Raw genomic sequence first — 123937 nt, 5'->3', positions numbered from 1 at the left:
TCACAATGACTATGATCAGGGGCAAAACAACCACAAAGAGACTCACAACGACTATGAACAGGGGCAAAACAACCACAAAGAGACTCACAACGACTATGAACAGGGGCAAAACAACCACAAAGAGACTCACAACGACTATGAACAGGGGCAAAACAACCACAAAGAGACACAAAATGATATCGCAAAGAAAGACAAAATGACTACTGTTGTGGAATATTTCTATGTAGATGCGGGATAAGAGTTGATTAAATAAACAGAGTCTGATAAATGCTCAAAGTAGTAGAGTCCATTTAATGCTTGCAAGCAGGAGAGTGGACACACAGACACGTATCTCAGTGAACTGTGCAAACCACTGTCAAAGAAATACAAGGCACATCATGTTTTATGCATACAAAAGGTCACGCCTCCAGTTACCTCGTGAAAAGAGGGGAGTATAGGGTCTCTGGACATGGGTTGATTTGTTTCTGCTCCTTATCTGTTATCTCCAGGTGCGATCAACTGGGGGTCAGTTCATGCAGAAACAGGAAACAATGGTTCCCTGTTTCTCCTTTTAGTGTTCATGTAAACATCAACACTGGAAAACAGGACCTAGGTTTTATGACCTGATTCACCTCTGTAGGAATGCAGTGTTTATCTGCATCTTGTACCTTCCCCTCAGTAGAACACCCATCTTCCAAAACATCCCAATATACTAGAATATATTTTACCATTACATTCCACTCTTTTGATTACATTATAATCACACAATATTACAAAAATATATCTCAAGGACATTTCAAAAACATCAAATGTATTATCCCAAAACATAGTTTCAAACATCATCATGTGAGACATCTGAAAAAAGGTGTTTTTGTGAGATAAAAGATCATCTGTGATGTAGCAAACTAGATATGTGTATGGCTTTAAAATATCGAACACAACTGTTGTTGTGGATGTGTATAACCCCCATTATTAGAACACACATAAAAAATGATACAAAACAAACAATAAACACGTTTTACACCATCGTCATCTCATTCTGTTTTCGAGTTAGAGTCTGAGTCTGAGTTTTAGTTTGAGTCTGATGAAGTACCTTTCATGTAATCGAAGTCATCTCTGCTGCATAATCATTAGACGCATTGATGTCAATTCTTCGTGAATACCTTTAACTGCTAACAACGTCGATGCATACTCAGCGTCATTCTAGAGCATACATAGCAATTTGAGTAATTCCCTGCATTTGCAACATGCTTTGCATAGCGTCACCACATATTGGATGAAAAAAATGTGTGTCCGTCAGATAACCACAATTGTTGTGTTTCCAACAATGCTGCGTCTATGTCGACTAGAGTCGTGGGGTGATGTCGTCTGTGTCCGTCACGTCGATGGAATCGGACAGAGTGATGTTACTGGCATAGTATTTACGTGCTGCTTCAATCTCCCATAATACAAAAAGAAAAAATAACCATTAATGCAAACAGAGATCTTATACAGAAAAAAAACTTGTGTCCTCCTACTCTCTGTAGAGGACTCCATGGTCTGCATACATCCCCCTCTCATTGATTTTTATTACTTTATGGCGGTGTCATTAATTCTCTGGTTTCTCTCACAGTGCACAATACATTCAGTAACTCCTTTTAGTTTAAACCTTCTACAAGTAAACATATTGTAACACATCATTTCCATGCTAGGAGCGCTTTAAAACTTAAATTCCTCACAATTCCCCCCTTTCTCACTGTTCACAGTGAGAATATTAAACAGTTGTATCCATCAATGCATCATCTACTCATAACTGGTTGCCCTGTATATCTGTTTCAATAACTGTCAATCAATCTCTGCAGGAATCCACTTGAACATCTGCATTAACAATTCTTCAGGCTAATACATTCAAAAGCATTTCTAACAGTTCTCGTGTAGCATTTCTAAAATAAGTACAAGCTGTGTAGGGAAAAGGATCATTCTTTACACATAGTTGTCATCATGATGTGTAAGCAGAATAGGTGTTAGAATTGACATGGTAAAAACAATAGACAACACATCGTGCCTCTAAGGCCACATAGTTCCAGGTGTTTCATCGTCGTCCAACGTTGGTGAATTTGCTTTTCACTCGTGTCAATTTAGTGATACATCAAAACTATAACCTGCATAGTACAGTTACCAAAGTAAAAGTATAAGATTCAATCTCCTTCCATGTCCTATCTTCTATATTCCTAAAGTCCTATGACTAAGTTAGAAGACTTGGATTTTGGCCCTAATCTTTTAATTCAAAGGTTGCGATTTTTCATGACGTTACCAAATACAAAATGTGGATCTATCTTTACAACAAAATCAAAAATGACAGACAAAATTCCAAAATGACATTACATTATCCCCCCTTTGGCACGCTATCTCTGCTGTAAACTAATTTAGCGTAACAATGGAAGCGATCACATCAATTGTCTAGGCTTATTCATTCATAATTTCATAATAATTGAATATCACAAGTAAGGAATATTTCTGCAGGCACACTTAAGGCACAATTCTACAGGCTTCAGCTGTAGAAATTCCTGTTCAAGAGAAACAAATCTGTTATGCATCTCTCCATCTTTATTACTGTAGGTTATCAGGATCGTCTGTGCTTCTGCAGTCAGTGTATTGAGTCTGACTTGCTGCAGGTCAGACATCACAGCATTCCTCGGCCTCGTGACAGAACATCTCCCCCTCTTACAACTCAGATTGTGTGGGAGACAGAGAAACAGAGACACAGCAGTACTTTTGTCCAATAAACTCATTATAACCATTATAACATAACCTTTCCACTTCTCTATGTCATACTTCTTCTAAACTTCCTCTAGTTCACATAACATATGTGCTGTGCAGTGAAGTGAATCAGCCTGCATGTGACATTCTAACCTTACTTGTTTTAACTTTACTAATCCTTCAATTTCATTCGAATACATCTGATGTGAGTGTTTGTCTAGTTTCTAATGAGTGTATTAAATGTACGAGTTTGTCATTTAAGAATCTAAAGTTAACTCACCCTCTGTGTTGTATTGCGTGCATCACCATCACTAGGGGTCCACTCCGCTTGCCTGCTGCACCCCCCAGTCTGATTGCTGATTGTCGATCCCTTCACCCACTCCTTGTTCATGGAGGATGAGCAGCCTCTTCTTTGATGTTCAAGCTGCCACTTTTATGGCACCCAAAGTCTTCAGTTGGTGTGTGTCAAAGTCTCAGAGTCTCTGCCCCCCCTTTCAGCTTCCTCTCATGGCCTGATACCTTATCAGTTGAGCATCCTTGCATCTGTGCTGATGAAACTTCTCTGTCCATGTCACACAATTCTCCTGTGTGATGTTTTCCAGGCTCATGGATGGCGGAAAGCCTTCAGTCAGGGCTGACACTGTAGATCTTGAATGAGTCTCGTTCATCTTCTTCATCCTCCTTGGCATGTTGAGTGGTGTCGTCCATGTTGTTTGTGGGTGGGGAGCATACGGCAGCGAAGTGGAGTCCCAGATCAGGATTCACTCGACCATGTACCTCGACTAAAAACAAACAAACAAAACAAAAAACTACCCAAAGTTCAGCAGTAAATGTTAGAATACATCTTCACTCATCTGTAGTTGGCTACAATGTTGTGATAAAATTAAAAAATGACAATCCAATTCTTAGATTTCTGTGTGTGTGTGTGTGTGTGTGTGTTTGTCTCACCACTGCATTCGTCTCTCTCCACCTATGCTTTCCAGTCTGCTTTAACGGTTTACATTTCTTTCTTTCCCTCTTGGACATCAATTTACTTCTATCTGCTTCACCTTTTTCTCTGCTCCAAGCACACTCCAAGTTGATCTCATTTTTCTTAGGCAAAAACTGCCTTTTCAAGGAACCCCAATTTGATCCCCTTCCAATTATTTGTCTGATTATCAAAACATTATTATGAATATTACCAAAAATATTCTGTCCCTATTCAGTGCACTTTTAAATCCCAATTTAACTAAAAAAACAAACAAACAAACAAACCAAATCAAAAAACAAAACTCAAAATAAACAAAACCCAAAAGAAACAAAACCCATTTTTTATCAGAGTCAATTTTCCAAATTTCAGTATCTCACCGGATGTTTAAAAGTGTAATACCCAAAACAAGATACATTGAGGAAAGAAGTTTGTCTTTTCTCTGCAGTCATTCATCACTGTGGTACCACATTCCAAACATTCCAAACAGTGTTTCCTCTTTTAACCACTTTTTCACACTGCTCACACTTTTTCAGGCACAGACCATTGTCTCTCCTCACACAACATTTATCCGACGTCTTCAAACTTACACCAATTATTCCAAATATAAACTAGTTCGGGCCGTACCCGATATTTTCTTAATAATCTCTTTTATCTATTTATTTAAGGTAAGCACTGGAGCAGGCCTTTAGCTCTCAGCTTCAAACAATTCATTCACACCTTACGTTACCAGTTTGCTGCGGTCTCTCCCTCTTTCCCAGGCTTTCAGAGATGCTGACCACTCGATACCTTCACTAAGTTTTCCTATGAACTAACTACACAGATTTTATTAAAAAGGTTCTGTTTACCTGTTCGTCTTTGGGCCCAGAAGGTATCTAGTGTCAACAAACTCGTCCAGTCCGTGTTCGAGGTCTAATATCATGTCATTCCACATTCACATTCCTTTTCCCATTGAACCAGACATTTCTGGTTTTTCTCTATTTTTCTAATTCTGTGACTTTGATATTCTTTTTACTTTTCTTTATTTATTTATTTATTTATTTTTTTTTCACTCCGTAACATCTTCAATTTAGCGGGACTAAATGACCCATTGTCAGGGAACCCAAAATCCCTTGACCAGTAACCCAAACATGCCACACTATTTTCGCCATACTTCAGCTTCATCGTCTCGACTAATGGACCCGCAGGCTCCTCACATTTACTGTCATTTCCACCCATTATTCAGGCGTGGTTTATTTCAATACAGTCGTCACCGTAAGGCGTAGTTTCTTTACCAAAGGAAAAACGTTGCAAAAACCTTATTCAAAGTTCACGTATAATTATTACTTTATCACGATTCTTGTCCAAGAAAGTGTCAGACTCACGCTTGGATAAATGTAATTGACGATTCTTACTTCAAACCTATTAGTAGTCAAGCGATCTGTGTCACGATCTCAAAATGTTTCTCTTTTGAGTCAAAATCTGTTATCGTGTTTTCCACAATCCTATTTTCTACGAAATGTGAGAGACGATGCTTCAGAAATACAGAAACAACTGTAACACTATTAGAACAATGGTCAAACACAATTGTACACCACAAATAAGACACACTACCTGAGCATTCATCTGTTCCGTACTATACGTCTTACGTATTTACTTTTTACTATTTTACTGGAATTAAAAACGTCTTACCCGATCTTTGTAGAAATTAAATTCTTTTTCGTTGGATACGCGTGACGTCAACCAGGTCTCCTGGGATGCGCCGGTTCTCTCTCTCTGGTCTAAAGAGGTATGAGACGAGATCAACTGTTTGTTAGATCCCGGAACGGCCGTTCTCCAGACGGTCTCCTGGAGCCTGGCGGACGGTCAGCGTATCCCACTTCTGACACCAAGTTGTTGTGGAATATTTCTATGTAGATGCGGGATAAGAGTTGATTAAATAAACAGAGTCTGATAAATGCTCAAAGTAGTAGAGTCCATTTAATGCTTGCAAGCAGGAGAGTGGACACACAGACACGTATCTCAGTGAACTGTGCAAACCACTGTCAAAGAAATACAAGGCACATCATGTTTTATGCATACAAAAGGTCACGCCTCCAGTTACCTCGTGAAAAGAGGGGAGTATAGGGTCTCTGGACATGGGTTGATTTGTTTCTGCTCCTTATCTGTTATCTCCAGGTGCGATCAACTGGGGGTCAGTTCATGCAGAAACAGGAAACAATGGTTCCCTGTTTCTCCTTTTAGTGTTCATGTAAACATCAACACTGGAAAACAGGACCTAGGTTTTATGACCTGATTCACCTCTGTAGGAATGCAGTGTTTATCTGCATCTTGTACCTTCCCCTCAGTAGAACACCCATCTTCCAAAACATCCCAATATACTAGAATATATTTTACCATTACACTACAGAGAGAGACAAAGAGAAGGGGCAAAACAACCACAGACATAAAATATCTACAAAAAGACCAAAAAACTATTATAAAGTGACACAAAACAACTACAATGAGACAGAAAATGGCCACAAAGAAGGAAACGAAAACACAGGGAGACTGGTAACGACTACAAAGAGACACAAGACAACAACAAAGAGGCTGAACAGTAAAGTCTGTTTCTTGCTGCTATGTGGTGAAATGAAACACACCCCTCCTATCATGGGGTGTAAATGTCACACCCCGGCTTTTTTTCTGCTTATCACTGTTGTGAATTCGGGTTTTCAGGGAGTTTCCACGAACCTCCATTGTCCACGATGAACCAAACCTGTGTGGGCATGTCTTACCTAGCAACAGTGTTATGGGAATTAAGGATTGGCTGGTGTCATGCAGTGGGCCGTCTTAGGGCACTTGATGTCTTTGCTCTGCTACACTTTCGCTTTACTTTAGCACTCTGAAGACAGCGAACGCACGTTTCTGAGAGACTCCAAAAGAAAAACTGACCGAAGATGATGTTTGCTATTTTTCTGACAGCTCTGCTAGCTGTCTCATTTGCCGAGGAGCCCAAACACAGTGAGTACTAGATAGATAGATAGATAGATAGATAGATAGATAGATAGATAGATAGATAGATAGATAGGTCGATAGATAGATAGATAGATAAATACTTTATTCATCCCCAGGGGGAATTTGTTTGTAGCAGCAGCAAACGAAGTTACAGATACAGTACTATGTTTCTATGCTGTAATTTAAACCATACCATTTTGAACTGAAGAATACCAGAAAGTGTATCTCAAGTAAAAATGGCCTTCATCCTTGATGGCTATAAGCAAACTAAAAGACAGATGAATCAGGCTGTATGATTTACAGAATACAAGCAGGCAGATGCTGATGTAAGAGTCAAATGTAGAAGAAAAACATTATACAACAATGTTTTTAATTCGGTGGAATTCCCCTCAACAGTTCGAATTCAGTTTCGATTTCCTGTAATACCAACTGTGCTGTGACAGCACCCTCCACTGGCTCCAGTCCAGTACACACAGATACTGATGAGGTTGTTGTGGTGATAGCTATAGTAGGAGGACCTGAGAATGCAGAGCAGCTTTTCCTCTGCTCCATTGTTCAGTCAGGTACCATCACATCAAAAGGACCTTCACCTTGGTGGTGATTAGTTTCATTTTTATTTTCCCATTTTTGGAGTTCACCTAGCTTACATTTTCTCATATGGAAGAGGAAAAACAAGAGTGACATTTTTATTATTTGCGCTTATTTGTATTTTTTACATTACAATTACACTATGGATATCTAAAATGTTATTTCATTTGTGAAATCTCAAATAAAAAAGGATCACACAAAACAGTTGTATTGTAGATCCAATGTCTCGAAATAATTCTATTGCACATATCCAGAATGAAAAAAAAAAGTGTGGATATCTGAAATTGAAAGCCCTATACACAGAATGGCAAAAGCTAAATCATTTTTAATAGCAAGAATGACGTGGTGGATATCTAAAATGCCCATTTGGACTGGGAACAGTTCAATTATGGATATCTGTATCTATTCTGTCTATTTAATGTGAAATGTTGCAGCGCTCCTCCAACGTCTCATAGGGGTTCATCTGGGTTGAGATGTGGAGACTAAACGCCATGGCAAATGATTTCGTATCATTTTAGTAGAGATCAAACCATAAATGTTTACACTGCACTGTTTGCACAAACTTTATTTTATTATGACTTTAGTAACGTTTTTATTCCTTTTGTGTATTTTTATCTTGTATATTGTTTATCGTTGTTGCTCGCTGCAGCTGGCTGGCTGAGGGCTACCAAACGAAATGTCGCTGTATCACTACAATGACAATAAAAACCTCTTTATCTTTATCTTTATCTTTATTTATTCAGAGAGCCTTGTGACCAACATTGCAAATCATAACTAAAGAAAGTCAATGTCGTCTCCGTACCACGAGCAACCTGAACTGTTTCAATGGGACTGACATCAGTCGCTTGTAAAATGGTAGTTTGGCATAATGTCCTTCTCCGTGTCGCCTTTAGCTCCGCCCAAGGTCCAGGTGTACAGCCAAAAGCCAGGACAGTATGGGGAAGAAAACATCCTGATCTGCCGAGTGAGTGGCTTCCACCCCCCTGACATCACCATCCAGCTGATGATGGGCGGCGTGGAGCTCCCCAACGCCAACCAGACCGACCTGGCCTTCAAACAGAACTGGCACTTCCACCTGACCAAGAACGTGGCCTTCAAACCCATGCGTGAGGAAAAGTACAGCTGCAAGGTCACACACGGGACGACCGTTCATGACTACGCCTGGGGTGAGTTGGGGTCGGACAAAGTGTGCGTGTGTGTGTGTGTGTGTGTGTGTGTGTGTGTGTGTGTGTGTGTGTGTGTGTGTGTGTGTGTGACGTTCTCATTACCGAGGGGCGGACAGAAAAACATAACATACAGCCAGCAAAGTTCAGGCAATAGAAAGATATTAAATAAACATAGTACATACCTTTGCCAAGGCTGGGAATTTCAGTGTTTTTATATTTATTTATATAGAGAGAGAATAAAAAAACAAATGTTGCTTCACCAGCTTTTATGACATTGATTAAAACAATCTTCTGAATGCTTTTTCTTTTTTCAACAGAACCAAACATGTAAAGCACATGTCGGCGGAGGCCCCCGGCTACAACAGCGTCTATGCTTCACATCTCCAATCAACAGGATCACAGTCTCTCCGACTTCCTTGCTTCTCTTTTTGCCCACAATACATAAATATCAATATCATACTACGGGGAATTCTTCACTCTAATATCTGAATGAGGGAGAATGGACGGGCTGCAGGGCATTTAGGCGTTTGTATTTTAGCAATGTGTTGCTTCGAATACTTCTTTTCCAGTTTTTGATACTGAAATGTGTGTCGCTGAAAATGAAATATTTCTTTGTTTCTGTACACAAAGTGTTGAGATATAATGACTCTCATGACTCTTTTCTCTAGATGAGGCAATCAAATGCTACTTGGTCACATTATTAATACACAAATGGGCTGTTCTTGATAGAAGTGTGTTTTATCATTTTGATTTGTAATTTAAGGTATTTGTTAATGCCTTCTTCTAAATAAATGCCTCTTGAAAACCTGATGTCTTCATTTAAAAGAAAACAAATAGTGGTACGAGAAGTATTCCGATATTTTACTTCAGTATAAGAAGCAATATTACAGTGTAAAAATGACTCTGTTACAAGCAAAGGTCCTGCATTCAAAATGTTACTAAGGTAAGAATTAGCATCAACATATAGTTTAAAAGTAAGTATAATCTACATCTGCAATATAACAAGGAGACTTGGAGTAAAAAGTACAATATTTGCCGATCCCCGGCTCCGGCTAGTCACATGTCCTTGAGCAAGGCACTTAACCTCACAATGCTCCCGTAGCTGTGCCTACGGTGTAGAAATATGATCTAATCTAAATCTGGATAAAAGCGTCTGCTAAATGACTGTAATGTAATGTAGAGTAGAAGTATAAAGTAGCATATATTTGTATGTTCTATTTTCTTCATATTATCTAAATATATTGTGCAGTGTTGTGAAATGACAAAATTAACCTTGAACAATTTCAGACAGTGGACTATTTCACCCTGTTAAATGACAACACGTTCATTAGGTTGATATCATTAGTGTGTGTGTGTGTGTGTGTGTGTGTGTGTGTGTGTGTGTGTGTGTGTGTGTGTGTGTGTGTGTGTGTGTGTGAGAGAGAAAGGCATTGCAGATAATAGGCCACTAATAATCCACAACAACACGACCTAGGCTTGAGCAGCTCGCTGGCAGTTCAGACAAATGAAACTGCGCCACAGAGAGCAACATGTCATTGTAAAGTCTACCTAGCGACAGTTCCTGCTGATTATTCTATTGGTGGACTATGTGGACACCCGGATGTACTTCGACCAAGACACGCCGAAACTCGTTTTTGGTGGGCGGAGTTAGTGGCAGAGTTCTGACACCTCTCACAAAGCAATCCGGAGAAGAAGACGTTCTTACTTTCGATTTGTCTCGCGGCGCAGTTTGGACAGATAATCTATAAAGAGACGAAGTGAAGTTCAAACCATGAAGACATTTGTCTGTGCGGTTCTCGTTGGTCTGCTCTGCCTTCCTCCTTCAATAGCCAAAGAATGTAAGTATTGTGCTGAATGTAGCGGTACTACTTATTAACTGACAGGTCGGACCAGAGGGCTCGGATCGTTTGAATGTGAACAAAATGGAGACCAAAGAATAGTTGGCCTAAAAGTAGATCAACACTTAGTGCGGTGTGTGAGAACAGTTGAGTTTAAATGCCGAGTTAGTAAGTCGTAGTGTTAGGGTGCTGATGCAGTGAAACCAGTAATGTTGGCCTCATGTGTGTCACGGTAGTAGAACTACTGAGCATTTATTTTTCTAATGTAAATGTATTCTTTGGAAATTGTATCTTAGCTGCACATGAAAGTGAAACCTAGGTAGTGTATTTCACACGGTTCAGTTTTAGTTGAAAGCCATGAAAAATAAGAATACATAATGCAATACAACTTTTTAGCATAATAGAAGAATATGCTTTGTTCTGTACACGTGTGAGCGTTTTCTTTTCTGTTTCTCGGCAGCTTCAGCCAAGGTTCAGGTGTACAGCCGACAACCGGGAGAGGTCGGGAAGAAGAACACCTTAATCTGTCACGTGACCGGCTTCCACCCACCAGAAATCAATATCGAGCTGCTCAAGAACAGGCAGCCGATGGCGGGAGCCCACCAGACGGACCTGGCCTTCGAGGAGAACTGGCACTACCACCTCACCAAACATGTGGCCTTCACCCCGCAGAGAGGAGAAGCGTTCGCCTGCAACGTGACTCACATGGGGATCACCAAGATCTATACCTGGGGTACGTGTCCGTCTCTCTACCACCATCGATATCTGTATCAGGATTATACAAGACAACCAGACATTTACACATTACTACACTACAACATCACTGTACAGTTTACCTTTACTGTAATGACAAAAAAACAGATAACATCTACAATATATATGAGATATGACATACTGCATATTTCCAGATATGTCTTTCATAATTATATAAGCAGAAATGTGTTGATATATCTTGAATATAATAAAATAGATAAATATATCTTTTTCTTGTTCGGTCTCACCCAGTAGTCCCATGTTATGATTCCAGCAATATGTATGTCAATCACTTCTAATAATAATCATCATTTACAGCCCAGGTCATACAGTTAGCCTTACCCTACCTTAATAAAACAAGAGAAGAAGAAACTTAACACAGTGTGTCCCAATAGTTGCCTCAGATGTGGACCAGGTCTCGTTTATTACTATGCTTGTGTGTTTATGATTTCATTGTTTACAATAGGACAAAGTTCTTCTTCCTTTGTCTCTCCAATGTGCACCAGATTGATCATTTATTGATCATGTATGTAAATGATGGTCCTACCAGTCTCACTGAATATCTAGTCACACAAGCTATTAGTCAGAAATATACACGTTTTATCTGGAACTAAAAGAACATGGAAATGAACTTCCTCATGAGTTAGTAGTTGAAGATATTTAAGTATAAACACAACTTCCGATCTTTGCTGTCATCCCCGCTGCTCTCTCTCCCACACTTCGTGTCTCTCACGACTCATGATTTTCATTGTCCTTTCACAACACACATAGAACCTGTCGATCTAAATAAATACATATTGAAATGAAATACAAGCAGAAATGTTGAAATGACTTATGTTTACATTCTGTGTTATAAGATAACAATCAAACAATATCGAAATATAAAGTTCTATCCAATAGTTACCCTGATGAGATGTCACAAGTCCAGCACTTGTCTCCAAGACTATTATTTCAATTGTTGTGGGAAGAGTATTTATTTCTTCTATGTGAGTATCTTTGCATGGACCAGAGAGACCAGGTTCTCAACATGTTTTTATTTCTCTCTCCAGAACCTGACATGTAAGCTCTACGCATCGCTTTCCTCCAGGTGTGTATCACATTCATTATCATTTTTTTCAATTCAGTAAACAAGTCATTTGTCCTTATTGTGTGAGTGACTCTGTCTCACCCTTTGTTTGATAACCACAGGTCTGCTCAGCCAGGACACGGAGCTAGGAATGATTTGTCTATAATCTTTGGTTTCACTGCGGAAGTTTGAGCGTCGGCAAACAAGACAAAAAATTGCACTTAATATTGCACTTTGTATCAGAAATACCAATTGACAATAAAGCTTGATTAAAGAGTTCTGTTTTTCTACGCTCTGTAACTGTAGCATGAAAACATGGTGGAACTAGCTTGCTAACCAGCCAACTGCTAAATAAGTAAGTCTCGTCTCTTTCACTTTCTAGAGGCCTTTGTTTTTTTATTTGCAGGGTAGAGGCACTTCAGCCAACATTCTGGGGTTTAGTTACTCTTTAATTATATATATATATATATATATACTGTATAGGGTATAGTTTTTAATTACATTGAATGATGGATTTTGGCATCTGTGAGTCCACAAAACCAAGTTCTTTCTACATGAGCGATGTAGCTCCATGGAGCCTGAAGGAAACTCTGCACTGGTAAATAGAGAGGTTCATGTTTTGCATTCCTGTGTGCGTTTGATGCTTGATCTGTAAAGGTTAAACATTGTCATCTTAACTGCTCTCTTTCTTTTGAATGTAAATCAAAGTGCTTTTTAATTTTCTTGTACACATCAGATCTTATGAAATAGAGGATTAAGCTTATTATATTCAGTTCATATTGCAGAATGACTCCAAAACCTTGTTTATGCTGTCGCTGAAGTTTATAATAGTAGATCTCTGATTGACTGTGTAAATGTATTTTATACAAGATGGTTGGGTAATAAAGGTGTACATGACACTTCTTTTTACAGGTTATTGAGTTAATCTACAAAATACATTTCAGAGCAGAGTCTCAACACATCAGCATGTTGAAAGGATTCTTTCAATGGATTCCCCTAAATGGGGAAGCTCACACTTTAAGACTCTTACTTTGAAAGAGGACCACTTCCTTTGATGAACAAGCCTCATCCTGGCTTCAAATAGGGGAGAGCGGGGCCTCTTGTTGCCAATTAGGGATGGGTATGGTTAGGATTTTATCGAAACTAGTACTCTTATCTATACTATTATCAGTTCTTTTTGATTATATTGTAAATAGTTATACATCCAGTACAGAATGCACTGTGACAAGTTCCCCATCAGCAGGTAAGTTGTTACACTATATGGTTCAACAATAAAGAACTTAAAAGTAAAGGCTTTCCACACTCATTAATGCAGTTAAAAATGGGCTTCATTTAGATAGATGTATCAATCACCAGGGCTTGCTTGACAAAAACAGCAACAACCCATGTAACTAAATGAGTGAACACATAAGAAATGGTCTCCTGGGTGCAAGACATTTATAATTATATGTTTGCGCTTACTAGAAAAACAAGTGCAAATGACTAACAAATTACAAAAATACAAGTAATTATACAAGGTAAAACATGATGCAGGGAGACGAGAGAAAACATGACAAAGTGCCCTCTGGGTACTCTTCCAGTAGGGGTGCAACGGATCATTAAACTCATGGCTCAGATGGAATCACGGTTTCGAGTCACGGATCGGATTGGATCAGCGAAAAAGGGAAAAGGTCGCAAATATAACTTTTCGAGGTCCCCAGATTGCGCTATTTTGCTGCTGATACCAGACTATTATTTTTCACTGACGCCCCAAAAGTCCCTTCCACCGCTTTGAAGGCAATGTAAACCATAATAAAATATTTTTATAATTTCTCTTTGTTATAATCATCGATAGTGTGTATTTCAATAAAACACACAATTCAAATGATTATAATAATAAATTATTGAATTTCTATGGGTAAAACAAATCTTGGAATTAGCAGTATTAATGATATAAAGATTAAAGCTAGTGTTGGTAAGTTAAACAGCTCATAATGCACTCCAATCTATTTTATATTGCTCTGAAAACATCGCCTTCACAGCTACCTTTATTCAGATATGTTGCCAAAACTACATTTTACAAGATTACATGTAAACACATCATGATAACGTTTATTTACTCTCGACCGATACAATTGTTTACTGAACAGAGCCTAAACACATCATAATGTAGTTAGCTGTTAGCCCCGGTTGCTGCCAATGGTACTCCTGCTCATTTCAACACAGAGTTGTTAATAATGTAGCGATCAGGGATCAGCGACTAAAAAACATTAATACTGATCTGCTGAACGCATATTTCTACTGAAGATGGGCCGATAATAACCTGTACAACTTTATTTCACACTATTATGGTTAAACTGTGTAATTAATCCATGGTTTACATGCATGCCGAACAGGGGGGGTGATTGGATCACAGATCAATAGGCTCTGTTCCACCACTATGTTCCAGGAGAGAAAACAAGATGCTGTGCCCTCTGGGGCGCCATTAATGGAGATCATATGACATGGTGCTCTTTGGTTAGCTTTTCAATAGGGAGACATGATGCAGTGCTCCACATGAACGCTGTCTGCTGCTGGTACCCTTTTATTTTAGTGCCCCTGCCCTCAAACAGCTCGAGTCCGCCACTGGCCGCAGCTCCGCGCGTGATCTTCGCTATGGAGGACCTTTGACGCTACTTCAGGGGATATTTGTAAGTCGGGTCTCTTCTGTAATGGAGTAGTCTCGTGTAGTTCTACCTGTTTCCACGGTACAAAGGCATGGGGTTGAGTATGAGTCCGTCTGTTGACTCACTGAACAATGACGTCGTCAGTGGCACGTGCGGGCGCGGGGGATTTCCGTATTTGAGACACTCGACTACTAACGTTACTACCGCTCTGCTGACGGCTCAGCGGACCAACGGGCTCCCGTTCAGATGGACCCGTCCACGTTCCTTTACGATGTCCCCCCGGTGGTCGTCGACACACTGTGTAAAATCCTGGACTGTGGCGATGACAGGCTCGGCTGGCGCGGACTGGGTGAGGAAGAGTTGTTGTCTTTCTGGTCTGAGATCTGGGTTGAGTAATGGAGATACGGGTCTACCGCAGCCACACACACTGACTGTGATCTGAAAGGAGTTCCAACTCTCAAACTGTTGACACGATGCTGTGATAACATGAAACTTTGTCTGTTCACATCCTTTGAAATAATAAGGAACTACAATAACCGATCTTTAAATATTAGAATATGGCCTGTTATTGATACACAGGTAATTACAGTAATCAATTCTGAGTTTGGATTTACCAAGTCAAGTGAAACTGCCATTAATGCCCTTAAGGCTTTTGTATGTTGCATATGGCATGCTCACTTCATTCATTGGTTAAAAGACTTGAGCAACTTCAAGTCATCATATAAACAAGTTGATGTGCGGGTAAAGCTTCTTCTTCTTTATTTGCATCCACTGACACTCTCCGTGTCCACCTTCTGTCCCGGCCTCCAGCTGTCCGAGTCCTCCCCAGCTTGTTAGAGGTTCGCATGTTGGAGCGTGTGGAGGCAGCCGGCCGGAGTCCCACTTGGGAGCTGCTGTGGTCCTGGGCTCAGGAGAATCCAAGGGTGCAGGACCTGCTCAAGGTGCTGCAGGACATGGGCCACCACAGGGCCCTGCAGCTCCTCCAGGGTCCAGCTCAGTCAGGTCAGTTACAAACAAATCAACCAGCATTTCCTCATGTCTGCAGAGCACATTCAAAAGATCTTGATAACTCCAGTGTTGAGTTATTGATCCAGTAAACTGAATTGATGTATACATTCCTGGGCACTGTGTATGCTATTTAAAGCTCCAGGTTGAGTGGATTCAAGGAGTAGTGGAGTCTTTAAAAATGTCAATATTCAATTTGTGTAAAAAATGTAATGAGACCTGTGGGCGACTCAGTGGTAGAGCAGGTCGTCCTTCAATCAGAGGATCGGCGGTTTGATCCCGGCTCCACTAGTCCATGTCAGGCAAGACACTTAAGCCCAAGCCGTGGCTACGGTGTGTGAATGTTGTATGAATGTTAGTTAGTCCTGATGGACAGGTGGCACCTTGCATGGTAGCCCTGTCATCAGTGTGTGAATGGGTGAATGATGACATGTAGTGTTGAAGAGCTTTGAGTGGTCGAAGACTAGAAAAGTGCTATACAAGTACAGTCCATTTAACACTTATTTGTATGTGAATATATATATATATATATGTGTATATATATATATGTATATATATATATTTGGTGGTCTATTTGGTGTGACAATATACAATTTCACAGCTGATCACACTGACTACATTATATGTACAGAACAAGATTCTGTCTTATCAGTCAGTCCAGGAGCCACGTCTTCTGGCCCAAAAAACAATTCTACTGACACCGTAATGTGCTGTCTATTTTGTACCATCCTGCAATAGCATTACCCAAGTCTACAAGGTACAATCTGTACAGCACGACTCCTTCTGTCCGTAGACCCTCGATTCATTCATCGGAAAAAATCCTCTTTAACCGGGAAAGAAAATGGAAGAAACGTCATGGAGAGCAGCTGTTTCCTCTCCCAGGAAGGACAGACATACAGTAGATGTTGTTAGACTAATGTAAAATCACAGTATGGACAATCAGGATGCGAGCATTCTAGGTATATTGTAAACATGAAGAAAATTGTGTCTATAAGGATGTCAAACAGGATCCAGAGGTGTCGACGAACAGATGGTCTTCCTCTCCGCCATGGGACCTGGAGAGAGGACTGGCTAAACGAACATGCTCAAGCACGCCATTCACACAGATAGGACGCAAAGGTTTCCACAAAGTATTGTATTTTACAGTATTCTCGTCGACAAAACAAACACGGACTATAAGTACTAGGATTAATGATTCGCCAAGACTGAGACAGACTAGCTGAAAGTTGAAGGGGTAGTTTTGATGTCTTAAAGTTCTCCAAACTGTGGGCGAACTATCCCTTTAAGGTGAAAAGATGAGTTTTAGGTTTGGAGGTTTAGACGGTCTGATGTCAACATGGAGGTAATTCCAGAGGAAGGGGGTATGATGGGAAAGGCCCTGTGGCTGGCTGACTTCTTGTTAACTCCTTGTCGACTCTTGTTAAATATTGTGGTTTAATAAGCTTGAAATATTGTTAATGCCAGCAAGATTGTACATTGTTGGTCGAGTGATAGAGGGAAGTTGCATTACAAAGGGGAAATGTAAAGCGTTTTTGGTTCCTCTTTGTGGCTCATGTCTGACGTCAGCAACCATGGTGATGCAGTAATCAAGAGAAATACAACTTTAATTTTATATTTGGGCAACGTGTCTATTTACAGAGTCGCCTGTGCCGCCCAGCAGTCAACACGCAGAGCCCCGGTTATTATGCCCCGTTAAGTGAAGTGAACATTCAAATATAATTCATTTAACGGCCCTGTATTGTATAAAGTGAAATTTCCATGTGTGTTTTTATTATAAAGCAGGTTTAGTCTGTGTGAAAGTATGAGAACGCTCAATCCACAGAAATACACACAGCCCGTATTCGGACACTGTGCCTTTAAAGGAGACGTAGGGACTTCCGTGAGGTTGTGACATCACGAGAGTCTTTGTTAGAAGTGCAACTAAAATCTGTGTTGACGCTCATAGTGAGTCCTCAAGCTGCAGTGACGTGGGGGCTTAAAGAGACAGGCACTAAAACGCAGCGTTTCAGACACCGGGTGCATACAGGTTTATTCAGACACACAGTATGAGAAAAAGAGTGTTTTTAAAAATAAAGCATGTAAACATGTTCTAGTAAAAACCCAAAAAGTAAGTACAAACCTGAAAATCAGCACATGTGCCCTTTTAAATCATTCAAGTCATGCATTGATTGTGGTGAATTTTGACTTGCCATGTGTGAATGAACATAAATAAAGTGTTTTGGGTTCATACTGATCCGTCTCTGTTCCAGTGAGCCCCGCTCCAGAAAGTCAGCCACCTGCAATCACTTTCCAGGACATCATCGATGGAACCAGGGATTTTCATCATGACATGAGAATTGCAGAGGGACACTTCTCTGATGTCTTTAGAGCGCAGATGGGAAGTAAAAAGGTGGCGGTGAAGCTTTTTAAACAGGTGATTGTTGACTCTGACACTCTTCGTCAGGAAAATTCGTTGGGAAATATGCTAATACAAATATAAAAAATTCAAATTAAAGGGATGGTTTGGATGTGAGGTTGTATGAGGTACTTCTCCACAGTCAGTGGATCACCTACAGTAGATGGAGTTTGGAGAAGTTTGGAGGCACTGTGAAATAAAATGACTGTTTCTTATCCATCATTTTCCAGACAAATATGGCGTCATGGAAGAAGCTGTGGGACGTCTTCAGGAAAGAAATGGAAATTCCTCATTTGTACGTGTCAACACTCGCTCTCAAAATACCTTTCTATATTTATGTGATGGAGTGTGTCCAATATCAAACGGGGTGATGTGTTACAGGTACCAACATCCAAACATCTTAGACTTGTTGTGCTGCTTCTCTGATGAGGGCCGCTACTGTCTGGTCTATCCTTACCTCCCCAACGGGTCGCTCTTCCACAGACTACACCATCAGGTTGTTCACCCTGCGGTATGAACATGAAGGAGGGTCATTCTGTGTGTGACTTGTTTTCCAAGCCAGAGAAAAATAGTTGCTCGGTAACACTTTCAATTTCAGAAAACAGGAAGTGAACTAGTGGGATACAACTTCTGCTTTTGCATATTATATAATTGAAACTTAAGAACATGAATATAACAATTTTACAATGAGAAAAAAGTAGCAAAGTCTAATTTGAGTTTGCTTCTTTTACTATGATTTTTTAAATTAAAAGTAAAATCGTGTGTGTGTGTGTAAATTGACTTAATTTGGTTACCTAAATAATCGTGCAATCTTTTTTTACTGATATACTGATTGCACAAAAAGTATATATATTTTCTGTATCAGTTATCGTAAAACTAGATCTAAATAAATGCCTTGCTTACCAGCATCGCAATATATCCCATGTAATCACCAGATTGTGGCTAATACACAGCCCAATATGATATGGATTTAAAATGCAATCTGCAATGTGACTGAGGCAGAGTCTGTACATTTGATGTCATGTAAACACAATTATTGGAGAAGCTTGTAGTTATTGCAGTCACAAACATGTAGGTAAACATCCCCACATGACGTGACATCACGTGACTAAACTAATTCAACACTTTTACTACCGTTGCCAGGTAGTGTTGGTTAAATGTTTTGTTGTTGGGGGTTTAATCACCACGTTACACTAAATGCCTTGAATGGTAAACGATCTTGCATATTCTTTTGTGTCATATTTCAAACGTTGCGTTGTCACTGTACAGGACGGAGAGCCCCCTCTCTCCTGGCAACAGCGCCTCGCCATCATTAAGGGAACTGCAAAGGCCTTGCATCACCTCCACACAGCACAGACCAGCCCGGTGATCTGTGGCAACATCTCCAGGTACGAGATACAGAACTACTCCTGTCTGTTGTCACTGTGGCGTTCAACACTTTAGAGAACGAACACTCGCTTCAAGGGAAATATCAAATATCATATCTATGACTGGAAAGATCACAAAGATCCATGTTGGAAGGAAAGTAGTAGAAATTGACTGCAATATATTACACCAAAAGAGGTGATTACGTAATTGTTAACAAGGCAATCATGTATACCTGCCAGCAATGCTACGACATGCAGAAGAGTACTATTTCAATAGAGAGATCGTCACTTTATTAATCCCACAAGGCGACATTATTATGCTACAGCAGCATTTATAGATACAGGTAAAGGAGGAGAAAATATGAAATAGAAAGATGCACAATATATACAATATAATAGAATAATATTAAATTAACTAACTAAACAATAGTGCAAAGATTTATCCAAACAAACAAACAACAGTGTGACAGTGTTCTAGTCATGTCAGTGATTTATTATAAAGTCTTATTGCAGAGCGCAGGAATGTTCTCCTGTATCTGTCCTTGTGAGAAAGTGCTCCGCTGTGCCTGCTGTAGGTGATGGAGAGGGTGGTCTGGTGATCCAATATGGATAATAATTTCAACTTCTGCAGATGTCATGACCCTGAGTTGTACTGGAAGTCAGTGGTGTACAAGGTGAACAGGAAGGGAGACAGAACAGTTCCCTGTGGGGCTCCAGTATCACTGACCCCCGTATCAGACAGCACACAGCCCAGTCGGACAAACTGTGTTCTGCCTGTGAGGTAGTCAGTGATCCAGGAGACGGTGGACGCGTTAACCCCCACCACCTTCTCACTCAGCAGCAGTGGTTGGATGGTGTTGAATGCACTGGAGAAATCAAAGAAAGTGATTCTCAAAGGTCCAGGTGCGACTGAGCTCGTTGCAGCAGGTAGATGATGGCGTTGTTCATCATCATTGAAGCCAGTTATCTGCTTCATCCCGGTCCACACCTCCCTCACATTGTTCTGCTGGAGTTTGGCCTCCAGCTTCCTCCTGTAGGAGTCCTTGCACTCCCTGATCTTCACCTTCAGGTCACACTGAGCTCTCCTGAGCTCGTCCCTGTCTCCAGACCTGAAGGCTGCTTTCTTCTTATTAAGGAGAACTTTCAGGTCACTGGTGATCCATGGCTTGTTGTTGGAATGGTGGTGTTTAATGTATTCAGTGATGCAGTCCGTCATGCTGTTGATGTCCTCCCCATGTGGTCCACACAGCACATCCCAGTCCGTTGACTCAAAGCAGTCCTGCTTTAGCCTCCTGTGTCCACAACCAATACTATTTATTGCCATTGGTGTCTTTGTTATTACCAGCCGCGACAGCTGGTATTGTTTTCACCTTCTGAGTCTGTGTGTGATAACCTGACCCACCAGCTGGTTTGTTACACAGAACCATCTGGGAAGTCGTCTTTGGAAACTGTTTGGAAAAGAGCAGGCACTTTCAAAATATATTTGGCAGGTGATTGGATGAACGTTGGTGAATGTTGATGGTCTGCTCCTAACCAGGAGAAGAGCAAAAACATCTAATGGAGAAAAGCCTTCAGTGATCTTCTTTCAATGACAAATTATTATCCAGTTCTGATAGAACTGAGTGTTGCAGCATCTACGTTCACCTCTTCAGGAGCCGCCCTTGTTTTTTAGAACCAACAGTCGCCTCTCCGTATCGTCTCACACACACCTAAGCCACGCCCCTAGCTGCCAGCTCCTCATAGAACGCTGATTGGTCCATGCTCTGGTTTACCGGAGACAAACAAATTACTTGAAGCCTGACGAGATGGGTTTTTGTGTGATATGTGATCCCCCGGTTCTCGCGGAATCTCGAGACATAGGATCCTGGAGACACCTGCTGCAGCTGAAACTACCACAGAATAAGTCAACATGAGAACGTACCAACCGTGTAAGATGCACAAAACGTTTCATGGTGTAGTTGAGACGTAGGTCAAGTTAAACGATGGGTGCGGTCCGAGCAACGGTGCCGGAAGTAGGGGGTAGGAAGAGGGGAAGGGGAAAAAGAAAATATGACGCAAAATGCTGGAAAAAGAAAGCTCAGCTTTATAAATGGTGCAATGGTCCAAATAAGACTTTTACAATTTAATTGATCAAAGATTTCCATAAAATTACAAATTCTTTTTACCTTTCTTGTCATAAAATGAATTTGTTTCTGTCCTATTCAGTCGAAAGCTAATGCTATACGTAGGGATTATAAAATACTTCTGTAGCGTGGTGGAGCTCCACTGTCTGCTGCCTGTCATCTGTCTGGTGTCTCTCTGCTGTGTCTGCACAGTGCTAACATACTCCTGGACGACGGCCTGCAGCCCAAGCTGTCCAACTTTGGGTTGGCTCGTCTCCGTCCTCATTCAGCCAATCAGAACTGCACTGACCCTCTGGACACGAGGTCCCTCAGCAACCTGGGATACCTCTCTGAGGAGTACATCCGAGACGGCAAGCTGTCCGTCAGCCTGGATGTTTACAGCTTCGGAATGGTGATTGTAACAAGATCATAAGCTTCGCTGCACTTTCTTCATCACGTGTGTTCATCGGGTCGTTTCATAGAAACAAGTTTTAGTACAACAATCAACATTTTACTGAGTTAAAAGAGTTATCCGAAAAAAAGCACATCAAGTATCAAAAGTAAAAGTACACATTACGCAGAATGGTCCCCTGTTATATTATTATGTATATATACGATTCCACTTGATTACCATCACAGATGCATTACATTACATGTAAGCTTGTTTGAACAACTTCAGTAGTATTATATTATTACATCTTTTATAATATATAAATACAGACTCTTATTTTGAAAACATGAGTAAAAAGTATAATATTCTCTCTAATGTCCACCAGGGGGCGACTCCTCTGGTTGTATAGAAGTCTATGAGAAAATGACTCTACTTCTCTCTTGATTTATTCCCTCAGTAAACATTGTAAACATGAGTTTATGGTCTCAATCTCTAGTTTCAAGTCTTCTTCAATACAGCATGATGTTCATTTAGTAAATGATGGTCCATTTAGAGTCAAACAGACCATAAAGCAGGGGATGCTTTAGGGCGGGGCTACACAGTGATTGACAGGTCTCTACCAGAGACGTATACGGAGTCTCTACCTCACTTCTCCGCATTCCAAATATGGTCACTTCTGTTCAATGGTTGCAAAAAAACAAGATGGCTTCGGCCAAATTGCTGAACTCAAGGCTTCAAAACCGCAGTCCATAAACCAGTGGGTGACGTCACATTCAGTTCTTATACACAGTCTACGACATTTACAAATAAGTAATATTGTATATAGGACGAAGTACACAGTAAATCTTACTGTAATGAAGGACTATGATTTCTGATGGAAACATTATTTCTTGCCATTGATTACGGTTTGTTTGCTCTCAGGTTATAATGGAAACGGTAACAGGACGGAAGGTCACAGAGGACGTACCGAAACAAACCCGCCTGGTGAGTCGGCACTAAAGCTGGAATAGTGACGTCATGGGTTAGGGTGGGGTATGTAACCTTTAGATAAAGGCTTCATAATCCATTGTGATGTCTTACAACAGCAGTCATGTATGATCACAGTAAGTGTAAGCACTGTTGGTCTGCTCTGTCAGAGGGACCTGCTTGTAACCGAGGTGGAGGACAGCGGCGGTGTGGACTCTTGTCTGCAGTTCTTGGATGAGGCGGCCGGCCGGTGGCCGCCGGCCGTGGCCCTCGACCTTCTGCGTCTGGCCTTGGACTGCGCTGCTAGCCGCCACCGCAGCAGACCAAGCATGGAGAATGTGAGCAATACCAGTTCATTCTTGACCTTTAGGCACCGCAAAACATCCTAAGCTCAAAGGCCCACATGCTGAGTTTTATGACTTTCCAAAGCTTCTTGTGGTTTTCTTTCATGCTGCTATAATCATTTTTGTTATGACTGCTTATTAAGGCCGTTGTAGGTAAATAAAAAGGACAGAACCGGGGAGTGGGGTAGTATTCAGGAAAAAAAACTTAAATGTCAAAGCGTAAAGTCGTAAATTTAGGAGAAAAAACTACAAGAAGAAACTTTGAATATAACATCAGAAATTTGCAAGAAAAAAAACGTGCAAATGTACAACTTGCATCTCTTTTTTTCTCTTAATATTACCCCCCTCCCCCGGTTCTGTCGTTTTTCTTTTGTTTTCCCTACAAAGGCCCTAATACGCCGTCATATTTAAGTGACTGTGGATAAGATAACTACTATAAATCTCAACTGTCTTCAGGTACTTCTTGCATTGAGCAAGTTGCTTCCTCCACCTAGCTGGCCCCCCGCCGACCAACCCCACAGCCTGGATGACAGAGACCCTTCTGATGCCGAGCCGAGCCCCCCACCCTCCATTCCCGTAGAGCACGATGAGCAGCGGAGCCCCCCCGCTTCTCCGATGCAGGCGGGGGCGCGTGAATGCAGCCAGTCAGAGGTGACTTATCTGAGTGACTTTGGGGGGGCGGACCTGTACAGCAGCTGGCCCGTGCAGTGCAGCTGCCTTGCTGAGACCGGCAGTCTAACCTGCGAGGACTGCAGGGCCAATGGCTTCACCAGCGACAGCCTGGATGGCCCTCAGAGTGAGTGTACATGTATCGGTGCTATCGCTTGGGTTTATTCATCACAGGTGTTGGCTGTGTTTGGGTTATCAGCATATATGAAAAACTAAATTATTGACATCAATAGAATTATTAATGTCAGTAAGATTATTAACAATTATGAATAAGGCACCACCCTGCCAACAGGGACCAATAACCAAACTATAAACTAAGTGTTCACTCACAATGTCAACAGTCTGAGTACTATTACTTCTTACTTCACTTCTGCAGGCAAATTGTCCACTTCTCCCTTTCTCAGGAAGCCAAAACAAAACAAAACAGTCTCTATTGGTCCAGCCAATGTAAAACAGTTTACCTCGGGATTCGTCTAAAAACAGCAACGTTGTGTTCGTGCTTCCTTAGTCCGTCCAGGGTCTGAGGGATAAGCCCTGTTTCAGTGTGCTCAGGAGTTTGGTAGTTTGGTGGCTGAGCTACAGGGGTCTGTGGTCCTTGACCAATGTGAGGCCAGCGTTGCGTTTGGGTGAAGATTTCACAGGTGAGTGTGAAATCCTTTCTGGTGGGGGTGTGGATGCTATCTACCCAAATCAGGCTGAGCCTTGCCTGCAAAATGGGCAGGCCCAGTTTCTTTGTCTCAGAGCACATGGAGAAGCACATGGTCCCAACACAGGTGAAATATACTCTGTGTGTGTTAGCCTACTAAAAGTAATCAGTTGCTTTGTTTTGTGTGTTTCAGCTGAATCTCTTGTGGTGGAAAATCCAGCCAAGGAGAGACTGAGGAACAAACTGAGTCTTTACGACAGAGGGCTGATTCACACGCAGGAACTGTTCTCTGAGATAAGCCTTCAGTCCAGAGCAGACCAGGATTAAACCGGTTCATAAAGCTAAGGTGATCAAAAGTCATATTGATTTCATTCAGACCAATATTTAATTAAAAAAAGAAACAAAACCAACAACAACTTCCAACAGCCATATTCCTTAACTAAAGTGTTGTCAAAATGAGAAAAATGATAGCTTGACCCCTGAGGAGCTACGTTAGCGTTAGCCACGGCAACGTACGGTTACCAGACGTAATAGTTCCCTCAGTGTAAGTGAAGATGGCCATCAGAGGGCATTCAGAAGTGGGCGGTGGACTGAAAGGTCCAAATTATTATACATATTCCAAACTCCAAATTTCATTTTTGCTTCTTTTGGTATGTTGGTCGGACACATATGCAACACTGATCACCGTAATATGTGTGGTATTTGTTATAAATGTATGTTGGTACATAGAGGGTGATAAGAAGCTGCACATGGAGGGACTTAGGACCCAGGGGAATGTAGGTGAAGCATGGAACCTGTAGGAGAGAGAGAGAGAGAGAGAGAGAGAGAGAGAGAGAGAGAGAGAGAGAGAGAGAGAGAGAGAGAGAATTTATTTTTAAGAGCACAATCCGATTCATGCACAAGATGATTGACGCGTGAACTCAAACTGAGAGCAGATCAATTCATTGTTTTTAATTAAACGTCAATTAAATTATATTTGACCTGGAAGTGAAGGGTCATCTTGTTATACCCCTCCTCCGCTTTCAAAATAAAAGAGCAGTCTTTGGCATTCATACTTTCTTAAAAATCTAAATGAGAGTGAAATTAAGTTAAAAATAGTTACCGGCTATATATCATAGTGGCGTCTGCTTTTGTACAACCTCCCACCACTTGGGGGCGTAGTGCCGGTGTGAATCAGGGCACAGTATTCTAATCAGTGGGGTCATTGGATACAGGTGGTTGCTAGTAAGCAGAAGCAAACAGTTTTTGATCGTGCACATTTAATGAATGTAAATGTTATGATTTATTGGTATATGTAGAGAAAAATGGATAACGACAGAGGAAGTGGTTGTCCTCTGTTTATGTGAGAAATAAAATGCCTATATTGGAAACTGGACTTCGTTATTTAAGGCAAGCGTCAGAACAAACATTTCAGCAACCGTGGTGACTTTTTCTGGCAAGCAACAGTCACTTCACGTCTCTAGTTCTGCTACATCCATTTTGATTCTTTTTGTTAAACTGTCCATTGGGAGTCCGACAATGAAGGAGAATTGCAATGCTCAATCGGCTCATTTACAGGATCAAAGTAGTCAAGAAATTGAAAAAGAAAGGGAAATTAAATTCTTGTATACTTGCATACTAGTCTTCACTACATGGTCGGTTTAACATCAAAATGGATGCACACACAATTCTGTTAAGTCTCCATTGGGTGTCTGGGTTCATGGATGTGTTCACGTGTGTCCCGACCCTTGCAGACATGGGCATGAACTATGATTTGTGCTTAAGGATTGCAATCACTTTTACGCAGTAGTAACACTGATTGAGGGTTCTCTATGCTGCTGAGTAGATATTGACCGTGTGCCCTCAGGAGATGTGTTGGCCAAACCTCTGTATCAGAGGGTGGAAATTGGACAGGTTGAGCACAGCGGGTGCCACCGTGTGGCGCTCACTGTCAGCTGTCTTCTGATGCTTCGCCTGTTGCCCCAGATTTACATGACAGCTTAAAGCCTCAACTTTAAGCTTGAGTGATGCTGACATTCAGGGCAGGCACTGTTAATTGTGATCAAGTGATCCGTACCTGTTCAGACAGGAAATGTCTTAGTTAAGTCTTCGTGTGTTGAATGTGTCAGCTTTTAGATATTTAAATCAATCTATTTAGAATATAAAAATAAGAAAAAGCTTTTCATTTGGAGCAGGAAACTCTTGAATTAAACGGGTTATCCCACAGGATTCTTTCATAACTCAAGAAGATTGAATGATTCTTTAGGCCAGGGGTGTCCAAACTTTTTTCAAAGAGGGCCAGATTTGATAATGTGAAGATGCCCAAGGGCCAACAGTCCCTGCTGACATTATTTTAAACAATACAAGTTGCCTATACATACACTATTATTTAATAATTATATTTTCAATGACACAGCAGGGATAATTTTATTTTAAATATGATCTTTAAAATGTAGCATTCTGGTGTACTCTGAGAAGAAAATTAAGTGATAAGACATTTACTTTAAGCAAAAAACTAATTTATTATTCAGTTATTAATCAGTATTTCAGCTCTGGTTGAATAGCTGGATAGTTTTTTTCAATCAATATTATTATTATTAACCTTTTATGTAGACAAAATCCATTGAGAACGAGGTCTCATTTTCAAAAGTTTGTCATTTAAAAACAAAGATAGCAAGAGTAGCGAGAACCATCGCCTGTACAAATAAAGTGATTAGTTTTCATTGAACCCCGTTACTGTATTAACTTCTACTGTTACTGTAAAGCTGTTAGAATTGTGGCCTATCTTCTATTTGCAATTAATATGCATTCAATCCAGTTCAATTATTTAAATTAAAATGAAGAGTAAAGTAATAGCTGTGATCTATACACACCTCTGCATTAGCAACCCGCTGAAATGAAGATACAGGCACCTTAACCCTCTCTATCATTACTTCAGGGCCCTGTTGGGACCGGAAGTCATCCGGCTGTGGTCATCACAGTGAACAGTGTCTGGGAGTGTGATGACAGGGCACGTGAACCCTTGTTACTGTAGTTCATCTCCTTGGAGCAGAGGCAGCATTTAGCATACCCTGCCTTATCAATATTTCTAAAACACTGCGACAGCAGGAAGCTGTACTCACGTCTGTTTAGAGTAGACCTCCACCTTTATCCAGGCCCAGCTCCTTCACATCTCAGCCCTGCATCAAGCTGCGCTACACAAACAGCGTCCTCTCCCTGAAGCTCTTTGACCTCATCATCTCATCAGTATCTGGGCCTCATCATCGTGGTCTTAAAAGTTATTGTCACCACGAAATCATCCTCATTCTACTTTGAGTTAAAAAAAACAACCTGCCAGCAGATCCGCCGGTGTTCCGGTTTAACGTTAACGAGTGACCGCGTGAACTGAACCGGGCATGTTTCATCGCGTTACGTTTTTTTTCCTCCTAAATCGCGATAATGACGAATGTTAACAAACAAAGTTCCGCATGCAGTGGACGTTATCCTTAACCGAGCAAGTCTGAACTGTAACGGAGGGAAAGATGGTGTAGACATCTTAACGCTGATTGGCCAAGACTCGACACATCAAAGATGTTTTATTGCGAAGATCACGTCATCACCTTTTTTCCTCGTCTCAATCCAATCTGAGAAACGCTGGCTGGCCAGATGACCCCCCCCCCCCCTAAAGAGAAAACATCTACGGATCACGTGGATGATATATTTTCATTCAAAACGGCTAATTTCGCTGAAAAGCAACACGTTTGCAGGTATGCATTTGACTCGTGGGCCCGCGAAAAAGACCGCTGCTGTGTGGCCAAGTTATCTTGGAGTTGCTTCACTTTTCTAGCACGGTCGCTCTCTGATAGCTTGTTGAAGTATTAGCATGTTTTTTCTCGTAGTGTCTCTTTACATTATATCACTTAAACAAGGCAACAGTCTCATGACAAACTAGGCAGACACAGTTGTTTCGGTTTTCGGTGAAAAAATATGAAAGCGGCGGCCCTCGGTATCGACTTTCCTTATTTTACTTGCCGTAGCCATGACAGTTGAAGGGTCAGAGACAATTAAAAAAAGCCAGACAGTTACAGAGTGGTGCTGCCACCATGAGGTGAAAAGAGGAATTGCATGTTGAATTTGTATGATTTGTTCATTCCGTTTTGACTGTGCTGGCGGGCCATAAATAATGCATTTTAAGACAGAAGGCGCGGGCCGTATAAAATCTGACCTCGGGCCGTGATTGGCCCGCGGGGCGGTCTTTGGACATGCCTGGCTTATGACCAAGGCTCGGGAGTCCTGTGGGGGTTACTGTGGGAGTATGGGGGTCGTTGCTTTGAGCCATCTGATCTTGTATCGCTAAAGTGAGGGCTAATTCTGTGTAATCAACACAAAGTCAAACATGTTTTCTGCGGGGGCTCGGCCTCCAGGGTTACAGGGAGTAGAGCCGCTGCTCTTTGGCCTCAAAACGGGGGCTAGCTTTGGTGGTTTCGGCATCAGGATTCCTCCTGGACGCCTCCCTTCAGACTTTTTCTCGGCAAGTCCAACTGGTAAGAGTCCCCAGGGTAGACCGAGAACACACTGGAGGGACTATATATTTCTTCTGGCCTGGGGACAAGGAAGAGCTGCAAAGTTTTGCAGGGAGAGGGACATCTCAAATACCCGGCTAAGCTTGCTGCCACTGCGACTTGTACCGGATAAGTGGAAAGAAAATAGATGGAGGGCCTGTGCTTCCATACCGTTGAGACAAACCACTCATACAAAAACCAGTTTCTACTGGTTTCTACTGTGGTTTCTACTGTGGCCACGTTCCCCATAAAAGCATTTCAAGGGACAGACCTGAAATGCTTTCAGTGTAGGCCAATTCACTTTATATTGTTGAGGATGCAGCAATAATGTCGAGAGCAAATTAAACCTTCTTACTGTGCCTGACAATGGTAGTTTTCTTTGCTAATTGGCTAAGTACACTGACATCATTGAGTGTACGTATAGATGAGGTTCACATTCATTAAGCAGGCTGTTTCTGATAAGTGGCATATAGACATATTCTATAAGATCTTTGTTCATATCACCAGATGCTATCTCAAGCTAAACGTTCACACACCTATTGCCCCTGTTGATAAAGGGAAACTTTCTTTTCTATTTCGAGGGGAAAACAGGTTTGCTGTGAGGGAATGTTTCCATTCGTGGTTAACGATTTACTTTTTACAAACTATATACCAAACTCTCTGAATCCCTTTAATCTTCCTTCTCACCAACAGTCACCACAACCAGCAGCATTAGTAAACACACCAATGAGATTTATTTTGTTGGGATTTTACATTCCACAGTTGAACATTTCCTTTTTTTCTCATATTTGTATATGTTCAGTCAACAGACACATCACTGATGTTAAAGGTTGATGAATCACTTATGTTTTTAACATCCGTCCACAATGGAAGTTTTAGTATCTCTGTCCTAAAACCCCTTCAGCTCTGGTCTGTTTCTGAAGTTAGTGCGTTTATAGCTGGAAGTGAGTCCTGCTGTTTGGGTGAGTCACGGTCCAATCCGTCTGTCTGAGCTGACTCTGGGATGTCCATGCCCTGACATAATGCAAGTCCACACCTGTGCTTCCCTGCTAACTCAGCTTTTATGAGTTCTGACTTTGAATTTGACTTCATGCGTCTCACAATGTGATCTTGGCTGACCAAAATGAATAATTGAATGTTAATAGATATCTGCTGCCATACCCAAAGCCGAAAGTAGAGGGTTCCCATACAGGTTTGGGGCATATTGTTACTTAAAGCTCCAGTCTTGGGTCAGGTTTCAAATGTGATTTAGAAAGACATTTCTCTCTTTCAATTGAGTATTGACAATCGATTCACTTATTCTTATGAAATGTTATTATATATATTTATATATATATATAAATATACAGCACTGTCACATCACGATTGTGGAGGTCAGACAAAAACAGTACCTTAAAATGCTCTTTTTGTAACCTGTAGCATATTAGTCTTGGATCAAGTCAGGTTTGGGTCTAAAATGTGTCCGTGTCAGTCAGGCTTGATCAGGGCAGGCCCATGTAGAACTTCATGTTAAAGTATGTTAGGAACACCACCTTGCTCCTCCTCTCTCCCTCTGTATTTTGTGATGCTCATCTTTACTTACTGTTACCAGACATCTCAGCAAAGGGCTTTAAAACGGTTGATGACTTTATTATTATATAAAATGATGTTGTTGTATAAATGTGTTGGCTTATCTACATAGTTTATTATCTATCACTTATGCTCTGGTCTTGTCTAAGAAGCCTGTTTGAAGGCTCAGAGGAATGACTCTATGATGACTGGCTTGGGTAGAACATGATCCCCAGATATTGAGAAATTGAAGCTCTGATCGTCAGTTGTCCCCAGATAACAATGACATTATTATTAAAAACACAGACTGAGTTATATCTCCTTACCCTGCTGGATGTCTAAGGGTGAGTGGTTTTCATTGAAGGTGCCATTGTTATGCTAATGTTCCTGGCCTCGCCCGCCTTGCTCCTCCCCGGCTCCACCCTCTTATCCAAATATGGTGACTTCCAGTTCGGAAATAAAAAGTGTTTATAGCTTGAAGGCTTGGTGAAAGGGCAAAATTAGCTAATTCTTTAAATATGGGGACAGTGTTGTTACATAGAAAGCTAAAGAACTTGAAGTAGGTGTGAATGTTGGATTTTGGAAAGTTGCAGGAATGGTCAGACACCAGCCTCCCAGTTTCAACATTAGAAATGTGTTGGAGGGGGGAGTGTGTTTCTATTGTTGTCTGACCACCTGCCAAGCAGTTGGGATGAAGCATACTGGCGGTCGTGTCTAGATGGTTACCCACGAGTTTCGAAAATGTGCAAAAACTCTTACGAGGCTTGTTGCTCGCCTAACCTCAACCATTCAAGGTCAATGCCTAACCTCAACCATTCAAGGTCAATGCCTAACCTCAACCATTCAAGGTCAATGCCTAACCTCAACCATGTTGCAAGAGCTCTACAAACGTATGGGTTAACATCTAGACACGACCCATACTGGCACTTTTTGCAACGTCCACTGGACTGAATCTTGACCGGAAACATTTGGAACAAAGGCATTTTCTGACAGTTGTTCCTGAACACACGCCACTGGTCTGCAAGACTGCTGCTGACTTGCTTGCCAGTCCCCAGATCCAAAAAAAGGTTGAGACTCCCAAATCAAATCCAGAATCTTTACAAGCCACAGATAGCACATCCAGATTTCTCTTTCCAGGACGAGGGCCTGGAAAAAAGGACCCAAATTGTGATTAGCAGGAATTATTCTTGAACAGATCCTAGTTCAGGTTTTGGATCAGCTATACTGTGGTTTTCAATAGATCTTTTTTTTTTCATGGAGACTGCAAAACAGCCCCTCGACACACATACACACATTTACCTCTATGACTAGAACAGAAAGAAATCGAACAAACACTTGCTCTGAACGCACACTCAGTCGACAGTTCTTTCACAACATGAAAGGTTCAGTAAAAAGGAAAATGAAAGAGGAATGCAAGTATAAAATGTTAAATGCCAGAAGGGATCATCAGACAGAATGAAATGCACCTACACCAGAATGAAAATGGTCCAACATGAAAGTTCCTGGTTGTCACTTCTGTGGAATATTCTGTACAATAATGTACAGTGGAGGTCCTGGATCTCCTCACTGCCCGAATGTCCCACTCTGAAGCTGGATTACTGAAAGTCAACAGATGGCCACAAAACATGATCCAAGCCCAGTAAGTTCCATGGTTTCTCATCTGGTCCATTCCCTTGTGAATTATCCCACAGGAGGCTCCAAGAGACCAAGTCCGTGAGAAACGCAATATTAACAATCTGACTGTTTCCCTCCACAACTGCTGATTCATTGAGTTCTCCACAATCACAGTAGACGAGTTAATAGAAGCAATTCTTGGTCTGAAAACCGTTGTCCATCTCCTTTAGAGGTTTAGAGCACCTCTTTTCTGTAACCAATACAAAATGTCTTCAGTGTCTTGAAGTATTACCTTCGAAACCTTCCTTTCTTCAAGACTCCACAACAACAAAACAAGCATAACTTCATATTTTTGATAATATTTCTTTAGTTCTTCAGTTTTTTTTTCAAGATAGCAGATCATCAAGACACCCATTTTTAAACACACACACAAATACAAAATCTGTATCCAGGAGAGACTGGAGATGAGCAAACGGATGGAAACAAGGAACAGTTTTTCTGTTTGTTTGTTGTCAATCTGTGGTTTCAGTTGGTCTTCTAACAGTTGCCAGCTTTAGCAGACAGTGCCGTTCTCCTGTCGGGACTTGGGGCAGGTGGATTGGGTTATCGGCTGGACAGATGGAGCCAGGGTGCAGAAGAAGCCAGCGATGAGGGTGAGGCCGAGGCCTCCCCAGGCGCAGAACATGGACCAGCCATAGCCGTGGCCGATGTCGTCAGTTAGGCCGTATAGGTCCCGAGGGTAACGGGAAAGCTCAAAGTTGATGCCGGCAACACAGGTGCATAGGGAGATGATGCAGAAGGTTCCTGCAAAAACAGAACAGGATGTTGAAGGAGAAAAATACATCAAACCTGTCAATGAAATTGAAATCTGACACAACCCCGACACCTTCTCGTCATCCGGTGCCTGGTCACATCCTGCCATGCGAGGACATTCTAATACTCCTAAGAATCCATAAAGAGGAGGTCAGGCTGATGGTGAATATTCAACGCACACAACTTTGACACCACATTAAGGCTGCTGAAACACTTATAGTTAGGGAAGGTTTTGGTTAAATATTAAACATGCCAGCTTGTGTTTTCAAGTCAGCGTTGAGCTTTTCTGTATGTAACCAATACAACCATCCTCCCCTAACCTCACAGGGCACGTCAATTCTTTTTTGGTGTTTTGAGGTTTTATATTATTCTGTAGCTTCCCACTGGTGCATTCAAATCAGAACATTACATTTTAGTCAAACTCACTGAGAATGACACTCGACTGTGTTGCCCCTCTGAAAACAAAGGAAGTGAGCTTCATTGTAGAACCCGAAGGACACATCACAAAAACTAGTGTGGACGATCTTGTGTTCTACCAATGTGGAAGAATTTCGGTCACACAGTCTGGTAAGATAGTCTATAGTCTATAGATATAGTCCATAAATAATGGAAGGCCCTCTATAATGCCAAAGCAGCCTGTTACTCATCATTAATAGAGAAAAAGAATAAGAACTCAAGGTTTCCCTTCAGCACTGGAGCCAGGCTGACAGTCACAGCTCTATTGAGCCACGTATTCCAATAGGCCTCAGTAGTTGAAGATGAAAAGCCTGTCATCATAGATAAAAATGGAGACAGTGGCACACACTATGAGATATTCTCTCCTTGCAGGTATTCATGGTGTTGCACTAAGTTCACGTGAGAAAAGAAAGCTTGAGACCAAAGTTGAATCCCTTTGGATTTAAAATGTTCCTTTTGTCTTGGCAGTGACCAAAACATTCACTCACTATGTTGGTAAAAATGTAACCCTGATAGCATTACATTTCTTACAAATAGTATTTGCAGATTATTTTGAGTTAAGTGTGGTATTGTTTGTACTGATAATTCAACCATTGAAGTTCCAAGTCCATCAAGTTGTGGATCCATGCTCTACTAGACCATCACCTGATGTGGTCTCTGCATTGAATGGAAAGGACTTGTACTTCCTGGCTGCGTGTCATTGTTGCTTCTTCTCTGCTGGATCTCTCTCTGGGCAATCTTTGAATGAAACAGTGATTCCTGAACATTTACCAAAACACTAAGTATGGGCAAAAAGCCAGCAGATTAAAAGGAGAACATGTCTGCTATGTGTTTCAATAATCCACTTTATCTCATCTGAATGAACGTTTTACTTTGGACTGTTTGTTAGAAGCAGATGAAGATGCAGCTCTATTTGGCCTCATTTTGGGAGCGCTGTTACCCTGTAGGCTGATTTGTATGGGGTCAGATCAGTCTCAATAATCGCAAATGCACACAGATAGACTCACAAATGCAAACAGAAAGATTCACAAATGCGCACAGAACAATTCACAAATATATTCGATTTACAAATGCACACAGAAGGATTTACAAATATATTCGATTTACAAATGCACGCAGAACAATTCACAAATACATTCCAATGCACAAATAAATAAATTACGATTTATATAAATGTAAAAAAAAAAATCACAAATATATTTCTGCATTTGTATGTATTTGTGTGTGGATTTGTATGTATTTATTTGTGGATCGCACTGCATTCATTTGCAAATCGCTTCACATTCGTGTACGGATTTTTGAGACTGTTCTGCCGTCGCTGGATTCACAAATGCGTTTTTTTCAACATAGACCTGTCTGTAGCCAATCAGATGTCAGCCTCATTTTCAACCAATCACATGAACGCAACTTCATACATATTCATACATATTGTAGCCGTCTGTGTTCACCCAGAGCTCTACGATACCTCATATCAGTAGAGACTGGACCAAACTATGTGTGTGTAAACCATATGGTACAAACAATGAGGCCACTAGGGTAATGCTGCGGTTCACACCAAACACGATTCGCGCCGCGTTAATCGCGCCGCCGTTCTCGCCAGGGGACTATTTGTGTTCATTCGCGTGAATCGGTGAATCGCGCTGGACACGCCGGTGAGGGAGCGCGGCATAGTCCGGAGGAGCTCCGTGGAGCTCCGTGGATTTCATCGAACTGTATTCACTGTGTCTAGCAAGCCACACGTCGGCTGTTTACCATAGCTGTATGAACACAACATAAACTGATTTGGCTATGATTTAACGGCAATAAACCAACAAAAAGGAACTCCGAAATAACATTTATACACATAGTTTGGTCCGGTCTCTACTGATATGAGGAATACAGAATACAGTTCGATGAAATCCACGGAGCTCCTCCGGACTATGTTATGAACCAGACATGACGGCGTTTGGTTCCCCGTGATATCTGGGACTTCCACAACACATACTAAGCAGAAATAGAGGTTATTTTTTCCACAGTTGACGGCGGACAGTTGAACGGCTATCAGGGCGATACGCCGCGCTCCCTCACCGGCGTGTCCAGCGCGATTCACCGATTCATTGTGAATCCAGCGACGGCAGAACAGTCTCAAAAATCCATACACGAATGTGAAGCGATTTGCAAATGAATGCAGTGCGATCCACAAATAAATACATACAAATCCACACACAAATACATACAAATGCAGAAATATATTTGTGATTTTTTTTTTTACATTTATATAAATTGTAATTTATTTATTTGTGCATTGGAATGTATTTGTGAATTGTTCTGCGTGCATTTGTAAATCGAATATATTTGTAAATCCTTCTGTGTGCATTTGTAAATCGAATATATTTGTGAATTGTTCTGTGCGCATTTGTGAATCTTTCTGTTTGCATTTGTGAGTCTATCTGTGTGCATTTGCGATTATTGAGACTGATCTGACCCCATAGATTTGCGCTGATTTAGCCACTGCAGACTGACCTAGCCTATTTCTTGTGCCTTTACTGCAACACAATTGACTTTTTAATGGCCTTTTCATTGTATTAACTGTAGGGCACAGCACTAATCTAACTCATAATTGAGTGTACAGTTGTCTCCTGCCAATTCAGAGCTGTGCTGCACACAGCATATCAGCATGTGTGTGTGTGTCTGTCTGTGTGTGACTCACCTCCCATGAGGAAGAGGAGGCCGGCCACATATTGCATGAGGCCTCTGTCCCAGCAGCAGCCGAGCACGCCAATGATCCATCCAAACAGGATGATGGCCACCGCCATGCCCATGAAACCTGCCGTCATTCGCCGCAAGTCTGAGGAAACACAAAAGGAGAAATGTTCACAAGTCAACACTGACCTTAGCAGGACACTTCAGCTGTGAAAACAGAAAACATGACACACACACACAGCAGAAATACAACAGAATATCCCCTCCAGGCCATAAAGACCAACAATGAGAGTCACGCTGGTCTAGTTCTAATGAAAGTTCTACAGAATGCATTTTGACACTTTCAACTGACACAAAACCAGCTACACACATCCCGCTTATCTAGTCTTCCGACTACTGAAAGCACTTCAACACTACATGTCATAATTCATTAATTCACACCCATTCATACACTGATACAGGGGCTACCATGCAAGGGGCCACCTGCCCATCAACAACATAACGCACATACCCATTCATACACCACAAGAACAGGCTGCGGGAGCAATTTGGGGTTAATTGTCCTGCCCAAGGACACATGGACATGGACGAGCGGAGCCGGGGATCGAAGGATGACCCTGCCCTACCACTGAGCCCCTGTCCTTACAAGTCAGAAAGAATCTGTTCTAATGTTGAACTTAATGACTAATTGTGATTTAGTCTGGATTAATGCCACAGTATCGCAGTAAAAAAAATAAAATGGAGACATGCTCACAAATAGCACTGACGGGGACAACAGATGGGGGCGCTCCAATGTAACTTCTCAGACGGTGCACACCCGAGTGGCGACCTCCGGGTCTTTCAGTTCATAAAAGATAATGCTAACATTTTGGTCTCTTAATCAGCAATCGCTTGTCCTAAAAGCCCCCTGGCTGTTAATTTTTTTAATTCAGGTAAGTAGCCTACATAATTGTTTCAAGCCAGTTTTTCACTAGCTGAAATTAGCATCCCAATTAATGTCACAGATGCACCTTGTTAACCATCTGGTAACTTAGCGAACCTGGCCCTGCTCTCAACCCTCTCGCCCAACTATGGTCACTTCTGGTTCCAACAAACCAAGATGGCGAGGTTCAAAATCCCTCAAGGCCTCGAAACTGTAGTCCACAAACCAATGGGTGACATCAAGGTGACTACGTCCATCTCCCTTATACAGTGTGTGTGCTGACAAAGTATCATGCAGAATGCTCTGAAATTGACCTGGTGTGGATATTCTCTTCTTCTTTCTCTCTCTGTTTTTATGTTTTTAATTTGAAGCAGGCATTATTGTTAACGATACTTTTGTGTCGGTATTAGTAAAACTCAACCTTTCAAACATTCTACTGTTTATCAATGATAAAGGAACTATTCAGAAATGGAAAATGAGTTTCACAGATAAGGAAACTGCCATCTGGGTGCAAAACATGTTTCACACAGACGGCAGGATGATGAAGATGATGAATTTGATTTTGTAACTTTTGTAAACTCAGGAACGTGTTTTTGCTGTTGATGGTCGTTTGATTCAGGCACACCTTGAGTAACTCTCCTCTGCTGATCAAACGCAGAGAGAAGAAGTGAAAGGAAATACACAGAGTAACACAAAGCGGAGCAGTAAAGAGATAGCAGAAAAAGAACGCAGTCCAGACAACACAGACAAAATTCATATAACACAAACTAACTAACTGATGGAGGTAGGTGGAGACCAGAATCTCTGGCAGGTAAAATGACTGTTATGGTCAAAAGAGTCTCCGGCTTTGAAGAGAGTTAGATAGATATAAAGGCTTCAGTTCCCATTTTGAGAGGACTGTCTCGTGGCAAGGTAAAGAGGTGAACATATTCTTAATATACCATGATAATATAAACTGGTATTGATTTTATAGGTGTCTAAAACCTAGGTGTCTCTTCTTCCAAACTGGGGGCATGCCGACAGCAATCTACTGATAAGTGCCTCACACAGCCCCACTTCAGAAATATATCATGATACTATGAACCGTCTCTGTGTCAACAATACGCTCTTAATGTTTCGGATGACATTACCGAATCTATAAGAGACCTGGAGATTGAAAAGAAGTGAGTCCTGTATTCCACTATATGTTTAATAAGTCAGGCACAGCATGTACCTACGGTCTGGAAGGATGCTGTGGTCGTCCCTGTTCCCAAATCCTGTTGCCCCAAAAGTCTAAATGATTTTAGACCGGTTGCTCTCACATCAATTTTAATGAAAACTTTTGAAAAACTGGTAAGGTCAGACATTTTAAGGAAAACTGAGCAAGCACGTGATCCCATGCAGTTTGCTTACAGGCCACACAGAGGAGGAGAAGACGCCACAGTCACTTTGTTTCATTTACCTTTTAAACACTTGGAGGGAAGTGGATCTCATGTTAGACTTCTATTTGTTGATTTCTCCTCTGCTTTTAACACAATTCAACCTCATATTTCAACCAGTAGGCTTCTAGAACAATTTGAATAAAGTCACAATCTTGTGGGCTGGATTCTTGACTTTTGAACTAATCGGACACAAAGAGTGAGAGGAAATGGAACTCTGTCCGACCAAGTCTGCTCCTCCACTGGTTCCCCACAAGGATGTGTGCTCTCGCCCCTATTATTCATCCTCTACACAGATATGTGTCAGAGCAGGTATGAAAATAGGACCATCTTAAAGTATGCAGATGACTCTGTTATTGTTAGTCGGCTCCAGGACAATGAGACCAGCCACGGCCCGGTCAGACGACTTTGTGAAGTGGTGTGAGGAGTCCTATCTTCTATTGCAAACTAAGTCTACCTACGGGGACAAATAAAAGTAACCTGAACCTGAACAACTGGCTGCAGAGTGGGGCTGAAATATGAAGAGCAGGAGAGAGCAGAAAGAGGAAGAGCTCCAAGCCAAACCTTGATTCCCTTCTGCAAGTAGATTAGAATGTCATGGGTGAGCAGCTCTGCTGGGGGAGGATGGGGGAGGTAAGGAGGAGGCCGGGGGCTGGCGCAGAGCTTGAGTAGAGGGCACCATGTGGTGGGGAGGGAAAGGTCCAAACATGTTGGCCTTAGAGCATGAATAGAACAACAAAAGACGTATCCTTATCTTATGTGTACACAAATTACACAAAATTCTCATATAAGCGAATGACACGAAATTCATGTTGTGAGAAATTCGTGTGACGCTGTGTTGAGAAGTATCAGCGCTGAGATTCTCATTAGTATTAGATATCATTAGTATTAGAAATTGTCACAGCTCTGCCACTACTATCCTGTTTTTTCCACCTCTCACTCACCTAATCAGTTTATTCAGTGCACCTGCCAGTCACACCCACCTCATCAGCTCATTACTCTCACCTGCTCACTCTGCTGCATCCACTATTTAGACCCCAGGCACACACACTCACTGCCAGATCATTCTCCGCTTCCATGCAAGACCTTCCAGTGAATACCCTTGGACTGATTCCCCGTTACCGACCCTGCCTGTTTTGGACTACCCCGCCTTGCCTCTGCCCCGGTAATTCACTCAGCCTTCTGTTACCGACCACGAGATCCTGCTGCTGTTTCCCTGGGATTATTCTACCTGTTGTGTGTCCAGAGGAAAATAAAGCTTCAATTCAAACTATCCGATGTGTTTTTCGTACTGCTCCTGGGTCCTTACCACACCCGTTACAGTACGATCTGGCCATAACGTGGATCCAGCAGATGACACCATATCACGGGCCCGGTTCGTGGCGATCGAAGAGGTGATACAGCGACACGAGACCCTGGTGGTCACCAACACTGCTGAGGTTCGCCACACCCTGGCGAATCAGAACCAGATTCTCACCACCTCGATTGACCAGGTACAGCAACTCACAGCAGCCACAGCTCAGACCAACGCGGCGTCACCTGCTTCGGTCTACTCTGGAATTGATCCAGCACGTTCTACGTTGGTCTCAGAGCCCTGGGTGGGGGAGCCAGAACGTTATGCTGGGGATCCTGAGGGTTGCAACGCATTCCTGACGAACTGTTCCATCCTGTTTGCGTTGCAGCCCCGCACCTTCACGTCAGAAGACGCCAAGGTGGCGTTTACCATCAACCACCTGACGGGGAGAGCTCACCTGTGGGGAACGGCGGAATGGGATCATCTTACTCCTGCCTGTGCTTCCTTCCAGTCCTTCTCCGACGAACTACGCAAGGTTTTTGGAGTGGTGTCCATGGGACCGGACGTCACCAGACGGCTAATGAGGCTTCAGCAGGTCCACTGATCTGTCATGGACTATGCCATTAATTTCCGGACCAAGGCACGATTAAGTTCATGGAACATGGACGCCCAGTGTGACTCGTATTTGCTCGGTTTAGCAGATTACGTCAAGGACGAACTAATCGCATTTAAGCTACCCACATCTCTGGACGGACTTATCGCGATAACCACCAGATTGGATCGCCGCATCCAGGTCAGGCGGCTGGCAAGGCGCCGGGAACAGTCAAGCCAGGGGCAACCTTCTCGCTTTCCTTGTGCTACAGCTCCAGAGTACACACCGACTCAGCTGCTTCCTCAAGAGAACGAACCCATGCAAGTGGGACGTACTGGACTATCTACGGAGGAACGAGAGCGGCGCCGACGGGGCAATCTCTGCATGTACTGTGGCCAGGCGGGTCATTTTGCTCACAATTGCCTGTTAAAAGCCCGGGCTCACCAGTAAATAAAGAAATCCTCCATCTTCTGGAGGGAATTCTGCGCTCTGCTGGGGGCCACCGTCAGTCTGTCCTCTGGGTTTCACCCCAGAATCCTGTCTCCTGGTCTCCCCAGTTGATGTGGGTGGAGTACGCTCATAACACCCTGACCAGCTCAGCCACAGGCTTGTCACCTTTCCAGTGTGCTTATGGGTTCCAGCCACCTCTGTACCCCGCATTGGAAGGAGGTTTCCTGCCCTTCTGTCCAGACATTCATCCACCACTGCCGCCAGACCTGGGCAAGGGCCCGAGCAACCCTGCTCCAGTCTGCGGACCGCTATGCAACAGCGGCTAACCAACACCGCACTCCAGCCCCCATCTACCAGGTGGGTCAGAGGGTGTGGGTAGAGTCCAACAAGCTGGGACCAAGACTCATCGGGCCTTTCGACATCGAGAGGATCATCAACCCGGCGGCAGTAAGGCTCAAGCTCCCCAGAGCCATGCACATCCATCCCACGTTCCACGTATCCAAGGTCAAACCTGTCCGGGAGAGTCCCTTGGTGCCGGCTACTCCGTCTCCTCGCCTCTTCGAAGGAGGTCCGGTCTATACGGTTCAGCGCCTGCTGCGCTCCCGCCACTGGGGGCAAGGTATTCAGTACCTGGTGGACTGGAAGGGATATGGTCCGGAGGAGAGGCAATGGGTTCCGGCTCGTAACATCTGCGACCCCCGAATCATTGCCAGGTTTCATCGGCCGTTACAACACATTCAATGCATATTGATACGTACTCATACACACATATAGGTTGTGCTGTTTTGCTCATCTCAGACACACGTGGTGTGTAAACGCAGCCTCTATTGTGTGCCACATTACTCCATTAAACACCGCTTTTTTGTAGTTTTGTGTAGCGTAAGAACATACAAGACTACATCTGCCTTTTTAGTAGTTTTCTCTCACCTCCGCCGGTTTTTTGCAGTCTCGCGTGGCGTGATCACTTACGAGTTCGCAGCCGCCATGTTTCTTTTGCTCTTGCTTCTTACACACAGACAGACACACACACACACATACTCACCATGTGATTGTTTGTTGATTTGCCAGAGTAGACTTGTAATTGTGTTGGAGTTCTTGTTAGTTTAAATTATTATTGATTTGATCACTATTGTTAGAAGTAAATGGAGCAGTTTTCTGTAATTACTTTGTGCATGTGTATTGTGATAATAGCTGGATATGTGGCCTGTGCTCTCTGAATGTGGAATAGTACTTTGACTATTGACATTTAGACTTAATTTATTTTGGTTATTGGTCCCTGTTCTCAGGGTGGTGCCCATTATTAATATTTGTTGATACTCTTGATCTTGATATTAATAATTGTATTAATGTCACTAATTTCATTTTCATACTTGCTGATTACCAAAAACGCTCTTGCCAGATCCCAACATCACAAATTGAGTCAGGAATGTGAATCAGTCTCTATGCAAGAGATCTATTGAAAACAAACATAATTTTTCAGAACTAAAGTTAACACAAATGAACAATGGGGTTACTGCCAAATTATGCAAAGTACATTTTTGTCACTTGGGGTACATAACTGTACTGTTGAAGGTATAAATAGAATGGGCGGTAGGGTATAAAGAATCAAGGTACTGATGATACCAAATGATACTGTTGTGTACCAAAAGCTCTTTCACTAGGGTGAAACTGCATATACTGCACTAAACAAACTACAGCAGTTGTGCCGTGACACTCTAGTTTAGGAGCCTTGAGTGTCCATCGAAGGCAGCACTACAGTGGCAACATCACTAATAGTCAAATGGAAAGACTGCTGGTTCAGTCTGACATTCTGTATGCAAACTCAGTATCACTCCTCCTGTTTATGGTTGCCTGAGCATTGTCAGGTTTGATGTGGATACGTCACTGAGAGGGATCGGTTTAAACCTTGCTGCACAGTTTGATGCATGTCTCTGCATCTGTCAGCCTGTCTGTCTTGGTCTATGGATCCTAGATAGCAGTCAGAATTCAGACAGGGCACACAGGCCTGTGTGTTGGCTGGAGCTAGGAGCTGTCATATGCCATCTATGCCTCCGCATTCAACTGTACTTCACCCCCCCCCTCCCTGGAAGTTTGGAAAGCATGGGAGCTGGATCTACCCTAGTTTAGACTATTATGCTCAAATTCTGTGTGGAGAGAATATAGGATAAGAAGTAGAGCATCAGTCTGTCAAAACTGTTGGTGTACTGTTCATATTAATAATGTCATTTTTTGCATTAGATGATGATGAAATTAACGGAAACTCGGAATTCACAAAACAGCAGTAGCTGGGAAAATGTAGCAGCTTCATACAACTATAGCTTCATTATTATGTCTAAATATGAAAAGTATTGAATTATGTTACTATTCTTACTCACTTCAAATCCATGCTCTACTTAATAACCACGGTGGCTATGTCCAAGCAAGAAATGAATACCTGCGCTTAGTGTATTTCACTGATGTTGCAGCCAGTACTTCTCCTCCTCCTCTCCATACTTATTCAAAACACTAACGGTACCCCCAGCAAAAACCTTGAACTATTTAATCCATGCTGTACTTTATAACCGTGGTGGCTATATGAAAGCAAGAGATTTATATGCCTATTTGGAAATGACCTCCAAGTGTATTTCACCAATGATTCAGTTAAATTTTATTTGTATAGTGTACAACGTTTAATGTCAGAAATCACACATTTTCCTCAGAGAGCTTTACAGCCTGTACAACATATGACATATTCTGTCCTTGGACAAGTTTTAAGTTAGTTTGGTTAGTTGATTGAAAGTTTATAAATATAGAATGTGTCGCGTGTCAAATTCGACAAAGAACTCCATGGAGTCCCTGGTATACACCACTCAAGTGTACAGGACTGTCTCAGAAAATTAGAATATTGTGATAATCCCCATACGTGTGATTTAGTTTACTGAACCAAGCTGAGTGTTTTTCAAGGCTCAGGAAACCCTTGCAGGTGTTTCGAGTTAATTAGACGATTCAAGAGATTAGTTGAATACCCTACTAGTATACTTTTTCATGATATTCTAATATTTAGAGATAGGATATTTGAGTTTTCTTAAGCTGTAAGCCATAATCAACAATATTAAAAGAATAAAAGGCTTGCAATATTTCAGTTGATTTGTAATGAATCCAGAATGCATGACATTTTTGTTTTTTTAATTGCATTACACAAAATAAAGAACTTTATCACAATATTCTAATTTTCTGAGACAGTCCTGTACATACAGAGATTCCTTGCTTTACAGTTAGATATTCTCTTAGCGTGTTAGTTTATCCATGGCTGTACACTTTGTGTAAGTATATTGAAAGTTACTGAGAACCAACTGTGTCAGCATACTTAGCCAACAAAGATGATTCTGTTAACAATAGCAATCCAACCTTAAGAGGACAACATGTCATGGCAATCCATCCAACAGTTGCAAAAATGTTTCACTTTAATCAAACGACTATAACTGGAAGAAATGACATTCAAAGTGACGCCAGCCAGCAAGGACTTTCACCCAGAGGTCAGTTATTTCATGATTGTATGAGGGCTATACCGAATAGCTTGAAGTTTTTTCTTTTGGCATAACTTATCATTTTGTTCATCTTGTATTTCTGCACAGTGGTGCAAGTTTCCAACTTGTGTGATCCAAACATTTCCAATAACTCCAAAGGTCAACATTTATTCGCTCTGTCAGCTGGAATCGACTCGAGCACCCCCCCCCCCCCCCCCCCCCCCCCTCCGCGACCCTGAATAAGATACGTAATAACAGATGATGGATCGAATTAAAAAACATTTTTGCTCAATTATGGATTTTATCTAATGAAATACTTCAAAATACACATGTCCCTTGCAGGCCACTATTCATTTTGCCACAGAGTCATCGTAGCATCTTGGTTACTATTCGTAAAAGACAAGCTGTCGTTGATCTTATGTTGCATTAAAGTTACCAGACTTGTTGCCATTCTGTGGGACAAGCAAGAGAAACAGCGGAACTAAATGAGTGAAATAATGAAATGTTCAGCAGACCAATAAACATCCTGACTGTAGAAATGGGAAAGACACGAAGGGTTGGAGAAAAAGCGGCACAGATGATCAGAACAACCTCTGTCTTCAAAGACAAAAGCAGACATTGAACCCTCCTGATTGCTATGCTGCACTGTGAGTAACTGCTCATTTGTCTACTGTAGCAGATGAATTTTTGCTGTCTGTCTGCTTTTTTCTCATTGTTCTGCTCTGTGCTGCAATTCCCTTTTATTACGTTCTGTACTCCAACTAAACGTTATTTCACAAATGGAAAATGGCAGTTGGTGCCTGTGAGGAATTGTTATTTTCTCAGTCGGATAGATGGAGAGCAACATGTCCTGTCTGTAACAGATCAAAGATTGCCTGTTTCCTGCCTTGGCTACTCCTGCACAATGATAACACAAAACAGGAGTGCAGTGTTGGAAATGTGAACTGTTGCAGTGGTTCTTTAATCTCTGACTTGGAGCAATTACCTTTTTGTTGCACCGACATCTGTTTCATTCACTCCAACTTTAATTAGTGAGTCAAATTCTTACTTTTACTTCCTTTCGACACCCTCCAAATGGTAGAGGTATATGCCGTTTAAAGGGGAAGGCAATCCCCCTTGTAAGTGAAATGGTCAAAATGCAGGGTCCATCCCTGTTACAGTTTAACACATCTTGCGTACGCAAGGAAAACTACGCAAGTAAGGGAAACGTAAATGCAATTGAGAGTACCCAGAGCTTTGTCAGCCTTGCTCTGTTCCCTTTTGTTTTTTCCACCGAACAGCTTTGAGCCATCCCGTGTGTCTGCCCAGCTGAGTCCTGCTGTCTAATTAGCTTCATGTGGAACTATAGTCCTGTCTTTTGTCAGTTGGCTGACAGTTTGTCTGCTGTGTTTCCTGGATGTATCCTGTGTGCCTTTGTACTACTTATCCCGGTGAAACCTGATCCCGTTATATTTGTCATTTTTATATTTTCTGGACTTTGGATTTTTGGTGACTTACTTTTGGATTTTGGCAATTTATAGACTTTTTGTTTCGTTGATCCACTTGTGGGTCTTCTGATTACTTTTGGACTCACTATAGCCTCAGCTCCTATGTAAGTTTTGTTTGGACGTTTTCTTTATCCAATTCAGAATCAGCTTTATTGGCCATGTACGCGTACGCATACAAGGAATTTGACTCCGGTTTTTCATTGCTCTCTACTACATACACAGAATTTACAATAAACAGGAAAGATGTAAACATAAACATTTAACGACTGTACAATATAAATAGACGTTCGCCAGATGGATCGTCGGGAGCGAAGTTCTGAATCCCCGCTGACGCAGTTTAACGAGCTCCTGCTCGCTTCCCCCGTCGGCGTCTCCGGCAAATCCTGAGAGCCGCTGCTCCTCCAACTAAAAGCTCTGTAAAACATTCCGGTTTCATGAAAAACGGCGAAAAAGTTTGACCAGTGGATTGATGGAAGTTTAAAAGTTGCTCTCTGCTGAATGTGATCAGAGAGGGAGACAAACAAACAAAGAGAGAGCGCAGTACCGAGGCTGCCATCTGCGGCGCTATCTTGGCTGTATATTCACCTTTAATCCTCCTCCTGCTTCCTTTGTGTCTGGGTTTGGGTTTTACTCTGTTTTCCTGCCTGCTGCCTTGTACAGATGTGACATAAAGAGATTGACAAGGTAGAAAAATCTGTTTAAAAAAATCATAAACTAATACCAAAGAGGACTCAAATTAGAATATGATAATCTTAAAAAAAATCCAAGATAATAAGCATCGTTCAATCAAAATATAGTTTACATCAGCAAAATAAAACAGCTAAACAACTGAGCTCATAAGTCAAGAGTATTAAAAAGGCACATCATAGCTCTGACTGACTTATTTTCCAACATTCCAATATAGTAACAGAAAATGTAATAATTAATCACAAAATGATGGTATATTATGAACATCAATTCATAAATCTGATATAAAACAAGTAATTATGACCAACGCCTTTTCCAAAATCAGGAAAGCAGGAAGTTGAATAAATATAATTGAAAAAAATAAATTCAAAGGGTATGTAGGCATTGCTGAACGAGAAAGACACACGACAACGGCTATACATCATGCATGCACACTATTGAAGCTCCACCATCCCGTCTGTCAGCGACGGGGCCACGGCACAACAACAAGTATCATCACGGCATTTAAGAAACCGTTTGTGGCCGAATCAGACCGGGCTAAAGCTATTACAGCATCTATTGAGGTCTTTATTGCTGCAGACATGAGGAGATACTCCAGTGTGGAAAACAAAGGATTTCAAAATCTGGTTAAAGTGCTTGAGCCACACTACAAAATCCCCTCACGCACCCACGTCAGTAAGAAGATCGTTCCTCTATGAAGATGAAAAGACTGACAGCTCATCATGGAGGAGTGCAGATGTAAAGTCCGGTAAAAAGTCAGTTTAAAAACTTGACCTCACTGACCTGTTGTGACCTGTTGTTGAAGACGATCATAGACGATATGAAACTTTACAGACCGAAGGCTCTCACGGAATGCAAGGATGGTTCTGAGCAGTTTCCAGAACAGAAATAATTGCCATCCAATCACCAAAAACACTTTATATCTGATGGGCCATAAAAAACGTATTAATACAATATATTACAACCAAATGTGATACAACCTACTGCGATATCAAGAGTCATATCTGTGTACATGTTCTTTGGGATCAGAGAGTGACTAAGCATTTCTGAGAAGAGGTTTTGGTAGAGAAGAAGGTTTCCTTGGGAATGAAATGTGCTGTTGTAAGCATATGGTCCTGTCACAGAGGCTGCCTCCAGCCACAGCTCATTGGGGAGAAGAAACAGCTTCATTTTGTTACCCCATGCCAACCGCAACTGAAGAGAAAACAATGGATTCAGAAAATCCAATTAGGCAAGATAGCAGGGAGGAGGGACAAGGTGGGAGTGATGGGGATGAGTTGGCATCAGCGAGAGAAGAGTGCATGTCTTTAAACATAGTGCTATTTGCTTTGGAAGCCCTCACAACATGCCATGTGGCTTTTGTGCACCATAGTGAAGCCTTGTGCTTTTCCTCTGGGGTGGGGGCCATATGGGTGATTTCATGTCGGTCAGCAGCAGTGTGAGCACCCCTGCTGGCTGAGAGCATACAAAGGGTGGGGTAGATGGGCGGGGAATTGTCACTGACAGTCGTCTCCTGGAGAACATTGGACACATTGGTCCCCGCGGAGCTGCTGGTCGTAAGCGGGATGCTGGACTGATGGGAGGCAAGATGACACCATGGGTCCAACCAGAGGCCCAGGGTGGGGCCAGCAGCTGTCAGTCACCTCTCTCAGGGAGGCATGTACAGAGCATGAGGGGGACAGGACAGCTGGCATATGGGAGTGTTACTACATCAGCATGCTCTTATAAGCTTTCTATTGCTGTCTCCATGCCAACAATAGATGGAATTCGGATACTGACACATAAACATTTAGGCCCTCACTATACATATATGGATACGTTTTAAAACAGATTTTAAATACTTGAGTGCATAAAACCACCTCATAGACCCTTTTACACCTGACATCATCAGAAATATGCGTGCGGATTTTGCCCCAACCATCAAGACGAGTCAGCTTTAATCGTCGAATAGAATTCAAAATGTCTGGTTGTTGTTCGCAGATTTAAGTTCTACAGAATTTCAACAGGATCACGACCATTTCAGAGCAACAGGTGTTTCAGTTTAAAGACTGTATTAACTGATGACTTTCAGCTGAATGCGTCCATAGATAGAGGAGAATAACATTGACACCTAATACCATGCTGTTTGTGTTTTCAACAGCTGACATCACCATGAGTGTCCACCACGCATTGGACTCGCAATATATATACACACCAATATTACCAGTAGTGTTGAGGCTGAAGCTAGTGGAGGAATCGCAAGGCCGCTGCTGTGTTTACTTCTTTCTGCGCAGGCGCATCATAAAGTAACTCGATCCGGTCCAAATTCAAAACAGTATTTAATTAACATGAGAAGCTAGAACAGTTGCAAACTGAATTACTCTATCGATATCAATATGTCCCTTGGGGCTGAGTCCTCACTTGCCCCACCTAATCGGCCAGCCCAGCTGGTCAACTCCCGAGTGGTAACGGCGCGAACAGAACCCAAAACTCTCTGCAACTATCCTATATTTAAAAGTCTCTGTCCGAATGTTTAAATGTCCAGTATCAGCCTCTGTGATTGGCCGAAATACAATAAACCCCTAATGGCTTTGGCCAGTTATCAGCTCAGTGTTTGGTTGAAGTCGTCCGGACTCCTCCTGCTCTGTTGGTCATCTGTCCAGCTCCTCTGTGTCCCCTTTGATGTCCCCTTTGATGTCTCTGGTCCTCGACCTATTCCCTTATATGGTCGTGAAGAGCCTGTCCTCTGCATTCCTCACTGACCCTATCTCCCCTTTGATCTCTCTGCCTCATGGCTCAGAACCCCCATACCTATGTGACTGTACTTTGGTTCAATACTTCCAATGATTATGTTAAAGACTCCTACAAGTAAACTTATTGCAAACATATAACATCTTCTATAAGTAAACATCCTGTAAACCTATATTACATTCCATAAGTAAATATATTGTGACTCTTAACATAATTTACATTCTCATCATTGTGACAATTTCATTCACCACTAGGGGTGCTATAAATTCTACTAAATAATGCTTTTAATTCTTAAATTCTCCACAGTAGTATAATTGAGGTTCAATTGAGATATCGCTTCTCTCTTTTCTGCATTTTAGATTCATACTTTTGGATTGAATCTTGTATTCGTGATGGACAGTCCACAAATGGCTCCCGTCATTTCTGTATTGATATATATCTTTGTTGGATGTATATCTGTATATATTTGGAAATGATGGGAGCCAACGCTCCCATCATTTCTGTATTTGAGATGGAAAGACTTGAACTTAACATTTCTTAACATGAAGCTCATTCTGAGCTTCATGTTAAGATACAGTTACTCCAAGGGGCTTTTATTTTGAAAGGGTGGGACTGTGGAGAGAGGGGGAGAGGAGACAGAATCATAATGTTTGACACAAACGCATAGAGGTTATTAAATGACAGGCTTCATCACAAGCATTCCTGTTAGAATTCACTCTGTCGGGCTTTTATTTTGAAAGGTTGGGACTGGGTGGGTGAGAGAGGGGAGATTAATTTGCTAATATATAATATGATCCTCTGTCTAAAGCAAGACTGTATGCTGCAGATGGAGCAGAGGCGCTGACAGTCAGTCACTGCACAGCATCATTAAAGTGTTGCTTTTGCATGGCGCTGTCTTAAAACCTCTTGGACCCTAAGCCTTTTTTTAGGCCTTTTCTCGAAAATTGCATGCCCATACTCAAGAGACTGTAATTCTGTAACTACAAGGTCTATTTTAATAATTTTGATGTGAGAATAAAAAAAAAATGTGAGATTTGATCAGATGTGTAAATATCAGTATATATGTTACTGGTTAAGAGTAAATGAAGATGGCACACAGCTCAAATTGAAAAGTTTCAGGTTCGCCTGAAAAAAAAGCACTTTTATTGTTATTATTTTCTTGAAATGAGGCCCTGGCTAGCCTAAAAACTCTCACAAATCATAGCACAACATGTTAGCAGTCTCTCTGCAAAGTCTGACTTTGCTAAAGTGAAGCAAAACAACTTTAGATAGGTTTTAGTACAGAGAGTTTAGGCGAGGTTTCCAAAATGTGCATTTGGACACATTTGGGCACCATGTGTGCCATTTGAATTTTCTCATGTACCAAACTACATATTTCACTTGTATATTACTAATGGTGTTCAATACATCCTAATACAGCAGTTTTGGGCTTTTTCTTTTTTATGCCTTTGTTTACATCAAAACAGCACAAAGGTAAGGAGTTTATGAAATATTAGCGGTGAAGCGGTTTGTTGTTCTGGTGCTTGTTTGCTCACAGCTCTGTGGTGGTTTGACTTAGAGAAATACTGAAGATATCTTTGGATTCAGTGTGTTATTGGCGTGTTTTCTGCTATTTCGGTTTTCCGTGTTAGCATTTAGCATCTTCTTATTAGCGCCTACCGGAGTGTGTGGTCGGCTCAGCAATGGCAAAAAAAGAGTGATATTGTGAACATTCTTTTAGTTGCTTATTTGAGTTTGGTTAGAATTGTGTTTGGAGTGTGTACACTGGCTTGCAGGACAGTGTAGAACAGAATCTCTTCGTTAATTTGGTATATAGCATGTATGAAGCATTAATTATATTTTATTCTGAAAAGTCCATTTTATGACATGCTCTACACTAAACTGTCTCGTCCAAGAGGATTTATTAGCTTTTGTGCGTCACTTTAACGCACCGAAGATAAAACGGACTTGTGAGACTCGGCATGTTTTGAGAGAAGATTTTCTCCATCTTTCATGGACTGATGCCAAGTTGTTGAGCGAGCAACGCCTGGCCCCTGAAAGCTGATTCAAAGCCAGAACAGGAAGCAGGAGTGAGGGAGAGGCGGTGACAACAGTGAGAGGCAAAGCTGGAGGAGTGAGAGATACTAAAAGCTCTTAGCCATTAATAGCTGCAGTTCTACATGCTCCAAGCATGGAAATGAGTGTCGCTCATTTAGAAGGGATGTGCAGAGCTGAGAGCTTAAGCAGCAATAGGAACAGAAAGAGGAAATGACTTGATGGTTTTGGTTAACTTGCACATTCGATTGCATACTTTAAATACATGTATGCATTCTTTTGCTAAAGGTGAATCCAAGTTACAAATTATTTCACTGTCTCAGAAAGTCAGAGGTGAAATATCAATGTTTGCAATAATGTCCCAATTTAGTGAAATGTCAACGGAACACACACCGCAGAATGATTTGACCAGAAAAGAAAACCCTTCACATCAAAGTGGAAGGAAAAGAGGCCTAAATATAGCATGAATACCAAAGGTTTAAAGCAGTGGTCCACAAACTACGGCCCGCGTCCACATTTGGTCCGGCCCCCTGAACAATACCAGAGACGCATTATGATTTTTTTTCAGTCTGCACAATTAATCGAATTTTAATCGCGATCACGATTTTGGCTGCCACGATTAAATGAGCATGATCGTCTGCGATATTGACGTTTAAAATACGTGCTCTGCTACATATCAAATCAAACGCTTCCTGAATCAGCCAACCACCAGGGGGCGAACGAGATGAGAGCTGTCATGCGCGCACCCTGTAGAAGTAGAAGAGTAGAAGAAGTAGAAGAGCAGAGAGACGGGAGCTTGAAGGACGAGTACTTGTGCTTAATTTATTTACACGCCGGCATGTCATGTCTGTCACTACATGGTCGCGCGTTTTCAATTCCCCTGCTCTCTGTATCGCGCACGGCGGTGTTCCGCCCCGATACGCGCGCACGATGCAACAGTCGCTCACCTGCGAGTAGCACCCCCCCCCCCCCAATCTTTCCAATATAGACAGGAAATGTTATCGTAATCATCTCAGGTTTCCATGGATCATGGTTACATCTATACAGCACTATTGTATTATTATTATTATTATTGATCACATCTCTATTACTGATACTGGTTTTATTATCATTCAAGTAAATCAACTGCTGCTTCTATCATTCGCAGTAATTATTTACTACTGTCATTATATGTATCATTTCTTTCATATGTATTGACAATGTTGTATCTTTTTTATACGTTTTATGGCATATTTTGCATCCCTCCTCTGTTGCTCTCCCTTAGGTTTGTTTCATTTTTTCCCATTAAAGGATTGTTTGGTGAGTTGTTCCTGTTCTGATGCGAGGGTCCAAGAACAAGGTCTTCAAATGTTGTACAGACAGTAAAGCCCTCTGAGGCAAATTTGTGATTTGTGATGCTTTACAAATACATTTGAATTGATTAGCAACATCATTGATTTTTATGCATCAGATTTAAAAGAAAAAAACTCCCTCTTGGTACCTTAGAACAGTATTTGTCAACCTTTTCTGAGCCGCGGCACATTTTTTACATTAAAAAGATCGTGCGGCACACCAACAACCAAAGAAGTTACAAAATGACACCTTTTAGCATAATACAGCATCTATGCCATGATGTCAAACTCAATCACAGAGGGCCACGATTACAAATTGGGACTACGTTGAGGGCCAAACAGGGTCAACATTTAAGAAACAGGATAGAAGGGATATTGGACAAAGTGCAAAAATTAATAGGCTACATTCCTTTATGCATATGTCCAGAGCCATCTTTCTTGGCTCCCACTTCATTATGTCTGGGGTTCGGTTCTGTGGAAACCCTCAATGTGGAGTGAAGGTGTGCATCAGTGAGACTCCTGTGTGGGTTTTTGTTCCTCTTCATCACAAAGAAAAGCTGCTCACACAGGTATGTGCTTCCAAACATCCAGAAGGCATCGCTTCAGGATGAAGCTTGTAAACTGTGCAGCGCCCACAGAGTCAAACTTTGCCTTGAGTGTCATCACACTGGAGGTCTATCAGCTCCATGTGGATGTGCACAGGTGCTCTTTCTACGTCAACTGCAAACGGATTGCTGAGCAGACATGAGTTTGACATGTCTGTTATATGCTGACAATTTAATGACAAATCTCTCAATGTATTGATCCATACTCGGCTTTTCATCTGGATTAGAATGTTGTCCAGGGCCCAGTTCAGAGTCTGCATTTTTACTTTTCAAATATTTCTCCATCGCTGTCACTTATCACCGGAACCTCTCCCGCACGTCATTTAATTCCACCGTTTTCAATTATTACGGTCATTATTGCGCTACCTACCGCCACCCACCGGCATGGAAGAGTATTTATTACTGAGCCAGCCACTATATTGCAGCTCAGACGCTCAACAATGGCAAAGTATTTGCAACAACTAAATAATATTTTTTTCACTGATTAAGTGAAATTGGACATTTCCCCACGGAACACCTGACGATCTCTCACGGCTCACTGGTGTGCTGCGGCACAGCGGTTGAAAATCCCTGCCTTAGAAGACACAAATGTCCCCTTCTTAAAACTGCTGTAAAATACTACTACTAAAATACAATACTACTATTTTCTACTTACACCAAGTTATGTTTTCAGTTCTGATCATAACTGCCATATATTCATTCGTTTTCAGAATTGTAACCCTGCCAGTTTTTGAGATGACGCCACAATGTTCATAACTGAAAAAGACAAACACAAAAATGTAATTATTTTCTGTATACTAAATGCTAAACGGGGAGATATATACGTATTTTGAAACAATATTGATTTTAGATCGCTTGTGACTGTACCTGTCTGTTGTTTGTAGCTTGTGAGTTAACTCAGCTGAGTGATTTGACGGTAACGTGAGCAGCATTTCTAGCGGTGAGCTTGTGCTACTGCTGTGGGTTTTTTTCTCTTCACTGTGTTAATATGGCAGCGTTTGATAGGGAGGAGTTTGTGGCTAATCCTTCTCTCACTCGAGAATCATATTCGAGCATCGTATTATAGTGTCCCTGTTTCCAGTTCACTGTCGAAAGGAGAACTCATTCTCGCTTTCCCTCGTTACTCCCCGCATCCCTTAGATGCTGAAAGGGGAACGTAACAGCAGCAAAGAGGAGCTACACTGAAAAGCTGGAAAACAGGTTTTCAGCCAACGACCCTGTGTCACTGTGGAGAGGCCTGCAAGTACTCACTAACTACAGGCGACCTAAACTCTCCCAGCTCACTGAGCCAGCCTCCACCTGTCAGTGGATCACTAACTTCCTGACAGACAGGACGCAGCAGGTGAGGCTGGGAAAAGTCACATCCAGCACCCGGACTATCAGCACTGGACCCCCCAGGGATGTGTGCTCTCCCCACTGCTCTTCTCCCTCTACACCAACGACTGCACCTCAGAGGACCCGTCTGTTAAACTCCTGAAGTTCTCAGACGACAGTCGACGATGAACGGTCATCTGCCTCATCACGGACGGTGATGAGTCTGTGTACAGACGGGAGGTTGCACAGCTGGTCCTCTGGTGTGGTCAGAACAACCTGGAGCTAAACAAGCTCAAAACTGTGGAGATGACAGTGGACTTCAGGAGGAGCCCCCCAACACTGCTCACCATACTCAACAGCACTGTGTCTACGGTGGAGACCTTCAGGTTTCTGGGATCCACAATCTCCCAGGACCTGAAGTGGGCCTCTCGAAAAAGGCCCAGCAGAGGTTGTACGTCCTGCACCGGCTCAGGAAGTACAACTTGTCTCAGGAGCTGCTGATCCTGTTCTACTCCACCATCATCCAGTCTGTTCTCTGTTCTTCCATCACTGTGTGGTTTGGATCGGCCACCAGACAGGACAGAAACAGACTACAACGGACTGTCAGGTCTGCAGAGAGGATCATTGGCTCCAGCCTGCCCCCCATCCTGGACTTGTTCACCTCCAGAGTCAGGAAACGGGCTGGAAAGATCACTGCAGACCCTTCACACCCTGGACACAAGCTGTTCAACTCCTCCCCTCTGGAGGCGCTACAGAGCTCTGTACGCCAAAGCCACCAGACAGAGTCATACTGCACTATTACCTCCATTTGCACTATCACCTCAATTCCATTTTCACTGTTGTTGTATAAGTTTATGTTCAGATATACCTTTTGGATTTATATTTATATTGTACATAGTCGTTCAATGTTTATTCTTACATCTGTTCTACTTTTTCTTTTTGTCATTTTTTTATATATATATATTTTTTTCCTGCTTATTTGTAAATTCTGTGTATGTACGTAGAGAGCAACAAAAAACGGAGTCAAATTCCTTGTATGCGTACGCGTACATGGCCAATAAAGCTGATTCTGATTGTGATTCTTGGTGCTACTGATGACAGCGTCGGCTGTGTTTTTTGATGCAAGGTGCTTTGAGGTGCATTAGAAAGCTCGGTACTTCTAGTTTCCATCGATAATAACAGACTATTGTAGACTGACAACACAACTTGCTCGTATATTTACTAAGCTTACATTTTTAGGACTTCATGATCAAAATACTTCGTACTAAGACATAGTTTGGACTTTGGTTTACGGATTCTGGAAACTAAAGACTTCATGTTTTCAAAATATTATAACATGCATATCTTCATACCATCTTTAACCGTGGTATTGTAACTATACTCCAGGGTGGACCCGTCACCGTGTCCATGGGGTAAATGAGGTTGATTTAAATTAAAACATATATTCTGGTCAAAGCAGCTGGATTTTGACAGTGTGGAACAGACTTAATGCCTATAATTAAAACCCTGTATGCAACCCAAGCATTGATCTTCTACCGTGGCCTTGAACAAATGCAGACAATGTGAGGAATTCAAGCTTAAAAGCATTCCTAAGCATGTTTAATAGCACCCCTAGTGGTGGATATTATATGTTACAGTATATTTACTTATAGAAGTGTTAAACCATAAAAGCATAATCATTGAATGTATTAAACTAAAAAGCATAGTCACACTGGATGTATTGAACGATGAAGGAAAAAGAGGGATTTTGAGTGAGGCTTTTCAGAGACGACCATATGAATGAGTGGAGTGTGCTGCTTTAAGGAAGGAGAGGGGGCCGGACCAGAAGAATGAGTCATGAAGCCAAGGAGGAGCTTATTGGATTTCAGCCAATCACTGAGCTGATACGGAACAATAAGACACTGTTCCTGAGGAGATTCTCCAGACCTCATGTGACCCCTAGACAGATAACTAGCTAGGCTGGACTGTGTAGAGGGTTTCATTGGGTCTCTGCTCCATGGAACATATTACTATCGATAGTCTCATTCAGTTTGTAACTGAGCTTAGCTTCTGTCAATTATTAAATACTTTTTGATTATAACCAGCTGATTTTTTGATACGACTCTGCTGACGAAAGATAGCAGCAGCGGGAGACGTGCGACCTTCCAAAGTTCAGAGAGGTTCTGGACTCAACAACAACCAAAATGGCATTCATTTGGAATTAAACACTAAAGACTGACAATCTAACAAGTCTTCAAGGACAAGCAAACACACTCTACAGTTCCTGAGAGGATCCTCTTCTTTTTGGCATTAATCTGTCCTAAACCTGCACGTCTGGAGTGCTTCTATTTCCGTTGCTCATCATTTCACTGAAGAACATCTGGAATACTGTGATTTTATCTTAATAGGAAGCCGGCTGGCACTAACAGGAGTGAGGAGAGAAGAGGAACCGTGGCAGGATGAGAGTGGCTGTGGAAGATGGTGAAAGTAATTACTTTCTAAATTGTGAGATATAGATTAAGGAGACAGAGGGTTAGGAAATACACTTCTCCTCTCAGCTCCAGGAGGGATGAATTGATGTGATGTATTTTGTCATTTGCTAAACATGTCAACTACTGGTTACATGTGTCTTTGGTATGATCTTACTGTATATCTAAATGTAAAGGCACCTGTATAATAAGGATGCTGTCACCATTAATATTACAATTAATTTCAAAATACTGAGAGGGCCCAGACCTAAAGGAGGCCTGGAGACTCCAGGTTCACTGTTGTTAGCGCAAATTTGTTGGGTATTACTGTATACTCCACTAAAGGGCATTAGCAACTGAAATGCCACAGGCCTAAAGGCTTGATGTATCAAGGAAACTGGCAGCTGCAACCAAAGATTGCAACCCATTCATTCCAAAAATGTATTTACCGTCTTACAGCCGCTCCATTTCTAATGAATGTCTATAATGGGCCAGTGCACATCACGTGATCCTGCACTACCGTGGGCACTCAACCATAATCGTCTTACAACCCTGCCTACAAAACCCACGCTGGTTTACAAACATTCAAAACACACTTCTATAAAGTATATTAGTGTAAAGATGAAGAACCAGTTGAAAGACATAGGAGTTAATGGCAGGGGCTAACCTGACACTGTCAGACATCAAGAAGGCACATTATGTCAAAAAGTGCGACAGCTGTTATCAGTCATATGATTTGAAAACCAAACATCCTTTTATTTGTTTTACATAAAGGTAATCCTAAAACACATGTGGGGGTCATGTTATATTAAGCAGACTGTTGGACCCATAGGTTGGTTGTACAAGCAGGACTCTTATTTATGTTTGTATAAATATTTAGTAATTATGACGGGAGTTTTAAGGAGGAAGTCAGGTAACGTAGTATAAAGAGCCTTAAAGTCCATGTTGTGAAAGAGTTGAGGTGGATGAATAGGTCAAACAAACAACCATGAGACCGCAGTTCATGTCCTATGTGAAACCAAAAGCCAATGTTGAATTATTTTAGCTTGTAGTGAAAAAGCATGTTGAGAGGTCGGAAGACTAGAAAGCGTGATACAAATACAAATTCTATTTACCATTACCATATATTTAGGAAATGCTCCTGTAGGTCCTACTTTAAGAGGTACTATGTACCCTTCCTCTGGCTTTGTCAATGACGTCATACAATTTGAAAAAGCCCATAGAGGTATTTTACGAGTGTGTCAAACATCTTTGGTGATTTTGTTTGCCTGAAACACGCTAAGGCAGGGGTGCCCAATACGTCGATCGCGATCGAGGCAGTGCCGGTAGATCGCATGCCATTCTTTTCCAACACACGGGTCACCACGTATGCACAGTTGAACCGCGCGAGCTACTGCAAAACTCCGCGAGCTAATTAGTTAGCCTGATGCAGCAGTCGCTCTCCTGCAAGCACCGCTCTCACGCAAGCACCCCCCCCCCGCCGACGAAGGCCATAACATGATGAATTTAACCAGCAAAGAACACAGAGGTATCGCATTCGGCTGAAGGTCGCCAGTTAACAGGGTCCCTGGTTGAACCGTAACACCGGCAACTATGATGCTGATGTGTATATATATATATTTAGCATTTTTAATGTAGGTAGATCATTTTGACTTGGTCATTTTAAAAGTAGCTCGCAAACCGAAAAAGTGTGGGCACCCCTGCGCTAAGGAATAGACCCAGACTGTATTGCTTTAATTTTGACTTCTTCTTTTAATTTCTGGCAGACAAGGCATGGGGAGTTGCTGCCTTCCTCTGGTTGAAAACGCATTTGGTACAATGGAAATTATGTACTTATTTGCATATATAGAGATGTGAAGTGAGATCCGGTCACAAGTGGTCACTCGAGACACATTTGGAGATGATTTCCAATATCTAGTGTCCACTCATGTTAATGCCAGGTCTGACCAGGACCTCAATCTCAGTCTGTCTTCAAATACCATTCTCAAGTGTAGGAGGAGAAGGCGGACAGAGAGAGTTGATATGAGTAGATTCATTAACATCATTGATAATCAAAAAGAAAGTACTTTTTAAAAAACACCAGTTTTGATAAAATAAGAACAAACTATAGAAGTTGCAATTAGTTTTACATTTATGGAGTTCAGAAATTCCCCTAGGTTTGTTCTCAGTTACCATTTGACATTTTTGTTAAGTAGTGGGCAGTTGTTTAACAAAAACAGCAGAAATTTCACTTTCAGTTTAATTCCCTGTCGGAAAATATTCAAAAAAGTAAGTGGTGGTAACCCTGTTGTCTCTCTAAACTGGAGGCGTGCTCCTTTAAATAATCCAAACTACCCCTTTAAGTACGTACCTTAACCAAATTAAGGTAAAATAAGTCTACTTTGACTTGGTTTCACAATGGACATGACGGTGGTTGAAAGTCTGTGTTTGTTTGTTGGCTTTTGCGTTCTTCAGACCATGTTAGTTGCTCTGACATCTTATAATGACACGGATGGGTTTACATCGGAGTTAGTTGAAAGCCCCTTGTCAAGTAGAGTTGAGATCCCAGAAGAGCTGCCCTAAGTAAAAGGCATAAAGACCGGACTAAGAAGACCGGACTAAGAAGACCGGACTAAGAAGACCGGACTAAGAAGATCAGGAGCAGCTGGGTGAAAGGATGTGTGGAAAGGGGGAATGACAGCCTGACAATAAATAGAGCGACTCGGAAGATCGTGTGGGCATTCGACGCAGGACACCGTCCAGTACTCGGCTGGAGGACTTAGTCTCTGCTCACGGCAAAAGACGACACCGATCGTGAGCAGGAATTGGCTGACGGAGATTCTTATTTCCCCCTGCTCGAAACAGGAGAACAAGGATACTGCTCTCTGTGACATTGTATGGCGCCAAGAAGGCCGCAGAAAGAACATTAAATGACCGAGTATTATCAATCAGCGTTGCCACATGGGAAATATTAAACTATTGTACCTGTGGTATGTTTGAGTTATCAGCATATAAGAAAACTAAATTACTGACATCAATAGAATTATTAATGTCAGTAAGATAATTAATGATTATTAATAATAACGGGGAACCACCCTGCGAACAGGGACCAATAACCAAACTATAAACTAAGTCTCATAATTAGTATTCACTCACAATATCAACAGTCTGAGTACTGTTACACATTCAGAGTGAAAGTGAAGGTTTAAGTTCGAGCAACAGACCACATGTCCAGCTATTATCACAATACATGCACAAAGTAATCACAGACAAGAAGTGTGTGTTTGATTGCAGTGTGTGTGTAGGGGGGAGGGGCGAGAGAACAGCTCAGACAACGTATGATATAATCTGAAATGTGGCGACGTCTCCCGCGAAGACCTGTGCCATCCAGCTGTCTGATGTCCTGCAACACCTCTTCAACCTGAGCCTGAAGCAGAAGGAAGTACCGGTGCTGTGGAAGACGTCATGCCTGGTTCATGTTCCAAAGAAGACAATTCCTCTGGCCTCAATGACTACCAACCAGTTGCCCTCACATCTCAAGTCATGAAGGTGCTGGAGAGGCTGGTCTTGGCCCACCTCCGACCGCAGGTGAAATCCTCACTGGACCCTCTGCAGTTTGCATACCAGCCTCATGTGGGAGTGGACGATGACATCATCTACCTGCTGCAACGAGCTCAGTCGCACCTGGATGGAACCGGTGGCTCTGTGAGAATCACTTTCTTTGATTTCTTCAGTGCATTCAACACCATCCAACCAGTGCTGCTGAGTGAGAAGGTGGTGGGGGTTAACGCGTCCACCGTCTCCTGGATCACTGACTACCTCACAGGCAGAACACAGTTTGTCCAACTGGGCTGTGTGCTGTCTGATACAGGGGTCAGTGATACTGGAGCCCCACAGGGAACTTCTGTCTCCCTTCCTGTTCACCTTGTACACCACTGACTTCCAGTACAACTCATGACATCTGCAGAAGTTCTCTGATGACTCTGCAGTGGTCGGGTGTATAAGGGACGGACGGGAGGAGTACAGGGCAGTAGTGGATGACTTTGTGGAGTGGACGGGTAGAAATCACCTGATTCTGAACGTGGCCAAGACCAGAGAGATGGTGGTCGACTTCAGGAGGAAGACGACTCCACAACCGCTGAGAGTTCTGGGAGAGGATGTGGACATGGTGGAGGATTACAAGTTCCCGTGTCTCAATCAACAACAGACTGAACTGGAAGACCAACATCAACGCTGTGTACAAGAAGGGGAGGAGTCGACTCTTTTTCTTGAGGAAACTTCGATCCTTCAACGTGTGCAGCAAGATGTTGGAGATGTTCTACCAGTCTGTTGTGGTCAGTGCAGTTCCTCCAACAGACAGATACAGGAAATCATTTCTGCTCACTGCAATAAGACTGTATAATAGATCACATCTGGCCAAATCAATCACAAGACTATAACACTGTTGTTTGTTTGTTTGGTTAAATCTTTGCACTATTGTTTAGTTAGTTCATTTTAATATTATTCTATTTCATTGTATAGTATATTGTGCATTTTTATATTTATTATTTTTTTACCTGTACCATAAATGCTGCTGTAGTGGAAAAATGTCCCCTTGCTGGAATAATAAAGTAACTATCTATCTATCTAAAGGATTTTTTTTTTGCTGTTGCTTTGCCCTTGCTAATTATCCTGCAATAAATATCTGAACTGCATTTAAAGCAAGTAGTAGTAAAGTAGTAAAGAGTACTCATGGCTGTAACAAGTATCCCTGTGTGCCTAACATCAACAGAGATCTGAATGGTTATTCTAGTTCTACGTCCACTAAACAGACCATCAGAGCCTATTCCTAGCTATCAAAACCTATCCTAGCACCTTAGAACCTAGATTCATCCATTAGAGGAAAGCTGCCATTAACTGACGTGACTGATAGCTGCATTCGGCCAAAATGGCGTCTCCGCCGTGTGCAGTTGCCAGAGGAAGGAGGGTAGACGTGAGGAAGGATGGCAGTGAGAAAGCCAGGCTAGTTTCCTCGACCACCAGCTTAAACAGATCACCGGGTATCCCGTCAGGTGGGTAAAAACCCAACGGGATTGGTGATCCTAACCCTTTAAACAGAGAGCTGGTTTATTTTTTTGTCCTGTATCGGGGGTTAACTCCTGGATCTAACATCCTGTGCTAAAGGGATTCTGACCCAAAGTGAGACCGGGTGAGTAAATGAAACACCGACTGAGGTGAACTGAGGTAGGAAGTGATTAACATTTCTGACAGCACTTTCTGTCTTTTCTCTCTCAGCATCCAGCGGCTTGTCTTTTGTGAGCACATACTTCACTGTGTTTCTATTCTCACAAGCCAGAGAAAGAGAGAGAGAAAGAGAAGAGAGATGACCTTGGTTCCTTAGACTTCGGAGCAGCCCCGTGCACTGAGAAGATAAGCAGCAGTGCTGGGAAGCCAACTTGACAAACCCTAATGGCACACAGTTCTAAGGCCGGACACACAGTCATCCCACCTGCACTGAGATATACAGCAGGACTGAGGGACTAGCTTATATGGTGCTTTCATTCAACATCTATCCACCCACACACAACACTCTCTTATCTGCCCTATATACTGACTCATTTTAAACCAACTTTAATTAAAGTTGCAGGGTAGTGAATAATGGAGCTTAAAGAAGTAGTGACAGCAAAGGAAGCTATTTAAGTCTGTCTGCCATGGGCATTAATGCATTGTTTGTTCATCCAACTGACATGGCCCTTGTTGGAATATGCAGGTAAATAAACAAACGGCACAATGTAAAGCTTAGGGTGGATATGTCTCACACCAGCAGGGAGAGCTTGCTGCTTTAAGCTCCAGCTTAAACGAAAAGAGCAGACGATCTGTTATGGTGTCAGGTCGTTCTGCTCAGGTTGTCTTTCACTGTTTGTACTTATACCTACGAAAAATAACGCACTACAATTTGTCTATAACCCACGTAATTGTGAGCTAGGACGTTCAAGGCTGCCTCCAAGGAAGTCAGGTGATGTAGTATAAGGAATGACAGTCTGCAGTCTGTTGACCCATTCCTATAGAGCTCACACTACTTTCACCTTTGCTTATAAGTCAAAAGTGACTTTGGTGCTTGAGGTAGATACATTTGATCTGTAGTAAGGCATTTAAAGAAGTAGCTTTTCTTGGGACGACAGTTTCAGTTTTCTTAAACTTCTATTAACAATGTTCCCATGCTCCCAGATATTAGCAATTGAGTGCAATGTCACTGATAAAAATGATAGACAAAATTATATTCATTATTCTATCAAGGTTATATCTGTAAAACACCATTCACGTAGTGCACATTTTCCAAGTGCTTTCTATGATGCTTCATATTTCATTTTCCCTGCAATGACAACAAGGAACTAATCCCTTGAGTGCTCCTCTGGAAAGAGATTACTCACCAAAATAGTGACTTTAACAGAGAGTAAATGCATTCGGTATCATATAGAGGGAGAGAGGAGAGCAGCTCCTTGGGTAGCTAACTTTGAGCTAATTATACAGTAAACTAGGAGAACAGCAGTACACTGTGAAATCTTAAGTGGCAGTTGGTCATCGTAAGCTAAGCTCTCTCTCTTCTTTTTCTTCTTTTTTTCTGTCAGGGTAAATTACTTGAGGATTTCTGAGCTGGTGGATACAGAAGCTGTAATGTGCCAAAATGGATTAACGGTTAGCTGGACTTCATGGGAGGAATATGCAGTGCAGACTCATCCTCTGCCGCAATGGCAACAGATACACACAGCTTTACAGTCTATGACAACTAGAAGATGAAGAAAAATTGGGTACTGTATTATCCTGTATAAGTGGAAATAATTTCTGTACCACAAATTGTGTTTATGCAACCTGACCATTGTTGCAGACATTGAACACCATAAGAGCCATTCAAACATTGTAAAGTGTTGTAGAAATCATGTAAATCATGTACGTTTAGGAAGTATACTTGCCTTTGATGAATGTGTCCTACACAACAATTCTACACAACAATACACAACAAGTTTCTCTTTGTCTTTAAAAACAACCCATTTCAGCATATTCCTGCTCCTATCTGCAGAAAAACCATCATTCATCTGTAACGTCCCAAAAAAGTTGATTCATATGACCACTTTCTGCTGTACCACTGCTTTAGTCAAACCAATCCTGGAACCCATCGGCTATCAGTCCGACTATGATTTAGCCTGTGGGGGCCAAGGGGCTATTGTGTAGGTATCCCCCTTCCATTTCTGAGACACACTCCACTTAGACTCACCTCTCTATGTATTTCCCCGTAGAGTTCATCATTTAATTGACTCATCAAATTATGAGTTAAAGAAATACTTTGAAACATTATGCAACATTGTGAAACACTAATCATTGTTGTCCAATCATCATCATCATCATCATCTTCATTGTCATTTTCTTATTGAAATACCTAAAAGTCTCTGACAATACGTACGATTAGTGCTCATGAAAATGATCAGTTCAGATTTGTATGCATGATGATGATTTGTATGTGTCCTACTTTTTGAAAAAGCAAAGAATTTAATTCCAAATTTCATGTCTCTGTTTACTGTTTTTGAGAGCTTCTGCTAGACTGTGGACTCCCGTCCTGCTGCACACCCACACAAATGCTCCTAACATAAAAGAGAGGACAGATGATGTGACGGATTGCAATGTTTAGACCATTACTTGATCATAAGTATGCAGCTTTTTGCAGTACAGTCAGTGGGGGTGGAGAAGGATGTTTTCTGTCCCAGAAAGTAGCTGCTAAATGGAGGAAGGGTGTCTCTGTGAGGTGCAGCCTAGTAGTGCTTTGAAGCCTGTGAAGTGCTGCTGCAGACAACTATGAGATGGGACTTTCAGTTTCCAGTTACTCATGGCTCTGTGCAAATATGAGGAAACTAAATTCACTCAACTGGAAATCTATTTCAATCCCATGCTGCAAGCAAGAAGCTGCTTGTCAATTTTTCCTACATAACTTATGTCATGTGTCAGATTTAGCATGTTGCCATCGCCATGCTTTCTCTAAATGCTGTTTCAGTGGCGTTTCTACCATGAATGAAAAGAATAGAATCCCAAGATGTTAGTCAAAGCTAGGATCTGCCTTGAGCCTCAGTAGCCAGAGGGTACCCTGTAAAAAGAATATTATGTAACATGTGCTTTTTGCATTTTCATACATTTAGCCTACTGACACATTTTTTGCTAAATGAAAACATATTGAGTAGAAATGTTCCTATTTGAACCCCTTCACGTCTAGCTCAAATACTTCATACGGTTGTTTTGTTCCAAGTCAGGGTTAGAATTAATACTCTACTTTATCGGTTATCGGTTCTTGAAATGACCACTGATGTATAAGATAAAATAAGAGATAAAATAAGAGAATCCTTTATTAGTCCCGCAGTGGGGAAATTTACAGGATTACAGCAGCAAAGTGGACAGTGCACACAAGGGACATAGTAAAGAAAAAATATATATATAAATTATAAATAAGTAAATAAGTAATAAAGAATATTAACTGAGTAAAAAAGTAAAAATCCACAACAACTGAAATATAACTACAACTAAAAACATTATATATACAGACAGAATAATTGTAGTGTTGTGTTGTGTGGTCTACTGGGAGCACAGCTGGTTGTGCAGCCTGACAGCAGCAGGAAGGAAGGACCTGCGGTACCTCTCCTTCACACACCGGGGGTGAATCAGCCGGTGGCTGAAGGAGCTGCACAGAGCTGCCAGGGCGTCCCGCATGGGGTGGGAGGTGCTGCTCATCAGGGATGATAGCTTAGCCATCATCCTCCTGTCTCCCACCACCTCCACCATATCCAGTGGACACCCCAGCACACTGCTGGCCTTCTTGATAAGTTTGTTCAGTCTCTTCCTGTCGGCTGTCGAGATGCTGCTGCCCCAGCAGACCACTCCATAAAAGATGTCTGAGTCAAAGAAGGTCCTCAGGAGTGCTCCCTGCACTCCAAAAGACCTGAGTCTCCTCAGCAGATAGAGTCTGCTCTGATCCTCTTTATAAAGTGCATGTGTGTGATCAGTCCAGTCCAGTTTATTGTTCAAGTGAACACCCAGGTACTTATAAGATCTCACGATCTCAATGTCTATTCCCTGGATGTTCACTGGTACCGGAGGAGAGTGTTTACCCCGGTGGAAGTCCACCACCAGCTCTTTGGTTTTACCAGAGTTGATCTGGAGGCGGTTCCGCTGGCACCATCCTATGAAGTCCTGGTTCAGTTCCCTGTATTCCCCATCATCACCGGCGGAAATGAGGCCGACGATTGCAGAGTCGTCAGAGAACTTTTGCAGGTGGCAGTTAGGAGAGTTGTGTGTGAAGTCTGAGGTGTAGATGGTGAAGAGGAATGGAGCTAGAACGGTTCCTTGTGGGGCCCCCGTGCTGCAGGACACCAGGTCAGACTCACACTCCCGTACCCGCACATACTGTGGATGGTTGGTGACGTAGTCCAAGATCCATGCAGTGAAGTGGTGGTCCACCCCGGTCTGCTCCAGCTTGTCCCTCAGAAGCAAAGGCTGGATGGTGTTGAAGGCACTGGAGAAATCAAAAAACATGACTCTCACAGTACTTCCAGCCTTTTCCAGGTGAGAAAGGCATCTGTGTAGCAGGTAGATGACAGCGTCATCCACCCCGATGCCAGATTGATAGGCGAACTGGAGTGGGTCCAAAGATGAGCTCACCAGGGGGCGGAGATGCCCAAGGACCAGCCTCTCTAGCGTCTTCATCAGGTGGGACGTTAACGCCACCGGCCTGAAGCTGTTGAAGTCCTTGGATCGCGGGGTCTTTGGGACTGGTACCACGCAGGATGTTTTCCACAGCTGTGGTACTCTCCCCAGCTTCAAGCTCAAGTTAAAGACGTGCTCCATTATCCCGCACAGCTGGTCTGCACTGGACCTGAGGAGCCTTGAGCTGATGCCGTCTGGACCCGTGGCCTTTCTCACCTTGATCTTTCTCAGTTCTTTCCTCACCTGGTCAGATGTGAGGGACAAGTTGGGAGGTGGGGGCTGTGTGCCGTAGGTTGTTGGAGGGGGGGTGGAGGAGGGGGGGCAATCTACAGGGGTTGCAGACAATGGAGGTTGCAGCAGCAGGGAGGACTGGATGGGGGGAGGGGTGGATTGCTGATCGAATCTGTTGAAGAATAAGTTCAGGTCATTTACCCACTTTTGGTCCCCCGTAGGCTGTTGGTTGGGCCCCTTGTATCCAGACATCAACTTGATGCTCTTCCAGACCCCGCTGATGTTGTTCTGCTGCAGCTGGTCCTCCATCTTTGTCCTGTAGACTTTCTTCCCTTCCCTGATCTTCCTCCACAGTTCCCTCTGCACAGTCTTCAGCTCCTCCTTGTTTCCTGATCTAGAGACCCTCTTCTTCTCCTTGAGGAGAGTCTTTATTTCAGGAGTGATCCATGGTTTGCTGACATACTGGGTGAGTGTGGGCAGAGTGGGGGACTGAGGGGCATGATTAAAGTCACCAGAGAGAAGGAGGGGGCACTTGGGTGTTGTGTCAGTAGCCTGCTTGTCGCCGAGTGGATGACATCAAAGGCCACCTCAGCGTTAGCGGAGGGGGGAACGTACGCAGCTATCGCAATAACATGCGAGAATTCCCTTGTAAGGTAGTTTGGCCTCATGCTAACGGCTAACAACTCAATGTCCTTGGTACAGGTCTGCTCTTTAATAGTGATGTGCCCAGAGTTACACCATCTATCATTAACAAACACTGCCAGACCTCCTGCCATCCTCTTACCACTCTCCGTTGTCCTGTCCGCCCGTATGATACGGAACCTGTCCAGTTAGCTCTGTTAGCCATGTCTCCGTAAACACCATGAGGCTACACTCCCAGTAATCGCTCTGATAACTCGTACATATTGGAGATAAAAGTTAGCTGAATTTCAGGAGCAGGACCACACCTCAGCCACTCCCCCACTTCCGGCCACACTCCTATAAATACCCGCCCACTCTAAACCTCGGCTTGCTCACGCCTTCCGCACTCGAAACCTGAGCAACCAGTTCGCCTCCCCAGAGGCCACCCGTACATCCCATGGGAAGCACTCGACCTGCCCCCATGAGACGCCGCCAACCGCCATCGAGAGGGTTCAGGCAGCTCAACGCAGCCAAACCCGCCGATCTCAACCACGCCGACCAGCTGCATCCACCCGCCAGAATCCGACAATACGAAGATTCAGACCCACAGCCGTCCTCCAATAACTCACATCTCGGTGGCAGAGGGAGACCTGCCGCCTCCAGAGTAGACAACAGAAACGTAAATCCAGCGCTCTCCTTCTTCGCCCGCTCCAGACCCAGCTCTCGGGAACGAGTCTCCGACGACTCCGGCTCCCCGGCACGCCGCGCACAAAGCCGCCGCTCCCGCACTTCAGCCAGGTCCCCCATCGAAGCTACCCAGCTAAGATCTCTGACTGGACCATAGTCCGCCTGCTAAGCGCATCGAAAGGGATTCCTCACCACCGCTCCAACAACAAAGCAAAACTCTGCCAACTCCTCACAACTTTCCAAAAGTCATGTCAGGAAAAAAACAACAACAACCACAAAACACACCGGCGTAACGCCAACAACCGTGACGCCGCCACGCACCCCCAAGCTCCGCCCTCCAACCCCCAAAGTTCCGGGTTGCCAGGTTGCAGCACTTCACCTCTCAACCCCCTCCACTCCCTCAGGCAAACTCAACTTTTTATAGCGGCAAGGAGTGCCGACTCTCTCTTCATCCCTTTAATTTCCACAGCATTCCATCCCACCTTCCGGCCGGATTCACCCATCTGTCCCTTCGCCGTTTCCTTACACCGCCCTTCTTTTGCCTATACCCAGGCACCGGGTTGCCAGGTCTCCTTTCCCCCGTCCCCCTCTCTAAGCGCACGCCAAACTCCGCGACATCGGCGTTTGAAGCCTAGCTTCATCCAGGCTAATCTCCACCAACCTTTCCCCAACGCACCAAACAACCGACGAAGGCTCGCACTGGCTGAGGTGGGGCCCTAGATAGTGAAAGGCCGTATGTTTTCCATGATGATGGAGGGGAGGACGGGTTTAAAACGTCTCCTACTGGCGCAACACTCTGTCCCAGCTCGGCATCCCCGTCACAGCACCGCCGTGTCCCGGAAAGCCAACAGCTGATCCCTGGGGTGAACAATGGGACCATGGCTGCGGCCCGGACACGGTGGTGAAAAGTGCAATAAACAGCAAATAGACAACGACAAACTCGACGAGTCTAGCTGCCATAGTGCACTACTGTTAAGCAATTAAACGAAAACGTAAAAAATATACAGTATAGGGAACAAATAGATGGAACAAACCTGCCTGCACACTTTATATTTCTACTGTAGCTGCTGCTTTACAGAGTAAACATAGAGTACCTACCAGGCGTCAACCTCCAGTGGTAAAGTCAAGCCAGTGCAGAAGTGCCTTAAACCTAAATTGTTTCTAATGGCCAGCAGGAAGCAACTCCTCTGGTCGCAAAAATTAGTCGGATTGAAAAGACGTCTATGAGAAAACCCTACATCTCACTTGATTTACTACTTCAGTAAAGATTGCAAGGTGACTACATCCACTTCTTATATACAGTCTGAGGCCTACAGACTTAACATAACTCAAATACATGCATATTGCTAAAGCGATTTGTCAGTCCTTGTATGATGCATCACAGATGAACTGCCAAGCTTACCACAGCACTAGTAGAAATGTTTTCTCTAGCAACTGAAAGAGTAAACACTGATCAAAGTAAAATAACACTGAAGAACTGTAAAGAGAAAAAGAGAATCTGGAGCTGTGCAGCACAGTGCCCGTAACTTGGCAGCAGCAGAGCTGTTGATACACTGTATATCCACACATACTGTCTTTCGTGACAAGCAACATGAGCCAAGGCTGGCTCTGTTCCAGACCTCCTACACTACTGCTGATGCTAATAGACACCTCCCTTGTGTTTTTGAATCATTAATTATCTTGGAAGAGTCAACTGAGCTACACCATGCCTAACCACAGCCTAACTTCCTCTTCTCACCAGTATAACTGTTTCTCGGTCGATGATTACCAATGATGTTCTGGTTGGTTTTAATCACCCACTGTAAAAACCTCCTGTCCTGGGCCGTGCACATCACATGCCAATTTGAAATATTTCCAGTCAGAATGCTTTCTAATGCTTGACTGTAAACGTTAGCTAGAACTTGGTATGGGATTTTCTGTTTGTGTACAGATTACTGTACAGATACTTCACACTTGGCGGGTGTATTGCTGGGGACCCAAGAACATGCAGTGTCAAGGTTGGTGCAATTTGGACATGCAGCAGGTTTAATATTAATAAAGCTCTGTGCTCATTGATTGTTATTACTGTTGCTGCTGGATGCTGGATATGCTAACGGTGGCAACAAGTGCAAGCAGCACTAATGGGGGCCAGCACCGTGCCCTGAACGGGCAATGCACTAGTTCCTTCATACCTTCTGTGCACTTTCTGTAGCTGCCACATCTTCTCACTACCACCACACTACTGGGAGGCTTTTATTGTGAAGCAGCTTGTAAATTAAGGCTAGAGACCGCTTGCTTTGTGAGGTTATCAGAGACAAATCCGCTAACCCAAAGCTCTGCCAGATCGCTCCATGGGCTGCGATGACTCATGCACTTGACTGTGTGCGCTGGAGATGTGACACAGTTCTTCCACCATCCATTTCCAATGGAAGTAGAGAGTGCAAGGCTATTTTCAGCAGCTTAAGCTAGTTCAAATGCAGAGAAGGATTATGTACATGAACCAATATACAGCAGCAAAGAGTGGATTAACGTAACCATTGTATTCTACATGTACCACCTTAGAAACAGCAGGAATTATATGAAATTTTATCTATTTAGTTGAGTTCATGCTATTCCAGTTGTCCTTGTATACCATTCTCACTCATAACAAGGAATCTTACTTTAAACAGGCTCACAAGGCATCACAGTTTTCAATTTCATAAACTGTCTTTTAATCTGTCAATTAGTCAATTAGTCTTCTAAGGCGATTAGCAAACACAATGTACCATTAGAACACTGGAGTGATAGTTGCTGGAAATGGGCCTCTATACACCTATGTAGATATTTCATTAAAAACCAGACGTTTCAACCTAGAATAGTCATTAACCACATTAACAGTGTATAGAGTGTATTTCTGATTAATTTAATGTTATCTTCATTGAAAGAAACAGTGCTTTTCTTTGAGAAATAAGGACATTTCTAAGTGACCCCAAACTTTTGAACGGTAGTGTATATTGGTTTGTATGATGGATGAGATGAACGATAACATAAAAAGGTCAATTATTGATTATGGCAAAATCAATACATATCCTGAAATCTAACCACTGAAATATATAACATGATATTATAATTTACAAAAGAAACAGCTATTGATGCAAACACTAAGTTTACTCAACAGCCAAATACAAAACATGGATTGGAAACCTATCATTTTTTCAATCGTCATTTCTTGTAATGAAATAAACCATTTCAGTGTGAGTCATGCTCTGATAAAACATTCATTTATATACTAAACTGGTTTGCCCATGTTTTGGAGGCAGTGTAACCGCAATTGTAATAGCTGTAAATCATCAATAAAAACATCTGTACAATTAGACCACAGTGAAGAGAAAAGTCATCCCATGAAGACACACCACCACCAACTCTACCCATACAAGCATATTGAAATACAATAGCAGTGTAGGCAGGATGGACAGGTTTAAATACAAGAGCTCATAAAACTGTTTCACAGTAAGCGTATATTTTCTGGATGAAAATATGCGTGGAAATTTGGAAAAACTGCTTGCACACCCCTGCGGAACATTATTGCGGGGGGAAAACTACTCTGATAGACCTCAATGCAGAAATATATGTTTGACCAGAGATGGGTCAGCATCTAGTGCTTGATCTGCTTAATGAATTCATGAGATCATTTTACGAAGTAAGTGTGACATGTTTGCCAGAGCATTCAGAGTAACTAGGACGGTGCAGCTTTGGCCCCCACTGAAAACTTGAAATGAATTTAAATGAAAATAAAATGAATTTAAATTCTGTAACGTGAAATTAGTCTTCAAGTTAAGATAGTAACTCAGTGTGCTAATTGAACTATTCTATAGAAACCGTGGAGTGAGGAGCACTGCAGCAGCCGACCAGGCTGAGCTGTCAGTCAGAAACACCGCAGGTCTTCTGTACAGAAAGAATGAGACAGCCGTCAAAGACACGAAGAAACGAGAGAGCGGGGGACGGGAACGATGTGTCAACCCGCTAGAAGACAAATTTGCAGCCTGGTTGTAATTTTGTTGATGCAAATGATACTGAGATCTCAGAGAGAATCCATACTTGTTTATGTGACCCGCTGTGACCTTCGTTAGAAAGGTTGTTCTTCTCCTTACTGAATCTGTAAGAAATGATTATGTCCTACATACACAACACCTGCTGGCACACACACACACACACACACACACACACACACACACACACACACACACACACACACACACACATTGTTACGTGCCGTGTTGTGTTTTCTCTCTGCTCTTTCTATCTCTTCCCAGTGTCCATTCAGGTGCCACCCTTTTCCCTGCCTAGCAGCTGCAGCGTGTGAGCGTACGCTGGGCTCAATCGCGATTAGTGCCACGGTGGTTAAGAGGCCGGGAGATTCAGACAGATTCAGCTGGTCCAAGTGGCAGCATTCCAGCTGTGTGTGTGTTGATGTGGTGATCTCCTCCTTTTAAGCCGTGTGTGCTGTTGTCGTTAGCCTCTTTTTCCCTGGGTTTATTTACACTGTTACTCCCCTCATGCCCTGGACCTTAATCGGGTAACGTAACACACACACACACACACACACGCACGCACGCACGCACGCACGCACGCACGCACTGTTGATGGAGGAGATAAAGAAAAGCGAAAAAGGAAAGTAACCAAACCTCCCTACAAATGATGCTACTGGGTGTTTTCATTTAGCAGAGCACTGAGATTGGTGTAACTAGTTCAAATTGGGATTTTTACGGTTGTTTCTTGCTTTGGACAGTAGACAAGCTTCATTTCGCTCACTGTGTTGTTAGTATTTTTTAATTTGTACTTTATTTTTCCAAAACCCACTCAATTTCAGCTGCATTGCCACACAATTATAATCCTAGTAAATGCTAGACATCTTCTTATAGATGAGTGTAAGCCAACATTATGTGATGAGAGTCTAAATTTCAACATCTTTCCAAGACTACTTCAATTGAAGTAACAGTATCAGAGTAAGACAGCTTATTAGTGTTATGAGCTTATGACTAACTTCACTTCTTAGCATCACTTAGAATTGGCCAATTTCTGTTCTTTTTGAAAACCACTATTGAATGTCGTCGGCCAGAGTGTTGTCACTCCCAACTTGTCCCAACTGAATATACAGTAGAACCTTGATCATGTCAAACGATGGCGCTCCACGTACCCCTCGATTGCCAGTTTTGCATGTGCAGGGCTGCCTCTAGAGACGAGTGTAATTATAACGGGAGTAAAGGAGGAAGTCAGTTATCGTAGTATAAACAGAGGCACAGTCTTCGTAGAGAGGAGATGCATGTGTCAAACTCAGGACTTTCACCCAGGAGACTGCTAATTGTGTCCCGTGTGAAAACCAAAGTCAACATGGACTTATTCTAACTTAAGTGACATACTTTACTGCATCACATATGTAACATACTTTACGTACTTAACTTAAGTTACGTACATACATAACATACTTGATTTAAGCCAAACCTTAATCTTTTCTGTTCAAAACCGTTTCTTAATGAAAATGACGCATGTCTCCTTTCACTAACTTCAATGTCATGGAAGCACATTATTTGTAATATCAGACTTTCTACACAACCTCTCTGGATTATAGACAGTGGTCGTCCTGCTGGACACAGTTCACGGGTCTCTTCCCTCAGGACGGACGCTTTATATGGATGAGCGGTGATGAATCACTGGGCCTGTGGACACTGTGGTCACATGGTTGGACACAACTGATTTCCTCTAATCTGGATGTGTTTCGGGCACACAAAGTCTAATGAGGTGCATCTAGGACTGCCAGCTATGTGATTCTGCAGTGTTTCCGCTCTGTTAATTAAGCTTAATTGTACTTCCCATCAATCATTCATAACAAGAGGGAGTGAATCCATACCAATGTCTGCTGCTGCTCCATCCATATGCCTTCAGATCCACGCTATGTATGAGGGACAGTGAGATAGTGTGCAAGTGTGTTTGTGAGTAATGCTTGTCATGCCAATCAGCCCATTCACCATGTCTAAATATGGAAACAAACTGATTCCGCTGCTAATTATTGTCATCATAATTGCCTGCTGCTTAGCATAATTCCTTTAACTTGACATCAGACAGCAGGAGAACATGCAGGAAACTTTTTGAAGCTTTGACACCCCGTCCCTGTCAATACAATGTGACATGGACTGTGATGATGATAGAATGAAATCATGAGGACACTGGTTAGAAAAGACTGAGGATGTAGAGAACCAGCAGAATTTTTCCCACAGACATGATACAGGATGTTCCCAACAACAGCTCAGTGACTCTTGCACCTCATAAATAACTGCATGTGTTTACCTTTCTCTCTAAACATACAATGCATTGCTTGCAAATACAAGTATTCCGCAAGGAGGACCTTCACAATGCAGCTGACAGGGTTCACTGTACAATAGAGCCCAACAGATTTGGGGTATATCTATGCAGTGCCAGTTCAAAACAAGCCTGTTCAGAAAGGGCTGAATGCTCGGCATGTGGGGTTGCTGCTTGCAGCTTTCTTGAAAACCGAAACATTGAGCTTCCTTGCATCCTCAGCAATACACCTGCAATGACAAAGCTGCGTCACACACTCAAATTGCGACTACTTACGGTCAGAAACACCAGTGAAGTAGTCCTACAGTCTGGTTGGAGGTCATTTCCAAATAGCCGTATTAGTTGCTTGCTTTAACATAACCACAGCGGGTATTAAGTATTTGATGGATTTAATTAGCTGACAGAAACATTGTTAGTGTTACAAGTTAGTATCAAGTCTCACAGTCGGGAAATTTACTCGCAGGAGAAAAACACACCCAAGTTGCGCAGCTGAGGTATTCATTTCCTAATTTACATATTATTCACTTACTTTGACATAATCGGTGAAGTGAAGGTATTTTTACAGTGGTAAAGGTTTAAGTTAGGAGTCCAAGTCCATTTATTGTATCGCCCTTCTTGTGTCCAACCACTCAAAGTGCTTCTACACTTCATGTCATTCACCCATTCACACCTGATGGCAGGGGCTACATGCACAGTGCCACCTGCACATCAGGACTATACATTCACACCATTCACCAATTACTACGCCTCTGGCAGCAATCTGGGGTTAATTGTCTTGCCCAAGGACAGCTCAACATGGACTGGAGGAGCAGCGGATCAAACGGTCGATCTTTCGATTGAAATACGGCCTACCTGTGAGCGACAGCCGTCCATGGCAAAAACGTTCACAATTCAAATTGCAATGGCAGTGCCGCTGTTCCCTCAGGCTATCCCCCCGTTCTTATTGACTCCAGGGAAGTTAAGAACAGTTTGATTATCTAGCATTCATGCAGCCATAGCAGGCTATATCCACCATGCATCATGTGAACTGCAGTTAATGAGCGATGTGCCTGCTGTGGATGACATGCTGGACCACAGAACCCTCAAGTTCCACAGATGAGAAAACGTTTGAGACGCGTTTTGACGCATAATACCACAAAACTTTGATATGTAACTGTTATTTCTAAACAAAATTTCATGTGCATGTGAAAGAGATAAGAACAAGACCCTGTAACTGTGTGTGAAAAATCTAAATTGTTATGTATCTCTGTTTGAATGCATATGCAGGAAAAACAAGGCCTTTTATCATATGAAGTACAACAATACTATTATTTTGTAATTAAGCCACCAGCCGCAGACAAATCTTCTTCCTGTTTACACCGGCACTCAAATGTCTCGTTCAAGTGAATGGCGCATCAGAATCAGTCAGAATCAGAACCATTTATTGCCACGGTATGTTGCACATACAAAGAATTTGACATGAAATTTACAGTAAAATATAAAATAAAGTAAAATATAAAATAAAGTGAAATATAAAATAAAGTGCACAAACGTACAGATAACAGGACTATAAACAAGTGAGATGTACAGTAAGTGTACAAAAAATTTTAAATTGTCAAGTGTATTTAAGTAAGCAAGCTAGAGGGGAGTGACCGGTAGGAAATTGTCCTGGGGATGACGGAGTCAGTGGGGGATCTTTGTTGAGGAGCCCGACTGAAGACGAGAAAAAACTGTTGATGTGGCGTGAGGTCTTGGTCCTGATGGACCGCAGCCTCCTGCTAGATGGAAGGGGCTCGAACAGTTCATGTCCAGGCTGAGAGGGGTCGGCTACAATCTTTCTTGCTCGCTTTAGGGACCTTGAAGTGAACAAGTCCTGGAGGGACGGCAGATTGCAGCCAATCACCCTCTCAGCAGAGCCAATGGTACGCTGCAGCCTGCCCTTGTCCTTGGCTGTGGGTGCAGCGTACCAGACCGTGATGGAGGAGCAGAGGATGGACTCAATGATGGCTGTGTAGAAGTGCACCATCATTGTCTTTGACAGGTTGAATTTCTTCAGCTGCCTCAGGAAGTACATCCTCTGCTGAGCCTTCTTGGTGATGGAGCTGATGTTCAGCTCCCACTTGAGGTCCTGGGTTATGATGGAGCCCAGGAAGCAGAAGGACTCCACAGCATCGACGGGGGAGTCACACAGGGTGATAGGAGCAGGTGGGGCTGCATTCTTCTGGAAATCCACAACCATCTCCGTCATATGCAGTTTGAGATTTGGTAGTATGGACGGAGATTATTTCTGAAATGGCATTAAAACGCTTGTCTGGACAGATTTCGTTTTTGTTTTAAAAATAAAACGTAGCAGGGTGGCTGTAGCCTCAGTTTGTTTGTGCTGTTTGGGAGTTTAAAAGAGGTTGTGATGGGGTGGAGGTTCTACTTTATCAGGTTAACAGGATGAAAGCAGCTGCGAAGCTTTTAAATAGCAGTAACTCGATGCTTCTCAATGAGGTAAATCCCTGTCATCTTCATGCATGTCTGCTCACTGCATAATCTACGAACAGCAGCAGCCACATCAGGATGATGATGATGAGTGGGGGGGGGGGCTTCCTGGTGAACAATTAGCCTCAACCACAACCTTCAGCTGCTACCTGGGATTATACACTGTCTCTCATTGACAGCTTTCCCTAGCTTACAATTTGCACTTCCTTTTGAAGTAGCAAAATCCCTAAACTGCAGAGTGAGAAAAACATCTCTAAAAGCCAGCATGAAAAAATGTATGCATCCTCAGTGCTGTCTGCCTCTGTGACAGACAATGGGGACAGGAGAAGGGATGATGTGTACTCTCTGCTTTGATGTTCAGCAGTAATAGAAAAAGGGGTTTTGGTTTTGGTGCCGCTGTGAGTTACTGCAGCTTTTGTGACTGACAGAAACAAATGAGTATCATGTTCATCTCTGAGTCTTTGAAGCAGTGTCAATGTCACCCTACCGCTTTCTTAAATCTATGTAATGGGAGTGTGAAAAATTGTCAGGCCTGCCTGAGCTCAATTTCATACACTTCATAAAAATCAAGATTAGGTTGTCATTCTTACTTAATCCATACAAGGCCCGAGGCAGTGTGGGTGGATTTGGTCCGGGACATCTCTGAATATGAACAGCAAACTATTAAACTCTGCCTGCTGACTAAACAGCTTTAAAGGGCTGAGCTGAAGTGGGGTTACTCATACGTAAAAAGCAGTTTTTGATCTTTCACTTTTAGGGACTGGCTGCATAAAGATTTGTTAAAATGGCTAAACAAATGAACCAGTCTTTGTTTTCACACTGTGAAAAAGGTGTAGATGCATCCATCTCTCCATTAGGAACACGTATTCTTTGCTCCTACTCCTATTGTGACTGTCTGTGTGCAAATAGCCTCAAGGTCTAACGCTGGTGATAATCTATGATGAAATTAACTGTCATTTTTGTCTAGAGATGAGTATTCTGAAAGCAATGCCATAAACTGTCAAACAGATTGATGTAATACAGTGATTTACCAGATGTAGACTGGGGGGAAAAAAAGTGTAAGAGCAGTTTCAACAGATATGTCTACTGTTTAAGACACACAGAGCTCCTCCTAGCGCCCGCTTAAAGTCGGAAGATCACATTATTGTACCCTGAGTAATGTTGAATAAATGGCTTGAGAGCACTGTGTGTGCTCTCAATATTGATAACGTATCACAAAAGGAGGTAATACGTTCTATTGCCGTGTCAATATTTTGGCCCACGCGTAGTCTTAAATCTGACTGTTTGCTAGATCTGACTCATGATCAGTCTATCTCTAGTCAAACCCATGACTCCTTACAAACTGACGGTCCAGACTACCTAGTTCAAGGCCTTCATGTAATTTAATTCCATCATGTAAGGTCATTAGTGCTGAGATTTAATCTGGCAATTCTTGTTGAAATGGTAGTGAGTGCAGATGCCCAATCAGTGGACAGGGTTTTGCTATTTTTTTTTTTACCTACATCGGAGTGACAGGCCATCGGTTAGAATAGTGGAGCACTGAAATGGTGTGTGGATAGGCCCGGTAATAAGAACATTAAACATCTCTGACTGGGGAGGGGTGACCTTCCTGCCATAAATATAAGCTATGTGTTTTCCTGAGCTAGCTGATATAGTGAAGATGGAAAACATCCTTCCTGTTCCTATGCACATGAGCCAAACCCAAAGCAGAAAATGGTAGTAACTGTATCAAGCATTTTCAGAGCATTTACAGTAGCACTTCTATTATTTTGCCCATTGAATGGGATGTCTTTTGTCCTTGGCTGGAATTATTTGAGGTTGATGATCTCCTGGCGGAAACTGTACATTGGTCTAGAGCAGAGGTCACTAATTGGCGGACCGCGGTCCGGATCCGGACCCAGACGCCGTTGTATCCGGACCCAGGACCTAAAACCGATAGATAATTGAGAATTATAAAATGTTGACGGAGCGCTTCTATGTTAACCGGCGCAGCTTTTCCAGCATTTACGGCACTTGTTCAGCGGTGCAGGAAACACGTTGACCAATCCGGACCTTTGCACGAGGAGATGTTCTCAATCTGGACCTTTTGGAAATTGAATTGAATACCCCTGGTCTAGAGCTAAATATGCTACATGTGATGCCATAAACTGTCAAACAGATATATGCAATTTGGTGATTTACCAAATGTAGACTAAGAGACAAAAGAACAGATCACATTTTCCCTCCCTCCCCTGCACTGCAAGTTTTGTTTTGAAAATGTTCTTGATAATTAAAATCCCCATCAAACATCCCTCTGTTCCCCCGTGTTTCTCTGCGTTTGGGTCCATCCCCTGCTACCAGAGAGTAAAGGAGAGCTCCTTGTAGGGAGATAGAAGAGCCTGCGCTGAGGTTGGCACGTAGGGAGGCTTCATCAATGCCATCACTGGTGGGTTCTTTGCCTGACTGGACTAGGGAATTCCTAAACACCCCTGATCAGTCACCTAGCCATCAGCCAGTTAGCCACCAGCCTGCCAGTGTCCAGCCTGCTTCTCAGCCTGCCCCAGCCCCTAACCCATTCCTGGGAACCTGCCTGGCTTTTGGAGGGCCTCATAGTCTAAGTTATATCGCTGAAGTGCCGCCAGTTCCTGGGTCGGTGGCGGAACCAACGTCTTGGTTCCAGATACCGCCGAGCCGCAGCAACCTCCGGTTCCTGTATCGTGTTTTTTGTCTAAATTACCATATTCTGTTTATGACTTTTACCCGTTCTGGTTTTGCTTGTATTTTTTTCGTTCCACATTTTTAGATTCCTCTGCTCTACAAGTTTTGTTTTAAACATTTTCTTGATAATTAAAATCGCCTTCAAACATCCCTCTGTTCCCCGTGTCTCTCTGCGTTTGGGTCCATCCCCTGCAATCTCTGCTTTAACCCTGACAGAACGAACCGACCTCAAAATGGAACCAGTAGATGGATTATTTAAAGAGGAGCTGTGGCTGGTGGGTTCTTCGCAGCGATCTCCGGTTCCTGTCATCGCCGGGCCCCAGCTTTCCCCGGTTCCTGTTACCGCCGGGCCCCAGAGGCACGTCTCCGGAGCCCCAGTTCCCAGAGCAACTCTGGCAGTCTGGTCATCGTCATCCTGCCTGTTCCCCGCAGCGCTTCTGCCTGTCTGCCTTGTCCCCAGGCCATGAGTCTGGGCTTCCCTGCTTCGCCCCTGTCCGTCTTGTTCTTGTTCTGCAGCTCTGTGGCCAGTTTGGTCTAAATTTGCTTTTTTGACTGCTCTGCAAGTTTTGTTTTGAACATTTTCTTGATAATTAAAATCACTGTCCAACAAACAGACACATTTCCTATTTGACACCGGAGGGAGGGCTCTTGAGTTCAAGTTGTGATGTTAAGCAGCATAGCAACCAACTGGCTTTCGCCCAATGTCAGCTAGGATAAACTCAAGTGCCTGACCCTTCAGTGGATTCCAGGTATAGATTATGACAGGAAGTGGTAACCTCAAGAGGCTCTAAATGAAAGGTGAGGGTGTCACCAACAACACCTGGATTTATGGAGTCAGGACAGATAGCATGCTGGGGACCATGAACAGCCCCAGCATGGAATGTCATAGAATTATTTTCTGTGAACTATGACACAATACATTTCACACCTAACTGGTCAGAAGTGGTTTAAATGTATTTGCTCCAGAACAAAGTAGTGGGCGGATGAATGGACAAACGCAGTTCGACATAATGCTAGCAGAACCGCCTAGTGGTTAAAGTAAATGCTTCGTACTGGAAATGTTGTTGGTTTGATTCCTGCCAATACCACATTCCCTGTCCTACAGCAGCACACAAGCTGCTCAAGAGAACACTTTGCTAGTTTTAATCAACACCAAGAGAACAGTGAAAATGAACAGCTCAGTTGACAGGAAAAAATGTTTGCAGTGTTCGTTTCAGCCAACCAGGGATATGTTGAATGTGGACTTTTCTGCATGGAGTTTTGCCGTCCCCATATACATATGGAGACACATATGGACAGAGCCTTGAATAACTCTCTGGCTAATGCATTTATATTTATCTTGCTTTGTTAAGTTACAAAAAATGTCTTCCAGTATGAGCATTTTTCAGAGAGTGAAATGAAAAGTAGTCAGCTTAAAGCATTTCCATAAACATAAAGCTGGTATGCTGTCACAGAAGAAAGAAAAGAAAGTGGAGCAGACTTACGGAGGGAGTGCCACTCATCCTGCCTTATTGTCTTGGTGATGTTGAAGGAGAGGTTTTTGGGTATCGTAGCCGAGGAGTAGTGATACTTGATGTAGGAGCATCTTGCAATGGAACCTGCAGAGAAAAAAAATAAAGATGTTTTAAAAACCTGTAAATAGAGAAATAACACTGACTCATGGGTCATTACATATGATCCACGCTGGTGACACGCAGAGCAGGAATGAATGGAATGCTAAGATAACATTATTACACATTATGTAGTTGGAGAGGCTATGTCTGCAGTTATTAATTAAATACTCGGACACTTTCAAATCACTCTTCTTTCCTAAAACAATATAAATATGCTGTTGAATGAGACCCTATTGTGTCAAGACCTTCAACATACATTTCTATTACCTACTCTGACACAAAGACTGTCAGAAAAATGATGTTCTTCAAAAGTGAACTAATCAGTGAAGGGAGTCATTCACTGTATAATTATACTTGTCTCTGAGTCCCCTGGCCTCGTGATGTGTGTGGGATTTCCAGAATAAATGGTTGACTGGCAATGTGGACCTGAGTCAAAAAGATCTCTCAACTAATGGAGACACGCTGAGCTGTAGAAATACTGAATCACAACAGTGGGGAAGAAAGTCATGAAATGTTTTCTAAAAGACAGAAAATATGTGTTAAAAAAGGCAGAATTGGTTGTTTGGTCAAACATTTAGAGGTGTTGCTGGTTTCATATAACAGTGGTTCTCAACTGGTCTGGCTGCGGGACCCACCATCACCCCTTAATGACAAGCCGCGACCCAAATTGCGGAAAATGTTCAACTTCTCAAATGTATTTAATGTAAAGATGGAGCAGTTTGAACCTGAGCTGAACACGTCCTCTGCAGTCGTAGTGTAGGAGCTCTCTTGTGCAGATAAATTGTTCCTGTCAGTCCCCGTCCCACATGTTTCACGTAAACGAGTAAAACTGCTTCGTTTGTTGTGTCTGTAGATTCGTCCATTTGTAATGCAAAATGACCACTTGCCTTAATTCGAGCTGTGGTCTGTTGTTTGATGTCATCCGACATGTCTTCAATTCAATACTTATAGTGTCATTTGACAGAAGTATAGTTTTCAGTTTATCCTCTGCTGATATTAGCATTACAAGGCATAAACACCAAATATTATTAAGGAGTGTGAATAGACGGCTCTCCGCTGCATAACGTTTTTTTTTTGCCCGCGACCCACTGAAAACGGGTCCATGACCCACCAGTTGAGAATCACTGCCCTATAACACCAGAGTGATGCTGCGGCAGTAAAGGTTTCATGGCTGAAATAACCACTATTGCTGCGTTGTACAAGTTGTGGAAAACTAAACGGCGTTGAGTCTGGGTTCATAAAATGATTTGGAATCTCTCTGAATTTCACCGAGATGCATTATTCGTGTCGTGTCATTCGCCTCATTCTCACTCCCTGGCGGGACTCGCGTCTACTCGCGTCTTTGCATTGACTTTGTATGTATGGAGATAGGTCTTCAGGAACCTGTTTCAATTGGCCAAGTCTCAATTGTTTTTTCATATCAGCTGTATTGGCCATGCTGTCCGTAGACAAAGACCAGGATTTGCTCTTTATTGGAATATCCGGGAAGATGCCGACAGCAGAAACATCAGTACAGTAATGCAACTCCAATGTTCTCAAAGGCGTTTCCAGATCAGCGCATGAACTCTTTTTCGACTAAGGCAAAAAACACCACAAGCGTAAACAACTTTTCTGAACGATTCAGGAAGTTTTATGAAATTGTATTATATCCATACAGCTTTTCTATTGCAATACTTAAAGAACAACAAACAAATACGTGACTGGAAACACAGTTAGGTGGAAGTCACATGACTCATGTACATCATAATTGGTTGAGCATATTTATTGCACTTTGTCAAAGACAAGTGTAAATACATTTTATGACATGACTTTTTGGTGGTAATACTGTATATGCATACCAAAACTGTAATAACCTGGATATTGGAGAAAGAGCAGCTTCCTTTTTTGGCACCATTACTGCATGTCTGCTCGAATTATCTCTGGCAAGACTTACTGAAAATTGCATTATTGGAGTCCTGGGAGAATTGAACTGCACAAAAAGAGACAATTAGGATAACACCCCCTGCCTCTGCTCTGTTCTGCAGTCATGCTTACACACACACACACACACACACACACACACACACTGGCATAAAAAAGCAAACCCAGGAGACCACAATTGCTGTCAATGGTAATTACACATTCATGACTGTCTCTTTATCAGATATGCAGTCGGCTCCCCATCGCTCAAACAGAGAGACTATTTGATAAAACCATGGTGCATAAGCTGGCGCAGTTACTACAAACAATAATACACCTCATTTTAATGTCATTTACACTTAAAAAGCTTAAAATTGTATTTGTTTAAAAGAATACAGAAAACTGTATTAACAGATGGGAGCTTGTAAATAATAGCAGAGGTATGGTAGGATCATAGTAGAGATCCTGTACTCATGTAAAAGCAGTAGTACTAGAATGAAAGAACACTAAAATCTTTTCACACAATTTCAAAAGTTTTAAGAAAACAAAATACTTTCATCAATTATGCAGAAGGCCCCAGTATTATAGACTGTTAATGTTGTACTGTTGTATATTGTTATACAAATGATATTATTACTATCTATGATGATATATTATCTACGATATTATTATTCACCAGGAGGATCATGCATCTGTGAGTGTGCACCTCTGTGTTTGTTCACAGCTAATCTCACATTCTCTGTATAATAACTGTATAATAACTGTATCATATTTTGGGTGGCTTTTATGGCTGCATGCTAAAAGACCTCTTGTGGTTCACTGTAAGAAAAGTAGGATTTTCATCAGTAAGCAGCACTGTAAATTGCCGTTTAAGTTCAAGTTAACTGCAAATCATGAAATTTGAAGGCAGGCCTCTCCTGGCAAGCGGTCAGTTCATTACATCAAGAGATTTTGAGCAGATGAAAGCAGAAAACAACAAGAGGTATAAGAAGCTTCTCATCCCCCACCAGAAAAACAGCAATGCTTTTGCCCCTCATGCAGGGGATCAAAGACACTCTGGCTTGTAAGAATCTGAAGACAGGAATCCCCATCGGTAGTGAGCTCTATAGACAAGGCATCCTAACACTGACAAATTCAAAGCATCTAGTTTCATTTTCCACTTCATCTGTCAGATATCAGATTTTGAAATTTGAAGTTTTGATTTTTCATGTCTCTAAGACTTGAGGCATATGGCAAAATGTTGCTACCTTTGCTACAGAGAGAGTACATTCAGTAATCACACAACTACAAGAGTTTAATTCTACAAAAGATATAGCCCATTTTAAGGGTTTGAGGGGCGACTGTGTCAGCAGGGTCGTCCTTCAATCTGAGGATCGGCGGTTCGATCCCCGGCTCGGCGGTTCGATCCCCGGCTCCACTAGTCCATGTCGATGTGTCCTTGGGCAAGACTTAACCCCAAATTGCTCCCGCAGGCTGTTCCTGGTGTATGCATGGGTATGAATGATTATAGATGGGCATGTGGCACCCTGCATGGTGAATGGGTAAATGATGACATGTAGTGTTAAAGAGCTTTAAATAGTTGGAAGACTAGAAAAGCGCTAGACAAGTACAAGTCTATTTACCATTTGAACAAACAGGTGCTCTTGTCTTTTTCTGGGGAGAACTGTCCAATTTGCTGTTGTGATGTGTTGAATTCTTTCCAACAGGGTCGACTCCTCTGATTTCAAAAAGAAGTCAGATAGTATAGAAGTCTATACTGTATAAATGACCCTACTTCTCATTTGATTTATTGCCTCAGTGAACGTTGTGAAGTCTTCTTGAATACATCATGATGTTCCTTTTGTAAATTAGTGTCCCATTTAGACTCAAATATACATAAAGCAGGGAATGCTTTAGGGCTTGGCTACTTGTGATTGAAAGGTCGCTACCACGGCATTGTCCATTCTTTGATTTGTCCATGTTTTTGTCTTGCGACCTTAACCCTTTCAGTGTTTTCAGTTTCTGAAAGTTAATTAGAACCTTTTTTGTCGCCTGAAATGTCTTAGTCAGCATTTGGTTGTACTTAGCTCCATCCTGTGTCACTTCTAGTTCCAAAAAACAAGATCGCGACGGCTTCAAACTAAGAAGGCAAGGGCCAAAATGCCCTTACTCCAGGCTTTAAAAGTTCACAAACCAATGGGTGACATCACGGTGAGCTGTAATATATTTTAGTGTGAGGCTGGTGGTAGAAGGAAAGCTAGAGGATCACCGTTATACCTTTACATAACGAATCAGTCAGTGAAATGCAATAGCAAGTCATAATATTTAATTGTGTAAATAATTGTGTTATTTACTCTAGTTAAATCGTGTTTTTTTCTGATCTTAACTGAGAAGTTTAGTTGCTTAAACCTAACCAGTTCAGTCCAATGTTAACCACTTTGAATTGTGATATAAAGCTTCTGTGAAACATGTTATGAACATGACTGTACACGACATTGAGGTCACCGAGGTCCGGACGTCGGTATTGTCTAAATAAAAGTAATTTGACTTTGTATATCAACAAATAAAAAACAAATATGAATAATCCACACTTACAGTAAGACCAGTGATGATTCATGTTGAAAATGAAGAACACGGATCCACCGTACTGCCAGCATTTGTGGCGTTATCTCTCTTCCCACACCTTAACCACGAGCACAGACGTTATGAGGTCAGACACACACACAAACTAACAAAATAAATAAGTAGTGTTCAATTTAAACTTTTTAGTGTTGCTTACTTAATTCAAAAAATAGTTAATAGTTACTTAAACATTACTGTTTTAATAAACTCAAAAAGGAAAAACATGTCACAGAACTCAAAATGTTTATGTTAGTAGTTGGTAGTATTAGTTTAAATTTAAGTTTACACTACCTATTTTATGAAATAACTTTAAGCATGGGTTTACAGTGCATACGAAACCACAATAACTAAATTCTAGAAGCTCAGTTTAAAAGATACAGTTCACACAATGTACTTATGCAGCACAAAATCATTTTGAGACAATAACCTTTTGATCAATATATAAGTAAGTAAGTAATCCACACACAGGTGTATAAAGTCTGATGAATGAATGGGTAGCATCACTCACTGTAAGGATGTAGTTGTGTGTGAAGTGGGAGTAAAGCAGTGGTTCCCAAACTGGGGGGCACGCCCCCTAGAGGGGGCGCAGTGGAACTACAGGGGGGGCGATGCTTCATCACCAACCCACACACACACACACACACACACACACACACACACACACACACACACACACACACACACACACCCACACCCACACTCACTCACTCACTTTCAGTCCTAATCAGTCGTAGAGAGGAAATGATGTCTGGCTCACGGATGTTTGCAGAAGACTGAAAGGCAATTTGGCTAAAATGATAGGAAGGGAAGGGATCTCTTCAGATCAAAATATATAAATCAAGATATATTTACTGTGACAGATTACTCAAGCAAGGTCTCTCAAGTAGACTGAACAAATTCAGAAAAACACTAACGTATAGAAATCATCATTTGTGCTTTAGTGAATGCTGTATAAAGATTGGGGAGTATCCCCAATAGAAACCTGAGCCAGCTCTCTTGGCCTGTTTCATGCGTGCCATGGCAGACAGGCTGGACAGCTCTCTGCCAGACGGGAGGTCCTGCTTACAGTTCAAGCCCTGCATGGTCTAATTTTGTCTGACCTACTTCATCTCTCCCCACGTCCCTCATCCCTGCTCCCACACCCAAACCCATCATAATAGCGAGCGGGTAGGGAGGCAGCTCAGCCATCAGGATGCTGATGCTGTATTCTCCCAGCTGGGATGATGCACAGGGCCAGATGGAGGCTGGAGGCCTTAGAAGGTTGAAGGCCTGACCACCCTGTATTCACAAACACCTGCTATCTGTCATTTGACCTCTATCAATATCCTGTTGACTTAAAATGAATCTACTACTAGATCACAGCAACATTGAATAGGACGACAGCTGAGTGTGTTGCTGTGACTCCTCACAGTGGATTTACGTATCTGTGAAAGGGGTAATTACCCCCATTTAGAGGATTTAGCACACCTAACACTTTCAAAACTGTGCTGCCAACCTGCTGATATGTCATGTACCTAGGAGGCTAAAAAACACGAGCAGTGATAGTAAAATATTGAAGGGTCAGTTCACCCGAATGACAAAAACCAACATATAGTGTCTCTGCTTTCTCTGGTGGTTCAAACTTTTGGACTTGTGGCCCTGTCAAGTATTTTCACAACCCTTGGTTTCATGTGTTGCTTTACAGCCCCTCAGCTTTGACGCCCCTCAGATTTACTGTATGATGACTTTTTTGTCCCGTCCGTACCATTGATCTAGTGGTAACTAGCCATCCATATAAGGTTTTATGTATGAGAGTTATGCCTCTACTCCAATTCTAAAGAGGTGAATTGAATTGAGCGGATGTTTTTTTACAGCATTGAAAGACTGCATTTGGAAAATTCAAGAGCAAATTTTACAGATTCAGGCAGTAACCAATATATGGTACTGTATGTGTCTGATATCTCTAATGAAAACCAAACTATCTGAATGGACAGATACCACTTGTTTATTTTTTTTTTTTATTTGGGTGATCTTTCTCTTTAACACAGGATGCCAAAGATGGTATCATTTTAAGAAATGTACATAATTGTGTATGTGTGTTGTAACATTCTCTGCTTATCTCATTCAGTTACACCAGTCCTATCTATCGACAAAAAATAATATCAATAATCACAATTTTCTTTTTGTTTTTTCAATCTGGTGATTAAAGTTATCTGTTGGAGTTTCTTGGGTTCTCATGGTGTTTGCTTGAAGTTAATTGAAGGTAGATCAGTCCATCACAGCATGGTCCTGTCAACGTTTACCTGGCCTAATTCTGCCTCACACAGGGCGGTCAGACCCACTTAGTCTGTAATATCAATTGAAGAGAAGAAAACCTGGCTGTGTGCGAGCCACCATCCAAAAACTAGCGACTTTTAACGAGTGAATTTTGCTCGCAGAGTGATGTAAAAGTGCTCGTCAAAGTAAAATACGCGCACGGCTGTTTGATTTTCGTGCACGCATGGATCTCATTTGCGCTCTCGGATTTTGACAGTGATTTGCCTTCATAGCCACTCTGACCAAGGCAGGAATTTTGAGAGCAACCTCATCCAACAGCTTTGCAGTGTACGGCATTGACAAAAGCCACACCACTCCCTGCCATCCAGCTGGTAATGGCCAATGTGAGTGGTTCAACCGCACCCTACACAACCTCCTACGCACCCTGCCAGTCACCAAGAAGAGGGATTGGTCGTGCTATCTGCCACAAGTGACTTTCTCCTACAACACCACAGCACACCAATCCACCGGTGAGTCTCCATTTTTCTTGATGTTTGGGCAAGACCCTCAGTTACCTGTCGATTTCCTTTTGGGCAGAGTTCAGGAACCTGTAGCTGGTAGCGCCCATGACTGGATTGTGGAACACCAAACCCAGCTACGACATGCTTTTGAGGACACTACCAAGCACCTCGAGGCTACAGCTGCTCAGCGTAAGAAGCACTATGATCAACGTGTGGGAGATGTCCCCCTGCAAGAAGGTCAGTTGGTCTACCTCCGGGATGTTGGAGTCAAAGGCCGTCATAAGATCCAAGACATCTGGAGCTCGGTAGAGTACAAAGTGCTGAAGGCTCCAGCAGTTGGAGGATCGGTGTACACTATTGCCCCGATGAACAACCCTCACAAGGTAAAACATGTCTATCGTTCACTAATAAAAAGTAAATTGGCTTGTGTGGTTAACTGTCCTAGTGAGACAACCCAAGAGACAGAACCCCCTCCTGTAGATGAGTCTTCGCTGGTTAGTGAATGGTTCGTGCTGGACGTACAACTGCACCAGTCGATTGCCAACATGCATGCTCATGCCTCTCTTCCATCAAATCAGCCAGAGGCAATGGTGCCACCTTCTTCAAGCCGACACCAGGTAAATCAACTACCGGGTACAGTCGAGGTTCTCCCAGGCAACAGGAAGGCATCCACGAGAAGGACCACACGTACAAATGCTGGGAGGCATCCTAACCTCCATCACCTACCCCAGACAGTCGAGAGAAGGTCAATGGGTGCTACGAACTCTCAGGTACCTGTGCCTAGCGTTTCTGCCATTTATAGGCCCTGGCAGTAGGTCCCAATTGTCGGGATGCCGATTCAAAGACTAGGGGGTAGATTGTAGTGGGGCATGCTCTCCAGAGAAGGACGTGTAGGGTTGTGAATGCAGCCCTCAGGCTAGGCTCCTCCCCCCAATCAGTGCCAGCATATAAAAGGCACCTGTGGTCCTGGCCTCACTCCTTTTTGGCACCTGGGACACTGTGGTGGCTCATGGTGGGTAAAAATGTCAAATGTTTACCCACCCCGCTACATAGGGAACATTTCCTTGATTTTTCTGACACTATAAGTCCAAGGATAATATCATTCTCATGCTTGAAATCCCTCCTCAAAGTGAAAAATTAAATACTTATTAAATTAAAGCAAAACAGAAAAATGTGTTGTAGCTTGTCAAAGTTTGTTTTCAGGTGCACTTGTTTTTCACTCTATTTACTAGACAAACTCTCTTGTTTAACTTTTGGGGGCTCAGAGATCAGAATGTTTGTGCTCACATTGATAATTATTAATTATCATATCATAATAATTATTATCTACTTGAAGGACGATTCACTCCAAAAAAACTCAACTCAACAAAACATACACACAACCACACACAAACACACAATATGACAAAACTCACCGAATATCAGCGTTAAGGCCACAAACAGCTAAGCTAATTTAACCAGGCAGGCTAATGTATACATGTAGTTACTCGGTTACACTGAGCGCTGGTCATGTGGGGTTTTTCCATTGGAACTGCGCTGAGTCAAATGATAGCACTGATTTACGTTTCCATTTCCAGTTTTAGTGACGGGTCACGCCGAAATGACCATCTCCAGAGTCGGGCATACATTCGCCAGACCCACCTCCAAGTGGGCTGTGGCGGCGTCTCACCGGCCGCAGCCAACCCGTGACAACCCCCTTCTCCCCGTCAAACACGTCTGTGTTGCGAACAAGATTCAACTCATGTCTGCAAGAGACTAGAGAGAAAGACGTTTCGTGTGTCCAGCTCTGTCCTTTTGTTGCTTCTAACTGAATCTCTGTGGAATGAAGTTTTTTCTCTATTGTATCCCTGTTTGTATTTTCAGATATCTGCTTTACTTCACTGTTTCGTTGAAAACCTAACAGTTCCTGATTTTGCTGCTTCCTAACAGAAGCTTTCAAATCACAAATTAACTTGGGTGGGACTTTTATTGTGAACATATGAAAGAAAATGTGTTAATCCATGGTTTTAGCTGTTGTTTTGACCAGTTACTGCCACACTTAGACAAACCTTCACGTGGGTAGTCCTGTTGTAATGGCAATGCAAATCCCTACAAAGACAAGCCAGCGCTTGTCTATAGAAAAGGGGCTATTGTCAGACAGTGTACCCTGTGTTCTCACCATGGATGTACTGAGAACTTTCCTGGGAACTTGTGCCTCACATCCACCGCATTGTCACATCCCAGGTAGCTGTGTTTTCCACGCAGATGTTACCCCCCACTCCTCTGATGCATCTTTCACATTTACTGGAAGGGAGGGTTCTAGTAGAATTACTCTTTAATGTAAGGCAATTTTATCTATCTAGTCCAAAATCACAAATCAAAAATTTGCCTCAAAGGGCTTCACAATCTGTTCAACATATCACACCCGATATCCTTTGTTACTTAGGAACTGGTGTTTTGTCAAAGTCTGTTCCTTCATCAACATTTGTGTTCTCAGGGAAACTCCATTCCAAGGCAAAACCAAGTGCTTGATTCACACCACTCCACTCACTTTTACATATATGTAAATGTCTAGTTATAGCATATCTAACCCCCACATACCACTGTTTAAAAAAGTGCTACGTAGAAAAAAAAGATGTCCAAGCTTGCCAATGCAAGCCACAAACGTCAAATCTCATATGTGAAATTCATATCAACACATTTCTCTGGTCAGTCTACACACTGTGAGACAGCTGGAGCCGAGCTCAGACAGCTCTGAGCAGTGTGCTAACCCAGAACTACATCACAGAGCTGACCCACATGCAGACTGCCTGTGGTTCATTATATACCCTGCTCTAGTTGGTCCTCCACAGATCTTAAACTGTGTGTTCATGTAGATAGTGTAACCTGACAGTTTTCACTCTGTGGTTAAGGTGTTATCCTTGATTTCTGCTTGTAACCGTATTTTGTGTTGTTGATGAAATTAGAATGTGTAGCAACAGATATGATCTGAGTTTCTCAGGCAGTGCTGTTCAACCAAAACTGAAAACTGTCAGCCACAGCAGCTTGTTATTTAACTCTCTATTGTTCAATATTCACTATTTTTCTTAATTTTGGTGACACTGATAACTGTTTGTCATCACATTTCACACTGAGTGCTGTTATTGTTGCTGCTTGTAAATGGTCTGTACTTGTATAGTGCTTTTCTAGTCTTTCTGACCACTGAAAGTGCTTTCACACTACATGTGGTCATTCACCCATTCACACCCATTCATACACTGATGGAGGGGCTACACTCCACCTGCCATCAGGACTAACTAACATTCACATACAGCGCTATGGGAGCACTTTTGGGGTTAAGTGTCACCGCCACGCGACTAGCAGATCGCAGATCCTCTGATTGAAGGACAACCCTGCTCTCCACGGAGCCACAGTTGCCCACAGACGATTTGTGAAGCAAATTTTTTTTTAAATGTAAAATCATCTGCAGTTGGGTTCATCAACAAAGCCCGGGACCCCCTCTGATTCTGTCATCCCCGGGACAATTTCCTACTGATACACTCCCCTGCACATCCCTTCTATATTTCTATATTTAAATACACTTGACACTTTTACATTACACTTGCACTACACTTGTTTAAAGTAGTTATCTGTTTGTCTGTGCACTATATTTTATATTTTATTGTACATTTTAATATGTTTCTAATTTTTGCACTGTATAGATTTTTTAATGTTACGCACAATCCACCACGTAAAATTCCTTGTATGTGCAAAATAAACGGTTCTGATTGTGATTCTGATCAGTACATTTAAAATGACACTATGGTCGCTGTGGTAAAAATGACTTACTTAGGAAAACGTTGTGGTTTGGGTTAAAATTGATACATTTGTTACCCAAGTTAAGTTACATACGTAGGTATAGTAATCAAAGTAAAGAAGTCAATGTTGACATGGTTTCATACAGAACAAATAAAGCGGTATCCTGGGTTAAAGTCCTGTGTTTGTTTGATCTGTCCATCCACCCCAACCACCTCTCTATGCATATTCTGTTGCTCGTTATACTACCCTACCTGTCTTCCAGAGCACATGCTTTGAACAGGGTACCTGGGGAAAGTCTATGCATGATATAGTTCAAAAAACCCAACAATGAAATGAAAAATGTCGAGTCTATGCCATGTATTCTACATTCTGCTGACAGACCATGCTAACTTCTTTTTTTTTTTTTTTTGCTAAATGTTAAAATCAGCATGCTAACATGCTCACAATGACAATGCAAACATGTTGTTGCTTAGCATTAACAATTACCATGTTCAGCATCTTAGCTTAGAGTATTAGCATGCTAACTGTTAATAAAACATCATCTGGGGACCAGGAATCTTTCATAGTCTTGGACATATATGACAGATCCACCAACCAGCCTACACCATCGGGAAAACTAAAACTGCTCACCATTACCACCATTGATTAACTGCATTTGCTAAAACCTATGAGATTCATATCATACACAGTATTAACAGTATATTGAAGTCTATCACACTTCTTGATACCTAATGTCACTGAACTTTGCTGTGTCAATCTAGCTTTGCTTCAGAGAGCACAACAGTATAACATAGTGGAGTGATGGTTGATGAGCTAAACCACAGAGAGATAGAGGGTTATAAAGGGTTATTCCACATATTGAAAGAAGGAATTGATTTTCAGGCCTTAATAGCCAAGTCCAATTACAGTGCCCTTTGGCATGGGGAATCGACATTGCATGAGAGGGGAAAGATGGGAATTTGGCCCTGTTTCTAAAATAACAGGCTAAGTGTCATTGGCTCTGTTTTGATTGGATTCATCCTCCTTTGATGTTTTTTGCTTATTCCCCTCCCTTGCATTGTCCATGCTTTGATTCAATGTGGAATCAGTTGGAAGTATGAAATTTGCATATCACATCTAAATAATGATTACATCATTTTCCACACATGCTGCAGGCTGTGAAATGATGTTGTCCTGCTGCATTGGATCAGAAAAAGCTGTCGTTGTGGAGGGCAGTGATAAATGTTGTCGGCTATTTTGTTGTTTTATTTGCAGGACTTGCTGACATCTGGAACAGTTTTCTATCTTTCATAACTTGTGTTCATTGAGGTGTTGGAAATTGTCCTTGGAACGTCCAGTTTAAACCGTATTCTTTAGGTAGAGGACAGAGTGTCTGTGTCCAAAATTGCTCTCTATTTACTGTACAGTGCCCTACACTTACTGCCCGCCAGTTTATTTGTGTCTGAATTGTGAAGTTTATGCATCATATAGTGCACTCAGAAGATCCCACAATGTAATGTCCACTACTTTCCTCTGAAAAACCCACAATGCATTGTGTCAGATTTTATAGATTACAGTTTGGACACATTACACCTGAGAATGATTAAGTAAAAGGATGATGATTGACATGTCTCTTCTCACTGAAGAAGAGTGAGCTATTTAGTGTCTGCTGTGTAGGGGAGTGAGTGATTTCAGATACATTTCCCATAATGCAAACCCAATAGCATTTTACTTTAAAAATAACTTTCTCGGTCAATGTTCATGCCTTTCAAACACTTCCTCTGTTTAAAAGTTTAAAAGTTCTCTTCTAAACTTATAGTCTCCAAGAGGTAACTGTGACATCACTATGACATCATCAGGGTTATTTTATCAGACGCTAGTGAACTAGTACACCTGAAGATCAGTTTACTAGTCGTTGTTAGTACTAGCCTGTGAATATAACCCGTATGATGTCATCACATGTGATCTCAACGTGGGCTTGGAGACTTCATATTTAAAACGGAGCCGTTTGGTTTATAACCCATTCGACCATTAACAAAACAATAATCTGAGGAGAGTTTCTGCCATCTCTAAGTTTTTACGAGTTGTTTTTGGATTGTGCACAAGCATGAGAAAGTGGGCAATGTAATACACATGAGTGCCATTACACTATTCCACTGACAGGTGGTGGAATGTGAGGCGTGCCAACCCAACAATCCAAGATTTAAAATGTCTGATGTAGGAAATGCACTCAACACCCAGTTTATTTCCTGCTGCAATGCAAGCAACCTATTAAAGAAGGAAGCTTTATTGCGCTACTGAACTCAAATTGGTGCCACACTCGTAGTGTTCTACACATATTTGATGAATAGAGCATCTTTGTTATCAATTATTAAAGTAACTAAATGAAAGCGATTAACAATATAAATATCTTTCACCTCCTGTGTTTGTCAGAGAGAATGCAGCGTTTCTGTCGCTGATCTTTCAGCAACACACTAACTAAAAACAACAATGCTCCTTTAAGCCATCCACGTGTACGTGGTTACCATTAGGGAAAGATTATGGTCATGGATAAAAGAAACCTACACTGACTTTTGGTAGTAGACCGACCTGTAGTCAGACTCTTAACGAGACAGCAATGTTAGCCTGAATGGTGACGTCTTAACCAACAGCTCAGTGCATGTCAGTATCAGGCCTTTTTATAGGAGGATCCAGCTGGAGTCAGGATACTGAGTTTAGCATGTCTGCTTGCTCCACATTGTGTTCCTGCCTAACATAAGGGGCCCATGTTGTCACAGCAGGCCATCCTAGTGTGAGCACAGCTCCAGGCAGCCGATGGTCCCCTGAGGCCCCAGAAACAGACAGCAGCTCAGTGAGGGAGAGACGACCAGGAAGTAGTAGGTGTGACGGACAGGTGGACGATATTTAATTAGTCACATTACATCGTTAGTCATAGGTCTCTGGAGCGAACTAGTTGTAGTAGCTTCTTTCTCTGAAACACACATAAGCACACACGCTAGTCTTATCCCTGTGCAGACCTTCCACTGACTGTAATTCATCAATCCGCTGAGCCTTCATCTTCACCAAATATTACAGATTTCTCTTCATCTAAACCCAAGTCCTAAATAGAGTTCCTCTTGACCCTAAACAGTATTCCTAAAACTACATTTTGTCATAACTTAATTTAATAGCATGAATATGGCACAGCATACAACCACCACAAAACACAGCACTGACATTATCTTTAAGCATCATGAAAGCTTTTTAGTTTGGTTTCTTTGGGTTGATGTGAAAGGTGACAATCAAACTGCATTGCAGACCCCGTAACCGGCTTCCATGCAGATTCTGGTGCACTTTTATTTATGTTCTGAACAGACCAGTTTTGTGATAATACTGTAGATATGTGATTTTAATTTGATTTAAAAAATGAAATACTAAATGTATCTGCTGGTCGTGAACTGTCAAGAAGCTTATCTGATGAAGTGCCATGTACTGTATATTTATGCAATAATTGGGCAACCATGGTCACAGGTATGGCTGTGAATGCAGTGACTTTCCCTGCTCGATTGGAAAGTCAAAATGAATTTAAACAGATGTTTGTTGTGTCCTAATCCTGGATTTTAGCAGTTTCTCACAACACATTGAGATCAATTAGCGACCACACTGTAACTATCTCAGGAACTCTTGGATTTAGCCCTCATGAGTCCATCATTGATACGGACACCCTAAGAACATCATTTGTCTTGTCTTCATATGTGAGGCCAATCTCAAAATAACATCTAGGAACCTTTCCCATGTGTGTGTGTGTGCTCCATTGTTGTAGCTGTTTCCATGGCGCCCAACCTGACCCATAAGTACATTGACCCTATTTTATCTTTTTATTAGGCTGACCTAAATTAAAAGCTTCGCTAAACGCAAACGTTTTGTGAGATCAGTACATCTGTTTCCCTTCCAGAGTTCCTTACACTGATGATAAATGACAGATGAAAACTGTCCAATAGATGACTTATCTGTCATATGACTTCATGTTTAGTACTCATGGTTTGCTTGTGATAGTGTGAAAATGAACCTGAAAAGAATTAAAATGACTAATTACAATAATTAATTGGCCAACTACTTTTCCTTGGTGTAATCAAAATGAACCAAACCACAGGTGTGAACATGCCCTTTGTGTTCCTGAATGTTGGGAGTGCATGAAGAATTCCATCCTGCTCAGCGCCCCAAACAGGCTTTAGGTGGTTATGATGTCAGTGTTTGTTTCCACACACTGTGATCACATCCACTCATGGGCATCCATCCATCATCAATGCTTCTCTTGACAAACTTTTACTTACTCAAAAAAGGTTCTTCATGCATTTAATGTAATGTGCTTTTAATGTGCGGAGGGATAGATGCTGGATGTGCCATTTTTTAAAGTCTATACTTTTTTTTACGCTTCTCTAAGTTTCCATTAATCAACTCACCATGGCCTCAATTTGTCCCTTTGTTTTCTTCAAAGCTGGGCTTTAAAAAAAGAAAAGAGACATGAGGCTGCCTGTCATCAGAGTGATGATCCGAGCCCACAGCGGTACAGTCGGGGAGGGCTAGTAAAATGGCAGATCACAGCAAACCACAGAGGGTTTTCTGGCAGTGTGGAATGTCCTACAAAACTGATTTCAGAACCAGATAGCATGAAACCCACAATGGATTGCATCACTCTAAATGTGCCTAAACCCGCAGTGCTAATGCTGCAACCAAAGTTGAATGCCTTGGCAGCGTAGTCCTGTACTGGTTTGTATTTTAACCATCATAACGATGAAACTCAACACGGTCAAATCTAATACTACCTGCATTTTATACCTGGGCCTTCAGTGCTGTCCGACTACAGTTGAACTTCCTCATTATGACGTCACATAACGTTATTATTTGTTTCTAGGGGTGTAACAATTAGGGCTGCAACAACAAATCGATAAAATCGATACAAATCGATTATTAAAAGAGTTGGCAACGAATTTCATTATCGATTTGTTGTGTCGCGCGATTATTACGCCACTCAATAAGTCGCAGAGATGTTTGAGTGTTCACAGCAGCAGGAATAACGGAACAGGACTCCGGTTCTGTAGCTGACGCTGACCGGCGTATAAACGTTGCCATGACAACCCCGGAAGTTGATTTACGTGATTTGTATTATTTTCGCATCATTCGCGCCGCCGGTATCGCCGGGGACTATTTGTGTTCATTCGCGTGCATCGCGTGAACACAAATAGTCCCCGGCGATCGCGTTTGGTGTGAACACACCTCTTCACCGCGTTTGGCCACATGAACGCGGCCGGTATCGCCGGGGACTATTTGTGTTCATTCGCGTGCATCGCGCTGGATGCGCCCGGAGAGGGGGCGTGGCTTATCGGCCTGAAAGCCGTTCAACTGTCCGTGATATCTGGGACTTCCACAACACGTACTGAGCAGAAATAGAGGTGATTTTTTCCACGGTTAATGGTGTGTGTTCACACCAAACGCGATGAACGCGGCGTGCATTTGGTGTGATGCACGCTTAGAGGGACAAGTGGCGTTCAGCCTCACGAGATTGAACAATAACAGGTCTGTGATGCCCTTAGATGTCCGGGGATGTCCGGGGCGGCACGCGGGAGATGTCCGGGGCTGCACGCGCGCCACACTGAGTGGATCAGCGTGTGTCTGCCCTTCACTGAGAGGCGTGGGTAAACCCACTGAACCCCACTCCTGATATTAGTCCATTTCTTTTTTTAAATAATTACTTTAACAGCTCAGGGATGTTTGAGAAACCTGTTTGTGCACTTTGTGAAGATGTGTTGCACTGTGAATGTGTCAGTTCTGAAATGAATGCTTTTTTGTTTTTTGTTTTTTTTATCCGATTCATCGATTAATCGAACAAATAATCGACAGATTAATCGATTATTAAAATAATCGTTAGTTGCAGCCCTAGTAACAATACACATATTCGTATTAAACCGTTCGGTACGAGGCTTAGAACCGAACAATACGTTTGAATAATACTAGTGCATTTGGAAAAAGCAGAAGCTTAAATTGTGGGAAATATAATGTTTTCGGTGGACTGCGCTCACGTAGGAGACAACGGGCTGTGTGACCTCTGTGACAGCAGCATACAAGCTATGAACTCTCCCCGCAGCGTTTAGCTGTTCACTGATTCAAACAGCGCTAAAGCAATCGCCACACAATCCCCATTTCTCCAGACCATAATTCTTGCTTTGTAAAAGAAAACAGCCCAATTGTCTGGACAATAACTCCGCACATGACGGTATGCTTCGTAATTTAAGGACAATGCATATAGTCCAAATCTATATAAATAACACAATGACAACAACAAACTCACAAGAACAGGTCACATATATTTATATGACGACAAAGCAACAAATTAATCCAGCAACACTGCAGCGGAACACACATTCTGCTACACACTCGAGGGCCATTCAGATATTTTATGTAAAAAAAAAAACCAGCTGACTTACCAAATGCTGATCACTTAAAGACAAACTCCATCCTCCTTTCTTTGTTGACAGAGTTTAATCCCACGGTTAAATCCCAACTCACAAATCCGTTTCTCCTCCTTCAGCCATTGAGTGTTAAAAAACAAAGCTAGGTAAAACAAATTATAAGCTACACCAAGCAAAATGCAAAAAATTTCATAATTTCTTCCATATCTTTCAATTTGAACTCTTACTACTCCGACTAAGTTTCGTTTCACAATAGTCACGTGCTCGCCCACTGACCAATCAGCGCACGCTTTACGTTAATGCTGACGTACTTGTAGGCCAGCTAGCAGCTCTGACACGTCAAAGAATACGCCCAACATGTCAAACTAAAGATCTGATTGGTTGAACACTATGACAATCAACAATATTGTCCCCATTCACTTAAACTGCACATGGATGCACTTGTGAGTCTGCAGGCCTGGGGCCTCTCTTCTACCTAGAGACACAGAGGTGAAATCTGATTGGATAAAAGCTCTACTTAAAACAAGCTGCACTGAAGCAGAGCAACTGAGGAAGACAGTAGCTGTGCAATGAGAACATAAGATAATGGGAACAATATTTTTATAAATTATAATACATGTAGTGTATTTAAGAAAAAATATTAAATTATAAAATAGCTATAACTTTGTGATTCTGCCAGCAGAGAAGGCTTTGCAGGCCCTGACGGCCCACCACTGCGTTACATACAGGCGGCAACCTTCGGTTCTGAGAAGTGAAACCAATGTGGAAGTGTCTTAAACTTGCATTCTCTACACTGGCCAGCAGGAGGTGACTCCTCTGGTTGCAAAAAGAAGTCAGATTGTATGCTACTTCTCTCTTGATTTTTTACCTCAGTAAACATTGCTTTTAAAATAAACTTCCAACGTAGGTTTACTTAGTTTTTAGGTTTACTTACAGAGCTACATGGTTAGGTTCAGGAAAAGATAATGGTTTGGGTTAAAATTAGTCGTTACATAAAATAACTTATTACGTAACTTACGTATATGCAGTTCGTTAACTATGTAAGCTAGGTAACAAAAGTAAGATTAAAATAAGTCAACTGAGCAGCGGTTCAGGTAAGCAACAGTAACAAGGAGAAGGGAGCATTCAGACAACCAATTCATAAAGAAGGAGGCCAGAGGCAAGAAGAAAGCAAGTAAGTCTGAAAATGTAAACATGTCAAAGGAAATCCTTTCGGAGCTTATATCAGTGTAATATGACATTTAACTGCTGAGAAGGATGTGAGGAGATGGCAGCCACAAAACAACAAATTGCTCTGGTCAGCACACTGAATTGGGACACACAGCACATCTCTCTCTCTCTCGCTCTCTCTCGCGCTCTCTCTCTCTTTATTCTCTTATCACTGCATCGGTCCAATTTCCAATACCATTTCACAACTGATTTAGGACACAGCTGTGTAGGCTCTGTGCTCATGCACTGCATTTTTGGTAAGATCTAATTTTACATTCTGCCAATTTTATTTTTTAAACACAAGTTGTTCAACAACAACACATTTAGCTCCACAGTAGTTCTGCTTTCTGCTATGAAGCAGAATCAAATGTTGATCAGAGGAAAATGATGTACTCTGTGGTAAGATAATGTTCAATCACTACTAAAAAGCAATCTGAATTCAAATGCCCTGATAACTGAAATACTATATATCCACAACTTCCTACAAGAGACAACATTGAGGGTTGTGAGTGATGAGATGTTCCTTCCACTAGTATCAGGTCCAACCTCATAATAATCCAATGCAGAAGTGCTTTAAAATTGCATTCTTTTTAATGACTTGTAGGGGTTGAATACTCTGGTTGCCAAAATAAGTCAAATTGTATATGTGTTTGAGAAAATGACCCTACTTCTCACTTTATTCATTACCTCAGTAAACATGATCCCATTTAAAGTTAAACTGACATTAAAGCAAGGTATGCTTTAGGGCGTGGCCACCCCTTGATTGACAGGTCTCTACCATGGTCTTGCTGTTGAACTGTATTACCTTTCACAGTGTGTTTTCAGTTCATGTGAGTCAATTGTAACCGTTCTGGTTGCTTAAAAATGCCTGATTTAGTGTTTGGATGTACTTTGCTCCTCCCTCTTGTGTCACTTCTGATCAAAGCGAGCATCAAAGGTGTTCAGCTCATCTGGCAACGTGGCCTCACACATGATGGGGCGCTCCTGCTTTTATAGCCTGTGACATTTTGGATCGCCTGCCACATATCTTTAGTGTTTTTGTTGAGGTCTCTCTTTTACGCCTTCTCTCCTTGAAGCCAGCTTTCAGTCTTGCTCTGGCGATGTTGTATGCTTCCTGTTCACCTCTCCATTCATCCAGGCTTTCTGGTTGGTGAATGATCTGATTGTCTTTGTGATCACCACCACATATATGATGTCACTGTTGATGTATGTGTGGCTGTAACATGGTCCAGTGTATTGTTTCCTCTGGTAAAGATGTGGACATGCTGGTGGAATTTAGGTGAAACAGTTCTGAGAATAGTTTGATTAAAATCACCAGCTAAAATAAAAATACCATCCAGTTGTTTTTTCATGTGTCTGCTGCTGATGACCTCATACAATTCCCGTAGTGCATTTTTTAAATTTGCATCGGGAGGAATGCAAGCAGCAGCAACAAGAACACTGGTGAATGCAGATAATATTGCTGGCATCTTGGCATTAAAAATTCCACATCAGGGAAAGTCTTGCATTCTGTCGGCGGTATATAGAACGCCCGGCAACTGCAATAGCTTGAGCCGGGATGTTATGATGAAGCCAGGTTTCTGGACAGATGTGTGCACAACAGTCTCTGATCAACAGTCTTATTTCATCCATGTTATTTTTCAGCGACCGTACATTAGCTAGGAGAAGGCTGGGTAGTGGAATAACCTTAGGTCCACGCTGTTTAGTCCTTATCCCGGCTTTCTTCCCCCTCTTCCTGGGTCGATCACAGCCGCTCAAGAGCAGCCGCACTTCATCCAGTCCTACTTTCTTTTCTGATGTTGATGAGTGTTTTTTTGTGATAAATGTAGCAAAGTCTGTGGAAGCTACTGGACGCCGCATCTGCATTGACTGCCGTTGCCATTGCAAACAGCTGGAAAGGACCAGTGTTGTATATGAGAGCCACTTAGTAGCACCAAACCTTGATCCTTTGACAACATCCAGCCCTGTATGGAACAGCAGCCAGACAGAGAATGAACTATCTCACTTCTGAAGGGGCCTGATGTCCTTAACCCAGTCAGAGCAGTTCTACTCTGGTTCAGGAGAGCAGTGCATGCAGTGATGGATGACATCAGGAAGATGTTCAACCATGTGTGGGACTGGAAGACAGAGAAATGCACCTCCACAGAGCCCTCTGGAGAGACACTCAGGAAGGGAATTGGCAAAGTATGCTTATACCAGAATCCACATTGACGCTAGACCAGCAGGGTGCATAGCATAGCTGGCTATGCGGGAAATGGCAAGATTACCAATTTTACCCACTTAAAAGAGGAGTATAGAATCCTAGTGGAGGATAGCTGTGTGGATGATATCCTGACATCCCACAGCGACCTAAAAAGGCTGGACAATTTCTAAAAGCTGGTGGATTTCTCCATCATGATCGCTTCAGGAAGGAAGCAATCAAACAGTTCGAGGAGTATGTACCTCTTGGAAAAATGACCTCCCATGAAAGGCTCACACCAGCTGGCTGGATGGGACAACCTAGTGGAATACAATATTCCGATGGCAGTGGCAGGAGCTATGGTGCTGTGCTGTACTTCAGGTGGTAAACAGAGCAAGGTATTCAGGTCAGAGTGGTCAGCTTTGCCTTGGCTTAGAAGATCAGAAAGCACAGTCAAATTAGGATAGAGGAAGGGTTTAACTTACTGCAGAGTTACATAGTTACAGTTATGGATACCACACCTTATTTGATAACAAGTTGGTGAGATTCAGAAGGCTGGATAAGAGGAGTGACACAAATGTTTACGTTTGTCTGCAGCAATAAACAGTAATATACTGTATATGAACATAAAGTCAACTTATAACATTTACAACAAAAATAAATGAAGTAAAGTAAACAGGATACCCATTTATGCTGCAACACATTATGGACACACATATGTTTTGATTTCACTTTATGGGCTGGCTCTTTTGCGGGATTTGTTATTTGGGTTTAATCTCAATGTCTCCACTCAAGGACTCAGACTGAGGTGCATTCCCACTAAGTCGGTGAAGGCTTGAGGTCTCTCGCAGACATTTTGAGCCCTTTATGCACACTTTCCTTAAGTCCACATTTCTGCAGACTTTGCCTGAAGGAATAACCCACAATTCATAGCGTGGTGACATTAAACACAGAGTTACCAGGGGGAAGTCTGAGGATGTTAAAACAAAGGTAAAGAAAGAGGACGGCCCATGTGTGTTCGGCCTGGCACATGACATTTACACAGAAACATTACCTTTTAAGGATTTCAGATGGTAGATGAAAACAAATGAAATCAGAAGAATGCAAGCGTATTACAAACCTTTTTTCATCAACCAAGTCTTTGATTTTGCTTATTGAAGCTGTTTTGACAATAACGAGTAAACAGATTATTTGACAAATGCGTTTCGTCCAGTGAGGACTTGAATATGTTCAAATCAGGCAGCAAAAAAGATCAAATAAAAATCCACAATTTAACAAAAGTGCTTTCTTATTGGTGTTTGTATTGTTTCAAGCCCTTGCAGCAGCTGATTCAGGGCAGGACTAACGTTTGAAATGAATTACAGTATCTTACTCTTCTTCAACACTTTTATAAGTTGTATTTTCCTGTCAGGCTTTAGGAAGCTGCATGTGAGATTGCAGTGGTTAAAAGAGCATCATATCTGTGTATCATGTATAATTGCCTGAATAAACAAAGAAAAAAAAGAACTATTTGGCAAAAGAAGGCGACAAAAGAGCCATTGCAGAATCAAACAATAGATTTAAGAAGACAAGGAAAACAAAGCAGCACGTTCTGAGCTGGGGAGGCAGGTAATCCCTCTCTGCTGTGGAGCACTTTAATGAGTGTGTGTCTGTGTGTGTATAGGCCTATCTAAATGTATTTTCTGTGTCTGCTGAGGAGATCCTGGGCCCTATTCCTCGTACGTGGTTCAACTAAGTCGATCAAATGTCCTATTATCCAGCTTAAATTAACTCGATGATTGACATCAGGCTATCTCGGTTCCTCAAAGGCTGATCCGCTCAAACAGTCTTGTTCATTCGAACCAGACTTCAGTCATCAGGATCGTTGCGCGTGCCCGTCCTATTTCAAAAGGGGGAAGCGTCATTCACCGAAACCATGATTTTCTAACAGTACAACGGCAAATAAACTCAAAGAAAGAGCCTCTTTTTACTCCGCTGAGGAGCAGGAGATGATCATGAACACATACGAGGAATTCAAGACCATAATCATGGCGAAATCTAACACCGCCACTGCTGCGAGGGCTAGACAAGAAACATGGCAAAATATCACAGACAAGTTAAATGCGTAAGTGTTGGGAAAATGTATCGGTTAATTTTAAATGCCTCATCACCCCAATCAATCAGATGATATTTCTTTAAATGTGCCTGCTGGCAGTAGGCTTAATGGAACGCATCATCCAATGAGCTCTATAGCGAAAATAATTATCTCAACTCTTTCAGAATAAGTAGATAAAAACAAGCCCAAAGAGAATCTAACTGATACGAATTAATAGATACTTATGAGGATATATGTACTGTATGCGCTTATGTATCATGTACTATATATATATATGTGTGTATATACATCTATGTGTAGATTACCATATAGAATAGGAGTTTGAATATGTGTGTGAATCTGTGTATGGGCGGATCAGTATGTATGTATTCTTCATAATAAGCAGTGAAAATGAATTGTGTGTGATTCTATCTATTCTTATCATGAGTCCACCTTAATCATGTTCTACAGTAATGATATCTATGGTGTACTAATAATACTGTCATATCATTATGAGTGCTTTCAACCATCATGTAGTTCAACCAGCCATCAAGAGGACACGGGAGCAAGTAAACACTAAGCACACACACATTATTCAGAATGGTGAGTCAATACAACATGTGCCATGGTGATGTAATGAACACATCCATCAGTTTCTTAAGCACCAAATAAACGTTATGAACAGCACGGCATGCAGCGGCTTTCCCGATGTTCTCCGCATTACCGACACTGTACAAACATGAACCATCGCTACACAGCGTGAGGCTGTGATACAGTCTGTGAGACAGTCGATGCTCGGCTGCAGCGTGTGGTGTTCAATGTACGGCTCGGGAAGGTCTTTAAATAAATGATTCCTTGTCGGTAGAATCGATAGCGCTCGTACAGGAAGTCATCATGATGTGATAACGGATCTTGGTGATGTCAAAGAACTCTCTCCCTATAAAACGCTAATCTAACTAATATCGCTTCCTCATCGATGGATCTCTGAGGAAGGGAGCTGACACTTGTTTCCGGGGGAGTGGCAGCTTATCCAGCGGATCTAGCTCAAGCCTGCGCTGGAGCAGGTTCAGGCTTATGGATGTGTTGCTATAGTGATTTTTCCAAACTTGCTTCGAGGAACCGAAAAGCCTCACTTATGTAATCTCATCCTGAAAATTATCCGGCTAACTCAGTTAGCCACGTACGAGGAATAGGGCCCTGGTGAGAAGCCTCAACCAATTATTCAGAAAGAAATGGATGTCTTTCAAACGCCAAAGCCATTCCTTTAGCCTGCTGAGCATCAGCATCATGTCTGGGCAATTCCATATCTGAGGCTGCACGAATCAAAACCTGCTGCATGTTTGAATGTTCTATGTCCTGCTCTATGTCGGCATGCCAGCCTGTTATATGCATGCTTCACAGCAGCTTGTATGAAGCCATAATGTCTGTATATGCACTGGATATTAATATGTGTTCTTGCTCAACAGATAGATATTTTATCTTCCAATTTAACGTCCTGTTAATAATTGGCACTTGTTATTAGTGTTATGGGAATATACCACTCAAGGCTTCAAAACGCAGTCCACATACCAATGGGGGACGTCACGTGAGTCCACTTCTAATATGCAGTCTATGGTCAGTGCCTACCAAAATTGTAACTAATCGCTATAACAATAATTATTCATAGAACTGTTAACTGATTATGGTTAACGGTGCATAATACGAGATGGGTAGCTTTTCGATTCCCGCTCAGAGGCTCTCAAGAGCTCTGCATTAGGCTCTCGCATCACAAGAGCTGAGCCGGCGACTCGTAGCTAACGGGGCTGACAGCGCTAACAGTGCAAAGTACAGCAAATGTACTGAAAGCTGACAGGTGATCGTCAGTGAGAGACGATCTGGATCTGGATTGTTTGTTCACATATCAGAGCTAAATTTGTTAGAGAAGTTATTCATTACCATTAATCCTGATGACAAGTCAGTTCAAGCAGCATTTGTGTTTTTGGGGAATGACTGGTGAAACTGATCTGTTTCCCTAAATGCAATAAAATAGAACACGTCTTCTTCAGAGCGTTCATGTTGTTTCCAACTTAAAGCTCACAAACATAGCGAAGTGTGAAGCACAGCTTCTGACCGCTGTCATTGGTCAGTTTCTGATGCCAGCAGATGTGGTTGAGAGAGTGAAGACAAAAAGAAAGCGCGTTGATGAAAAGTGTACGTATCCGTTATCTTAACACACAGCAACGTGTCACAGACGTCTCCGCTCTGTGGGAACGCAGTCTCTCCTCCCTGTCATCATCTCAAGTCAGAAGCTTTGTTGTCTAACCTTCAAAGAAACACTCGTCCAGCTCAGTCGCCGCCTCAATCTGCCCGAATATCATCTGTCAAACGCTCACCGCACGTTGCCATGACAACACAAACCAGGTGATGATGCTCTCATCAGCCCTCCAGTGTTACTCTGGGGTTGGTGAGTGTGAGACAATATTATGAGCTTCACAAAGCTAAGATAACTACTGCCTTTCACTTAACATCCAGCCTGGATGCTCTACTTGCACAACAAAGATTCCTTTATGGGACATACATCTTGTATTGTCCTGCAGTCCAGAGCAGTAAAAAGGCCTTTCTTGTGAGGGAGGCAGCTGTGGCCACAGAGCTCCCTTCATCTGCTCTCCCTCCTCACAGGCAGCCAGTCTTTGGGCAGGCAGAAGAAGGATCTGATTGATGCTGGCTCTTCCTACAGGCCCACAGCAAGGTCTTGACTTGATAAACGTTTGATTATACGGGCCAGAGGAAGACGAGACTGGAGAGCGTCGCAGGAGACCGAGCTGCCTTCTAAAGAATTGAAATGTCCATTGATTTGAAATCATCATCCAAAATGCTTCTGGAGGTCTCAGCAGCGCTTCAGACACTGTGTGTACTGCACTGTGCCCTCTGAACTGTGTGCTACTGTACTGTTAGGGTGAGTTTGTACCTGCATGGTAGACAAATAAAAAGCAGTGTTTCTTTTGTGTTTTGGGCTTTGGAAAGATGAAAAATACGACACTCTCCCCTGAACTCTAAGGAAATCTGCTGTCTGACTGGCAGGTTCTCTGCACACCGCTCAAAGCTTGACAGGCCTCCTGTGACTAGTTATGGTTGCTAACGAAGGATTGCACAGTGGTTATTCTAGGGAGGTGCTTAGCTAAGGATCAATTCATTTAATTGACAAAAAAGAAGTTACCAAATGTAACATTGCATGATGCAACTTGATCCTTATCAATCTGTCAGTGACACCCACTCAGGTTCAGCACAACACACCATAGGAGAGGCAATTTGCATTGGTTTAGGGGCTCACTGAGTGGCCATAGCCAGAAATGCATGTAGGGATTCAAACACTATCTAGAGCAGGGGGGCCACATGAGGAACAGGGACTGTTGTGGAGGGCCGCACCAATAGACTGAACTCAATCCTGCTCTGTATTATTCCACCTCTTTATAAAAAGCAGTACATTGTTTGGTTTTGATGAGCTCTGAGTGGTAAGAGTCAATATTATGACCAGTGGTGGAATATAACTAAGTGTATTTGCTTATGTACTGTACTTATGTATTCAAGGTACTTTACTTAAGTATTTCCATTTTATTCAACTTTGTACTTCCACTCGACTACATCTCAGAGGGAAATATTGTACTTTTTACTCCACTACATTTGTCTGGCAGCTTTAGTTACTTTGCATATTATCATTATTCAAGCCCAAACTGAAACTTTAAACAGAGTTTAAATGAGCTCCACCTGAAACATCTGCAGCAGGAATAATGATCCATACAAATGTACATTTGTAATATCCATATATAATAGTACAACACTGACTGGATCATGTTTCTGCTAAATGAGTACTTTAATCAGTATTGTTTGTAGTCCAATCACCTGATTTTCAGTTTTTCAGATTAGTGCGAGAACTCTAGTGTGTGTTGGGCGTGAACGAGTGACTGAAGTCAGGCTGAATGTGTGACGTAGTGATGTGAAGGACAGCTGACAGCTGATCGTCAGTGAGAGAGGATCTGCATCTGTTTGTTCACAGAACAAAGAGAACCAACATCTTCTGAGCATGTTGCTTTAGCAGCTTAGCAGCATTTCCTGGAAATAGTGTGTCAACTGAACAGACTGAGTTTACCGTGATGCAGCAATTAGATGCAGACAGTAAATAATTATGAATGTATTAATTAAGCGATCATTAAACTCAGGTCATCCTCTGGGGAGTAGGAACTTGGCCATTAGAGATTTTTGTACAAAGGAAAGATTTGTCCAGATGCCCAATGCAAAGGTCATGGGGTCATCAAAATCTGTCGGATTCATAATCTTGGAAGCACCTGGTAGCCTTGTAGTCAATTCATTCTGACGTCATTTAACCACGACCCCAGTATTTCCCTAACCAAGCATCTTTTGGGCCTAAACCTGATCAACCTTTACAGGTGGCAGATCAGGTTTTTGTATGGACTGTTGTGTTGTTTTGCCCGAACCGAGCCTGTTCTCACTCTCAGGGTGTCAAATACCAACGCTTGGCCAGTAGCCCTCAGCAGGTTTTATAGGTCAGAGAGCCTGAGAGTCCGTCTGTCTGTGAGCAACAATCACTTTCTACGTCATTAAAACTGCCAATGTCAAAAAAGTTTAAGAAATAAAAATACAATCTATTATTTGCTAATCCCTTGAATTGTGTGTCACAGTCACATGACATACGATCATTCAACACTGATATGGGCGGCTGTGGCTCATAGGTGGAGTGGGTCCTCCAATCGGAAGATCGGTGATTTGATTGGCTCCTCCAGTCAATGTGATAGTCCTGATGGGCGCCTTGCATGGTAACCCCTGCAATCAGTGTGTGAATGTGGTCAGAAGACTAGAAAGGCGCTATACAAACACATCTGACAGAGCTCGTAAAGCACACTGGTACAAGCAAACAATAGACAGCAGATGCAGCAGTGACACACGTAACAGTTAGTTGACGTTGCTTTAACGTGACAAGTCGGAGGTAAGGATGTCTCATTTGATAAATGCCTGTGGCCTCTCTCCTTGCCTCTCTCCTTGCCTCTCCTCGCTTCCTCAGCTCCCATCTCTCTAGGCTGGACAAAGACACAAAAAGAGGAGGCAAGGAAAGGAATCAAGGATGTACAAACTGGGAAATGACAAAGGCCAATAGTGATCAAGATATTCTTTTATCACCTAAAAAACTCAATTGAGTTGACACAATACTCTGCTGTTCAAACACCAGACTTGAAAAAACCAAGTAGACAAAAAAAGTAATCTAAGTAACCCTGAAGTGAGACGTTGAAGCTTACAGTGGGTTTCTTAGTCAGGATGTAGCACTAGAGCTGCAGCCAATGTCTGCTTCTTTTACATTCAGAGCTCCTATGAAGGTTTTTGAATGAAGCTTCAAATGTCTGTCGTCAAATTTTATGACGCCATCACCCTAAGAAGAATGTGAAAAACAATGTTGTGTGATTGTGGTGATATAAATATCATTTATGGTGCTGTGAGTTTGCTGCAAGACTTCCCTCTTAATACAAGTGTGTGCTTCCCTTTGTGTGCGACAAGGCGAAACATAAACACATATGGGTTAAAGCAGAATATCTTTGATAGATGAAAAGACTATTCAGAACCTTTTATCCATAAATGTTGACTGTTATTGGAAATATGTGGATCACACAAGTCTGCAACAATCCTACGCAGCCACAACAAGTCTATTCACAGTAATATGTGTGGAGCCTGTTCTTTATCTGCAACTGTGCAGAAATACTGGCAGATACAAAAGTAGCTGTGTAACATTAAACTGTTTGAATATGTGTCCTATGTGCTTAACTCATACTAACATGCATCACACGCATGTCGTGCGTACAGAACTCCTACTGCATTGTGACATCTTTTGAAAATGCTTCTCATGGTGTTTGGGTGAAGCTTCATTGAACTCTTCATTGAAGTCTTGAAGTATTGTGTCTGTGTTTTTTATTGGTCTCAAGGTGTAAATGTCAGTAGCATAGACAGCAGGGGCGCTAATGAGGAGGGCTGCCACATGTCTCTGAATAATTGAACTGTTTCCATGAAGACGAGAGAACACAACAAACCACGTACACACACACACATAACCTCACTCTAATAGCTTTGCTTTACACTGAATACAACATGGCTGCAAAGAATAGAGCATATCAACACAACACAAACACACCCCAAGTACATTGAAAGAGGTTTGGGTCACTAAGCAAACTCACTGTGAAGTGATACCTTCATAGATCAACTACACAGCAATCCACAGTCCTCAATCTGCAATTAGCTTTATTGCAACAACGCTACATGTGATTATCAGGACATTTCCCTTTTTGTCGAGGCTCAGCGAGTAAAGTCTTTCTGTGGAAAGATGTGTGCACATGTGCAGACATACTCTCTCTCCAGCTGTTAAAGCCAACTGACAGCTGATCCAGCTGTGATCAGCTGCTGCAGTCATCAGAAACCGACGTCGCTTCACGTGACGCTTCAGAGGAAAGGACGTCTCATTTCTCTAAAAACACATTTCCTTGTTTCTTCTCTCCTCGCATGGTTTCCTGCGTCTCTACAAGCTTCCCCGGCAGAAGGGACTAAGACTCAAGGGAGGGAAGCATGGATGCAATCTAAGAGACCTGTGATGCACCCTGGGATTAACTTTGCATGTCATCCCCCATCTCTCTATCCTTCATTCTGCTTCCAGTTTACTTTCCCTGGTAATCATCCACCAGCCAGTCACACTAGAAGGGAGAGCAGTCCCGCCTGCCCTACACCTCCATGTCTCTATTAGATGAGCAGCTTTGCCAGCAGGCTCGTTGGCAGTGCACCTAAGAGGCACCTTTAGACTCCCATACGGTCACATTTTGCCCTCCCCAGGATACGAGGCCCCTGAGGAGCGAGGTAATCCAATCCAGAGCCTCTCCCTGCTCTTTCTGCTTGGATGGGACTGTGAATGTCAAGATCAGGACCTGAAAGGCCTTTTCTTCACAGAGCAACAGATGGCGTAAGATGAGGAGGTCTAAAGCCCAGCCCTGCCGCTCACTCCTCTCTATGTAATCCTCGTCTCTCCCACATTCTTTGTCTCCACAGCCATCCTTGGCTTTCCTCCCTTCTTTCTCCTCCTCCTCTGTCCCAAACCACTTTGTAGCCTGATGTCTCTCTGCTGCTATTTTATCTTTCCCTTTCTCTCTCCAGGAGCTTTTCCTTGTGACAGACAGAATGAGAGTCAGTGAGCTACTCCCACAGCAGGAGGTCACATATTGTGCCTAGTCTCGGCAACAGAAACTAAACTAACATTTGCCAACTGTTGGGATGATCAACATGAGTTGAATGGTGAATGAACAGCAACAGTAAGAGGCTGGTATGACAGCGACCTATTTAGAGGAGAGGATGACTCATTACATGTCCTCGTTATATCCTTTCTGTATACGATTGATTGATTCTCACAGTAACTATATTGTTCAATATGTTCAGTACATATACATGAGGTTGAAAGATCATTACAAAACTATGGAATAAATAACAATGTAAAAATATAAGTGAAAGCTATTTATTATAAAATGTACTTAAAGTGATAATATGAGCAAAGTAATGTATAACTGTAACTGTATTGGAATAAAAAGCAACATTTTTGCCTCTGAAATTTAGTGGAATTAAAACTCCAAATTGTTCATAGTAATATTTCACACTGTAATGACGACCCTTTTAAGATCTGTTGACAATATGAAAGCTTTGGTTGCAGGCAGCTACCTGCTGTTCTAAAAAGTGAAGCCAATAGAAGTGTGTTAAAGCTGCATTCTCTCTAATGTCCAGCAGGGGGCGACTCCTCTGGTTGTGTAGAAGTCTATGAGAAAATGACTCTACTTCTCTCTTGATTTATTACCTCAGTAAACATTGTAAACATGAGTTTATGGTCTCAATCTCTAGTTTCAAGTCTTCTTCAATACAGCATGATGTTCATTTAGTAAATGATGGTCCATTTAGAGTCAGACAGACCATAAAGCAGGGGATGCTTTAGGGCGGGGCTACACTCCCACCAGCGGACAGAGAGCACACGTCGGAAAATATGTTGCGTCAACCAGCTGAAAAGCAGACAACAATATCTGTGTTTTTTAAACACTCTCAGGGTGGTGAAGATGGCAACACTCGCTCTCCTGTGAGTGTTGACTGCTGTCATCAAAAGAAACACATGAACACCATGATTCCTTTAAAGGTGCGTTCACACCAAAAGCGTTTCACGCGTCGCGAATCGCGCCAAACGCGCCAAACGCAACGCCGGCATCGCCGGGGACTATTTGTGTTCATTCGCGTCCGCCAAAAAGGGGGCGTGGCTTATCGGCCTGAAAGCTGTTCAACTGTCCGCCATCAACCGTAGAAAAATAACCTCTATTTCTGCTCAGTACGTGTTGTGGAAGTCCCAGATATCACGGGGAACTAAACGCCGTCATGTCTGGTTCATGACATAGTCCGGAGGAGCTCCGTGGATTTCATCGAGCTCACTGTGTCTAGCGAGCCACACGTCGGCTGTTTACTACAGCTGTATGAACACACTATAAACTGACTTGGCTGTGATTTAACGGCAATAAACCGACAAAAAGGGACTCCGAAATAACTACGTAATGATGCCGATTTGTTTTATCAATGAAGCTCGGATCGATCGGTGCTAGGCTATGCTAACATTACGATAACGTCATATAGACGTAAATACGGCAGCGTCTATTCATTGTTTGTACCATATGGTTTACACACAAACATGTCTACACATAGTTTGGTCCGGTCTCTACTGATATGAGGTATCGTAGAGCTCTGGGTGAACATGGCGGCTACAGCATTTATTTTCTGATTTAGCAACGGCAGGACTTCACTGATGACGGAGAGAGCAACTCAACGCTGATTGGCTATCGCGCTGGAGCGTCACGCGATTTTTTCGCAGAAGTTCAAATATTTCAACTTCAGCGTTTGGGGCGTTTCGGCGTTTCGGCGTTTCGGCGTTTTGACGCGTCAAACGCGCCGCGCCAAACGCGCCAAACGCGACGCCCCAAACGCGCCAAACGCGACGCCCCAAACGCCCCAAACGCGTCTGTACATAGACTTTGTATGTAATCGCGCCGCGTCAAACGCGTGAAACGCTTTTGGTGTGAACACGGCTTAATTGTTTGTGTCGGTGTACCCCCCCCCCCCCCCCCCCCCCCCCAAAAAAAAGCTGTAAACCTAGAAAAACACTGCAAGTACAGTCCATTTACCATTTACTCCTGCTACTATTGCTAATACTGCTGTCATTACTGCCACTGCTCATCATTCACCCATTCATACCCTGATGGCAGGGGGCTACCTTGTAAAGTGCCACAGGCCAAGGACTGAAGTTCTTCACATTCACACCCATTCATATACTTTAGACACAGTCTTCAGGAGCAATTTAGGAATAAGTGTCTTGCTCAAGGACACATCGACTGGAGGAGCCAGGAATCAAACCCTCAATTAAAAGATGGCCTCTTGTGATACTAATAGTTGTTGTTGGTGGATTGTGGTTGACTGTCAGCTGGATGTCTGTATCACGATCAATCACACTACTGCACATGTAGAGCACATGATAGAAATAAATGGTGTTAATCGCTACAGTTCCGTCCTTATGGACCCATCAATGTTAAGTTCTTGTCAGATGCACCGTGATGACAAACCACGCTGTACTTTTCCATGCTGATGGAGCAGAGAGGTGGAGGAGATCAGACCCCTCTATGGAGGCATTCATCTGATCAATGAGCACACTGACTGTGGGCTGCCCATTACTGCAGATGGTAAGCCATCAAGGCCATTGAGGCATCCTCAAAGGAAGGCACAGCTGCTGCTGCAGCACACACACACACATTGGAAGAGTACACACACTCTCTCCTCTTCCAGTTTGGACTCAGACCAGTAGCCTTCATCAGAAACATCCGTCTCCTTGTCTTTTTAACACATAAAAAGCCTGTGTAGTATTACCAGCTACAGGGGCACAAGTGGTACGATTCTATGATTCTTTTTGACTTTGGTCACAAACATCTCCCTCCGTTTAAAACATGAATGACTTTTAACTGTAGAAATCAACGGGCATGTGAACAATAAATGAAATAGCAATGTTTCATACTGTTATTGGTGTATGACCCTCATTACAGGGTCAAGAAAGGTGAGCGGGCCTTTGCTGTCCGGGCCCCTCAGCTGTGTAACTCCCTTCCTGGAGATCGACGGCAGCGAGTTCAGAATCACTGTGACTGAGACATACAACCAATTTCATCTGGTGCACATGTACAATCTTGCTCCATCTTGTTTCACCTCTTTGGTTCTGGAACCTATTTTGCTTGAATATTTTTATTTTGAAGCACTTTGTAACAAATGTAATAATAATATTTAAATAATATATCATATATATGAATATGAATATTTGATCATTTCATGTTTTCATGAAAATGTTGGGAACCGAATGTATACCAAAAATAACAAGTTGTTTTGTTTTCTTACTGCTTATTTTGTTGGATCATCAGCCAAGATATCAGAGCTGGACTGATGAGCATATCACTGATGTTAGCCTACAGCAGACGTATCAATATATCAATATCAGTGGATGTTGATATACCGATCATTGGTTAATATTTCAGCCAAAGAGTAACAAAAGATTGCAATACAGAGATGCCAAACAGTGTCAATACATGTTATGCATTTATGATATAAAAAACATCCTATTGCCCAATATATTCTGAGCAGATCTCTAAAATTGCCAATATCTGCCTCGAAATCAGGTCTTACAAAAAAAAGTAGAATGTTATCACACAACAGAAAGCATCAAGTCTTTAAGTCCATATCGTAAAAAAAGTGAAATTGTCATGTTTTTATTTATTTATTATAAATCAGGTTTAAGTCATATTTTCAAACCGTGGAAGCACTGAAGGCTCAATCCATGAAGAAATACACAAAGCCCATACTACTACTGGCTCTTTAAAAGGTTTCTGTACGGTTGGGATGTCATAACTATACAAATTTCACAGTTTTAAACATAAATAATATAAATGTGTCCCAGTTTATTTTCAGTTGCAGAGTATGTGGACGACACCAGCTGACAGGAAGCAAACGTGATTCAAGGTTCAAGGATCATTTGTTGTCATTCTGAAACATGACAAAAGAAATAAAAAAGTAGTCCATTCCTGCAAAAAAACTATTCTCTGGGAAGATATGGCTGGCAACATAAAAAACTCCACATTGGAACTTTGTCCATCAACCTTGAGTATGTTTGAGCACCAAGCATCGTTGAGTTAAACACTGTCTACCTGCAGCTTGATGCTGAATGCCACAATAGAGCCAGGTCTCTGTAAAGATGTGGGCACAACAGTCACCGACGACGGATATCAGACAGCCAGGCGTAGGCAGGCTAGTGGAATAGCCATAGGTCCTAGGTTAGCTTAGCTTCCATCCCGGCCCTCATCCCTTGCTGCCAGTCGCCTCCGGCAGGTCTGGCTGGGGGGTCTGGCTGGGGGGTCAGCCGTAGGAGGTAATTGCCTTAAGGTCTGCTGCACTTAATCCAATCCCCATGCTTCCATCTCCAATGTTGATGAGTGTATTCTGTCATATACCATGTGCTCCGGTAATAAAGACGAAAAGACAACGAAACCCCAGAATCTTTTATGTTTTTAAAATACCTTTAACTTTGTGTTATCTCCTCTCAGTCAGACCAGGACCGGCAAAGAATGGAGCAAAAGTTCTGTTATTGGGGAAATATTGCCATCTATGTCCGGCCTAACATTGTCATGGCGGGTTGTTCTAGGCCACTATTACTACTACTACTACTATTACTACATTTTGACATATTCTTCAGTTGGCCCAATATTCAATTCAGAGTGTTGAGGACCATATTAACTTAGCATTGTTTGGGCTCCTTCATTTGCAAGTGGAGCAGCCCAGATTAGTAAGGCATGGATTCAAGTGTATGAGTCTGTCATCTAAACATTGATTCTGTGAACTCTAATGCAGCAGAGTATAACATCAGTAATGCTGTTTACTTCACTGGGTCCAGACCTTTGCATCCACCCCACCAGCTCTTTCTCCATTAATAAGAAGTAATCAACAAATAAGCAGAGCAAGGGGACTGAAGATTAGCCAAGAGGCGGTACTAACATCACTGTCAAGCTGTTGTCAAGGCGTTGTCAAGTGTTATCAGCTACGCACCGGAACCGCAGAGTAATAATAAGAATGGAGACGGGTTCAGGCGACACTGACGCTTCAAGGCTGTTCTAAATGGATAGAAAGTACTGAGCATCACTCTGCTGTGATGTGTGATGGACCTGTTCCACTGGTAGAGATGTTCAGACTTTAGCAGAGCGTATCACGTCCCCCTTCTCTTTTCAAGCCTTCATCATTTGTGTCCATAACTGTAACGTGATGCTCCGACGGCCCCCTCTTTACAAAACATAGTGAATCTTTAACTCTTACAAGTTATCAAAAGCATAGAAACAAATCCAGACCATCACGTCTCTCATGTCTCTGTTTGGGCTGTTTGATATGACTCCTTTCATTTAAATATACAGCATGTGGGCTTGTTTGTTTTTTTAAAACTTTCTCTTCTAAGTTTCTTGCTCCACTCTTAAAACACCGGCACAAAGTATGTTGTCATGGTAACGCATCACCTGTCGTCTTAAAATGACGTCTTAAATGACATTTAGGGCTGCAACAATGAATCGATAAATAAGGAATGGAACAGGACTCCGGTTCTATTTTGTGGGTTTTTCTCTGAACTAGGGCCGTGATTAAGAGGGACGGCCGGGGGAAACCTCACCGGCCCGGACACGGAGAGGATTGACAGATTGATGCTCTTTCTCCATTCTGTGGGTGGTGGTGCATGGCCGTTCTTAGTCGGTGGAGCGATTTGTCTGGTTCATTACGATAACGAACGAGACTCCGGCATGCTAACTCGTTACGCGGCCCCGTGCGGTCGGCGTCCAGCTTCTTAGAGGGACAAGTGGCGTTCAGCCATACGAGATTGAGCAATAACAGGTCTGTGATGCCCTGAGATGTCCGGGGCTGCACGCGCGCCACACTGAGTGGATCAGCGTGTGTCTACCCTTCACTGAGAGGCGTGGGTAACCCGCTGAACCCCACTCCTGATATTAGTCCATTTATTTTTAATTATTACTTTAACAGCTCAGGGATGTTCGAGCAACCTGTTTTTTCTTCACTTTCTGAAGATTGTTTGCAGTCAGTTCTGTTTTTGAATAACGGGTTGGAAATTAATGCTTTTTTGTTTTTAGTTTTTTTTATCAGATTCATCGATTAATCGAAAAAATAATCGACAGATTAATCAATTATTAAAATAATCGTTAGTTGCAGCCCTAAGATCATTATATAGATGTATTAGATGTGTTGGTCTCCAGTGATTCCCATTGACATTGAATGTGTGGAGGCAGAAACAGTGTATTACAGGAAATGTATGTTCTGCAAGTTAAGAATATTTATATTAGACCATTGTTTCCTCTTTTTAGGTGACAGGAATAAAAATAAGTCATCCTCAACATTTGTTGTGTTTCAGAATAATTAAAAACAAATAGATAACAAATAGCATGTGAGCTCTTCAGCATTTTACTATCATGTTTTTTTCAAATGATGTACAGATTCTCGGCATTGAAAAAGCAGAATAATGAGTCCATGTAGCTGCCGTCAATGGAAAGAATCTTCCCCGCCCCCCCTAGGTTTGGACTGAGAGACCAGAGTCTTTAACCAAGACTGGACAGACTCTTATATGTGTGTCTCACATGTTCAGAGACCGTGACCATTAATAAAAGCAGCAATGTGAAGTATGAAGACAAATCAATGTCAAAATCTGCGAGCACAAATAAGATCCACGTGTGTGTGTGTGTGTGTGTGTGTGTGTGTGTGTGTGTGTGTGTGTGTGTGTGTGTGTGTGTGTGTGTAGAGGTCCCATACGTGCAAATCAAACAGCCGTGCATGTACATTACTTTACATCACAGAATATCTCTGCTCACAATCCACTACATCTCAGAGGTACTTATTGTACTTTACTGTACTACATCTCAGAGATACTTATTGTACTTTTTACTGTACTACATCTCAGAGGTACTTATTGTACTTTACTGTACTACATCTCAGAGATACTTATTGTACTTTTTACTGTACTTCATCTCAGAGGTACTTATTGTACTTTTTACTGTACTACAAACATGTGATGATCTTATAGAATATGATGCATTGCTGTAGATTAAACTAACCAACAGTATGTAAAGGAGTTAAAACATCATACACATAGAGCATGCAAAGGTCATGTTCCGGTCCTTTGCATGAGGAGATTCTCTCGAACTGGATCTCATTGAATTTGAATTGAATACTCGTGCCCTAGCAGATGAGTTCAGTCACCATTGAGCCTATGCAGATCTAGACCTAAGTGATGGATTTGTGGAGTTGTAGGCCTCCTCCACAACTAACTGATGGAAGATGTAGGACCTCACATAAACAGCTCTGAGTGCCCTTCACCTCTTCCTGTCTTGTGCTGAGTGATTATGACAAGCCCATACATCCTGAAATGATTATAGCATTATTTGCAGTTGCAGGGTCATGCCAGCACTCAGACCTGACAACAGGACCAGCAGGCACGTACTGCTATTCCACGTCATAATTAAACCTCTCTTGTGCAAAATAGCAAGCCGTTCAGACCCACTCACACACAGAGACACGGGGCGCTCTGTCTTTCTTTAGACAAACATTTGTTTCCACATGAGCAAGACAATAGCTGGATGCCCTTGTTCGCCCTTTGGTCAAATGAACAATCGTCACAATGCCGGATGATAGATGTCACATCCGTGCTGTGTCGGTGTCTGGATCACACACTGCTGTTTCTCTAGCTGTCTGGTTGTTTATGTCATCCTTACCTTTCCGGATGAGGTCCTCGATTTCTTGGTCGAAGCCAAGCCGATAGCATTTCCTCCACAGCCCCATGTTGGTTGAGTTATACTGCCTGCTGCACTCATCCGCGGCGCTCATGGCAAACAGCTGCCGTCGATTCCGGGCCAGCAGCAGCTTCTCCTCCCAGCGGGGCAGGCTGCTCCGGCTGCTCCGGCTGGCCCGCAGCGGCAGGCTGTTGTTGGGGATGTAGATGAAGCCCGGGTCCTTGCGGCGGCTGGAAAAGCTTCGGCACCGCTCCCTGTACCTCCTGGCGTCAGTCTCGTACCAGTGGTCGGAGCACATCGCCACGGCCAGCATGCCCAGGGCGCAGAGAGAAAGAGAGAGCCCGGCGTAGAGCAGTAACTTCCCGGCAGCCATGCTCGCTTCTGTCAGAGCCGCATCAGCACCTCGACACACGAACAGCTTCTCTGCGGCTTCCCCGCGAGTTCAGCTCACATCACCTCTGGAGAGCAGCGTCGGGACCATTTTATATGTATAGGTGGCGATTTTGTGCAAAGAGAAGGAAACCCTTTCCGGTAACACGGCTCACTGGCGAAATAAAATGTTGAATTCCTGTATTCCGGTGTTTTGGGCGAATAAGTGACAACGTCTTGCCGGAGTGTTCGGCGTTGCAGCAGCTTGGCGGCGGAGACCGAGAGGAGGACGCTTATCTCATGTCAGCCCGGGATCTTCAGCATCCATCCATCTGAGCAGGGCGACATCAACATGCACAAAACACATTAGCATTACGGGTCAAGCATACGAAGCTATATTTCACACAAAATGCGCCCTAATGCATAACACACACTAAAACAGCACGGGCTACTCAAACAGAGAATCATGCAGCGGCATAGAACCGAAACATATCTACATTTATACAATGTCATTCTAAACCAGGAACAATATGCAACTCACACGACAGGACCAGCTTAAGATAACTGTACCTGCTTTATCCACACAGAGCCGGTGCAGACCGCAGTCCATCAGCAGGAGAGGTAGACGGCTCAGCCACAGTCAGCGTCCCCTTCAGCCGACGTTTGATAGGATGACGGCCTGTCCAAGGACCAATCAACAGCAGTGTTAGCTTACAGGCTACATGACATTTGACTCAGCGACCATAAACTAGCTACCAGTAGCCAGCTACTCTTGTGCTACTATTACTAGCCTATTTATATAAAATGCTACTGATGTTATGTATTAAGCTATTTCTGTTACTCAAATCCTGTGCATTATATAGTATACATAGTCAATGGTAAGTGACCAAGAGTGAGAATTTGGAATTGTACTTATAATGCGTATTATGTTATGTATTCTAGCCTAAATATGTCTGAGGCAGGATTACTAACTGGGCAAAGCATGCAGCTGTCCCAGGGCTCTGAGTGCTCCATGTTTACCATGTTTGTGGTCATTTCGTCAAACTTCATTTTTTTCTTACAGCATGAACCACTAAAAAACATTATAGACTGAAATGATAAGGGCCTTAAAGCAGCACCTGCATCTTAAGGTCCAGAGAAGCCACCAGATCAAATCTAGCTTTGAGGCTTTTAGTACTTTAGTCTACACATTGTGCATGCATGATACATTTAGCTAAATAAAGTGCTGAATCAAATGTCCATGAACTAATTAATAATCATTAACTAATATAGTCTGCATAAACTGGGAGAAGAGGTGGGGTCAGTAGGTGCCCACAGCCCATTAGAGCAGGACTGGCCCCACCCTTTTAAGGCCCTGCAGAGCATTATTCTTATTATCATTTACTTTATAGTTTATACACCTACCCTTGATACTGCTTTTAACTTTACTCTCACTAAAATTACCACTATTTCTCAAAGTTCTATTACTATGCCTTGAGCTGTTTTTACCACCTCTACAGGTTTATACCCAGTGAGGCCTCCTGTTACTGTTTAAAGCTCCTGAACGTTTTTCTCCATAACATCGAATATTTATAACTAAAGAAGCAACGATCAAAGTAAAAAAAACATTTAAGCTATTTATTAAGATTTAAGAACACTTAAATGCTCAGCTTCATCAAATGGTCGGGTTTGATTGACAGTAAATAATCGATCACCTGATCAGGCTCCTAAATGAAGAATTCCAATGTTCAATCAATATTTGTAAACATGAGCTATTCAAAGCCCAAAATCAAGGAAGTAGGTCTCAAACGGGATGTCATCAAGCATACAGGAGCTGCTTCATAGACAACGAATGAGAGAAACAGTTATGAAACAGAAAGAATATCCATATACAAAGAACATTCTCATGGGTCCTCTAAGTGTCATTTATAATTATTTCCAAAGACTGGGTCGGCAGGAGATTTTATTGGGGTCATCAAATACATTTGAGCCACATGAGGGATCATTTTAGCCTACTCATAACATTTAGTCTAATATGCATACATATGTTACATTCTAGGCTATGCCTCAGAGAGAGAGCGGGTCGTTCCCCAATCGGAAGGTTGGTGGTTCGATCTCCGACTCCTTCAGTCCATGTCGGTGTGTCCTTGGGCTAGACACTTAAACACAAGTTATTCCTGAAGGTGTGTGTATGTGATAGTCCTGATAATAACATGTAGTGTAAAGCGCTGTGAATGGTCAGAAGATTAGAAAGGCGCAATACAAATACAAGTCCATTTACCTTTACCATTTACTATTTTACTGATGAGAATGAGTTAGCCTGTTTACTCTCATTTCTAATGTATTTAGCATGTGTATACACTTTCTGTAACACATGTATAAAACAAGGTTGTCATTCATCAAGCGTATATGGTCCATGTACTTTCAGGCAGTTTGTGTTTTAGCTTGAAATAAAAAATGCAAAAGCATTTAGTTTTAAAACAAATACAGAAATAGAGAGATGTTTTTCCTTCTTTTGTACTCAAAATCAAGAAACAAAAAGCGAAAAAAACAAATTCAATCTTCAATAAATCAGTTAGATAAATAACTGCATACAGGCTACATAAAGAAAGATAGTTTTTGTTCTGTCTTTTCACTAGACATGACGTAGTAGTCGGTCACGGTAGGTGGCTGACGCCGCATTGACTACGTTGGCCCATTGCTATGGCGATAGGTCCCCGGACTGACCTGTAAACATTTACAAGTATAAAGGAGATTATTTTCTGGATAAACTATATATTCAAAAAAAAACTTCCTTGCTGTCATTGTCATTATTTGGGGCTGTCAATTGGGAAATCAGCTGTTCTCATTAGTTGGTCACATCCATCCAATACCACAAGAAAACACCTGCATTGTTAGCCTGACATCCTGCTGAAGTCTAAAGTCCAAAGGCAACACTGAAGAGTAGCTGTATCTGTGTCTACAAGGATTTCACCCCTGTTCCTGCACCAAGGGTATAACCTGCGAGGAGCCCTCAGAAGGGGTTGTCTTCGAGTTCTTGCCCTCTCTGGAGGCTTGAGTCTCACTACTATTTCCCATCCCGGATGGGACATACAAAGTCTCTGAAATGGCCCGGAGGCCTCCTCTGCTTTCGCGGCTAGGCCGCCTGGGGGGGCGGAGGCCAATGGACCAGGGGGCGAGGTCTCAACCACTGGCGAGGGGACAGGAGATGAGGAGGGGGGCGACTACAGTCTCTGGCGGGCTGCTTCTGCCCTGGTGGTCCGTGGACCAGGACATGGGTGTTGGGGGGTTCATGATGGCTGGGGTCACAGACACTGGAGCCTCTTGCGATACTCCAGGGGAGCTGGAAGGAGAGTAAGCAGGGCATGAGGGAGAAGGCGAGATCCCAGTGTCCCAGGTGCAGGTGGAGAAGAGCCCCCTCTGTTAGGGGCCAGTTTGTCTCTATGGAGCACCACTCTCCTTTCCTTGGGAGGTAGCTGCACCCTGTAGACGACCTCCCCTAACCTCCAATACTTTGCACAGATCGGTCCATTGTCTGTCAAGCTTAGGGCACTGGCCCTTTTTCCGCTGGGGGTGGTCCTGTAGACCCAGACCAGCTATCCAGTCTGAAAGTGTTCGTTTGTAGCCCTGCAGGCTCATTTGTTCTGAGCTTCAAGTCTATATGGAATGCCTTTTTTTATTACATGCAAAGCTTTGATTGAGATTTTGAGACAATAAAAGAGGGAGAACTAGAACTGCAACGTATTAATAAAAATAATAATTTGAATGTTGAACTTTGAACTATTTGGTTCCGTCTTAGGCTTATGACAATCGAGTATTTCGTTCTTAATTCAGGCTTGTACTTTTGTAACTTGTGTAATTGCTTTTTCTCTCTCTCTCTCACTCACGGACACACTCACTCACGCTCTGAATTAAATTTAAATGAATCCAGAATAATTCAATTTTCCAAAGATGACACTTGCAGGTTGTGTTAAAATGGCTTTATTTCACCTTGTCAAAAAAGGTAAGCAATTAATAACAAACTCTCCAATATTTACCACAAAAACATAGCTCTACTGCTGTGAAGCAGTGATGTCCAGGTGGACCAGAACACTGTGGAGGTCAATGCTCCGATCGCAGAGCTTTTCATTGCTGCGTCTGGTAAGTATAAGGAAGTCCTTAAAAACTGAAACAGTCATGTGGAACTCAATGTGTTTGCCACACAATGTGCCTTAGCAATTCTGGTGGAGCCAGTAATGGAGGACACAATCAAAGCCTGTAAGGCTTCCGGAACCTGCTGCCAAAAACAAAAACCTGTGACGGTGGATTCAGAGATCAGGAGAGCTGACCAAGGAAATAGAAAGGTTTTCACATCTAAAGTTGTAGAAATGGGGAAA

The 123937-nt window shown here is 42.4% G+C and overlaps 4 protein-coding genes across 5 annotated transcripts; 3 read left to right on the top strand and 1 right to left on the bottom strand.

The window, feature by feature from the left end:
- Positions 1 to 6525: 6525 nt before the first annotated feature.
- Positions 6526 to 9220, top strand: LOC306713923 (beta-2-microglobulin-like). Its single transcript, XM_079183771.1, has 3 exons — positions 6526 to 6667; positions 8143 to 8415; positions 8733 to 9220. Exons 1-3 carry the CDS (start codon positions 6604 to 6606, stop codon positions 8744 to 8746), a joined length of 351 nt encoding a protein of 116 aa, XP_079039897.1. The 5' UTR covers positions 6526 to 6603; the 3' UTR covers positions 8747 to 9220.
- Positions 9221 to 10067: 847 nt separating this feature from the next.
- On the top strand, positions 10068 to 12971 carry LOC306714120 (beta-2-microglobulin-like). The gene is made up of 4 exons (XM_079184069.1): positions 10068 to 10253; positions 10714 to 10986; positions 12056 to 12093; positions 12195 to 12971. The coding sequence occupies exons 1-3, from the start codon at positions 10187 to 10189 to the stop codon at positions 12067 to 12069; spliced, it is 354 nt and encodes a 117-aa protein (XP_079040195.1). The 5' UTR covers positions 10068 to 10186; the 3' UTR covers positions 12070 to 12093; positions 12195 to 12971.
- A 1753-nt stretch (positions 12972 to 14724) lies between these two features.
- Positions 14725 to 25966, top strand: irak3 (interleukin-1 receptor-associated kinase 3). 2 transcript variants are annotated; one of them, XM_079184111.1, is made up of 11 exons: positions 14725 to 15066; positions 15528 to 15719; positions 17972 to 18135; positions 18348 to 18412; positions 18499 to 18613; positions 19387 to 19505; positions 21800 to 21998; positions 22899 to 22961; positions 23114 to 23281; positions 23744 to 24083; positions 24796 to 25966. In XM_079184111.1, exons 1-11 carry the CDS (start codon positions 14964 to 14966, stop codon positions 24927 to 24929), a joined length of 1662 nt encoding a protein of 553 aa, XP_079040237.1. In that variant the 5' UTR covers positions 14725 to 14963; the 3' UTR covers positions 24930 to 25966. The 2 variants fall into 2 exon arrangements, with proteins under 2 accessions (XP_079040237.1, XP_079040236.1); XM_079184110.1 differs by having other exon boundaries at positions 18499 to 18628.
- A 6871-nt stretch (positions 25967 to 32837) lies between these two features.
- Positions 32838 to 119586, bottom strand: LOC306714240 (transmembrane protein 178B; the record flags this gene model as incomplete). Its single annotated transcript, XM_079184209.1, has 4 exons — positions 32838 to 33088; positions 36243 to 36380; positions 81256 to 81369; positions 119196 to 119586. 4 exons carry the CDS (start codon positions 119584 to 119586, stop codon positions 32838 to 32840), a joined length of 894 nt encoding a protein of 297 aa, XP_079040335.1.
- Between the last annotated feature and the right edge of the window lie 4351 nt (positions 119587 to 123937).

This window comes from Pholis gunnellus (assembly GCF_910591455.1).
Source record: "Pholis gunnellus genome assembly, chromosome: 22".
NCBI lineage: Eukaryota > Metazoa > Chordata > Actinopteri > Perciformes > Pholidae > Pholis > Pholis gunnellus.
This window is presented reverse-complemented; position numbering and strand designations above follow the sequence as displayed.

Coding starts and splice junctions, on each gene's coding strand:
- LOC306714120 (XM_079184069.1), top strand. CDS start 10,187: ATGAAGACATTTGTCTGTGCGGTTCTCGTTGGTCTGCTCTGCCTTCCT. Junction 10,254..10,713: donor TCCTTCAATAGCCAAAGAAT/GTAAGTATTGTG, acceptor GTTTCTCGGCAG/CTTCAGCCAAGGTTCAGGTG.
- LOC306713923 (XM_079183771.1), top strand. CDS start 6,604: ATGATGTTTGCTATTTTTCTGACAGCTCTGCTAGCTGTCTCATTTGCC. Junction 6,668..8,142: donor TGCCGAGGAGCCCAAACACA/GTGAGTACTAGA, acceptor TGTCGCCTTTAG/CTCCGCCCAAGGTCCAGGTG.
- irak3 (XM_079184110.1), top strand. CDS start 14,964: ATGGACCCGTCCACGTTCCTTTACGATGTCCCCCCGGTGGTCGTCGAC. Junction 19,506..21,799: donor ATCTGTGGCAACATCTCCAG/GTACGAGATACA, acceptor GTGTCTGCACAG/TGCTAACATACTCCTGGACG. Junction 24,084..24,795: donor CAGCCTGGATGGCCCTCAGA/GTGAGTGTACAT, acceptor TGTGTGTTTCAG/CTGAATCTCTTGTGGTGGAA.